Source organism: Coloeus monedula (assembly GCF_965178545.1).
Source record: "Coloeus monedula genome assembly, chromosome: 11".
NCBI classification, from domain to species: Eukaryota; Metazoa; Chordata; class Aves; order Passeriformes; family Corvidae; genus Coloeus; species Coloeus monedula.
Window position 1 is genome coordinate 10491407 of NC_138791.1, and position 143337 is coordinate 10634743.

The window sequence follows — 143337 nt, forward strand, 5'->3', positions numbered from 1 at the left end:
CTGTTCCTGGGGTCACTGCCATCAATTCCCACCTGGAAGGTTTCTTGATGAGAGTGTAACGTATGAACAGCCATAATGAGCCAGACCAGAGATCCACAGAGCCCAATATCGAGCCCAATACAAAGCAAATTAAAAGAACAGGAAAACATCCCATGGCAGCCCTCCAGTACATCTTCACAGCATCCAGTGCACTGTAGTATTGCTGCTACTTGAGCTTTAACTGGGACATCTCATGGATTTTTCTGTCTTGGGTTTGTCTGATTGATTTTTGAACCTGTAAAAAATTTAGTTGAACTTGCACTGCTGTGAAAAACGAGGAATTGAATTCTGAATGAGCTGCTGCATTCAGAAACATAAGAATCAGTTCAGAGTGAAGAAGAACTGATCCCAGCAGCTAAGCCTGCCACCATGTGCTAAATATACTTCAGAACAATCCTTTGTGGCAGATCTCTGGAGGTGCATTGTAGGGAGTGAAAGGAAGGAAGAAAGGAACCTTTTGTGAAATCCAGAGCCAGGGCACAAGTTCTGCAAGAACTGCTATTATTCTGGCCAAAACCTGGAAGATTTCCCATCCTGCTTTAGTGAAGAGTTGCTACCAAAGCAGAGATTGCTGCCATTGAAAAAAAAAGTAAACCTTTCATAACAAGAATGCACACAAAATGCTTCCATCAAATTAGACTGTGCAAACAAACTGGCTTTTGAATAGGGGGTTTCTTTATGTGATGCAGGTTGGGTTTCTGAAAAGAATTTCATTACAAAGACTAGACACAGTAGCAGTTGCTTATTTCTCCCCCATTCTCCTTCCAGCTCTTTCCCTGGTACTCTGCTGCTTCTACATTCCACTCACTAAATACACAAAACCAAGTTAGTGGGATTTTTTGTGAAAGTTCTCTGCTTGTTTCTGTATTTTTCATAGGTCTTCCATTTTTAAAAAAGAATCCATATTTGAAGCTGTTAATTGAAGCTTTAATTTTGATGAAGATATTAAAGAGACATTTTCATGGAAACAAATACCTTTTGATCAATTATATCTTTGAGGTTTCACTTACTTGTCACAGCCTCTGGTTTCTTTCCCAAGAATTACAGGAAGAAAACCTTACGTGTACTTTTATAGTATCAGATACAAATAACCAAGATCTAGGAAAATAAAAGATTCAGAATACTTTTTCAGAAGGATGCTGTGGGTGAAAGCAGTACTCAAGACGAAATATGCATCTCTCCTGGTAGGTAGGTGGCTTGAAAGCCTGGAGATTTACTTTTGCATTTTTAGTCTGAAATATTTTTTTTCCTTGTTCTGATGTAAAAAGGCATAACACAACATAATCATTAGACTATTTAGTACAGCTGATGATCTTTCTTGTGTACCATCTATGTCTCACCTAAACTTCATATTCGAATTTTACTCACTGATGGAGAAAATATTTTTTCCAGTGAGATTTCTGCTGCCTTGAACTGTTTTTTGGTACGTGCACCATAGAGGTGAAGGTGTGTGGGCTGGATTCCTGTGTTTCTGGGTGCAGGTGGGGGTGGGTTTCAAAGGCATTTAGGGGGTTTTTTATAACCATCTTTCTTGTAGGAATGTTGATTTTTAAGCATCCTGAAATTCCATATTGCCACTGCACAGCCTCATCAGTGCTTTGTCAGAAACCACCACCATCGTGTTCCTGGACTCAGCTCACAGCAGCAAAGTGTAAAGTCAGCACGGGGATTACCTTCTCCTTATCCAAAGGAATGATTGTGACAGACAATTTGAATAATCACCGGGGCCAAGGGCTGCAGGTGACAGGGATTTGGAAACTCCTAAGTTTGGAATCTCCCTGTGCTCTTCCTTCATCACAGTCTGTTTGGAGCTGCAGCCTGAGGAACAGGTTTGCATGAAACCATTGTGATGGCTGTACAGAGTGCAGGGGTGTCACCGTGTCTCCCCCAGCCCTGCACCCACTAGGGCAGAAGGCAGAGGTGCTCATGAATCATGTGTGCTTTGGCAACCTCCTCCTCGGGCTCCTTCCCAAACCTCTGGTGGGAGCTGGGCGCCTTTTGACACACAGGTGGGAAAAATCGGGATTCTCCAGGGCTTCAACAGACATTTCCCTGCTCCGAGTGACATCTACTGGTAGAACGATCTCTGTGTGTTTGCAGGAGGGAGCTTGGAAATATACATCAAGTTTAATACATGCACCTAAATCCAGCGCAGAATTTATTAGCGTAAACGTTTCTGTATTTGTTTGGGTTATTCTGTGAGCAAAGGGAGGCAGATTTGTGGCAGGAAGGCAGGGTTCTTGGCAATATTGAAATGAGAGCAGAATAAATCACTGCAGAGGGTTTTATAGGCAGCACTTCAGCTGAGCTATGAATAAGTGGGATTATGCTGTCGCTGCCTCCAAGGCTTTTCTGTGGTTTTGTTTAGTTTGCTTGTGCTGCTCTCCCTATACAAAGGAGCTGTTGGTAGGAAGTGTCACGCTATCAGAGGATACAGAAAGCCAGGTTCACTACAGGAATCTGAGATGGGACCTTTTTGTTTATAATCAATGCTTTCTGGCCCTGGCATGTCACAGGCTGTTGGTTTAGGAAACAAGTATAAAGCAGGCTTTTCTTTCTGCTAGTGGCTTGTCTTATATGCTTTTTTTAGGTTACTGACACTGAAAATTAATCCCCTGTTAGAGACACCCTCAGAATACATCAAGCAAAGAACAAGAAGTTAGAAGTGAAGAAAGAGCCAAAACAGATTTCTTTTTTTTTTTTTTTTAAAGCCCTTTTGGCAGACAGAAAATTCTATTTGGAAAACACACAGAGTTAATAAAAACCTAGAAATCGGGATTTAAAGGTGATATCCCTGTCCACATTATTAGAGTAAATATGTTTTCTTTGGTCCATGAATTCAGAAGCAAAACGTGCTGTAACTGCAGTGGTTTTGTTTCGGGAGGTTGAATTCTCTTCACTTTCCTTCAGCTGATTAGGCTTTAGCCAGGGTTAGGTCCTCTGCTTGTCTACTTCTCATCTTTCCCATGTAAACTTCCTCGAGGTAGTTTATGGCACAGTCAGTGTTTGTGAGATTTCTGAAGAAGGGAAAGCATTTTTCTGCAGATATCAAAGTACTTGATTGAAGAATTTGCAATGAGCAGACATAAAAAGCCAGCATAGATCTGGATTTTTGAGAATGCCCAAGGTGCAAAGACCTCTTAGACTCTGCTTGGTCTCTTTTATAACAATGAGTAATTTAGATATGATTCTATAAATGTGTACTCTAGAGCTATATTCCTGGCCATTAAGCCGGATGTTGCTGTGCTCACAATGTCACCTCATTATACAATAAATGCTTAAATTTAATCTTTTAATTAGGGTTAGAAGATTATTTCGGGGATGTTTACTAAACCAGGAAGCACTGCTCCCAGAAAGACACAAGTGCCAAAACAAGTGAGAGGCAGACACCAGACACTCGCTGCTGTAACTGTAGGTGTTTTCCCCAGCAGTGTTCTCTGCTTGCTCTTGTGTAGCATCTGAGAAAGCCCCTGATGCCCCCTGACTACAACTGGACAAGGAAAGAGTGTTACTGCTGAAGAAAACTCATGAATTATGATGAAACAGAAAAACTCACCTTAAACTGCTCCTTTCCTTGGATGCGTCTCTTGGAATGAAGTCACACTGGAAAGGACTTAGAAAGCTTTAATTTTACAGTTCTTGAAAAAAAAAATAGTGTTTGTGCATGTTTTGGGTGGTTTTTGTGTGTTGTGGGTTTGGTTTTTTTAATGTTAAAAGCAAGTCCTACAGATTTCCTGAAATTGTCCATACTGAGAGAGTACAGAAAAGAGGAAACTCCTGAGAAATACTTGTGATAAGAAGAAGGTTCCTGTGATCCAGATGGACTATTCTATCCTAGAATAGGAACTTTCCACAGCTGTTACTCAGTGTAACTCAAAGGGAATGACACATAATCACTGTGCTGGGACTCTAATGACCCATAGCAGGATAAATTATGCTGTGTGCTCACACAATTGTTTCCTTGAAATATGTTTCTTTTTCTGTGAGTGCAGGCTGGGATCACAGGATGGTTAGAGGCATCAAGATTGGCTGTGAGCACATTTAGCTATTCCTGCAGGCAAGGTCAGCTGTCTTTGTCAAATTTACACACAAATTAATAGAGTTAAGAATTCATTTTCTCATTGCAATTTGTAAGAAAATTAATGAATCATCTCTTGGTAGGTGTTTTAAATGTGAAGAAAACATTTGTAATTAATTTACTACAGAGCCTGCCTATACTGAAGGTCCTAAAATCTAGGAAAGTTGTAGACCTGGGAAGATGGGCACTGACTGGTGTTGTGTGATGGGCAAGTCTGAATATTTGCTTGTGTATTACATCACTTGTGTTCCTTGTCATCTTTCCCTGCCACAAATATTAACCATGCCCTTCCTTTCTTTAATTTCTATGGGTAATTCCTTGCCATCTCCTTCCACTCTCTGCCACTTCCTCTACAGAGCTCTTTCCCAATGTCGCCTCATGCTGAGAGGATCAGGTACCCCACATCAGGAGAATTTGAGCTCCCTCTCCACTTGTGACACTGTCTGATGACAGCGTCACACTGAGGTGCCTTGAAAACCAGCTTATAAATAAAATGTAGAAATAAATAAATAGTGCTGCAGATTTGTTAAATTTTGGAACAACAAACATTTTCCTGCAATAGAGATCTTTGCAGAGGATGCTGTTGGGTGGAGATATAGATATATATATGTGTGTGTGTGTGTGTGTATATATTTTTTTTTTATATATACAGATATATATTTTATATACATGATATTTAATATCTATTTGTATGTCAAAATTTTATATAAATAAATATATTATATATTTTAAAAATATTTATATGCATAAATATATATTCTCTTTACCCACTTTTTACTCCCCCACCCAAGAAAGGTCAGTATTTTGTAAAGTCCCAGCAGCGGAGACTCCGGAGCTGAGGTCCCGATTTTTCCAGAGGCTCTGGCAGCTGGATCCCCGCAGTGCTGTCCAGCAGCCGGGAGGTGGGGCACGGGCTTTGCTGGTTCCTGTTGGTGACGGTAACAGGACCGAGGCTGAACACCGATCTTAAGGTTTGTAAGGTTCAGAGGAGATATAGAAGCAACAGATTGCAGATTAAAACTGCTTAAGTGAAATAGTAGAAAGTGAGAATTTTTAATATCTTTTTAATATCTTTTTAATACTCTCAAAACTGAAGCTGTTTGGCCATGAGGTCTCTTGGCACTGCTGAAAAGGTTGGCAAATCCAGGTGGCAGAGATAAGGAACCGGGAGAAACAGAAGAGTAGGGAATTGAACTAAGGGAAATATCACGTAGCTTTATTTGCCACTGTTTCTAAAACTGTTTGGGGCAGTAATTAACTGAGAACACTGACTGTACAGATTTCAGCTTAAAATAGATGTATTTTCTATGTTCACAGCAAGGATGAGACAAAATCCAATATAAAAGCTGGGCTTGAATATAAGGCAAAACTTGCTCATTTACATTTAGGTAAACTTAGATCAAACCCACAGAAGTCCTCTAGCAGAGTTGCAATGAGTTTATTCTGTTGTAATTGTGAGCAGAGACACAATTCTCAATTCCAGTCTCTGGACAAGCTGTGAGAAACTCAGACTGAGCTTCATCACATACAGGAGTCACAGCAGTACTTGGCAGCTTGCAGGAGCCTTTGGTTCTAGGTTGATAAGCACATAATTGTGATTCAATTAAACTCAGAACAACACTGCATTGATACCCACAAAGAATTTTTTCTTTCCCTGAGCTGGTTCCAGCTTTGGTGCAGTCACTGCACATCCCTGTTTAGGAGCACATAGTAAAAGGTGCATTCAGATGTTTGGAAAATTCCACAACTGCCCAGAAACAGCTGCTCTGAGACAGCTTTGCTATTAATTTATTGAGCACATTTATCGAGCACATTTATCCACTCTGAATGGACTGAAAGTGCTTATTTTGTAGTTTATAGAGTTGCATCCTCTGGATGTACTCCTCAAAATACTCTGCAGGTAAAGGTGTGTGTTAACACAATTGGTTAGTGCCATGTCCTAAATAACAATGGACTTGGGCTCTTCCCCAGAGAAAGAACTTGACCCCCACCTGTCTACAACCTTCTCTCAGGGAGCTGTAAAGAGCCATAAGGTCCCACTTGAATCTCCTTTTCTCCAAGCTAAACAACCCCAATTCCCTCAGCTGCTTTCATCAGATTTGTGCTCCAGCCCCTTCCCCAGCTCTGTTGCCCTTCTCTGGACACACTCCAGCACCTCAGTGTCTTTTGTGTAGTGAGGGGCCCAAAACTGAACCCAGATTTGAGCTGTAGCCTCAGCAGTGCCCTGTACAGGGGAACAATCACTGCCCTGGTCCTGCTGGCCAAATTATTACTGATACAGCCAGGGTGCCATGGGCCTTCTTGGCCACCTGGGCACTCCTGGCTCATGTTCAGCCACTCTCGACCAGCACTCCCAGGTCCTTTGCCACCAGGCAGCTTTCCAGCCGCTCTTTCCCAAGCCTGTAGTGCTGCATGGGGTTAATAGATAAATATATTGCACAACTCATAACCTGCTGGTAATTTACACAACACTTTTGCTTGCCATAATTAGGTCCTATTAAAAATTACTCATGCCCTAGAAACCATCATCTTCCTTCACTCCTCCCATTTTTCTGGTGAAGAAGAGAATGAACATCCCATGTGCAGTTATCTGTGCCATGGCACTAGTCCTGACATTGCTGCTGGTGCTATCAAAGAAGGTCAGTCTCCCTCAGCTTTGAGAGCCTAATCTTTGGGAAGACTGACTAAAAGCACTCCTCTAAGTCAGGTAAGGCCCTTCCTTCTCAGTGCACTGATAATTATAATTGCTACCATCTTCCTTCTTTGTGAGGAGTGTGAATCCAGTTGGGGATCTGGCGAGCCATCTCTGACAATATCAGATGTTCTCAGAACTCTTAATCGAAGGCAGCCCATGAAAGCACCCTGGGGAGTGCTTTATTCTCTGTGTTTAAAAGGACATGAAAGTACAATAGTTCTCTTTATATGGGTACAAAGTAGCCAATTGATCTTGTCAGTTTAATAAATAATACAATTGCTTCCATCAGACACTGTTAATAGACTCCTGTCTGGACTAATGTTGTACAGAATTGTACAAGTACAGAAATGTTATCTTCCTCGGTCTGCCTTGGATTAACCATCTCCCCCTTTATCACCTAGAGGCAAAGCTTCCAGCAGTAGTTCCTGAAGGGCATCAGGTCTCCTGATCTTCATCTCTTTCTTCATTTTAATATGAGTTCTTGGAAGAGATGAGCTAATTTCCTGATGCATCTGTTGTCTGACTGGTTCCTAACATTTGTATGGATTCAACGAAGCTTGAGAATGTAAAATATGCAGCAGGTTTAGGGGTTTTCTTTTTGTTTATTTTTAAACCATTCACTGTCTATGGGGTCCCAAGATGCAAAATTTGGATCATGTTCTTCAAACACTGCAAAGGTGCAGGGAAGCTCGGATGCAGCCTCACACCTGGGGCATTATGAACACAAGGACCAGGCATCAGCAGAATTGATACAAGGCTTTGGTTCAAGAAGCTCACAGCTCAGGGGTTTGGGATGTTTCTCCTTCAGTGTCAGCATAACCAGCTCATGCCCTTCTGTAGATGCCCCACTCAGCATTTTAAGCAGGCCCTGAGTTTTGCATTATCTGCACTGCTTTTTAGGTGAGCTTTAGATGGGATACACTCAGCAGTGTTCACCAAGAAAGTGCTGGTAGCATTAGCAGAGGTAGCTTTAAAACTTCTCATTGTCTTTGACTTTAAATCTTTTACCCACTTATTTTTTTTTCTCTGCCATGACACAAAGTGGTTCTGGGTTTTGCAGCTGAGTGATGTGATAAAGAGGGAAAAAGAGAAAGTATTTGCCAGAGAGAATAGGTTTTCAGGGGTTTTGGGATGTTTTGCTTTGAAGATAGTTAATTTTACAGCAGTTATAGAAGTTACATTTTTACATCTTTCTGCCAAATACATACCTAAATATATGTTTAGATATGAATAGAAGGTTTGTAAATATAAAACTCTAAAAACATAGATATGGTTTATATATATATATGTACGTGTATATTTATAAATCTAGCATTTGCTGTCAGAGTCCCCACAGGTGTTTTTCCCAGATGATGATGATGGTATTTTCCCCTCATGCCTCCCTTAGAGTATCAAAAGACATATTGTGGTGAGTAAAACAATAGCTGATCCCCTTCTGTGTGTTTGCAAGAAAAATAGTTCTGGTTTTAATGCTGGAATCGGGTGTTCAGTTGTTAATAACATTTTATTTCTCTACAATAACCTGAGTGAATAATGCAGTGACCAATGGGTAAAAAGAACTGCCGTTGACCAGGTATTTAGATTCTCTCTGCCTTGGTTTTCCCTGCTGTAGAAGGTAGGCAGCAGCAGTGCCAGAACTCAAAGGGGCATTAGGAGGATAAAGATATGATTTACATTGAGCTGTTCACATATTTCAGGTGCTGGGACATTATATGAAGGCAAGGGATTTGTAGCTAAAGCAGAAAGATATTCTGGTTGAGCAATGAGGTCCTACAGCATGAGGAGAAGTCAACAGACTTGGGATTCTTATGGATCAGTGGGAAAAGTAATTTCTGGGAATTGAATGCTTCATCCCAAAAGTCTTTTTCCTGGATCCTTGTGGGATCAAGTCCCTGCTTGCACCAGTATTTCTTTCAAATTGTTGCACTGTTTGCAGAGAAAACACATTGCTGCCCTCCTACTTAAAGATGAATTCAAATGCTTTTTACTTTAAATTCAAAGCCTAATCAAAATTTAGATTCCTTGCCTAATTTTAGATGTAACTTCAGAAAAAAAGAAAAGCAGTTCTTCAAATAATAAAATGCTCATGTTGAAAATCAGTTTTTATATTCCCACATCCATTTTGAACTGAGGTTACTGTGTTTGAAGGGTGAGACCAAATAACGCTTCTAAAGTCACAATCAGTGTTTGAAAGGCAGCTCTGTGCCCTCCTTTGAGTGCTATTGATGCTTTCAGCTGGGGCATGAAAGACCTAGAACTCTGATCTCTGGTTTTGGCAAGTCAAGTCATTCAATTCAATTTCAGAACTGTGCAGCTGTGAAGCTTTACAGTTTTTGATGTTTAAAAAGGTAGAGATTATTTTGTTCTCTGTGATTTCTGAGAACTGCTGCTTCTGTTAGCAAACCCAGGAAGAAACCTGTCTGTCTGATGTGCATGGACTGTAAACTGATACCTGGCAAACACCTGAGCAGATATTACACATCTGGCTGGCATCTCTGAGATCAAAGAGCTCCCTGAAGCTCTGCTGCCCTTCGAACAGCATTTAATTGGCCATGAGACCACATTTTAGGACCTGGGACCGAGCTTTGCCTCCTTGGGTCACTGGATGAATCCTGTTTATGTCTACAGGAAACTGGTCGGTGTTCTCAGCCTCCTTTCTAGTGGAGAGAGGGCTGTGTGCTCTGGTTCTCTCACCTGCTGAGTTTGCAGTCCCTGCTCTCCCTTGTGGGGTTTCTGCAGCTTGGCTGAAGCCCACTAGCATGGACTCTTGGGTGGGCATACCTCTAGTATCCTCTGCAGAGATTTTCCAGGCAGGTTTGGTTGGCCTTCCCAAGCTTACAAGGCTTGTGCCACACCCCTCAAAACCCCATTCCCTGGGGAGCAGAGAAGAGCTCAGGAGGGACAGCTGCAGCAGGTCCAAGGTCAAATGATGAATCTGCAGCAGGGAAGCAGCGCATGGTGATGACTCCTGCTGCTCACCCTGCTCAGGCCCACCTTCCTCAAGCATGGTCCCATCCCCTGATGGGGACCCCCAAACCCAGTTGTCAGAGCCCCAGGACTCTGGTGTGGGCCTGTGGGAGGCCAGTGCTGCCCCCTCTACCCCCCATGACCCCTTGGCCCAGCCCCACAGCCCCCATTGAAGCCAGCAGCCCCCATGACCCAGACAGTGGTACGGTGGCAGTGATAATGGAGGGATGGCTGTTTCCCCAGTCATGATCAACTGGTTCTGCTCCTCAGGGACCCTCTGCTGGCCCCCACTTTGGGGCATGGCCTCTGGTCCCATCCCATGCCATTTAAGGGGTCCCACAGACTTCTGCGTGGCTGTGCCAACGGTTGTGGCTGTCTGTCTGGGATCTCTAAAGAGTGAAAACCTGCTTTTGTGCAGAAACTTTATTTTGTGCAATCCATGTCTTTCCTCTTTGGTAGCTGGGGAGGCAGGGAAGTGAAGGGGGAACGCCTTTCATCTGGGATAGGGCAGAGCATTGGCCCTGTTGTTCCCACTCTTTCCTAGAGAAAAAGGATCTGGCACTGTAGAGAGGGGCACACCAGGTGTTCTGAGTGGGGAAAATAGGGTGTCTGCACTCTACCCCCACATGATGGACTTACCAGCTAACAGGAGTGTGGTGTGTGCACTGTGAGAGAGCAGCTCTCTGTGACTGGTGACAAGGACACTGTGCTGAGGGTATCTGTTGACTATATGGTGCAAAAAGGGTCCTTCATAAATAGATCTGGGATCCAGGTCTCTTCCATGATGATTTCCCAGCCAGAACAGACGTTGGATGGGTGCAAGGCAGGGAGGTGGGGGCGGTCAGAGCATCCTGAGCTGGTGGTGGGTGCTGACAGCGCTTCCTCACTCCGCTGGTGCGCAGGTGAGGGGGAGGAGTGTGGGACATGGGCAGATACGCACTGGGGAAGGGAGACATCAAAGCCATCCCGCAGGATGTTTCTTCTGAGCAGAGGACTCTCCCAGGGCTCAGTTCAGCTGTGTGCGGCACTCCTGCTGTCTGCAGCCAAGTCCAAAGGCACTGAGATACCGGTGCCCTGCTAGATTAAGCTCTTTGATTCCAATCTCTTCAGCTACAAAGCATGTTGTTTTATCTAATGCTTGTCCCTGTCTGTTTTAGGCTGTGGTGCCTGCTGAGAAAAGGTATGCATAATGAAATGATTAAATCATGCGTTTTCAAATAATCAAAGTCATGCTGTTTCAGCTATGCAGAAATCCTGTTCCTCTTATGAGACGCCTAGCCAGATTCAGAATTTGTTTTGGATTTTATATTTCTTAGAAGGACTCTGAATGAAAAAGAGAATCTGTTTAAGGCCAGTTCTGTGTTCCTGTATGCCCAGGGCCAGAGATGATGACATTCATATTCTTCTTGTGTCGCTGCAGAGAGAAAATAACTTTGCAGTCTGATTTTATGCTCTAAAGAAAATCATTCACACTGTGACAGCACTTCAAAATATTTCAATCCTTATTCTGTATATGCTGCTGGCTATGACTGCAGTGCAGAATAAAAATGCTTCACTGAATCAGTACTTATGGGAAGGGGTAAAGTTTCCAAATCACTCCTTTCCATCTTAATTTTGCAACTAATCTCTCATCCCTGCTGTATCTCCAGTTTGAGATGTCTCCCCTGTAACTCTGCACAGCTCCCAGCTTTGGCATCCCTGACACAGTGGGTTGCTCAACACTGCTTGAATATCGTACATGGTAAGGTCAGATGGTGCTGTGTGGGCTGCTGCGTATGGAATCACCTCCTGGCTGTGGGCAATCTCCCCAGGGAAGTGTGCCCTGGAGTGGGTAGTGAAGGAATTGAATCAAAAAGACATTTATGGTCCAAGTCTGGTGTGTCCTACCCATCCACCAAGGTAAGACTTCTTTTAAAAAAGATGCTGTTCAGGGTTTTTTACCTAAAATGAAACTTTGTGTGCTTTTTTGAGTGATGATTGTATGTGTTCCCATGTCATACTGTTTGGGGTCACTTAGAGGAGCACGTGAGAAAGCAGCTGAAAACAAACAGGACAGCTATTATCAAGGAGGACATTGACCTGCCAAGGTCACAGAAGTGACTGAACTGATGGATGTTAATAGACTTGTTTTAATGAAAAAATTGTATTTACAGGGGAGGTGGCACAGCACATATAAAGCAGCTGCACTGTAAGACTCACTTATAGGCTAATTTTTGCAGATCCTAAATAGAGCCTCAGGAAAAAGAGCAGTGAACAAGTCCCTCCCCTCCCTCAGTGTGCCACATTTATGAAATTGAGTAACAACAGCAGTTTCTCTAAGAAGGCAGAGATATTTAATCCAAAAGCAAAATATCAGATATACATTTCAAACAGAGATATGGTATTTTTTTGGGCCAAGAAGAAGATTAATTTTGACAAAGGAAGTTATAAGAACTCATCTGCTTTACCATAATGAAAACTGCCATCACCAGTTTTATTTTATTACAGAAGTGTTGTTCCAAAAGACTCCAGATCCACATGTACAATTCTCCATCTGAAAATTGAAACATCTCAAACCAAATTATACCTGCAGTTTCAGAGAGCCCCAGTGAAACAGCAAGTGAGTTATGCCTGCACTCCTGGGATGCCACTCTTGCTCTGCAGCTCAGATGTTGGGGACAACATGGTGATAAGACAGAAGGCATTACTCCAGCAGAAAGTGTTCATCAGGGACAATGGACATGCCAGAGTAGCTATATGCAGACAGCAGATGGAGATGGAAGAAAAGGAAATAATCAAACTGTGCATTAAGACAGAGCTTGCTTAGATGTCTGTTTACATTTGCACTCATCTTGTGAGATGAATTTGCTGTTTTCCTCTAGATATAGATTTCCTCAGATAACAAAATTTTAAAAAAGGGCAGAACTCCCAGCTTAGAAGCAGGGCAGAACAAACTCAGCATTTAAAAAGCGAAGAGAAATTTCTTCTCCCTGGAAGAACAAAGCTGGATGGTCATGCTGGTTGCCTTCAGCTTTAAAATGCAGATGCAGAGCAGAGCCTGACACTTTTCTCTTTTGCTCTGCCTGTGGTGCTCTTTGGGACAGGACTTGATGGAGAAACCCACCTGGACAGAAGAGTTTGGCATCTGTTCACAGACCTTCATGAGGAGCTTAAAGTTTTTACCAGCTAGGATTTCATGTCAACAGTGTCCATATTCAACCTTTCCTTTGCATAGTTCTGCCTCATCCTCTCGCCTGTTTTACATCCTGCTTGAACCTAAAACTTCAACCAGCAGACAAGAGAAGAGCTGTGTGTGGGTTTTAGAGTCTTCAGTGCAATCTATTTGAAAAATGTCTGTTACTAAATGGTGTAAAGCCTTTAGCAGCCAAGAGTAGAACAACTTTTTGTCAAAAACAAATTATACCAGACCATATTGATTTTTTCTTGTCTTAGCAATTCCCAGATCAAATGTGCTCTTTCTACAAGTCAAAGGGTGATATTTCTAACTGCAGTCACTCCAAACTCTGAAGAGCTAAACCCCAAGTTTTTCTTTCTGTGCTCCATCATTGCTGTAAATAAAAACTTTATGGTGAAGACTCACCTTACATTTTGCTGTTGATCCATAAAGCTTTTTAAACAAGGAAAAAAGCTTCCCAGCTCCATAAACTGGACATGGCTGTGAAGAACAATTACACATAAAAGACACACTTGTGTGCAGCTTTTATGCTCCCAAGCATCCCAAGTTCTCTGATGCAGCCTGCCCCTGCTCCCACTGTCTGACCTACAGGCTCAGCTTCCAGAGGACAGGAGTGCTTGGAGTCTGTACTCCTCTCACCAAGTTTCCTCTGCTTGAATCCAACAGTGGCAACTTGTGCACACAACTGGAACAGGAAAGAGTAGAGTGAAGCAAGAGATGAAAACGCCCAAGCTCTTGGCATCAGATGAGATTGGTACCTCTGTTCCTTGTGGCATCTAGATTTAACTCCCCTCCTCCTCCTCCTCCTTGAGGTTTGCCAAGGAGATTCTGCTTCTGCCAAGTGATCAGTGATGCTGATGTCTGAGATCTGCTGGCAGAGCTGACAGCAGCAATATATTCAGCTCTGCACAGAGGTGCTGGTTGAGAGCAGACCTGGAGTGAGTCCCACACAAACCTGCAGTAGTGTCGCCCCAAGTAACAGCCAAGATGATGGATTTTAGGAAATTAATAAATCAACATTTATTCATGAGTGGACACTGGGAGAATTCTTAAAATCTATTTCACTAACAACAACAATAAAATTGTCATTTCAGAAAACAGAAAATATGTCAAATACCAAAGGGACATCCTATTGAGGAAGAGGAAATCAAGTTGATTTGACTCCAGAAACAAAACCTGAATACTTTGAATATTTCTCTCTGTACAACTGATACAATGCCTTTTATTTTTCCAAACAAAACTACACTTCCACCATTTAAAATTTTTTAAAATAAGTATCAGTCCAATATATTTGTCGTGAAGGTGGAGTGAAAGGTGCTGGCTTTCATTCTTGGACTCTCCTGAGGAAATAAACTTATCAACAAAGAGGTGATGGTGACCAGACCCGGACAAACACAGCTCTCATAACTTCTAACACACTGTTTGAACCTGTGTCAGAGCGCAGCCCACTTTTCTGTCTGACCTTAGCCTCAAGCCCTTGTCCCAAAGTGGTGGCACAGAGCTCCGTGGTCCCCAGGCTGCCATCAACAGCTGAGTTGTAGATCAACCTCAAGTGTCCAGGCCCCAGCGTAGAATCGTCCTGAAGCCCTTCACTTGGAATGAAACCCCTTTTGAGCAATCTCCCTGTAAAAACTGCATTTAACTGCTCTGTGGGCTTTTTTGCTGTATGGCACAGGCTTTTTTTGTCCCCCCAAGGTTCCTTCCTTCAGTCTTCTGCTCCAGATCCTACAGCCTTTCTGCACATACACCTCTCCTTTGATCTCCTTCTTTCCCAGAAGGAACTGGCAGGGCTTGCATCCTTTTTTTCCTGATTATTGTCAGTATGAGAGATGTCCTAAATACCAGGTTAAAGCTGAATACCAGACATTTTACATCTGCAGGAGAAAGGGCACTGCGAGGTTATTTCCCATCTCCATTAAGTGTGTGGTGCCCTTTGCATTCAAACAGAGCACTCGATCTTTCTTAGACAATTTATCTCTCTCATTCCTTTCTCTTATAGTCTCCCACAGCAAGGTCCCCAAAGTTATCTAATAAACATGGACGTTATGACATCCTCACACAGTAATTCTAATATCATACAGGAAACATCGCCTAATAAATGATATAATTACTGTGAAGAAGGAAACCAGCACGCCTGAAAATACACCATGAGTTGCTCTTTATCTTGTAGAAATTGTTTCCATTTCTTTTCTTGAGTGTGTTTTTTTGTCCTGCTTTCCTTTCCAAACTCTTCTTTTGCCTCAATGCTTGTGATCACGTGCAAGAAATGTATATCTCCAGGCACAGAAATATAAAGTGCAGTCATTCTGAACTGGCACGGGAATGCAGGTCCACCCAGTTAATTTTTTTCCCATTGTACTGGGTGGAGTGGCTCTGCAGAACCACTCATATACACACCCTTTCTTTTTTGGTATTGTTAATTATTTTAAACTGCTCTTCAGGTTGGTAGCATAGCTTATTACTGTGGAAAATGGGCAGTTTCTCTCCTTCTGTGGTGACTTGTAGGTTATGAAAAGCTTTTTAGCTTGATTTATTCTGAATTCTGCCATGTCTTGCTGATTTATCTATTATGCTTTAAAATAAGGCCAATTAGGCCCAGCAGTTAAGCCAGACAAAGAGAAAGATACACATTTCCCTACCCAAAAGGTACTTTTGAAACAAAAAGACAGTGCTTTAAGCCAGTAAATGGTATCTTTTGCTTTGAACTAAGGACAGCACCATAGGATTATCACTGACTGTTGTCATGGGCACCTCATATTATTACTCCACTTCGCTTTGTTACCACATTCAGTCAAAGCAGAGACTCACAAAGGAGAAGGCAGCGCTGTCAAGTGCTCCAAGGATGGGATTGCTGAACGCTGTATTTTAATAATCTGACTTGTTCACATGAGCCGAGCCAGCCTCAGCCAATGCGCAAGCGGGAGCTGTTATTGGCCAACCAAAACACAGCTGTTGTAGCTCATTTTGAAGTCTACCAGCCTTTCTGCTGTCCCCTTTCAGAGATTAAGCTTAATCTTCTGTATGTGAGGCTTATGTCACCTTATTCAAGAAGGGTTTCACTGACAGCCTTGGTGTTTTTTTCCTCTTCGCCTCATCTCCTTTGTGGTTCTGGCAGGGCAAAAGATTTAATAGAAACATACCCAGGCAAAAAGCAAAACAGTGTGAATGCTGCGTGGTTCTGCCTCACAGCCAGCCCATGGCTATGCAAAGGCCCAGGGAAACGCAAGGCTTTTGGGAAAAGTGTGAGCTGTATTTTGGAATGTTCTCCATACTGGGGGGAGTTGACCCTCCAGTGTCCTTAAGCCAGTGGCTACATGCCCAGAACAGAAGCTGTGTTTTAAGCTGAGTTTTATTTCCCTTTTTTTTTTTTTTTTTTTTTTAAGCTCTCCCTGAAACCCAAGTGAAATTAAAGTGTGGGAAGGGAGGCAGTTGTCTAATCTGTATGGACCAAAATTTCATAAAATCCTAAGTGAGTAGCAGCAAAACAAAGCAGCTGAGCCTCCCCAGCCCGCCGGCCTCTCCCCATGGCCTCATCTGCGCTGTGCAAAAGCCAAATCAGAGCTATAAGTAACTCTGCTCCACTGCCAAGGACTCATCACATTGGTTTATCCAGAAGGGCTTCTGCACCAAAGATAGCCTCAGGCGTGTGGGTTACATTTCAGGTCTGCTTTTAGAAGAGGGCTGTTCCCAGGGAAGCTGAATGTCTATGATTGTTGTAAAAGCCTAGATTTGAGCTCTTTTTAGTGCCTGGTGTCACAGCGCTCCTCTAATGACCACTGGTTGTTGCCACAGTTGAATAAGTTTCCCAGATTAACCAGCAAAAAGAGAAACCCTCCACCCTTGGTTCTTTTTCATTTTATAATTATCTGCTGTTTCTCTACACTTGCTCTTTTATCCTTACGTTTTGCTCCTGCCTGGATGTGCCCAGTGCCTTGCAATTAAAACGAAGCTGCTCTATATAGTTCACAATCTAAGATCACATGCTGCCAACCCTTGCTCATTAGAGCAATCCCACCAGAGAGAATAAGGCTGTTTCACACCAGGCCTGCTTGCTTGGTGAAGTTTAGTAGGCTCTGACCTTAAGTTACATATTTTAAAACATCAGCAAAACATTCTCTGACTCACTGCTAATAATATAGGTGCTAATGGGATGAATCTTTAAAAAATACATCCAAATATTTTTATATAATAATCAGAAAACTTTCATTCCCAAAGGGAAGGAACAATTGCACTTTCTACATCACTTGTGTTTTGGCCTCGAGGTGTCCTACATGCTGTGCCAAAAAGTAATAATTAAAGGGACACAGTCAACATAAAACTAAGTTTATTGAAATTTCTAACCTGTGCTCCTTGGGAATGCAGTAGGGAGTTCAGAGTGAAGAGTTTTTTAATCTAAGTTTGTTTTGCACCACTCAGGCTCTTTGTTCTTTCTGCAGTGCTCAGTTTTAAGTATAAAATCTGTTTTTTCTGGTTTCGCTTCTAGTTTGTGTTCGATCACTCAGTGTTTCTGTGCTGTATGTGTTCTGAATTTAAAAGACATCTGCTTCACTTCAGCTGGATCCCCTACTGTCAGTCTTTGCTTCCTCCTGTTATGTGCATGTTAAAATATCCCTGGCATGAATATGCAAGGAAACTAAATGCAAAGCCAGCACCACAAATAATTGCTGATCCTTTTAAAGTGTCCAAGCCTCTCATGAGGTCTTTGATGCAGAGGCTGTTAGGCAAGACAAAGATTTTGACTGCTTTCTTTGCAAGCAACAAGAGTGAGCATCTGCAATTACTTTATGAAAGCAACCACTGGTGAGAATTACAAATCAATACAATGCAATGTGCTTGGTCTATTTTATTTTAATGAAACCCTGCTTCACGCAGAGTTCGGAGTTTCTCAGCTGCCTTGTTCATCCCTGTCATCCAGGCAGGGTGATAAAGGAGTGAGCCACCTCCTCCCCAGCTGGGGTCATGTGGCAGATGCTACAAGTGACCCCCACAAATTCCGCTGATTTCTTTTTTTGGGGAGTTTCCCCTGATTGGATGGCATTGCAAGTAATTCACTGTAAATCACAATCCACTTGGTTGCCAAGTGTTTGCAAGTAAAATTGCAAGAGATTCAAATGAAAAGAAAAACAGAAGTATAAAAATGCATAAGGCTGAGTCCACAGTGGGCGTGACCCTCTTGCCTGTGTCAGAAGCAGCCGTGCCAAGCAGACATATCCCAGCCAGATGTTGGCACCCTTGCCTGCTGAGAGAGCCCTGGATGGAGAGTGGGGAGTCAACTCCCACCCCTGGTTTTGAGTGCAGGGGGCTCTGCCCCCCGTGCCGGGCTCAGGGCCTCACTCATGCAGCCCCACGGCTTCTGGCTGGGAGCCACCTGCATCTGGCCAGCAAAAAACTGAGCAAGAGGAATTTATATCCAGCTGCACCCATGGCCCGTTCCTGCTCAGGGTGCAGCTGGAGATAAAGCTAAACCAATCTTGCTTCTAGGAACAGTGCCCTGAGCAAGGCCTGTCTGATCCAGAAGATTTGATGAAAAAAAAAAAGAACAAACATCTTTACTTCAAGGCCTTGCCATTCCCCACTTACAGGAGTCAGAACAAAAGGGTCTGGTGGTCTTACAGGGACAGTCACAGCCCAAAGACTGTGCAACAGTCTGCTCTGCCAGTGACTCCATGTAACATGCCCAGAAAGGGGAAAAAAGCTGAAAACCAAAATGCTAGCAGAACGTATAATGGATAGACTTGAGAAATCCATAGGCTGCCCATCAGGATTGCTCAAGCTGCAATGGAGGATCCAGATATTGTGAAAAACGAGGTTCACTCTCCTGTGAGAATTTAAAAAGTTTAATATAAAGACAATAAGAGACACATAAAATAAAGCAAAGGGATAACGGCCGAGTACCTTGGTGCTCTGCCAAGAGCACACCTGATGCTCGAGGTGAGTCCTTTTTATACCATTTTTACTGTCTGTTCTTTATGCATATTCAAACTTTTCCAGGAGCTGTTCTGCATGGCCGATCCTCGGTTCTGCCTTTTTAGAGCATGCACATTTTTCTGCCTTGTGGTTTTATTTCTTTTGATTCTTGGGCCTGGGCTCACTAGGTGAGAGTTGATAGTAGAGTGGGCCTCTTAATTCCCCAGACAGTCAGGGTTGATTGCAGTTTGGGCCTCTTTGTCCCCCAGGCAGAGCAGTGATAGCCGCTTTGGGCCCCTTTGTTCTCTGGGCAGTGTTGATACCAGCTTTGGGCCTCATCCTCTGTTCGCTTGGAAGTTATCTTACTCGCTCACACTTGCTAAATTCTTGCTAAAAAGAAAGAAAACTACATCCACACAGCAAAAGCATTTCTAACATAATATAATATTCACCTTAATACTTGCAAGAAGCCAATATTACAATATATGTTTATAACAGTACTATATTGATCTTTGCCAGGGAGAGCAGCAGCATCAGTGAGGAGATGACCCAAACAAGAGCAGTGCACCTTTCCAAAGATCCAAGAGAGCAATGGAAAATAAATACTATAAATATTTGGGTTGTGTGAATGCTTAAACAGGTCAAAAGTCCAGGGGAAGAAGTGAGAGGTCCCCAGCAGAGCAGCACTGCTGGGGAGAAACCCTCTTCCTCCCAAGCACCGGGGGCTTTGCTGTAGCTGTGCTGCTCTTTGGAACTTCATTTAATTCAAATCTCTTCCAGCCTCGATTTGTAATTCTTCAGGAAAACTGGTTGTTATTGTTTTTCACTTCAAGGGCTCGCTAGCCACTTGGCTCCTTTCCAGCAGATGCTCCCCATGCACAGCCAGGGCTGTGTGCTCCTCTGTACTGCAGCTTTTATTTATATATTCCCTCCCTTGAATGCGATGAAGAGGGGTTTGTCTGCACAGCACCGTGCAGGGGTGAGAGGGGGAGCCTGCAAAGCCCGCAGAGTTCAAGGGTGAATTTAGACAGAATTACAGCCACGTGCAGCGGCTGCTCCCGGGAGCACATGGGGCCTTTGTGGATGTGAGCAGACTTGGCAGCTCCGTGTGGCACAGGCACAGCTGCTGGGGGCTCGGCCCCTCCGGATGCACCAGGCACTCCCCTGGGACAGGCTCCTGCTGCTCCTGGCGGCCGGGCCACTGCAGAGCACACTCTGCTCTTGGCTGCTCTTGAAAGAGCAGTGTGACTTCTCTGCAGACAGAGGTTGTCTTTGGACTGGGAATGACATTATTCCTTCTGTGCTTTTGCAGCATCCTGAGCAGGTTTGGATAGAAATACCCAGGCTGAACAGCCTGGCCTTGATCTGCACTCAGCTTGGCCCCCTGCTGCAGTTTGCATCCTGGACAAAGTGTGGTTTTTGGGCTTCCAGTGTTCCCGCTATGGGGAGAAAGCACAATGCACCCCTTCAGAATGCTCCAGCTCTCCTGGTGAAGGGTGGCCCCCAGGGAGAAATGCCTCATTTGCTGAAATCCAGCCGGTTTCTCAGCCACATTGCACTTGGGATGTCCAAATCCTACCCAGAGAGGTTGGCCTGTGTGCTGCAGCGGGGACCTAAATCCCCATGAGAGCGTGTTTGGACTCAATTGTGCATGTGCACAAGGGAGAACCTGCTGAAATGATGAAAACCCAGGCTATGTCCCCATGCTGGTGTTTGGCTGCACTGATAATATAACAATTCCTGGGGCAAGTTGGAGCAAAGCGACAGGTTTACCCTTTACTCTCAAAGTGAACTGAGTGAACTTACACTCTCAATTTGTTAAGTATTGGGGGTTAGGATCTTTTCATTTGTTTCTTTCCCTCACGAAATTTTGTCCCATAGGTTGCTAGGAAACAATAACTATGGATATTTAAGAGGGACAAAAGAAGTTGCCCTGGGAAGGATGTGGCTGGCTACTCTCTTATCTGAGGTTTTCTCTCAGAAGGGCAGAGATACCACGTGAATTGGGCTGGAGAAAAAGGGGCTAGGCACAGCTCCTAGGTCTCTTTTCTGCTCTCTTGGCATTCGGAGGGGAAGGAAACTGCAGTCGCTGTGGGAAGAATTTGGAAGTTTGGAAGAGTGTAGTGTGGATTAGAAGTCTTTGTTAAAGAGCCAAATATGCAACAGATGGTTTAAAATCGTAGTGAAGGCGTAACTGGTTAAAGAGTGAGTTAAATGGAAAGGAACCCGTGGCATAGAGCATAGGGCATAGAGCTCCATGTTCTCACCCCATCAGCACACAAAAACGATTATGGGGCTCCTACACAGCTTTCAAGATTCACTGTACACTTGGCTGTCCACTTTTTGCCATAAAGAGCTATAAATGTATCATTTTCCCCATGGCATTAACTTGTCTGACAACACAGCCTCTTCTGAACGAAGTATTTTTATAGTGGCACCACACAAAGAGTGTTGCAGCTTGCCATGAATCATTGAGTATCCCCTTTTCAGAGCAAAAGTGTGGGGGGGAAACCACTGACACCCTTGGGCCTGTGGACTTTCCTTCTGCCTGTGCCAGCTTTGGGAAGATCTGCAGAGTGTGTGAGCAGAGCTCTGCATTCCCCAGCTGCTTCCCATTGGTTTTACACAGAACACCTGCAGGGTGGTAAACAGGGAACAGAGCTTGTCTTTGGGTGTGGCTTTGGAGGACTCCTTGATGAGACACTTGTGCTCTTTTGCACATATTTTTGATGTGCTTTAGCACAAATCTGATCCCAAAGGGCATTGCCCAGTAAACATTCATCCCAGTGAGAGTTTGGGGTTCTTTGTGCTTGAAGTTACTTTGACAATTCACCTGTCTTGCTTAGGTAATAACAAAAATATTCCCCTAGAATCTGGTTGAAGAATTTAAATGCATAGACCCAGGATGCTGTCATTATACTCTTCTTATGCAACTGTCAATGCAGCTCATAGACTGTGCACCCACTGTGTGCTCCTTCTGCACCTCTCACCATCACCTCCTTCTTCATCCTCGGTCCATATCTTTATACAAACTATGCCCACATTTTCACCCCCGAGCATCTAATGTGGAGAAGACACGGCACCAGTGTACCTGGGTCCAGCAGTGTCATCTTTTGTCCCCATTTCTGGCCCCTGTGTTGGAATGGATAATAAAATGATGCTCATTTCATCTTTATTAGGATTTCCAAAAAGCCTCAGAAAATAGGATGTCTATCTGAGGGGGTCTCAAATTCACAGGCTCAGTTAACTGCATGGACTAGAAACCACCTGGAGGGCTGGAGGGCTTTTTTTTTTTTTTTTTTTCTCCCCTGTGAAAATTTAAATTCAGCAACCAGTGCTTTCTCTGTAAGAGAGGGTGAAATTACCACCTCTTAACTCTAAGGAAAAAACTGCTTTCCTTGATTTCCTTACAATGCCTTAGGTGCTGGTGATTAACAGTGTCAGCCTTCATTTCTGTCTTTGCAGTACTGAATTTTGTGCATAAGGCAAGTGGTGCAGTTACACCACCTATTGCTAAAATGGACCAGCACTTCCAGCAACAAGAATTCATTTCAGCTGCTCATAGTTTTGCCAAATTGCAACTGTTTGGGCTGAAACATCCTAAGCAGAGAGTGTCTGCTTCATGCTGATTAATTTGCTTTAAATATCAGCAAAAATGTTTCAGCTGTTCTTTGGCCGAGGTTAAAGAGATGTAATACTGGACATTGTTCTTACTACTTATGGTGGAGGTTTTTATCCCTTTCATAAAAGAAATTCTACCACCCACATGTGTTGTAGTCTAAGTTTGTCATTTCTTGGATGTGCTTTCTGGTGTCAGGCAGGGCTGTCCTGAGAGCTCTATGAAACAAATGGTAAAATCACAGCCCATTTCATTGCCTCCTGTTATAGTCTGTCTCCTGGAAATCTTGCTTTCCCTGCTCCTGTCCTCAATCCCACCGTCCAAGCCAAGTAGCTTTCTGCTGTGCCCTCTTTCAATCAAATACGCTTGGGGTTTCACATCTTCCCCTCTGTGTGGCAACGCTGGTCCTTACAAATCTGTCCCAGGTGCTCAGGTGTACTTTTTCCTCTCCCTGAAGTCAGCAAATGGGCTGATCTTAGTTGGTTGTAAGAGTCTGGACATTTTGAACATTTCCCACTTGATAAAACCTCTCTGCACTTTCTGCATCTGGAGAGGGTATGGACACTGAACTCCTGGGAAATGCTTGTGTTATGTGAGTTTTTTCTGGCTTCTTCAGATTGTTGATTGATTTTACGCCAATATTCCCAATATTCTTATGGGCAAGTGGGTGGAAGAGGCTTTTTGGATGAGAAGAGAACCAGATACCTGAAGCTAGTTAAGGAAAGATTCCTCCCCCTCCCACCCCCACTTAGTTAATATGATAATTACTAAATATCACTTAATATGATTTAAAGTTGGCAAGAAAGATTTGCTGCAGGAAAACAGAAATATTCACATCTGTCACTGTAACTAACGGGGACTTTCTCTGAGCACAGCCCAGAAAGTCAGGTGCATTTGTTTTCATTGCTGTTGGATCTTTCACCAAAAGCATTTGGTTCCCCAGCAGGATTTCCTGCTCTGGCTTTCATGAGATTAATTGTTTCAAAAGCTGGAGTGGATGGAAAGTTGTGATGGCAAAGTCCATATAGAGCTAGCGTTTATTCTCCATGCAGGAAAAGCTGATATTTTCAGCAGTGCCATGTGTTTCTGTGCAGTCTAATATTTCATTCAGCTGTTATATATTTTTACTTTATTAAGACATTATTTAACACATTAAGAAAGGAGATGAAGAGGTTTCATGCTGCTGTTGATTGATACCTTTTCCTTTATAGTCTTCTCACAGCAATTTTTAAAGTTTCATTGTCACACCACAAATATCAACATGCAGTCACAGATCAGACTTCTTCAAACCCAGGGCAGGTGTTCGAGGCACTGCAATCAAAATGAGGAGATTTTGCTTTGTGTCATTCACTGCTACTCTCAACCGTGGTCACAAAGAGTGGCATTTAGGATTAAGTTTCTCTCTGCAGTCCTGACTGATTGCAGAATACATTTGAGAGACTTCACCTGCGAATGGTTTTCTTTTCTTGGCTTCTGCACTGTCCAGTGAAGATTTCATTGGAAAACCAGTTAAGTATATCTCTTCTTCAGCTGAAGCTGTAGCAACCACATAGCTATAAATTCCTGTGTAGTCAGACAGTGGCTCACAAGATCCATGGAGTCATGCCGACTTTGTCAAGCTCTGGACATCCTGAGAGGAGACTCTGGAAAGTTAGCATTTGCCTTGACTGCATGCTTGGCTGGTTTAACACCATGAGTCTCTGCTGGGCTCTGCAGGAATAGTTTGGCTGGCTACAAACCAATGACCAGAGAAAGTACAGCTAAGGGAGCAGAATAGGAGAGGACAGTAGTTGTGGTTTAACCCAGCAGGCAGTAAAACACTACACAGCTGCTTGACAGACTCTCAGACACACACACGACTGGGGAGAGAACTGGGAACAAAAAGTACAGGACAACAGTAAGGTCATATACACTGCACTGCGCTGTGGACGACAATTGACAGAATAGCAGACCTTTATTACATTTTTTCCCCTAATTCCTAACCTTTTCCTAGCATGGAGCCAGAGTTTATATTCTGGGCCAGCCCTATTTCTAGGTAATGTTTAACCATGATTCCCTCTCACTGATTGTCTTACAGCTCCGTTTCAGCTGCTTTGCTGGGCAGCACGAAGCTTTTCCACATGGTCTGTGGACATCATTAAAACGTGACATGAACTCAGTGCTTTCAGCCCAGAGGGATTTGATCCCCCTTCAGCAGAGGGCTGAGGCACAGCAGCAGCCCCTGGCTCTTCCCAGCCTCATGGTGCAAAGAGGAGCTCTGCACAGGGAGCTTGAGCCTGCACACTCCGTGCAAGCTTGCATGAGAGCCATGTTGCAGTACAGTACGGATTCATAGTTCGCTCAGAGCATGTCCCTCTCTGCCACCCCTGCAATTTGGGCAGCAGGTTTGTATTTCCTCACTAATTATTAGGTATTCCTTGTTTTGCTTTGTTCAAACCAGGAGGTTGGGAGTGGCTGTAGTCCCCCATCCTGCGTTTGGGAGAGCCCTCTGGAAAACTGCAGGACAGAATTGTTGGCCAGGGGCATCTCAGGGCATAAGCCACAGAGAGGCTGACTGAGGCACTTTGTTCAAGCTCCTTCACTCCATTAGCTCCAGGATGCCAAATGGAAATAAAACAGAGCAAGCTTCAGTGCAGTTCTCATTGATTCAGATTTTAAACATCACAACACACGCCTGAGCTACCTTGTACTGCATCCAGCTGGTGCTTCCTGGACGTGCCCTCATTGAAAGAGATAATCATGTTTTGTTTAAATTAATTTCTGAAGTTTAAAAGCCCATTTGTATCTGTGCAGTTCACTGAATTGAACCTCTGCACAGTAGCATATTCAGTTTCTGCTGTAACCTGCTACTGCTGCTTTTAGCTGTAGCTGTAACCGCAGAAGTAGCAGCCAAGAAAAAAAACCACCAACACTCTACTTGCTTCATTTTTTTCTATTTTTTTTTCCAATGACACTGGCTGCACTGTTCATTAGAAAGAGTGTTTGGGCAAGGCATTATGATCGTGCTGTCTTCCTCAACTGAGAGAGGAACTGGAATTCTCTCTGGCTTTGCTGAAATCACACTGTTGCTGAGAGCATCTGTAGAAACGAAGTAGCTTTTTCTCTTCCCCTCTCACCGATGGCAAACTTCAGAGAAGGTCAGGCTCATGGGTGTTTCTGTGGATTATTTTCATGACACTGAAAAGGATAGAGCCTGTCTCACTGCAACCTGCTGGAAATACAGCAACCTCTTTAATAGCTGCCATCAATATATAGATTTGGTAGCGGTCACACCGTTCTTCAACATTGTCAGCAGTACTAACACAACAAGCCAAGTGCTCTGAGAGGAGGTCTGGCCATGCCCTGAGCAGTGCAGAGCACCAGTAACTCACCCACACTATCTGTGCTTCAATGCTGGTGCCTCCACCAGGGTGGCCCATAGCAGGGGACAGGCTGCAACTGAGCGCATTTGGAAACTAAGAGTGGAACTCACAGGCCTGAGTTTCTGGGAGCTCATGGAGCAGAAGCTCATGAATCATCCCTCCATGGCCAATCTCTGCAAGAAGAGGCCAAGGCACTACCTGGAAACCTTTGATCTGAGTGGTTTGGCCTGCAATCTGCAGGGCTACTTGGGCTGTTTCTCCTGAATTAATTGTGGTAGTAATAAAAGCCCCAGCTGCAAATCCAGTGCCCTGCTCCCTTTTGTCTTTGGACACTGGGCTGAAGTGCTTGTTTGAGAGATCTCTTTAGGAAAGACTGAAGCCAGCTGGCTCGGCTTTCTTTGCAGTGGCTCAGAGACTTGGAATGGGCTTTCTCCACTCCATACTAAGCTGATTTGCTACCTCTCCAGGACTAAACTTCTTGCAAAAGACACCTCTGGATATAGTTTCTGGTGGAGGCAGACACCATGCCTCCTTGATAGACCTCCTAGACATTATGGGTTGGTGGCTGTCTGATTTTAGCAGTGCTGGAATTTTCTAATGCAGATGTAACTCAATTAAGGCACCCAGAGGATTGAAGAAAAGCCTTTATTATTTTTAGTCTAAATAAAAATAGTGTCTCAGGCTTCCTAGAATAGTGAAAACGTAGAGTATCATGAACAAGAGCTGGACTAAGAATATTTAGATGCCTTTTCAGCCAGGGTTTCCATGAAACAGAAGCTGTTTGAATTGGATTTGACCAGCCCTGTCATGTTCAGACATATGCAATTACTTCTCTATGCTTAAAATTGCAGTAACAAACCCGAGTCTGACTTTGTACAGGGTACAGCCTCACTAATGGTATTTAGTTGATGATGATGATTATTTTAACTGCACCTCCTTCAGTAAACAAGAAGCTCTGTTTTTAGTCATGAGGGAATGTTTCAGCAGTCCTAAAGGGATTTGGGAACCTACAACCTCATCTAGACATGGTCAGTGAGGACAGTACCTAAGATACACAGGTTTCTTTGAAAATGTCATTCCATACTGTTATCTTTGTTCATTTTCCTCTCTCCCCAGGGCCAGGGTGCTTCATTGTAGAAAGATTCAGCAATGTCAGTATTTCAGGATGGTCTGGTTGTGCTGTCATGGGGTGCTTGTTATGGAAGGGGAGAAAGGACAGACCTGCTCCAGCTTCCCTGATATGAGAGGGACAAGAACAAATGGGACCTCTGTCCCTGCCTATAACACAGGGTTTTAAGGAAAAAGAGAAGCATCTCAACATGTTCATTCTGTGGTTGAGGAGACTTCTATAGTACTGCTCTGACCACTGATGGCAATTCACACTGTTGTTATTTACAGTGTGGGTATTTCTCCCTCCCTTTGGAGCCATTTCAGATGGACATGTGCATTGTAGCAGCAATGTGAGTGCTCCAGGGAAGAGAGCTTGCTCCAGCAATGCCCTGCAGGGCTGGGAAGATGCTTCCCTTGGCCACAAGCATTTGTCCCCACAAAACACCCCCTCACTCCACTCTCAGGGACTAATTTGCCTTTGCTCAGACCAGGGGAGTTACAGAGTGCGACACCCCAGGTCACAATCTTGTGCTCAGTGCTGCTGTGCTAAGAAAGGGACTCTCCAGATGAGGTACTAAAGCTGAGGTCTCTCTCATGCTGTTTCTTGGCTGTGGCTGGTTGGATGCAGAAGACCCCAAGATCAGATTATTTGGTCCTAGGATTCTGGTCATGAACAGTCAGTGTAAATAAACTGAAGTCCAGGAAACAGGACTTTCCAGAGAGATTTCTGAGCAGTCTTTGCTATCTGCTCTGCTCCTAAGACACACCAGGCTTGTCTGTGCTGCTGAGTTATGTGCTTTCAAACAAATAAAGCCCAGTTTAGAATAATCTACCTTTTGTGAAGGTATAAAAGCATGCCGTTAACAAATTTCTTTCTATCAAATGTATGTATCCTGGACGTGGTCCCTCAGCTGGGATAAAAATGAATACAGTCTCTGAGCAAATGCTTAGAGTAGCCACAGATCTGGCCTTTTCATTACAGGCTTCGATCGAACAATCCTGAGTTGCAAATCCATCACAAAGGCACTGTGTCTGCACGGGTAAGCACTGCCTTTTGCTTCCCTATCACCAGCTTCAGCCAAATGGTTGAAAGCACGGTGCTCAAATTGCCCTGAAATATGGAGAGGTTTCTCAATGGCATCTCTCAGGCCCTCTTTCCCCATTTTGGGAATATTTAGAATGCAAACTGTGCCTCCAAGGAGAGAATTTCTTGTTCTGACATGCTGGAACTGTGGTAGCAAGGTCAGCATGTGGTGCAGGTTTTGTACCCATCTCACCTGGCTCTGCTGGGGAGGTCCAAGAGTGCCTGAATGCAGACAGAGGCTTAACAGAGCTGCCAGCACTGGATTCCCAAACACCTTAACCAGGTCATGGTGAATTTCTGTGAGGTTTAGCGCTACCCAGTAATGCAGACCCTGCAGTGTGTTCCCCCAGATGTAGAGAGTAGTCAAATGAAGCATTTTTTTGGGGAAGACTAGCCATGACCTGTTTTTAACCACAAATTTGGGCAGTAGTACAGCTCTCATAATCCCTCAGGGACTTAAATACTGCTGTGTCGCACTGTGAGGTGATGCAGCAAGGCGTAGGATGCAGTCAGGCTTTTCCATTGGTTCAAAAATTACAGGCTTGGGCCTTTGAGAGACCATTCTGCCCTGAGGGATTTGGGTATATAACTATAGGAATATTTGTATTTTTTTCCCCAAAACAGGATTTGGTGTTGCTGGGGTTTGCAGTACAAGGTATGAATAAGAAAGAAGGTATTTTTATTAAATAGTGAACACTCAGTGGTGACAAATACTGAGAAACCTGCAAGAGAAGGTAATTTGGATCCTATAAAAAGTCTGACAATGTACCTGGTCTGAGTTAGGTGTTGTGAGCCAGGCAAAATTCTATGGGTCTTGTTTCAGGGGTTTTTACCCTTCCCTTCAGAACCCTTGTGATACTGTGGACACGGTTCTTCCTTGGAGGGAGCAACAGCTTAAGGAATGAGAGGGAGAAATTCCCACCTCCAGAGGAAGCTTGAAATGCATGGGGTTTTATTTGTGCATGAAATGCTCTAATTCCTCTTTCCCAGCCACCATAACCAGGCTGTAAGAATGAGCACTGAGCATGAGAGACCCTGCTCTGTGCAAAGCCTTGTGCACAGGAAATCTGTGTGACACAGCAGAAAAATTCCTTCCCTCCATCTCCTCCCTCTGAGTTGTGTTCCCTTGCAAGCCAGAGAAGCTGTGTATTGAGCTGTTCTTCTCTGCTACATGATGGGCACGAGCCTGGCGGGGTTTTGCTGCAGAGATTTACTGGGTTCCCTTGGGATACGACGTCCTTGGCTGGTTCCCATCTCAGCCATCATCTTCTCTTTGTACAGCCCTGACCACAGCTGGTACAGAGATGCAGGGCAGAGTCAACCAGCTGCTCTGGGCAGCAGGGAGAAAAGCTGTGGCTTTCTGCTCTGAGTGTGCAAGAAACAGCAGAGCAAGAGGCAAACCCTGACCATGCTCCTCATGGGAGGCTTGGCAGGTTTGCTGCTCTTGCTGTTGAAGGAACTGCACAACTCCCATCATCATGCCAAGGTCAATTGGCTTTCCAGTGTCTATCTGTAAATCACATCCCTTTCTCAGGCAAGCCTCTCAATCAGACATCAGCAGAGAGCAAGCTCCCAGCTGGGAGCAGTATATAAACTAATGAAATATAAATGCCTGGTACAAAAGACAATACAGTCCCTAGTTGCCACCACTGAATAAAAAGGTTGATGGGAGTTTCCATCCTACCAACAGCATTTCCTGTAGATGCAGGCAGAGAGTTGTCCTTAGAGCCTGTAATTTGGTTTGCTTCCATTACCACTGGTGCTTTTAAAAGAAAACAGCTGCTGGGTTTTATTTTATTTCATTTTTAAATTGTGGTAGAAAGAAAGTTAAAGGTGTGTTTCCTTGAAATATATTTTGACAGTGACCAGCATGTCAAAATGAGAAAAGACAGCCCAGTTTTTAGTTCCTTGGTCTTCAGGAAGATTTCCGAGGAGATCAGGAGATAATTGTAAAAGGATCCCTGGGAAGTCATTAGCTTTTTCTTTTTTAGGTGGTGAGGGGGTAACAGAAAGGTTGAGAAGCTGTGGAATTGGCCAGGTAACAATACTGACTACCCAGAAGCAGATGCTATGTGCACTATTCTAACCCTTAGTACTTTTCTTCTGATGAGGCATAAGAACCTGATTAACTTTAGGCAAGGTACACTCATACCCGCCAAATCAGTGGGATTCCTCAGGGTGTGGAATGTCTTTGGGATTGGCTCCTGGTGTTTCCCTGTCCTGTCCTTCTGAGACCAAGGAGATTTCTCAAGGCATCGGTGCTATTTTGTATGAATAAGTGGCAAAATCTGGCATTACATTTTAAAAAGATACACAAAACATCTTGTTATATTATATGTAAATAGCAATCCTCCAGCTACCTCTCCAGAGGTATTTAATGTCATTTTTACCTTCTATCCAACCTGTGTCTTTTATATACTGACCTTGCCAATATTTAGTTCAGCACTCAATGGTGAAAAGCCCATCCCAGCATGGTTCTCTGCTGCTGTGAAGTAAGGCTCTTGCATATCAGTGCAAAGTGAGCACAAACACAAGTGCATTGATGAAATTATATTTGAAAAGTCACATTCTGCAGGTGCTAAAGGCTACAGGAGATGATGGAAAATCAATGTACTGCTTGAGAAAGCAACTATTCCTGCTCAGCAGCAGTGACCTTTCCTTTTAATACAAAAAAAGTGACAGAACCTGGCACTCTGCTTATCTTTCACGGAAAAATGTCATGGGTCCCAGTTTTGACAAGGATGGTTCATTTAAGATGTTAGGAAAATTTTTTGAGGGTTTATAAACTTGGAAAGGATTGCTTGGAAAGATCTTAGGTGTCCATCTTGGGGAAACTTGCAGAACAAGCCCAAGCAGAGGATGAGCTGGGGCTTTGCAAGGTCCCTCTCAGCCAGCACATTACAGTGATGCCATAAAATTTAAAACACAGCATTGAGTATCAGGATACACTGGGGCCCATGGAAATCCCAGAGGCAGGATGATGTCTAATGCAGCTCTCAAAACTCTGGAGCACCTCCCAGCTGCTGGTCTCTGAGGAAAGCCTGTGCTGCACCAGTGTCATTCCCTACATCTCTGCCCAAGCCTTGACTCGGTGACACCCGGGGCAGTGGGAGCACAGTCAGTGCACCAGGGCCACCAGCAGATGGGAGTCTCACCGGCAGGAGGCCAGAGAAAACTGCTTCTGCGGCTCCAGAACTTAACAACTGAGTGCAAAGTCAAAATATCCCCTAGAAAGGCTCTTTTTTTCACAGTGGCTGGACAGCCAGGCCTCGGGGAGGAGTACAACAGATTCCTCAGTTTCCAGCAGAAACTAGACGCTGTTTAATTTCTATTCAACATGATCATCAGACCAAAGCTCAGGGTTAATCTCACTCAGTGGCACCAAGGTCCTGGGAAAAAGCAAAGCATGTGGGAGAAACCTGCTGAGAAGACAGTAATGAGCACTACTAATGAGCAGGGGGGGAATCAAGCATGCACTGCATCAAAGGCACAGCATCGTTCTGTAGGCAAACAGCACTTCCTCTTCACCTACAAGTCAGCTGCAGTTCAGACCTTGGCATTAACAAATAATTTCCCTCCGCAGCATGTTTTTAGTACGTTTTGATCATTATTTTTGGTTATCAGTATTGTTTTAACAGTCAAAAACAGCCCCAGCCATGGTCTGAACCCCACGGTGGGAGGCACTGCGCAGACAGGGAGCAGGGTGGTCATTCCAGGAAGAGTTCACAGGCTGTCAGGGAAGGAGCCATTGCCATACTCATTTCTCAGTTCTTCCAATTAACCTGGCAAAGCAACAGATTAAGGCACCAGGGATCAGTGCTTACCACATTCATTTCACATGTGCTGCTGAGCAGTTCTATTTTCATGTGTGCTCTATGCATCTGCTGTTCTCCAGCTACCAGCGGTGCCTGGGGAGGGAGAGAAGGGCTTCTCCAAAGCAGACTGAATCTGATTATTCCATTAGTAATAGGCTTGGGATCATAATCTGAGACTCTGACAGTTTAATCTTTTGCCCTTCTACATATCTGGGGTGGCCTTTCTTCTCAAGCAAGCTCTGGTCACTGTTGTCTGCCTTAACGGGCTGGGGTTGCTCTTTTCTGAATGGTGGAGTTGCAGGGGAAGGGGGATGGTACAAGAGAGCAGCATGTGTGACCAGGAAGGTCTGTCACACCACAGGAATAGGCAACAGCAAAGGCCTGACCTCCCAGCAGCTGCTGCCATTGCCAGCAGTCACCTCTTACCATAATGTACCTCTTCCCCCTGGAAAATGTGCTCGTCCATCTAAAAGGGGTTTGTCCTTTGAAAAAGCATGCATTTGCAGCTGAGTCCACATAGGAGTCCTATGAAATCCTCATGATGTGCTTCTGCTTTTAGCCCTGTGGATCTGAACAGCACGTTCACCTCGCTGCTGGAAGACCAGCCTCGCATATGTGATGTGCTCACAGATGGCCCTGGCCCTGCCCCCGGGGGTGAAATACAGACAGCAGGCAGCAGGACTCAACAGGTCAGTGCCTGAGTTTCTACTGCGATGTTTTACTGTATCTTCTTCAAAGAATTTCCAGCTATGGGTGAAGTTTGGTCATTTCTACTGTTTTTATTCCTCCTGCTGAACCCAGGGAAGCTGGGCTAAAGGGATGATTATTTTCCTTAGCTCCTCTGGGGGCCTTAGGCTAGATCTTCTGGTGTTTCAGTACTGGGAGATGCAAATAATGAAAAATTCACCAACACCTTCCAGCTCCTGGAAAGCTACTCCAAAGGGGTTCCCACTGCCCAGGCTGGATATGACTTCAGTCTTTGGACTCTCTCTAACCTCAAGGACAGCAGTACCAGCCATCCCTTTTGCTGCCCCTGAGGTCTCTCAGCCCATCTTTGCACGTGAGGCAGACCCCAAATCTTTCCACACTCATCAAGAGGCCAAAATTACTGCACCATTTGCAACAGAGAGCAAGGTGCATCTGCAGATGCATTGCCAGCCAGCAGCGCTCTCCTAGCACTTTATCCTGCTCCGCAGTGGTTGGGGTCACAGTCCTTCCCTGCATGTGTCAAACAGGCACAGCGCTCTGATGCTGAGGTTATCTTTCTGGCTGGTTACTGCACACACTGGTGTGCCCTTGCAAGAAGCTCTCTCTGTTGTGGTCTCATTTCTATTGCCCCTCTCTAGACCTTCCAACAAGGTCTTGAAAGAGCTGTGTAATTCCACGGTCATAGCTCAACGCAGCCTGCAAGGTGCTGCATGTGCTCTTATTTCATTCCAACTTCCTTCACTACAAGTGAGATTTTCCTCCTGGTTTCCCTCTGCCCTAAATGAGGGCAGAACGAAGCCCAGCATGCACATATACCCAGACTTTCTTTGTCATTCCCAGTGGCTCCTCCTTGAGCTATCCTCTTTTTCTTAAAACTAAGTGTGTTGGGGCTGAAGAGAAGCAGTGAATGAGTGTTGTCAGTGGAATCCAGCTCTCGGCCTGGCTAATTTGGCAGGTGGCCTTTGAGTAGATCTCAAGTGTTTTACACAGCTGGGTGAAGAGCATTGCTGCTATTTCAAAACTGGGGCAAAAGAAGCTCCGGGCTGGTTCTGCCTGTGATGACAGAGCCTGGGGGACAGAGGATGCAGTAAGACAACTTTGCGCTCTCACTTTCCAAAAGCATCCCGAAAGTAGTAGAAAATTATGTCCTCGTTCTACAGAAATTTATTGCTTGAGGTGGAATTAGTCAGAAGCATTACTGCTTTCAGTAAAAGTCTGCAGGGCCGGGGGTAGCCAAAAGAATATTTAAAGAAAAAGAAGAGGTGTATTTTAAGGCCACGTGTATTTTAAGGCCACGAAACTTTGCGATGCGTCCGAAGTACTGACCGCGCAGAGGAAAGCCACCAGGAAACTCCCGACCCTGCCAGCACATCAGCGACTCCCTCTTCCCCTCGGGGACTCCTAAAGCCGTGACGGGAGCTGGGCAGGGAAGCGCGCACTCCCGAGCGGCGGCGGGGCGCGGACACGGCACCGGGCGAGGCAGCGCCCCCGGCCCCGCGCCCCGGCCCCCGCCCCCGCGGTGGGGCTGGCCGGGCCGAGCCGCCGCCGGCGCCGCGGGGCTCTCGGGGGGCGAAGTTCCCGTTGCGGCGGCTGAGCCGCCCCGTGTCACTTCCTGCGGGCGGGCGCGGGGCCGCGGGCGCGGGGCGGGGCGGCGGCGGCGCCCGGCGGGGCTCGGCGGGCCGGGGCCGCGGGCGCTGCGCTGCGCCGCCAGCCGCGGCCGAGGATGCGGCGGAGCCGGGCGCCGCGGCTGGCGCTGGCCGCCGGCCTCGGCTCGGTCTTACTCGTCCTCTTCTACTTCCAGAGCAGCCTCAGCCCAGGTGGGTCCGGGAGCGCCGCGCTCTCGGAGGGTCCCCCGGCGGGAGCGGGCGGGCGGAGCGGGGAGCGAGGCGCGGCGGGCAGCCCCTTCCTTGCTCCTGGAGCCCCTCGGGTGTCGGCCGGTCCGCGGCGAGCTGAAGTTGTGTCCGCCGGTGAACTGGCCGGGGGTTGCCCATCCCTCGGCTGAGCCCATTGAACTTCGCCGCTGCGCTCGCCCGTGAGCGGCGATACCGTCCCGGCGCCGCTGTTCCGCGGTGGGACCCGCGTCTCCTTTCTAAGCCTTCTCTGGGGTGGCTGTCCCGTTCGGTGTCCCTGCGGGGCATGAAACAGTGTTCTGTGCGGTCATGGAACTGTGCACAGCTTTGTGCAGCCCTCCCGAGGCTGTGCCGCGGTCGGGACGGGAAAGGGGAGCTGCTCTGTCCCGCAAGTGCCGATTTACACCCGCGGTCACTAAAATTCCTGGGGAATCTGTTTGAATGGCTCAAGGGACTTCACTAGTGTGTGCTTTTAGAAGTTTCTTTCAAGTTGGGAAACAACTCTGAACTAAAATCTAGACCGTTTTGTGTTGGGGGGGTAATTTATTTCCCTGCCTTTTTCTGTTCCTTTGGGGAAATTAGTTCCTCTTTCCTAAGAGACGTTATTGGGTAATTCCTGCCGTTTTAACAATGTTCTAATGTTTTCTGAGTACAGCAGCAATCCATCAATGGGGCCTTTAGAGCTACATCTTAAAATTCAGAAGACTGACTTGACTGAAACGCTAATGGAATTTTATCAGTATGGACTAAATGAAATGTGATTTCCTTTTATAGGGGCTGCTCCATCACTTTAATGTGTTTTTTTCCTAAAAATAAAAACGGCATAACTTGTTGGCTGAGTAAGATTGAAAAGGAGTTGGGTTTCAGTGAGCATTTGTTATTTCTAGATGAGCATGTGAAGTTTGTCAGATGAATTCAGAAATCTCAGAGGACCATAATCAGTATTGTATTCCTTGGTAACTTTTTCTTTTTTTAAGGAAATGATTTATGCATCCTATTTTAGTATTGGGGCTGCTCAGTAAAAAGTGCGGCGTTGAATCAGCTTTAATCTCCAGGGGTGCTAATGAAGAGATGATTGTGTTTCACACTGGATATGCTTTCTAGCATCTGACTGGAAAACGTGTCTCTTTTCAGGGCTCTGGTTTTCAAAAATGAGATTCTGCTGGTCTGAGTCAGCAGAACTTTCTGTGCTTGGTTGACTTTAATTCCTTACCTGATCTCAACACGGCTTCACACAGAGTTCCCGTGAGGTTGGAGCAAACCAGGGTGATGGTAATGGTGGTGGTGTCTCACGAGAGGTGGGAGGGAATTTGGGTCTGGAATGCTACCTTGAGAAGCTGAGGCTTTGGGAAATGCAACGCCCTGCGAATCTGTTCTTTCACGTGGGCCAAGTGTGGTTTCTGAGAGTTCCCATAGGTGGTGACAGGTCTGAGGTAGGGATCTCCAACTACTGCAACCAAGTAATGTTTGTCACTCAGTGGGAACCCATTTGTGAGGGTGGTGGATGCCCTCTGCAGATTTGCCCCTTTGGGTTCAAAAAAAGAGGTGAGTTCAAGCAATATTCATGTTCTCTAACATCGGCTTATTTTCTAGCCACACAGTTCTCTCCCTGGGTCCAGCCTTCATTTTTGTGCCATTTCTTTCCCTTATTATTTTTGCAGTTTACAGTTTTTCCTTTCCTCTTCACATCAGTGAGAAAAAAGCAGAGGAAAGGTCATTACCATATACAGAAAAGAAGCAAGCTAAAGATTGCTTCATTTTTTATCCCAAAGGAAAACAAACTGAGGCCAATTACTTGAATTTTAGAAGTTACAAGTTACAATAACAGGTAAACAATTTGCAAACGAAAATGTCATCTTTAAAGTGATGGCTGCCTGGGGGTTATTTGGAGTTCTAGTTGTCTGGTGTCACTTGGTTTTTATACAATAATGAAGAAAAATGCTAGGAAAAAAAAGCAGCAATGCTAGGAGTTTCCCTCAGGAGCAGTCCAATCCTTTCTCTGTCGTTAGCAGGATTGAGCAGGTTGCCTTCCCTGGGCCACCCACAGTCCATGGAACATGCTGAATTAATCCTTGCTAATGGCACATAGAGACCAAACCTTCCTGTGACCAGGACAAGGAATAGAACATGGGAAGAAAGATGATATAACCAGAAACCTTTAAGCTTGAGAGTGCTAAGGGCTCACTGAGCTCGGGGAGCAGGATTTAACTGCTCTGTTTGCATTGCCCACTTTTAACTCCATCCGGACAGTTGTATGCCAGAGTGGTTTGCACTGAGCTCCATGGCTGTGCTGGAATAAGGCTTTCTTGTTCTGCCTCAGGAACACCCACACACCAGCCTGGGCTGAAATAACTCTGCTCCTAAATGCCACTGAGTTGGTTATTTTGGTGGTGGGCTGAATTTGTTTGTACTGAAGTCAGTGGCAGAATTCCCTGTTGTACCTCCTGGAGGGAGGAATGGGCTTGGTGTGTTTGCCAGAGGGGTGGGACAGGTCTCAGTGCTCCACACGGAGATGGGCTTGAGTGCCCTGACTTCGTGGCCCTGGTTGTTTTCTGTTGCCTTTCCTTCCTGCTGGCTGTACCAGTGAGCAGACACGGGGGCTGTAGTCCCAGCTCTGCCCTGGCCCTGGGGTGCAGCTGTGCCATGGACTGTCCTCTGCTCGCTTCAAGTGGGTGGTGTCCTGTCTGTCCTGTTGGCCATCAGCTGTCCCGCTCCAGGCTCGCAGATACGTGGCCAAGGGCAGGATGTCTGCGTAGCAGGAAGGTGTTGAAGTGGTGCTGAGCACACTGGCCACTGGACCTTCCACACCCTGCCACAGTGAGTAGTTCAGGGGTTTACCTGGAGCAGTCACCTTTCAACACCTCCTGCGCCATGGGCAGGTGCGCTCACCTCCCAGGCAAACCTCATGCCATCTCAGCTGGGCTCAGGGAGTGATGAGGGCCATCAGGAGGCCTTGGCTTTACTGGTGCCACCCTACAGCCATCCAGGAGATCCTGTGTGGCCTCGGCATGATCATCATCCATCTTCTGAGTTGATGTTCCTCTGCTGTTCCCTGCAGGAATAGCGCACCGTTAGCTGTGCTGACTTGTGCATGCTGTACATTTTCTCCATAGAGGTGAGAATACGCAGCGGGGCTCTCAGGCTGGTGTTTCATCTCACTCTGCTGGCAGCACATCTAGGCTGGCACAGCAGGAGATACTGGAGGCTGCCATTCCTTGTCTACATCAGAGCTTTGGTCACTGCTGTTCTCAGGGGGACCACACTGATTTTAGCAAGAGTGGGGGAGGCAGGATGACTCTGCTAGTACAGATGTGGGATAGAGGGAAGGGGGAACATGTGAAGGAGGTTGAGGGAGGTGAGTGGCAGGTCCTAAGGCCCTGTGTTCATCTGGTCTGAGGTTTCTGCAGGCCACTGCTGTGGGGCCACCCCAATGGTATGTCTTTGGGGCAACCATGAGTAGGCAAATTGCACTGACATCCAGAAAGCTGGCAGATTTTCTCCAATAAGAAAGAAGGAAAAGTTCTCAGTCTCAAAGTGCTCCTGTATTTCTGCTCTGGTTCTGTCCATCTGCAGCATCCAGCTGTTGTTTCTTAGGTCTTTTTAGAAGCACTTGCTCAACGCTGGGTTCTGCACTCCCCGTGTTGTTTTACAACCTGCTGTCAGCACAAGCTGTTGGACCTCATGGGGCTTTGCAGGTGAGACATACTCAGCCTTTGGTCTGACTCTTTCACAAGGAGAGATACCAGAAGTGCCAAGGTTGTGGTACTGTTTCAGAAAGCTTTCGGAGTGAGAAAGCAGCAAGAGCGCTCTCTACGTCCTGATCTTCTCCTGTATCAACTAGCTGGATCTCCTCGGGGCACTGAGGAAAGCCTTCTCCAACCACTCCTGGAGTGGAGGTACCCCTTCACCAGCCTGAGAGAGAAGGGTTGGGGTGTTGCAGGAGGATGAGCAGCAATGCCACAAGCCACAGCAACACATGTAGCAGATACCACAGGTAGGAAACTGCCTCACTGTTTTTGTGTGTTTCTTAGCCCTCTGATGTGCCAAGGTGGATATGGAAGACACCACTGCCACCACTCTCTGCCAATTCTCAGGTGGTTTCAGTTGCCCAGCCCAACACCCCTCAGCACCAGCAGGTCTTGGAGAAACTCTTGCTTCTCATTGTTCCAGATTTATTGATCTCAGTCAGCTCCATCTCTGTGCCAGAAGATTGGTCCCTTCAGGGGAATACAAATTATTATAGAGATTATAGAGCTGATCAGTGATTTGACCTGCAGAGCCCTAGTCCCTGAACCTACAAGTGCACCTAGACCTGGAGTGAATGGAGATAAATACACTTAAATATTAGCAGACCTTTGTAAACCAGGGATTTTTTTTTTTTCCCCAGAACAGGAAAGAGTTTATTTTAGGCCTCAGTTCCTCCCCATTGTTTAAAGGTATTTGGAGGCTGAAATTCAGCCGCTGCCTTGGGACGTGCGCAGCCAGCGAATGCTCTGAGCCTGGGTCGTGCCTGCAGCTGGCTGACACATGTCCTCAGCCTTCCAGATAAGGAGGGCGCTGCTGCTCTTACCCTGGCTAAGGCTGCAAGTACAGGCTGGGATGAAAAGTCTAAGACACCCTCAGATGGTGTTGGTTTTCTTTTCTTTGTTTTGGTCATGGGGCAGTTTTGCCCAGCTCATTTTCCCAGTCACAGTCATGATGCCGAGGATGCAGCCCCTTCCTTTTGAGGAGCCAGTACTCGAAGTACAGAAACATTTGTCAGCCAAGATGTTGGCAAACACAGGCTGGAAGGCCTCAGATTTGCTGTGTTTGGAAAAGACATGAAATGCTCCATCCATGACCTGTCAGGGTAGAAAAATCCACCCAGTCTGGTGCTGAGAGCAGGACAGTAATGAAGCCCATCTGCTCCTGAGGGCTGGGCTTTTCATGAGGAATGCTTTATCTTGTCCTTCTTGGCTTCATACAGTTTCCTGAGAATCTCTGATACGTGCAAGAGATTTTGGAGGGGAAAGGAGTGGGCTTAGCACACCCGGAGTTAACTCTGTCCCCACAGGAGAAATTCGTATCCCAGTGGCTCTGCCGACTGGATCCAGCATCTCCTGGCCTCGCATTCCTCTGGCATCTCAGCCTGGCTGTTTCTGTCTGGCAGCATGATGCACCTGCACCCACTCACAAAACTACAGTATCCTGCAAAAAGTACTCCACAAAAACATCACCAGTAGGACTTTTGCCTGTGTTGGTTCAGGTCAGTGAGGTCCGAGGCTGGGACATGAGTGCTCATTCAGTGGCCAGGGCTCTCCTAGGGGTGTTGGGATTTGTTATGGGCTTGGTTTTCCTTCTTGGTCCTTGCTTCCTGCAAGCATCTGAATGGAGAGCATGACAAACCCTCCATCTTAATTCCAGTGCAAACACAGCTGTCTGTCCCAGGATTCATTATCAGAAGCCAAGAAACTATAAAGGCATTAGGTACTTAACTCCCAGTACTCCCCCTTGGAGCTGAGTACCCAAAGAAGAGTTTAACTCCCCAAATACTTCTGAGGGGCCTAGGAGGGATGTTTCACTTTGAGGCTTTGAGGCGTAGCTGGGCAAAAGCCCAAAACTTGCCTTGTTCAAAGGCAGTTAAGGACTACTACCAGTCTGAGCAGGGGGAAACATCTCACTGAGTAGCTCTGGTGGCCTGAAAGGTTTAACACTGTTGTGCCTTGGTCCTGCCTGCACAGTACAGCTTGCACTGAGAGTGAAAACAGGGACAAATGGACCTGCCCTAGGAGCTGGAGGTATTTTTTCCCCCAGTAAAATTCTTCATGGATGAAGGAGAGCGACTGGTCTCAATGGGGAGTTAACGCCACATTCCCAGGCTCTGCTGCCCAGTTCAGACCAGTCTGCTCTCTGCCATACTTGCACCTGTGCCTGCAGAGTTTGCAGTGCTGTAAACTGGGACACCCTGTCTCTGTCTCCTGTCTGGATCTGCAGCTATGGGACAGGTCTGTATTCAACCACAAGCTTTCTGCAATTTCCCCACTGATTCACACAGATCTTTTAATTTTTCCCTTCTTCAAATACAACCCCCGCCTTGGCAGTAAAATCCTCCCAGCAGGGCTGGATGGTGGGGGATATTGCTAAATGCCCCCTATGTATGCTGCTGCCCTGTGAGGTTGTCCCCTGTCCCTGATGCTCGTTTCCAGATATGGGATCCTTGCTTCATGGCTGGCTGTTGTGGTTTATTCCAGCTGTGCCAGTTTTTGCTGTTGCAGGTTTGTACCCCATGTCATTCTAATAAATTACCCATTCAAGTCAGTTCTAGAGCTCTGATAAATAGGGTTCAACCCCCAAATGTCTCTTCTTTGTCTGTTCTCCATTTCCCAGTTGCCTGTGGCTTCCACTGGGAAGCCAAAATTTCAGTCTAAGTTAAAGCCCTACACGGGCAAAGGTGGGAAGAAAGAGTTTCTCTGTATCCCCGGGAGCTGGGTGGCCACTGCTTGGATAAACTCTTCCTGCATGTCCTTCACAGGAGATCACTCAGTGTAGGAAATAGCACTGGGCCATAGGGCTTGTTTGGTTTCTCTTACAGTTCAATGAGCTGGGGAGCAGAGATGATGCTCCATTCGTTGTGTTGGAAGGAGAGCGTGATGCTCTGAGAGACACCCAGTGTGCATGGGGACAGGGAAGGGAAGGGGAGCCAGGGGACACAGTGTGAGAAATGGCTCTGTGTGACTTGGATCCTGGACACAAATGATATCAGCATTGCCACTGCAAGGCTCATGCTGTCAGGAGCCCTGGTGTGCTGGCTGCTCAGCAGATGGGCCTGCAGCAGCACCAGCCCGACTGTGCAGGAGGCAACACGGGTGGTTCCAGCAGCCACCAGCGCCAGTTCCCCTCTGCATGGAGCTGAGCAAGCCCAGGACACCCAATAGCCAGAGGAACCTGCAGTGACTGACATCCTGAACTGTCACCCCAGCACTTCACGACCCACAGATCTCTGCTCCCCTCTTGCTGGGCTGGACCTGTCAGAACTCAGTAGTGCCCTGGGTGTGCTTTCAGTCTGAGCCCCTCAGACAGGACAGTGATTGCAAAAAGCAAACACGCGCACACTGCCCTGTGCACACACACTCCCCTGCTGCTGGCACATTGGTCTCTGCTTCAGCCCCACACATTGCTGTGACTTGCCCTGGGCAGCTCCCTAAAATACAGATTTTCAGTCTGAAAAGCTGATGAAAGGCTGTGAGAGGGCACCACATGGGCTCAGGGCCACAGCCATGGCATCGGAGCTCCATCTTAGACCTGGTGCTGTGCTTCTGACCTGCCAGCCTGGCGGGACCTATGGATGTGGGGACATCTTTATGCTGGCTTCTGGTGGACAGGGGGAGGGCAAGTGGGAGGGAAGCTGAGCTCTCTTCCAGCATTTCTTCTGAATGCTACTGAGCAAGTTTCACTTTTCCCCAGACCCTTTGCAGCAGACCTTATTGGGATGTCTGGGGTCTATAGACTTTTTGAAGATCCCTGCCTTATAACCCTTGCCACCTCCCACCTTTTGAAGCCTCAGAGGCAAAGATCTGTCTGAATTTTGTTTCTAGACGTGGTGATTCTTGCCTCAGAGATCCTTGCACAAGTCTGCTCCCTTTAGCTTGCTGGGGTGGCACTGAACATAATTAGCTTCAGGGTGTAGAGGTGTCCAGCCTTGAACAGCCAGTGGGGAATTCCTGCAGCCTGTTGGAGGAAGAGGCTGGCTGCTCTACCTGCTCCTGTTTTCCCCATAGTGCCCCTGAGCTCTTAATATCTGGATGAGCTTTGACTAAATTAATAGTTGTAAATTTATGGGCAGGCAGACTGATGGGAATTTGGCTAGGAAGGGCTTGGAGTTGGTCTTTCCTGGAAGAAGAAAGCAGAGTTTCTCTGCTGGTTAGGACTGCAGCGGCTCCGCCACTCTAGGGTTTGGCAGCTACATCCTCAGCTGAGGTGGCTCGTCACTGTCTAGCAGTGCAGGAAAGCCTGGCCACATAACCCACATCCTCTGGCAGCTCTGTGCTGAGAGGACAATCACCATTTGGTGTTGAACATGGTTGAGAGCCTGGTTTTGAGGGTGTGAGTGTGTGTGGATTCAGTGCTGATTTTTCTGTCCCGGTTGAACATGTTGTCCGTGCCACCTCAGGTCCTTCCCTGTGAGAGCTTCCTGACCTACAGTGGGTCTCTTCAAGCACCAGCCACCCCCAGCCCTGTAGATGGCCCCAGCCTGGCTCTTTTGAGTCCTGGTTGCCTCCATGTCTGTTGGCATGTCCTGCCTTCTCTCCACCTTTCCGGTGATCCCTGATACACTGGAGCAGTGAGTGGCAAAGGTGCTCCCAGCAGTGCTGCATCTCTGGTCGCTGTCACCAAGCCCTCATCACTGACCTGTCGGGGTGGTGTCACACTGTGGGGCTGTTTTGGCAGCTGTGAGATGCTGCAAACCACAGTGCCCCAGGTCTGTGTTTGGTGTTGTGCTCGGGGGAATCTGTTACGTGGCCGTGTACACAAACCCGTGAGCATGGATGCTGAGACCTGCTGTGCTGAAGAAGCACCTGATTCTGGTGAGACCCAGCTTTTTCACAATTGGACTTAATTTTCACAGACTCCCTCAGAGCAGTATCCAACTGGACTTGAGCTGTTTTCTCCCCAAAATGTGTCTCTGAAGGTGTTGCTGCCTCTACAGTGGCTCAAGTCACAGATGAGGAAGACTCTAGCCTGGGCATGGCAGATGGGCAGGTGCTGGTGTCTCTACCCATGGTGCTTGTGCAAGGAGATGTGCCACTGAATGTTTTGGATCTTCACAGCAGTCCACAGGGCCCGTAGGTCCCTTCCCATCAGCTTTTCACCTGTGATATGGAGGAATGCTGAGGCCGTGAGTCCTGGCTTCCAGTCACAACGTGCTCACAGCTTTTCCTTCTCCATGTAAATGCCACTTGATTTATAGCCCTCCATCTCCTGGCTGCTTTCCCAGTTCTTTCAGGGAGGGAGCAGCAGCAGGTTTGAGCCATTCCTTGCAGTGCTCTCTCTCCCTACAAGTTTGCAGCCTCACTGCTGATGTGGAACCCAATCCAAGTCTGCTCTCTGGCCAGATGTTGCCTCACTGACCTCGCAGGAAGATGGGTAATATCGACATGAGGTTCAAAGGTGATGTTTGTTTGGAGCTGCTGAGTGTGGTGTCTCTGGGGCTGCCTTGCCTGTTCCAGAGGGCTTTCTTCAAAGCAGGGACCTGAGAAATCAGCACAAACTAACTGGAGGTCAGAAGCTCCTCAGCAGTTCCCCACCCCCATTTGTACTGTGTTGCCCTGCAAGCGTGTGGCTCTGCCTGCCATGGGAGTGTCTCTGCACTGGCAGATTTCCCCATGACAGGAGAAGGCAGCGAGTTCAGTCCTGCACATATCTACAGAGCCAGGCCCTTCCTTTTGGCAAGGGTGCAGGGGTAGCATATTCACAGCTGGGTCTCTTCCAAGTTTACTCCTGGCAGTATCAGGGATATTGATTTCCCTTTAGCTTAATAGCATCAGCAGACACAGGCGCTGTGAGACCCAAACAAGGCTGACCTGATGCTGGTGGAGTTTTGCATCAGTAGCCCATAGCTGCTGCTGGGTGGGGTAGATACAAGCCTTCCAGTTCCCTTCTTCCTGAGGTCCCCATCAGAACTTGCTCACTCCCTGTGAAAAGGAGAGAGATGTCCCCAGAGCCAACAGCCACTCTCAGGAAGGGTTAAATCCAACAGCCACTCAGACAAGCAGCTACCAGTGATGCTGCATCTGTTGTGCCTCAGAGCTGCTATGGCACTGGAGGTGTTTGTGTCCTCTGCTGAACATGCTGGCTGGGGAGACAGGGCTCTTTGGTGGCCTCAGGCCTCAGGTCATTACTAAATGCAGCAGAAGTAGGTACAAGGGGCCATGTGGTGGGACCGTGTGTGCTGGAGATGGTTCTCAGAGATGGTTCTCCCTAGTCTCCAGCAGGCTGTAATTCGCTACTCTCCTCCTCTGTGAGCTCGTGCATCCCTTCAACTCTTTGTAAAGCCTCTTATGGTGCATCTTGTGACAGAGAGTCTCACCAGCTAATGACCTGTGCCATATAGAAAGGCAGGGCACAGCCCCTCGGCTGCCTCTGCTGGGAGCAGAGGGATGAGAGCCATGAAGCAAAGCCTGGGGAGGGATGGCTGCCTGCAAGGTGCTGCCCTGGGAAGAGTTTGTTGAGTGTGCATTTTTTCTCAGATCAGCTGATTGAGGCTATCATCAATCCCAGATGCGCAGAGCTGAGAAGATGGCTTGAAACATATTCAGCAGGCAAGATGAGCCATCTGACATGAGAGAGACTCCTGTTTGTTGTACCTGTGCAGGTGGCCTGTGTGCAGAGGGCACAAACAGCATCTGCCCAAAACAGACCTGAGTGCGGGCAGGTTTTGAGCAAGCCCAGCCTGGTCCCCTGCACGCTGGCCTGCCGTGGCCTCAGCAGCTGAGCAGGAGGCAGCAGGCTGGTGCAGATGGTCTCTTGGCTTGGCAGCTCTGTGGTGCTGTGTGAGCAGCTGTGGGCTGCCTGAGCCTGCCCGGAGATGGGCGCCTACGGACACCACGTGAGCGGGATTTTAGGGAGAGGTGGATCTCTGGTGCAGCCTTGCCCAGGGAATATCAACCACTGTCCATCCAGGCAAGGACCCCTGCCTTGGCACTGCTGCTGCAAGTCCTTCTTCTGCCGTTCCTTCGGGCAGCAGGCTGCAAAGGAGGAGTTTATTGACAAGGAATGGAAATGCTGGCAGTTCAGGCTTGTACTATAAATGCAGGCAGCCAACTGGGGCCAGGAGAATGACAGGCATAATGGGGAAGAGAAATTGCTCTTGGAAAGCTTCTAGCTTGGCTTATAGGAGGAGTTAACCATTTGAAAACAGAAGATTGCATGGTACTTAAACACAAATACTTTATTTGCTCACAGAGACCGTGTTCCTGCTGGATATTGTTAATTTTCTGTTTCCTATAAAGATCTTAACTGCAGTCATTGTGACAGCAGAGACCTAGGGACATTGCCCCAGCAAAATGCATCCCTCCACCTCAAATGCCTGTGATCTTTCTATTAAACCTTCCTGGCATCTGCCTCAGGCTGGTACCAGGTGACCAGAGCCTCCTGCTGCTGAGGAGACATGAAGGTTTAGGAAGAACCACTGAATGGGGCAGTGTCCAGACCAGCTGCCATTGGCTCTGTTCCTAATATGATCCCCACAGACCATGCTGGGGCATTTGGCAGGCTCCTTGAAGCAGCTGGATTCCTCTCTCTCTTTCTGCATGATTTATTGTGAGCTAATCCTATCACTGTCACCGTTTTCCATCACTTGATTAGTTTCCCTGGCTGATCCTTGACTCAACTTGAATAAATGGGAGTAAGAAGGCCTTCCTTGAAAAACAGAGCCTGAGCCATCCCCACCTCTGGGCAGGAGAGAGCCACACAGCCAAGGCCCAGCTGTGCCAGCCCCTGTGCCTGGTTATGGCTGGTAGCATTGTGATGGTCCAAGAGGTGTCATCAGTGAGAAATGAAGAAAAATTATCTTTAGAAACATAAAGGCAAAGGAAGCTGTGCAAGAAAGCGGGAGCCAAAAGAGGAAAGAGCTTTCATGAAGCTTTATAGAAAACAAGGAGGTTCTTTATGTAATTTTAATATCTTCTAATGGCAATGGCAATAACTTCTTCCTAAGTAAACCTTCCAGGATCTCGAACATCAAGAGTAATGCACAAGTGGTTTTAAAGCATGTCCAGAAGCCAGATCTCTGAATCAGTCACTTCTGGAACCGGTGGCAGCCAGTCCCTGCACTGGCTTGGGTACAGCCAGCACTCCCTAAGTAGGCATCTGGCTGAAGCCTGGACAGACCAGGGATTTCAGATTTCAGAAGTCTCTTCCAGGTGGTTAAAAGCTGAGCAGCCTCCTGTTAGGGGGAAGAAAAAAAAAAAAAAAAGGAAAGGCAAAACAATAAAGTTAGAAAGATAATTATTTTCCTGCCCAATGTGTATGACACGAAGTAGAAATCTAAACTAGTGCAGGATGTTCTGACCCCATGTCACGTCAGGAGTTTAATGTTCTTTTTGTAGCAGCTCAAAAAAACATCCATCTGATGACACCCCCTCAAACCTCGCAGTCACCTCTGCCTGAGCTTTGTGTACAGCAGATGGAAGGCAGAGAGGCAGCGCTGGCTGCAAACCCCTCAGTGCTGGATCGTCCCTCAGCCTGTGCTAGCTGCAGAGTGCTGAGTGTGCACTGCAAGTATGAAGCTCTGTGGGCTGGGTTTGTCAGCCAGGCACGAGGAGCAAAACACACGCAAGTCCATTGTCTCTTTTGCCAGGCAAGTGCTCCAGCAGCCTGCTGGGAAGTGCCTCTCCAAAGGGCGATGGTAGGGGCTGCACGCAGGGTCACACTGGCTTTGCTCATCTGGGAGTTCTTGCATGCCTTGGACGGTGAAAAGTCAGCTCCAAGCTTTCCAGTTCCTGCTAAACCTGTAAGAGCATTAATAGAAATGGACAGTGGAGATTATACTGTCAGCAATGCTGGCTGTGTTTCTTTGGAGCACTTTCAGCAGAGATCCCTCTTTTTTTAGTGGTTTGGAGAAAAACCCAAATAGCTCTGAACGTTGGCCTGTTGCCTCCCTCCCTCCTATCCCACATCCCACGTGGTACTGAATGGGACATGCAGGCTGTGATGCGGCAGGGGCTGGTCTCACCCAGTCCTGTTCCCAGCCATGAACCATGCCAAAGGCACAGCAGATCCTGGGGAGTGGGAATGGAGAAGTTGCCTCTTGGAGAGGCAGTTTCTGGATCCTTTCAGTGGAGGAGGCAGTGGTGATGTGGAATAAGGTCCAGTTGTCACGTTTCTGTAGTGACGGCAGTGGCAGCCCCATGTGTGACCTGTCAGAAGGCTCTCTTCAGGTGTGACTGCTGGCAAGGAACATGGCTGGGACATGTTCAAGCTAAAAGAGAACATGCTGAAAAGTTGGTGGCAAGGGCAACAGCCACGAGGAGCCTGTGGCTGGGAAGGGGGTCAGGTCAGCTGTGGGGCTGCTGCCTGTCTCACCACCCGCTCAGGAGGCGTCTGTGCTGTTCTTGGCACAGCGGCATTGCCTGCCCCACAAAGGTTACCTCAACACTTGAGAGGCTGGGCTGAGGCATTTTCCAATGAAAGTCAATGTGTCTGCCTGGAGCTGGATCCAGATGGAGAAACCTGAAGTCTGGTGGCACTTGGTGCCGGTGGCACCTTATGCTGCTAGCCACTGCCCTGTGTCTGCTGTCTGCGGTTTTATTGCATCTGGCATGAGTCACTGAGTGTGGAAATGGTTGTGGGTAGGTGACAGTCGTGAGCAAGGGTCACTGCAACCCCAGACTGAGGAAGCAGGGAGCATCCATCTGCTTCTCACAGGCTGGAAACCACGTGAGTGTATCTAATGTGCCTTGGGCTTCTGGGCTGTCCCTATGCCTATCAGCCCTCAGATTTCTGCGTGAGAGTCCTGCTCTGTGAGTAATTTGCACTGTGTGGTTGGCATAAGTGCCCCAGTATGAGACAGAGAAGTGATGCAGCTCTGCTGCCTCTCCATCCCCCAGTGCAGCATGCCAGGGGCACTCCAGTCCCACGAGCCCCATTTACAGGGGTGGTGCCTGCAGATGACTGTGCACAGGTATCAGGGATCTTGGGCACAAGTGGAGGAAGGTGTGCTTAGATTTTTGGTCCCACTTCAGTTTCCTGAGGCTGTGTGTTTCCACCTCCAGACATTCACCACAACCACTTCTCCTTCTGGCAGGCCTGGCTGTTCCCTGTCTGGCTGGAATGAGAGCAGGACAGGTACTCACCCCTCTGCATTGCTCTTCCCATCCATCACTTTCCAGAGAGAATAGCTCAGAACCTTCTTCCATGCCCTGCATTGACATTTCCTGAAGGCAGCACACCCCTTGTCCCTCTCTTGCCCATGGGCTGCTGCCTTCCAGCCAGCAGGCCACATCCCTGGAGGAGCGAATGACTTTTTCCTGTTAAAGGTGGTGCAGTCCCTCGAGCTATCCCATGTAAAACAATGACTCATCGTGCCCTCTTTGGAGTGTGTTTCTTGGCTGGAGGAAGGCTGTTGTCAGTGCCAGGGAGCCTGGCTGCCATTACCACTCACTTGTGCCGCACAGCCCTGCCACTCTGGAGAAGCTGCAAGGGGGTGATTGATGAAAACGAGGGTATTATTTTTAGGGGGTGACACCTCCTTTCATCTCCTTCCCAAATGAAGCAATCTTGGACATCTTGCCCATGCACACCTTGTAATTGATCCCTAACACCTCCACATCTGAGTGTGTGTAGGAACTGTGTGGTTTGGGGCAGAAAATGCTGCAGAAGGGTTTGTCCCAGGGGATGGTAGCTGTGGAGCATAGGCATTTGGTGGAAGGAGTTTGGAAAATATTTGTTGCCCTCTTGGCTAAGAGGTTTGTACCGCTGTGCCTCCTCAGAAATGAGCTGTGTCACCTCAGTTCAGTGCCTGTGGAGCCTCTTCTGAGAAAGGTGGCTGGGAGGGAGGTACTGGGGTGCTTCAGCAGCACAGACATGGGATGAAAATGGGTCCTGGGCATGGGTGCCCCATCACCCTTTGGGAGCCATCTGTGACTGCTTGGAGTTGGCCTTAAGGAGTGTTTTTCTTCCCAGAAAAACAAAAGAGTCATTTGTGCAAAAAGGTCTGTGTGATAGAGACTGGTAGGAGTCCTCCTCTGGCTCCACAGGAATGGGAAGTATTATAGCCAGGTACTGGAGAAGAGGAAGATGATGGGCCATTGTGCAGCCTTCCTCCCTCTTCCACACCCCACCCATCATACTGCCCTGAAATGGTACTTTGTCACTGTGGCTAAAACATCACTTCTTAGTGTTCCTGGTGCCTGTGGAGATGCAAACCCACCCTCTCCTGTATGGAAACATGTGCAGGTTCACCTGTCTGAGCTGATGGGAGAGAAGACCTGTCATCCCCTGCTGCAGCTTGTTGTCCGTGGGCTGTTCTCTGTGTAAACCTACTCATGTGCACGCCCTGTCTTGCCCTGCTCAGGTTTGCCCTGAGCTGCTTTCCTTGTGGTTTTTCCCCTAGCTTTGTGGGTAACCTCCTCCCAGTGCATCTTTATTTCCAAGTGCTGGGAGGTGAGGGGAGGCAGAGGGGGTTTAATTACTTGGTTTGGCTGTTTCAAGAGAGCTAGGGGGGATGGGAGAAAATGTGCAGCTCTGGGAAAAAAAGCCTGAGCTAAGCTTTCAAGCATCTCTGTGTTGCTGGCACTCAGTTCTGCCTGACCCAGCCAAGTTCTAGTCACTTGGTTTAATTTCTGCTAAATGAAATATCATTAAGTCAAGAGCCACCAAATGGAGTCCCTTTGCCATGAGGATAACCAGGCTGACAACATCCAGGTGCTGGCTGTGCTTCAAAATAGGGTTGTATGGCCCACAACCAAGCTACTTGAGGCAATTTCTGGGCCTGAGAGTTAGGGTGCAGGGTTGGTGACAGACACTTGCCCAGTGGTTTCAGAGGGACAGTTGAGCTTCCTGGTGCCATGCCAGTGCCTGAGGGTTGTGGCTGAACTGGTGACATGGAGGAATGCCACTGAATCATGTGATGGCTTCGCAGGGCACAGGGATGTGCCTGCCTGCTGATCTGCTCAGGGAAGCAGAAGCACAGAGGTCCTGCCCTTCTGATGAGCTGCGTTAGCCTGGCTGGGTTATCTGGGAAGGACCTGCTCCGGGACCCTTGCAGGGGTACAACCATCCTGGCCCTTGGCTCTGCTCTAATGTCTAAAAATGCTCTGGAGCAAGTATGGGGAAGGTCCTGCTGCTCCCCAGGATGCTCCGGGTTGTCAGTCTGCTGTAGGGAACAGGAGGGGAGCTGGCAGGGGAAGGTCTGATGGAGAATTATTCCTGTTCCCTAACAAGTGAGCCGAGACAGACATCTCCAGCAGACTCTCCGCCGCCTGTACCTCAGCAGAGGGACACGCAGAGCAAGGCAGCGCTTTCCAAGGCTTGGCCCACAGAGCTGAGGGCAGGCTGTCAGGAATAGCTTGGGTTATACATTGCTGGCTTGTTCATGAGCAAGGAAAACACTGGAGGGGGCCGTGGTGGGTCTGCCTGTGACCACACTGCATGGGGCTGTGTTAGGTGGCAGTCTGCTACCTGTGTCAGTGCAGAGCCTCTGCTAGAGGACATTGTCATGAGGCAGAACAGGCTGAACAAGGCATAACTGGGGAGAAAAGCACCCTAAGAAGAGAAGCAATGGTGGGAAGGGCCATGGGGGCATTTCCTGAGCTACAGAGGATGTTGGTTTGGAACAAGAAATGCATGTTTGTATTGTAAATATTAGAGTTACAGAGTTTGAGAGTTGATGCCAGCTCCCCTCCATCACTCTTCCTGCTCACCACTCACTGGCACAGCCCCAGGATGAACAAAAGAGGTCAAGTACAGTGTTTGCTCTGCAGGGATCTGTTTGCTGCCACGTGGAAGCTGTGCAAGGTGGGGGCTGTTGTGGGTTGATATCTGAGCTCTCTTCTTGGGGAGCAGTACTGACCCTGGGAGAGGCCCAGGGAAGAGATCAGAAATCATCTCTTCTGGTTGTTCTCCATAGGGCTGGTTGCTTTTTGCCATTGCCTGTGCTTGTCTGAATATTGCTGTGACATGTTTTCTCTCCCCAAAATTCTTTCTTGTGTATGTGCTCTGCTGCAGTTACCTGCCAAAATGGGGCATGGATGCTGCCCACTCCCTCTGAGTGTTCTTGGTGCAGACACCTGGGTGAGCCCAGCCACTTACACCTCCTTACACTTGCAGCTCCCCAGCAGATGTGGTTGTGTCTGAATTCACAAAGCTGAAGGATGCATTTAAGCAAATCAATCATGTGGCTCTATTAGATTTCTTTTCATTTCTTAAGCTTTTTAATTAAGCCTCTGTTGTCTGTATCCTTGACTTTCTAGATGCAGTAAAAATGAGCAGTCACAAGAATCTAAGGAGATTTGATTGCCTCTATGAAGCCAAACATTTGATTTGCTTTTGGAGCTAAAAATTCCCATTCCCAAATCAAAACCTTTCAGTGAGGATTAAAATAGGAATAATTCCCAGAGGTCCTCCCCTAGCTCTGTGAACACCAGAATTGCCACAGTTCTTCACAGCCAAGTGTATGATGTGAGAAAGCAAATGGTCACTTATTTGGTCATCTTGTCTGTCAAAGAGAGGTCACTGCCTTCCACAACTTTAAGGCAGTAAGTGAGTCTGGAGTTCTCTGTGGGATTCTGATGTTGGTTTCTCACATCACCATTGTTTTGAGAAGTATCTGTCTGTTAAAAGAAAACCAAAACAACAAGCAATAATCAGCCTTTGTGAGTAGGCAGAAATTAAGGAAATGTGTTCTCCACCAGTAGGAGCCGAAGCATAAAAGCCAGAGCTTCCTAGCAGTAAAGTGCTTTCTGAAGACAGCCCTGTTTGACCCTGTAGCTCTGATCCTTCCAGGCAGGGCTCTTCATGTGGACCACTGAACACTGCCCAGGAGTTCAACTGGTGCTCCCATGTGGGATTTCTTGGCCTCCATGTCCTGGACCATCCTCATGTAGTCTGGGTTTCTAGCTGCATGTCCCAGTCTTTGCTATCAAACCAGAAGGGAAAACTGAGCTCAGACTGCAAGAACTTTCTGGATCCATCACTGCTGCTGCCAAAATCTATTTTATTTTTCTCCTTTTTTTCCTTTTTTTTGTCCTGCTTGGATGTTAAAATCAAAACATGGACAGATTTAGCAGCCGATGGCTGCAGCTAGGGTTTGGCTTTGACTAGCACAGTCACAATATCTTGTCAGAAATTCTATGGCAGGATCCTTCTTTGTGTCTCTTGGGTGTGTTATTTCAGTAGTGAGGAGCCTGTCTATGTGGAGCAGCATCTTTGTGGTCAGGGGTGAGTGAGCCGTCACTGCTGTGACTGAAGCACTCACTCATTGCCCCTGGCAGGTCCTGGAGAGGAGTCAGCAAGGTCTGGAGAAGCTCATTGCTGTGCCCACAAAGAGATCCAGGTCCTAATTTTTGGCTCTTTCAGTGACTGACTTAAAACAAGTGCTAATCCCTGTACACCGTAGAGCTCTGGGCATTGTTTACCCTTCTGGTAATACAGTTACTTGTTTTCCACTGTACACTCTTCTTTCTCCCATTAATGCAGTTCAGCTGCACACATGGCATGTGTGCCAGGCAGGCAGCTCCTGTCACCAGTCCTTTTTCCTTTGTTCAAGTCAGAATCCATCAAAAATACCTCCTTCATTTTCAGAACTTTTTCTTTGGTGTGAGAGAGAACATCCCCTTCTGAGAGGGTCTGCCCTGAGAACTGAGTCTTCCTACAGAACAAAGCACCTCTCCCACTGACCCGCTGGCATTTGCAGGCTGTAATTTACACTGATCATGTCAGGCACCACAATTATTTTTTTCTCTTTTTTTAGGTTTTGTGCAGACACAACAGGAAGCAAAGCTGGGTCTGCGAGACGGCAGCGGGGAGGCAGTGGTGGGGTCAGGATTAGCTCCTCAGGGCCTCTGGGGTGCCTGCTCATGTGCAAGTACATGTGCTGTCTCTTTACTTCCCTTGGCTGGAGACCACTGGATCTCCTCCAGGTGTTAACCCTCTCCAGTGCTTCATATTGGAGACCACATGTAGAGTTTTTGGCTCCTTGTGGCCCCATGGTCCAGCCTGGAAAATATCTGAAAGCTTCATCCTCCAGCCCAAAACGAGTTAGGATTCCTCCTGTTGCATCCCAGCCACTGACTCTGACCGATCTGGGGTTTCCAAACCTCTTCCTATCTGGTACCTAAGCGAATGGGCATGATGATGTCCTGCATGTGAAGCACCTCCCATCCCTCTCTGCTGGCCTGTTGAAGGGGCAGTCGCATCCCGGCTCAGCTCATACACACATCCACCCGTGCAGCCTCCCATGGTGCAGCAGGTCCTGGGGTCACCTGGTCACCTGGCAGCGCTTCTCAGCAGCTCTGGATCTGCCTCGGTCCCAGGAGAGCAGAGCTGTCAGTGCTGCAGGTGAGGGTCACCAGTGCTATGGGTAATACCATATGGATAATGCTTTCTTTTGCTGCGATGGCAAATATCTCACCTGATTTGTTTCAGGGCTTCATTTGCCTTTTTTTATGACTGTCACACTAGCAGTTGATGGCCCAGAACTAATGCATCTGGGACCTCCTGCCACTTCCAGCACCAAAGTAGCAGAAACTGCTGAATTCCAACATTGTGAAATTAAAGGCTATTAAATTTCCACTCCCCTCATCCAGGAAGAATTTCAGGTTCCCTGTTGGTCTTTCAGTCTCTTCCTGCCATGGCAGCCTTTCTCAATTCTTTCTCCATCATCAGTATCTTTCTGGTTTTATGTCAACTCCTTCTCAAAGTATTAATCCCAAAGCCAGTCTGGGAGGTATATTTCTAGAAATCTGCCCTCTGACCAGTATTTCTCATTTCAGTGCCACTTGCTTTCTCATTGCTCGTGATCTTTACAGTTCACCTTCTAAACTTCATCCTCTCTGACTGAAGTCCTTGTTTCCTGTGCTGTGTTGCTTCTCATGTACTGTGTGTATCTGGGTGAGGATCTACCACATAGGTTTGATCTACAGAAACAGCTTATTTTATTTACAGACAAGTTTGCTTGGGTATGAGCAGTGCCTGGTAAATGCCATGTTGATTTTCATTCTAAATTATTTATTATCCAGTTGCACCCACATCTTTTAATTGCTTTCTTTCCTTCAGACTGTTTTCTAAAGCCTGGGTAATGCTGATGTCAGCCTAGCAGGCTTGTTGCTGCCTGAATCCTGTCTCCAAGCCAAACTCTTCAATTCACGCACTGGATTTGCTGTTGTGGTTGCAGAGAACCTCCCTCCCTTATTAAGGGTCTCTGCAGCCAAAACAGCATATTCTTTCAGTGCTGCTTCCAGAAATCTGGAATTGGCATGATCCAGTCTTTCCCTCACTTCACACATGTCTGGCTGTCTTTGCAATCAGCTAGTACACCTAAATATTCACAGCTTTAAAATCTATTCCCTTTTCCAAGGACAGCTGGCAAGACATTGAAGCCCCAGATCCTGCTTTGGTCTTGATGTCACACACTGCAAGAGAGTAGCTTCAGCTGTAATGGGACAGCACTGAAATATGGGCTACAGGAGGAAAGAAGGGAAGAAGTGTGGCATCTTTTTAAGCTCCAAAAGAAAGTCTGAAAGCCCTTGTAGCACAGGAGACTCAAAAATGTGCCTGAGCTTCCTTTCAGGCGCATCTTATTCAGTGATTTCTGGTCAGTGTCCCTGCCTCAGCACAGTGGTTTTGGTCTCCTGCTCCACGTCACTCCTATTCCCTTGCCTCATCATTTGAAGATTCAGAGGACAGATGTGATACTTCCTTCTGCTTGTCTCAGTGAAAAACACTTCAGATTTGGATCATGGACATGCACTGTGTTGATACTTCTCACCCAAATAGTGATCCTGCACTTGCCAAGGGTTGGTGGTTTTTCTGCTTTAGAAAGTTGATATGCCTTGGCTAAGTGATGTCCCTGCTTTCAGATGCAATTGTGGCAATGCTAAATTTCCAAGGATTACCACTGTGTGTGGTGGAATCTGGAAACCTCGGCAACAAGCTATAAAGTCAGGAGAAGAGCCAGGATGTGAAGATCTTGGCAGCTCCTGCATGATGGAATATCCTTCTGTACTCAGGGCCATGGCACCAAAACGCAGCACAAACCATTAATTCATCACATGATATTCCCTCCTCAACACCATTTATTTCAGTACTCCTTGGCCTTCCCAAACTTCTTGGGAGTTCCAGGAGCATTCTAGATATGGGTAAACCATAAATGGGATGCTTGACTCACTCTCAGCATGAATGAGTGGAGTAGGAGACGTGTAAATTCCAGCCAGTGTCTGGCAACAGGGAGGGCTGAGACAGGACTGTGTGAGCAGTGGTGCTGCAGCTGGTGGGGCTGAGGGGTGATGAACAGGGGGTGGCCACAGCTTGGGGTCATGGGGCAGGGCTGTGTTGGGTGTCAAAGGCTGATCTTAGTGGGGTGGACTCCATTAAATCACTGTCTGCAGCCTGCTGCTGGCTCAAGCGGGTTGCAGCAGCCCTGGCCTGCCTACCGCTGTGACAGCCAGGTGATCCCAGATGTTTTGGGGATGCTTTGGGCACAGACAGCCTGGACTTGTCTCTGTTCACACACCTGCAGCCGCTCTGACCCAGCCTTATGGAGAATGGACATTCCATCCCATGGGACACAGTGGATGCTGCCCTCCTCATGCACCGATGCTTCATGGAGCCGTGCAGGGCCGCAGCTGCATCTGCCCCTCTGCCACGGGGCTTAATCCTGGCTCCAAAAGTCACTGTCATGGCCCAGCCAGGATCCCGGCTGCCTTTCTCCTCGGGATGCCGTGTGTAGTGCGAGCAGACAGTTTCTGAGCAGGGAGACTTCCTGCAGTGGAGCCTTGTAATAACCAAAACCCTGCTGCTGGGCCAGGCCTTGCTCTGAAGGCTTTGGCAGCACGCGGGGCAGCGATGGTGTCATCGCTTCGGAGCGCACAGGCTGTCAGGATGCGGCCAGCGCCGGTGTCTTCCCCTGCCAGCTCAGCGCTCCCGGCCTCCTCCAGCTGCACGGGAGCAGCCTGGCAGGGAATTTTTTCCTTTTTTTTTTTTTTCCCTCTCTTCCCCTTTTTTTTCTGGAACCCTGTACAGCCAGAGCATAGCAGGGATCCTAGGGCGTTTGCTGCTATCCAGAGAAGATGCCTTGTTCTCTGCCAGATCTTGCGCTGGGGAAGGGCTGGAGGAAATCCATTCTGCAACGTTTCTGCTGGGGCTGTTGGCAAGAGCCCCGTGAGGTGCAGCAGCCACTGGCCAGACTGGTCCCTCTGAAAAGAAGAGGACTAAAGAGGTCAGAGCATGTCTGTGATCTGCCTGACCTCTGCTCCCTCCCCACTTTGCTGCAGATTTGCCTTTTGTTGAGCCCAAAGAGCCTCCTGCCGAGCCAGCGCTCCTCCAGGGGCCATGACCTGACGCTGCAACAGGCACTGAAGCCTTTCCCTGGGACATTTCCATGCTGCTCTGAGCAGCACCAGCACGAGCTATTTGCATTTCTAGCAGCCTTCAGTCAGCCTGAACCACCCGGGGTTTGCTTCTGTCCTGGTGAGGAAGGTTCTGGCTGATGTGCCTGTTAATCTCGAAAACAAACGCCTCCACATTGTTTTTACTAAATATAGGAGCAGTGTCTGCTGCAAGGTGCTGCTGGCAGACCTCAGCGGGGTCACAGTCCTGCATCCAACAAGAGTTTATCAGCCCCAGCCAAAGGGGAAAGGGGCTCAAGTTTAGTGTTCTCTGTTTGCAGATGTGAGCTGCAGTGACTCGAGTTTTCAAGGTCAATCTCATTCCCTGCCATTTGCAGAGAGCTGAAAATGTGGAACACCTGGAAATGTGAAACGGGGCTCCTCTGGGATGAGCATCTCAGCCCAGCACTGTACATTGGATTTTCTGCTTATCTCCCACTGGCACAGATGCCATTTCACCCTCCTGTGGGGTAACTGATCTAGAGGATTGAGGAAGAAACTGTACCTTCTCGTTGAGTCACATCTTGATCAATCCAGTGCTGCAGGAAGTGTCATTTCCCACAGACGCGCAAGCGTACAGGCACTGCTGATGAAATCTTGTGAGGTCAGGCAGTCATTTCCTCCTAATTACAGCTCCAGGAATGAATAATGTTTAGCTGAGACCCTGGTGACTTTGTGCTTGGGAGCAGTTTTCATTTAAGCAAAATACAAGCCTGTGAAAATGAATACAGGATCTGGATATTTCCTTCTGGTTATTTTGGTTATACAGATGCCATCTGGGACTTGTATAACAAATTTGGGGTTGTTTGGTGACGGTCAGTGAATGAAAAGATCCAGAGCTCCAAACTGTCATGCGAAAAGCTTCTGTTATAAACCTTCACATTGCCAGAAATGGCTTGTGGCAGATGCTTTTTCCAGGAACTTGGAGGACTGGAAGAGCCTCCCAGGCCACAGTTTCCTGAACAATGTGTCCTATCTTCCCCTTCAGAAAAAACATAATTCTCAATTTTAAAATTCATGGTGTGATTCCTTCTGTGGAAGCCAACTCCAGGGCTGCACAACCCCCATGGTTACAAACCTTCTCATGTGGAAACTGTCGTGGCATCCTCTGCCAATGGAGAGAGTCAGAGCCAAGAAGCAGAGGGTGGGTGGGTGGTGGGAGAGCTGCTTGGAGGTGTTGCTGCAAGCAAGAGCCTGTGCCCCTGCCATGGCTGGCTCTATGGGTTGGGTTTGGGATATCCAGGCCACATGGTTCTGCCCCCCCTGTGCTGGAAACAGGTCCCTGGGGCTGAGGAATGGCAGCTGAAGCAGATGCTTCCTCGCCTGGAAGGTGGTTGCATCCCTAAATAATTTATGAACATGAGAACTTGAGCAGCTGTCACTGATTGGGTTTCTGGTGCAGCGCTCATGGCTGGCCAGATCCAGCCTTGGGTTTGGTGCTGCTGCAAATGGAGCTCCAAAGTGAAACAGCTGATCTGCAGGGCAGGGAGGGGGCAAGGACTGTCTGGGTGGCTGTCTTGAGCTTCAAACACCAGAGGAGATGCTGCTGGTTTAGAAGGAAAGAAAAAAAATATAAATAGCTAGTAAGAGCTTCAGTTAATTTACCAGTCAGAACAAAGCACCTGACCAGTTTGTGTGCTCCTGTCCATGTCTCTGAGCCTGGAAGTGCAAACTCTGAGCCTGTGGGGGCTCAGCACAGAGCTGCCAGTGTTGGATCTGCCCCTTACCTCTGCCAAGCACAGAGGACGTCTCACCCCTCACTGGGCTGTGGCGATGCTGGTCAGGTCTTGTCTCCTCTGGGCCATTCCCTCAAACATACAGGCTGGGGGAAGTGGCATTTCCTGAAAGCATATGGATCAAACTTTTCCCAATTGCTCTTGAGATTGTAACAAGAGCAATTACCTTTATTTATGGTCTTTTATTTGTTAAAAAATAGGTCTGGACCTTTTTACTCCTAACTGCAGGTTTTGTTAAAAAGTAAGGGGCAGGGACGAGCACTGCATGAGCATCACTTCCAGAGCAAAATGGGTTTATCTCTTCTTGGTAGATGTTGTCTTATCCCAACTTGGGCATCTCAAGAGAAGGTGAGGGAAGCAGACCCTTCCAACCCCTCTGACTTTCCTCACTCCTTTTTCAGCCTCTGAAGATATGAGATCCACCTGGCAAGGCAAGGCTGGTCGCAGCCCACTCCAGGCCCTGTATGAGAGTGACCAGGTAAGGGGACAGGGACCAAGAAGTGGTGGGGTGAAGATTGAGTGGAGCACTGACTGCTGACCCTGTCTGCCACCCCTCTGGTGTGTGGGGCACTGTGCCATGTCCAGCCACCCCCAAGGTCCTTGCAGCTGAGCCTTTGGCTGTGTCTAAAAGACAAGACCACATTGCCTGGGGGAGTAACTTGATAAAAACTGCTAATGGCACTTGCTGGTACTTGGGCAAACCTTTTAATTACCAGTGGGCTGAGCCATAACTGGACAAACCTGGGAAATTTCACCATCTGAACATTTCAAAGCCTTCTCTGGGCCATCATAGCAGGGCAAGAGCATCATTGCTGCCCTTCCTGAGCTAGTAGTTGACAGATGTTTCTGTGTTAGGTGCTGTATATATATGCACACACATAGGTATGTGCACATATATATATTTATATATATGTATAGCTGGAGTCAGCCGTGGGGGATTTATAATCCTGGGACATCTCAGGCCTCTCCATGACTCTGAGCTGTGCCAGCGATACCTGCTGAAAAATGAGCAGCCAGGCACAGCCTGGGAGGAGAATCACACCCCTCCAGGTGGGGTTAGTGGGTCCCTCCCTGTGCAGGAATCAGGGAAGGTGTCCCGCTTCCCCTTCACATCGGGGTTTGTGGTTGGAGCTGCGAAAAGTGTTTGTTTGTTTCTTTCTGCTGCGTTTCCCCCAGGGCAGGCAGTTTTGCCCTCGTGCAGCCACACATGCCTTTGCAGAGGGATCTTCACCCACAGCTTCTCTTCAGGAAGTCCTGTGGGAAGCCACCCTCCAACGGGTGCCATGCCACGTGCCCCAGCCACCGAATGCGCCCTGCATCTCCCCATGTCCATGGGGCTGTCATCTGCTGCAGCCCCCGGGAGCAGAGGGCAATGCTGTGCCATCCCTGCTGCCTCCCCACTGCCTGTGGGCAGCTCCCAGTGCAGCCAGGGCCAGATCTTTCCATGTGTGTTGCTCTGTGTTACTGTCTAGGTTGATGCTCTCGTGTCTCTAAGCAGCCAAAGTACGTTTGCTCTCTGAAAAATGGCAAATATGGACTCCCTTGGCCATGATGCCAGCAAACCCTGATGCTGATGGAATGTCGTGGTGTTATTTCCTTAAAAGTGATACTTAATTTCCCTGGCTTTTTAAGAGAAGGAAATGAAGGGAGCAATTTTGCTCTGAAATAACTGCAAGACATGCATTTATTCCAGTGGGCGGCTGCTGAAAAGTAGTTACATTTATTTGTTGCCATGCCTGCAGACAGTGTCTGTCTGTCTGTCTGTCTCTCTGAGTTTTGAATTATGCAAGTGCAGGAAAAAATACCTGAAAAAAAATCACATTATTAAGATGCCTCTTTTTTTAAGCCCTTGCAAAAAGGTTTTCCAATTCTAAAAGCTGATGGGGAGGCTCCAAACAAAAGAAATTTCTACTGAAATGTTTGGCTGTGTTGCAAGGCAGCATGAGATTGCTTCTTCAGCCATGGTTATCACCTCCCTTGGTGCTGTATTTTCTTTGTAGCCCAGTAGCCAACAGAGTCATATCTTGGTGGCAGTCACCACCACATCTGTTCACCTGCATTTCCTTCGTTTGGGCATCCTCCCTGTTGGAAGGAGCAAAGATGGGATGCTTTCTCCTGTCCCTGTCTCAGATTACTGCCCGTGCAGGTTCCTGGAGAAAGTGGTCACTAAAGTGACCTGGGAGAGGTTATTTGTTTTGTGGAAATGAGATCCAAAAGGGTCTGAGTGGGGTTCATCCCTTGCAGAAGGAGCTGTTTGCCGAGATGTTAGTGTCTCTCTGAAGATGGCAGGTCTGCTGGGTCATCCACAGGATGGACAGTTTGTCTCAGTGTCCCAGCTCCTGGCAGGAGCTTTACAAGCCCTTACAACACTGCCCCTTGAAACACCTCATTAGCCCCCAGGGAGCAGTGAGGGAGCACCTGAAGCCTGGCAAAGGGTATCCTTAGGCATGTCTAGGCAGTGACACCTCTCAGCAGCCATGTAGGCACCAAGGCCTGCCCTTGCCCTTCATCTGGAGGCTGTCACATCTGTGCACTTGCAGAGCTGTTTGCTGTGGCACCCTCTGACACTGGGAGGACTGTCTGTACAGCCCCGAAGTGGGAGTCACTGTGATGTTGTGACGGTGGTCACTGCATGGCATTAAAGCCACAGCCCTGTGGGGTCAGGGCCTCCCCGGGTTAGTGGGTGCTTGGTGCAGCCGTTCCCTGACGAGGCTGTTGGATCTTCCCAGCAATGGTGAACACGGAACTTCCCAACCCTTCTGAGCAAAACAGGGACAAAGTGGGCAGGAGGAGGAGGGGACCTTCCCCTGCTGACTTCCTGGAAATAGTTTCCTTCCCCAGATGTTCTAATGACATTTTGGGATTTTTGATGAAAACCATGACAGGAAAGGTCATGTCCCCAGATCTGGAGGGGGTTTTCAGCTGGGTCAGGGGTTAAGGGACTCTGGGCTTCTGGCAAGCCAGTGCAGCAGCTTCCAGTTATTGATGCAAGGGTCAGAAGGGTTCAAGATAAAGGACCATGTGTTGATTCCTCGTCCCTGCGGCCAAAGGAAACTGTGACCAGAGCTGAGGCGTTGGGCTGGCCTGTGTGGAAGAAGGCCCTCGGGAGAAGGAACCCAAAGCCCTCAGGAAGGGCCCCACCACCACCTACTCAGCCCCTTGCTCCTCTCCATCATACCTGCCACCCCACCTCATCTCCAGCTCCCCTCCTGCTCACCAGGGTTTGACTGTCAGTGTTAGAGACCATTTCCATTTGCCTTTCCTTGTCAGGACACGCAGGTTGTTTCCATCCAGCAGGTCCAAATGTGTGTGCCACGTTTCTGCTCTCGGCTGGGTGTCACAGCAAGCACGTGTGTGTGGGTGTCAGTGTGAGGCAGCAATGCCCCATCGCAGCAGGACGTGTGCAGGGCCCTGTGCCAGCAAACAGGCTGTGCTTTCTGTCTCTGGGGCCATGCATCCCCCTGGGCTGGTGTAAGGGAGAGCACGTTAGCCCTGTGTGTGTGCGTGTGCCTGCTTTTAAAAAAATGCTCCCTTGCTGACCCTCTCTGCACCGCCTGTACTTCCCTCACCCCCTTTGATTTTTCTTCTCATCCAGCTCCTCATCAAATTTTGTCCTTTCTTTTGATGCCAGCCTGTCCAAGGATTAAATGCACCGAATCGATTGTGTTCAAAGTCAGTGCTGTCTCCAAAAATCCCACATGGGTGATAGACCAACCCAGTAAAGGGGAGGCAGTGGGGACAGTTGCGGGCCAGGTGTTGTGTGTAGGCCACAGTCAGCTTGGGCGAGCTGGTGACCATCTCTGTTGGGTTTTTTCTCCCCAGTTTGAGCAGTCATCCCTGCAGGCAGTTCACCAGCAGAGACGGGAGATGTTGAGCAACGTCTGCAGCCGTTACACCCGCAAGCGGCGTCTCCTGCAGCCGGATGACTTGCGGCACTTGGTGGTAGACGACACACACGGGCTGCTCTACTGCTACGTGCCCAAAGTGGCCTGCACTAACTGGAAGCGGGTGATGATGGTCCTAACGGGGCAAGGCAAGTACCAGGACCCACTGGAAATCCCTGCCCACGAGGCCCATGTCCCCTCCAACCTGCGCACCCTCTCTGAGTACAGCGTTCCCGAGATCAACTACCGCCTGCGCAGCTACCTCAAGTTCATCTTCGTGCGGGAGCCCTTCGAGCGCCTGGTCTCGGCCTATCGCAACAAGTTCACCCTCAGCTACAACACAGCCTTCCACAAGCGCTACGGGACCAAGATCATCCGGCGGCACCGGCACGAGCCCAGCGACAGGGCCCTGGAGCGCGGGGACGACGTGCGCTTCGAGGAGTTCGTGTACTACCTGCTGGATCCGCGGACGCAGCAGGAGGAGCCCTTCAACGAGCACTGGGAGCGGGTGCACTCGCTCTGCCACCCCTGCATCATCCACTACGACGTGGTGGGCAAGTATGAGACCTTGGCCGAAGATGCCAACTACATCCTGCAGCTGGTGGGGGCCGACACGAGCGTCAAGTTCCCGGCTTCGTCCAAGACCACCAGGACGACAGACGACATGACGGCCCAGTTCTTCCAGGACATTAGCCCCTTCTACCAAAGGAGACTCTTTAATTTATACAAAATGGACTACTTGCTCTTCAATTACTCCATCCCCTCGTACCTCCGCATCCGATGAGGCAGGGGCTGGGAGGAAAGAGGTGAGGGAGAGCTGGATAACTCTCATCTTGCCACAATTCCTCCCTCTCACCTTGTGCTCTTCTCTTGGTTGACTTCTTCCCGGTGCCCTTTTGTTAGGGTCTGCTCCACCTCCTGATGCCTTGTTCGTGCATGGTCTGGAGGAAGAACACTTCTCAAAACACTGGGGCTGGAGCTTTTCCTTCCCTTTCCCTCCCAGCCTTCAGTATCTACAGGGAATGGTAGTGGAACTGGACACTGCTTGCCTTAGTTGGGGACTTCCTTTTAACTGAGAGACTCCTCTGTAGATCCAAGTCTTGGGAAGGCTCCTTTTTTGGGCAGGATCCCTTCAGGTCTTTCTCCTCCTTACTGGCCTGTTTGGGGGCAGACATGGAGTCTCAGGGGTCAGAGTGGAGTGTATCAGACACTTGCATAGAACCAGAAATAAAGCAATAATTTAATGTAACTTTTTCCTTTTATTTAAAATTGCTCCTACCTTTTCTTTTTGTCTTGTTCTCCTCTGTCCTCATCCCACTTCCCACGCTGTCCCCCACTGAGGGGGATGTAGCACACAGAGGTGTGTTACTCTGACCACATATTTATCCCTGGAGGGACTTCTTGTTCCTCTCCTTCCACAAGCTCTCAGTTGGGGTGCAAAATACTCCAAAGACAGAGAGGAAAGGCTTGCAGCAGGTCCACAGTGCTTTCTCCTGAACTACCACAGCAGTGGTGTGCATATCTCTGGATTTCTGGTCAAATCTGTTAAATCCAGGCCCCACACATCCCGTTTTTTGAAAGCAGGTGATAACAGTTGTAAAGGCATATGTACAGCAGGGGTGCAGGTGTCTGCTCTGATGAAATCCCATCATCCACAGTGTCCTGCCCCTGGCCCCGCTGGGCAGACAGGGCCCTGCTGGCAGCGCTGGTTTCTCTTCCCCTGACAGCACAGGCTCCTCCGTGTGCAGCCCCTTTATAAAAGTTATGAAGTGTTTTGGGGAGCACTGGGCTGGGGTGTGGGAGGTTGCTGTGGGAATGGAGAGGTAATGTTGGACTGGGAGGCCAGGTCCGTGTGTGTATGTGTGTGTGTATGTGTGTGTGTCCCTGTGTGTGTGAGAGAAAAAACTGAGAATAAAAACGGGAGAGAGACACCTAGAGGGAAACAGTCCTTTGGCTGGCTGCCTTTGGATAATCATTCCTTGAATTAAAAATGGGGAGGAGGGGGTGAAACACAAAAGAAAATGACAAACCGAGCCCTAGGATTTTAAATTAAAGCCAGTCCATATTTCAGTCTTTCCTTTTCTCTGTTTGGCTTTGTCTTGCTGGCCGCCTTTGTAAATAAGCACACTGGTAATAGATGCTGTGGAGTGTGTCTGCTGGCTCGGCTGCAAACACTTGACTTATTAGTGCAATACAATGGGAGGTTTTATGAAACCACAGTGCTCTCAGGCTCTGCAAAAAAATGATGTTTCCATCTAACAACTTTCAGCTGTTGTATCTTAACCTTTTTCCTCTCTGCCTCTCACTGGCACCTACATGTTGACACTCCCTCCTTGCTTGCTCCATGTGCAGATTGAGTTTAGCAAAGCAATGAAAAAGAAAAGTAGATGAAGCTGCTGGTGATCCTGGCAGTGTGACTGATTCTCCCAATCTGGACTGGAGATCTCACAGAAATGGCCTTTCTCGTGCTATCTTAGAATCTCCCTGTCTAGCTGAAACACAAAGCACAGAAACAGATTATGTGATGCAACAAATTTCATCTGCAGCGTTCAGGCTTGGAGTGCATTCCTCTGCTTTCTCAGGAGTCTCGTGTTCCCTGCTTAGAGCTGCCTCTGCTTGGAAAAATAATTGTTCAAATCACTGCAAGATCTTTTCATCGCTTGTTGTCATGGATCATAATTTGGGGTCAGATGCAGAGTCATAAAGGGATGGATTTTTGGATGGTTGTTTGTTTGTTTTTTCCTAAATACTGTTCCCTTCAGGTACCTCTAAAGAGCTGATGGCAGAGTGAGTGGCAAGGACAGATATACTTGCTCCCAGCTGTGCTGTCTGTAGGTGTTTAGAAAATATCTGGCTGGCTGGGACCCACTTCGGGCTTTCTTTGGTGTGGAAGTGAGAGAATAGCAACCTTGGGGCTTTGTTCTTCAGCCACATGGTTTCTACTCTTTCCTGCAATGGTGACAATGGGGGGATGCTCCCAGTTGTGAGTGGCTGTTTGACTGGCAGCCTGTCTGTCCCTGGCATCCCCATCAGACCTGACCCATTTACCCAGTCAACAGCCCAGCCACACACGAATGGAGCAAATGCAGCCCTCCAGCCTTGGCCTGGACTGCTAAAGGCAGCACCCTGTAAAGGTGTCTTTTGGGTCACACAGAACCTTCAGAAATACCCACCTTTGGGCTGTTTCTATAAAATCCCAACAGCCAGCATCCACAATCCAACCCACTTAGGTCATACCCTTGGCTTCCTCTCTGCCTACATTCAAAGCTTTCCAAAGCAAAACCTAACCTTGCAAACAGAAAAAAGGCACTTTGTATTTCTGAAGAGAACATCTTCAGCCTGGGCCGGAGCTTTCCGGGCCGGGAATTGCTCTGCCCGTGCCAAAGCCGAATTGCTGGGGCCAAGATGCTCCGGGGCCAGCTCTGGAGTCGGGATGCTGTGGAGCAGGGATGCTGCGGGACAGGGGTCGGGATGCTGCAGGGTCAGGATGCTGCGGGGCCGGGATGCTGTGGGACCATGATGCTGTGGGACGGGGGCCGGGATGCTGCGGCACGAGGGTTGGGATGCTGCGGGATGGGGGTCGGGATGCTGCGGTACCGAGGCCGGCGCTGGGCAGCCGCGGCCCTCGCCGCAGGCACGGTCCGACCCTTCCCGGTCCGACCCTTCCCGGTCCGACGAAAAGCGCTGGAAGACGGGAGCAGGACGGAGCTAGGAGGACCCCGTGTGACCGGTGATCCCAACTACAAGCGGTGTAATTCCCTGTACGGGTGCTGGGAACAATTTCTCTGAGGGCTCCTGCTTGGTTGTGGCTTCACAAACTGTTTCAGTGCGTCCCTTTTTCTTTTTAAGGAGAAAATATCAAGGAGGCCTGGGTCACCTCTAAAGTGTAACTGGATTTGGTTTGTCCTCTGCTTGGAAGCGGGAATGTGGCCGTGCCTGATGCGCAGCAAGGGCATGAACTACAAGGGGATGCCCCGGGGTCTGCCCCCAGGAGCAGGGCAGGGCATCATCCCCTCGGCCCTGCCCGAGCACTCCTCTGTGAGCAGGGAATGTGACCAGGAGAAGGTGCCAGTCCTGGCCTCGCTGAAGAGAGGACCATGATAGTAATGTCCCCCAGCCTCCTGCAAGGTTCCCATCCTGGCTTCAGGCTGCGGAGCTTGGGGACAAGCAACTCCAAACGAGTCAGCTTGGTCCTGGAGTTTGGCCCAAGGCTTGGGAGCTACTGGGGAGCTCTCAGAGCACCAGGGACACAAAAAAAACAAGAACAGCCTCACTTTGATATGTTCACATGTGCACAAATATACAGTGAAAATAATGATTCTATTATAATGTATAATAGAATTACTGCTGGGTCAATCTACGTATTCTATATTGAGCAATTACATTTGTATATGTTTATAATACTTAATAGACATTTGGCTTATGCATGTGTACATATGTGTGTCTGTACACCATCCCATTTATTATATAAATACTCACATACCCCCCAGCATAAAAGAGAGAGTACCTTCCCTTGCTGCACTGTTGAGCTTTGCCACAGTCCAGTGTGGCTCAGCACTTAATGAAGAGCCAGCCCCTTCCTCCCAGTGCCTCCAACAGCTCCAGCCTTCAGAGTGGTGGGCACTCTGCCTGTGCTGTGGGTTTTCCATGCTGTGGAGCTGCTCTCCCCATCCCTCATGGCCCATGTGAAACTGTTGAGTTTCTCCTTCCAGTGGAACAAAACAAAGCTTCAGTGATCAGGAGGTTTCCTTCCAGAGCTTGCTGTGCACCACAGATTGGGTTGTTTACCAGCTGGAGGATTAAATAAACTTTCATTGAAGGGGAAAAAAATAAAAAGGGTGTTCAAGTATGTCTTGGAAGCAGTGTCTCCCTTGAAGGAGGCTTTTCAGACTTCCTGTGTTTGCTGGCTGGCACTTCGCTTGTCCTTGGTAAGGAAGCTCCATCTCACAGAGAGTTTCTGGAAAATTACTGTGTTAGGATGGAGGCAGTAAGTGGAAGCAGTGGAGGGAGAAAAATAAATGGTTTGACTGTCCCTGAAAACAAACCCCTGTTCCTATCTGCATCTACAGATGGTGACAGCCCCTTCTTTGCCTGCAAAGAGAGACCCTTATGCGTCCAGGAATGGGGGAGCCCCTGACCAACCTTCCTCTCTAGTTCAGCTGGGATCTGAAGGTCCCAGCAGCCACTCCAGCACCCCAACACATGTGGTGGTGCAGGGCAGGCACCCACCCTCTCCCAAACTCCAGTGCTCTTCCTCAGTCCCCATCCCACAACACTGACATGAACCTGAGATTTAGTTTATTGGGGGACAACCAGTGGCTGATGTCAGGAGAGAACCTACCTGCACTGCTAATACAGTGGGAAATAAAACCATGGGACATTAGGAAAAATTATACTGTTTCACTGCCCACTACTAGAGTCTAGATCAGCTGGCTGATGGCTGCACAGGGCTCAAAAATAGCCAATCTCATTCTCTACCAACACTCCACATTTTCCTTTATTCCCTCTAAAGGTTACAACAAGGTAAGCCTTCCACTAGCATCTCACAGCATTGGATGGGTTTCTCAGGCCAGGGCCAGCACTGAGCCCAAAGGGGCAGTTCAGCAGCCAAGGACTAAAGAGCAGCAAAAAAGAAGTTCTCCTCTCCCACCTCCTCCTTTTTTAAGGCTATTGCTTCTTTGGGAGCCATGAGGACTAAATACAAATAAAAGCCACTGTTGGCTGGAACTGAGGTGCTGGTGACTCTGGCAGGGTGGGTCCAGCCCAGTGAAAATCTGGGCACTGTAATGACACAGACACAGCAGCAGAGAAGCCAGGCCCACTGCTGGCAGTGACTTTCCTGCTGGGTTAGACTGAAGACAGAAATCACTATGAAATGTCCCCACCCTGTCTGGGCTCTGCTACCCACACAAGTCTGCTCTGAAACTGAAATCTGTGGAGGAAAAGGGAGGAAAACAATCCCCTCCCCAAATCTTCTCCCTCACAAAATCACTCCAACACAACACCACAGGGAGCATAAAACCAGGTAGGACCTGCTGTGACGTACTGAAAGTTCTTAAAAGCTGAGGAGCCTGCAGGTATTTAAGCATCAAATTTCTTCTTTTAAGGGGAGGGAAGGGGGAGGATGCCTGGACAACTCAGGGGCTTCTGGCCCTGCTGGGGCAATTGGTGCCAGGGGACAGAGCAGTGCTGCCCACTCACTGGAAGGGCTGGGGGTGCTTTCTTAGAGGAGCAAGTTCAGATGGAGTTACAGGAATGCTGATCCAAGTTGTGCTCCGGGGTTACATATAAGCTTTGTTAGCAAAGGCCCTTTCTCATTTGCACAGAGAAGAAAAAAGGAGGAAAGAGAAAGAGTAAACAGGCTGAGCAGCCAAATAACTAGCCTCTCACTGCCCTTAAAAAAAAAAGGAAAAAATCCCCTTTTATTGAAACCATTTCCTTTGGTTATATCATTTCTCTTGAGGCTGGAAGCAATTTTAAATCTTAAGTGCGTTCCCTGCACTAAGTGCACGGGCATGAGGCTGATGCTTGGCTGCCCACCAAGGGGTGCCCTGGAGAGCAGCACATCTTGCTGTGCCCTCTGCCATCTCCCCACATCACCTCTGAGCCTCAGTGCCTCCTGCAAGGGGGCAACCCTTGAGCCCAGCATGGACAAGGTGCAGCACAGGTCACCTTGGTGCAGCTGTGTCCCACAAGTAGGACACAGATGGCATCCATTACGTGTTCCCATCCATGTCCTCTGTCAAGTGACAAGCAGATTAAGCTGAGTTCTGCCCAGAAATCCCCCGATGAAGGGACATACCAGTGCCAGGGCTTTGCTGCAAGCACACAGCAGAGAAGCAGCCAGCGTTGAGCACTGGGATTTGATGCTGGAGGAGTGTGACTCGGGTCCCTTGTAGTCTGTACCAGCCACCTGCTCCAGTCTAAGTCTTACGCAGGATTGGAGGAAGCAGGGGCAAATCTGTGTTAGTAAGAGAAAAGCAGAAGGAGTTTCATGTGTTCAGGATCCTGTAGAAGGCTGGGGTATCCCCAGCATCTTGGCTTTAGCACCAGCCTTACCTGATTCACAAGATCAGCAAAAGCACCAAGCTCCAGAGAGGACCTCTCTGAGGTGGTGGGGACAATGCAGCAAGGAGGAGGAAACATGGTGTTGAGGCAGGAGGAGTTATTTGCCAGGACTGCTCAAGCCAGTGCCAAATTGGAGCTAATAAATGTTTACAAAGTAAAGCACTAAGCTTAAGTTATTAAAATATATATGTACATCTGCTCTAATGCAGCCCCTGAAACTGGGACTGGCAGTCAGATGCTTTGCTTTCCCCACAGGCCCCCTCAGCTGCTGCTGCTGCTGCAATTCTCACCCATGGGTGCTCTGGCCGAGCAGAGCCAACAACACAGAGGCTGCAGGGGAAGATAAAGCAGCGAGACCCGAGCCAGGGCAGTGTGTGCCTCGCATCCTGAAACCTCCCTGCCGGGGAGCCGCCGTGCACAGCCTCTCCAGCTCAGCAGCATGGGACAATTTGTTCCTCATGACAATAAAAGGAAGAGGAAGCTTGGAGAAAGGGCAGACAACAGCTTATTTCTTTCTCAGGGAGTGCTTCTCTCCATGCCTGGCAGCCCAGAGCTGAACAGCTTTTGCTCTTAGGGACCTTCAGCCATGTGTCAAACCCATGCAGGGGCTTCAGCTTTGCAGCAGCTCTGGGACACCAGAGCAGAGCTGGGAGCAAAGAAACACCCAAGGCCAGCAGGAACCCAACACATCTCAGATATAAGTGTTTTAGAGATGGCAGGTCCTTGAATAAGGCATCTGTCTGCCAGCAGACTGGGGGACTTGACCTCCTCTTTTCCCTTCTCCAACAACGAGGCAGATAATTAATAAAGGTGAGGCCTAGTGACATTTTTCAAAGGTTTGATCCGTGTCCTCGACTCCTGACTCTTCAGCATCTTATTATCTGGAGGACTCTATTGCTTCTTCAATTTCAGAGAGAAATTGGCTGCTTTCAGTCCCACAAGCCTCCCTGACATGTCCCTGGTAGCATCAGATTGCCACCCTGGAGCAAGGACCTGAGGAGTCACTGGCCACAGCCTTGTGCCTGATCATCACCCAGACCAACACAGGCGGCTTCTGGACTCATCCCAGAGCAATTGTTAATGAGTGGATGGTGACTGTGGGAGAGGGAATGGGCTTTAGTTCTAACTTGAAACATGTGGGTGGCAAAAAGTTCTTGGTTAGGAAACACTGATTTTCCTGAAGCCCTATTAAAATTGTGTTGTCCAACACTGAGTGGATAAGAAAGAAGCAACAAGTTCTACCTGACAAGTTAGAACTAGAAACAGGCAGAGTCATGGCAACAAAAAAGCAACCTGCAGATCCACAGCATTACTTCTTTTTTTTTACCCACTTTATTTATGTGTGTGTTTCTATAAACATTTTAACTACTGGACAGGACATTTCATAAACCGTAAAAACAAACCTTCCTGCCCCCAAAATGCAATCTAACCAGCTTTTTGGTCAGACACCAGCAATGCTGCCAGGGCAGGTAGGTGGTATCCCTAGATAACCTCCCACTGGGCATGAGCCAGCAGCTCACTGCCTCAGATCCTGAGCCTCTGAGCGATGGAGAGGAGACAAGTTTAAAGACCTGGTTGCTCTCCTACTCCAGGGATTCAGCAGGAGGAAAGTGGGCTGAATCAAGAATTTCCCTTGATGGAGAGTCAGAGTCCGATGGAGGGGCTGCAACACCCACTTGCAGGATCAGACACAGTGACCTAGGCAGGCTTTGGAGCAGCCTCGGGGCCGTATCAGGGCTGGGCACTGAAACCACGGCCCAAATGCTCCTTCCTTCCAGTGGCCCAAACGCTCCCTGTTGCCTTGTTTGCCAGGTGCAGGTGTGAGCAGCAGGTGCTTCTTAAAACCGTCTCGCTCACTTGCAAGGGCACGAGTTTGTGGGTGCTGATTCCTCGAGGGGGGTGAGCCTGGCTTTAAGGCACCATGGGGAGGGCAGGTGGGGTGTCAGGGTGGCAGGGGAGGCCCAACCCAGCCGGGTGACCCAGTGTGGATCGCCAGGAACCCCGTTGTCCTGAGGAAAGCACCGTATCACACGTGATGAGAGCAGCACGTGGACTCTCAGTTCCCCAGGTTCATGTCTGTGCCGTGGATGAGCCAAACCAGGCGGAAACAGATGGCCAGGAATCCAGTGCCCAGGAGATCACCCAGGGCAGTGAGGTAGGGGATGGAGAAATTATCTGGGTCCAGAGCCTTCCTCCACATCAGGCGCACGATCAGGTCGGCCACGTAGAGCAGGATCCCCACCTGAGAGAGGCAAGACAGGCCCTGCTGTGAGGCAGTGGGAAGGTAACGCCCAGAAACCCTCAGCTCAAAGCCAAAGTGATGTGGCCATGGCCAGGGTACCAGAGCTAACAGAGGTCACTGAGCAGCTGCACCTTCCCCAGAGAGCTGGTGTGGAGATCCTGCTTGAACTGCTCACCAGCACCGCCTGCCCAAACCAGAGCCTGGCCACACCAAAAGCATCTCCCAAAGGTGCAGTTCCTACCTCCCATGCCTTGAATGGGAGTGCTCCCACTCACTCCACCAGATGAAGGGTTCGTGTGAATATGCAGGCAACCCCAAAGGACAAGTTTGTTGCCAGACTTTTTTCTCTTCAACCTTCTTTTTTCCATCAGAAATTCAGGTCATGTCTGCTTTGTTTTTCCTAAAAGTCTCAGTGGACAACTGGAGTTTGAGGCAGTTTTTACATCAAAGCTACCCCAAGCAGAACTGACATGTTAGAAAAATAAAATAATTTCTTTTTTTTCACCTCAACATTTTAAAAATCTCTGTTGTGATTTCTTTTAATTCTTATTTCATTCCCAATTCTGATAAACGGAGGAAAAAATACTTTGGTTAAAGACTGTCTAGTTAATTGAACTAAGAAGGGAGAGAGAATTTGTGCCCCACATCTGTGGTCCCTCCATGGGAGACCACAGCACATCAGGAACCAAAGCCTGAGGCAGCATTTCTAAAGGTGAAAACTGCAAGCTGGGTTGGGAGAAAGGAAGGAGGAGAGATGGGGGAAGCAAATTAAATAACAGAATCACAGAAACTAAAGCTGGCTGGAAATTCAAGAGTTTTACCAAGATCATTTGTCTTCCTCAATTCAGGATCAAATACATCCACATCTTTCCTGATGGAAAATTTGTTTAACTTGTGCTGAACAACCCTCAGAGATGGAGATGCCACACTAAGCAATCAACCCCATGGCTTTTTTCCCCCCGTTTTTGTTTTTCCCAAGGCCTAACATGAATCTGCCTTTTTCCATTTGAAATCCATGATTTCATGTTTCCTCCCCTAGTGACCACATAGCAAATGTTATTCTGTCCCTCCCTACAGAAATTTGGTAGATTAAAGGTAGTTTAACCAGATTTTTCTCAAGCCTCTCTACTTTGGACTAATTAACCCCAGTCCATTCAATCACTCCCCTGAGGTCATTTTTTCTGGGCCTCTGATCTTTCTCTTTGGGCTTCCTCCAACTGACCCAAACTTTTCCCACCCCTTCTTTCTTACTGTCTTTCTTTATAAAAAGTATAACAGGGGGAAAAAAGGACCAGGCTGAGTGTATTCTCCTCCTTTGGCCTCCATGGGAATCTTTCGGGGTCAGTGGTGTTGCTGGGATGCTGCTCTTTATGCTGTCATTTATTCTTCGTATTTTCATGCTTGGCTTTGGTTGAGGAGTTACCTCGATGCATAAAGAGAAGAATAAATATTTTCCTTTACAACTATGGCTGTGCTGCTGGGCTCAGGGTTGTGCAAAGGTCGAGAAAAGCTGATTGTTTACACACACAAGGAATTCACCCTCAGAGACAAGGCTGCTTGTAAGGCAAAGTGAGAGTCAGCCACCTCACCGTGCAAATTAATTAATCACTGATCTAAAAGGGCAAATGAAGTCAGAGCCTCTGTGAGTTCAGGCAACAGCCACATGCATTTCTGAGTGAGAATAATAAAGTTTACAGGGCAGGAAAAACAGCAAAAGGGAACAAGCAGGACAAATCAGATGATCTGCCCATTGCCTACCAGGAACTTTTACTTTTGAAGAAGAACTGCTCAGGGCCTGGGTTTTCCCCTTGTTTTTTTACCCACATGGCCCTGCCCGCAGGGATTCTCTAGGTCTTCACCATAATATGTGACACTGGTTTCCAAAAAGGGTGGGGAAAACTGCTGGCTGGAGTTCACTGCCTTTCACTTGCCCCTTGCTGGGGTGACTAGAGGCGGCCTAGAAATACTTGGAGCTTAGAGACTGAAGAAGTGAACATTTTAAAACAAGGTACTGCCTTGCTAAGTGTGTCTCAGCACACTCACTGCAGCTCAGGACATTGAGAACTTGTTCCTCCTCTCACCCTAAAGCACAGTCATGCTCATGTGGGAAACCAGAGCCTGGCAATTTGGGTGAAGTATTAGTGGACCTACAGAAGGTACATGATGCTTGGTAGAAGCACACCTGAGACGACAGGAAACAGAGGCTGCTGCTGGATGTTTTACTGTGACTCCTTTTTAACCTGGAGAATGCTGGTTTTATGTTATCTGATAGGTCCCTTTTGGATGAGAGTTTGGGGTTTACCTGCAGCAAAGCAGCGGCCAGATAGAACATCACAAAGGTGAAGGACAGGGACGTGTGGCCTCCCTGCAGCAGGTGGATGGTGTAGAGGAACACGAGGTGCCCTGGGATAACCAGGAGGAACAGGACCCGGGCTGACTTGGAATTCACCCCTGCAGAGCACAGAGACAGAAACAGGGGTAACAGCAGCTGCAGAGGGTGCGGGAGGGCAGGACACAGTGCATGTTTTAATGCATAAACCTGGGGCTGTCCCCTCCCACCAACCACACTGCTAATGCCTTCTCCAGATCACACAGACATGGGAAGCATCTGCAGGATCAGCCCAGCAGCTTTGTCTAGCACTAAAACTACATGCCAAAGACTTTGTGCTCCATGCTCATCCACTCTGATTCTTGCAGACACTCCTCTCAGCTGCTCTCTGCCTCTCACAACTTCTGCTCTGCCTTGCTGCAACAGATTTTCCCAGTTTATAGTTTGATCTAGCACTAACTCTCAACCTAACAGGGAAAATCAAGAGGAACTCTATAAAGACAACAGACCCAAAATTGAGTTTTGCTGATGCTTAAGTATTTCCAGTGCTGAAGATGGAGGAATTGCTGATTTTCAGCAAGATTATGGTCTATTCACTGCTCTGTCCACAGGTGACGGCTCTAGGCTGGCCATTAAAATGACTTTCTGTTAGATCAAATCTAAGATTCTTTTTCAATTACTTTCTTTAGTGCTCCCTGAAGGCCACTTTCTTTGCATGCCAGTGAGCAAATATGCCATAAGCCTTTTTTTCACCTGCCCACTGCAAAGATGTTTTCTCTCAGATCTGAGAATTCTCTGTAGAAGGGGGAAGTTCTGCCTTTGAAACCCACCTAGTCCTTCACCAACCAGGCTTGGGAAAGGAGCTATCTGTGATCACAGGCCTTGAGACATGGACACCAAGGGTTCAGGGTCTACCTGATGAGAAGAATGTGGTGCATGGGTTGGGCCAATTCTGCCTCATCTTGTACGGCAAAACTCCAGGCATGCTCCAGAAGTGCAGGAATGTAGAAATTCGGCTGGCTTGGATGGCGACCAGATTCCCTCCAACACCTGTGAGGCCAAAACACAGAAAACTTGTAAACCAGCTTCACCACAGCAGGAAACATCAATCTAAAACCTAACCCAAGGTGAGTCAATCTGCATCCACTGAGAGCAGCAGGGAGAGAAAGAGAAAACCTCATCCCTGCATCCCTAGTGGTGCTGCACTATTCACTTTGCAGGAACAGCTCTTAAAAATCAGGAAGGCTCCAGTAATTGTATCCTTCTGACTGCTGACTGAAAACATTTTCCCTTTCTCCCCAGCACCGGATGCAAATGCCATGTGGCCTCTGAAGAGGATGTAATTGCACCTGGTTTGACACAGTCTGTGAACAGCACCCAGGGAAAGCAGTACAGATGCTGCTCATGGCCACTTCTTGGATTTACTCACTCAGAGAACCATTATTATTTAAAAGGCAACAAACATCACAGAGAGTGATTGTATGTCTGTCTGAAGGTACCTAACACACTTGTTAAATGAGAAGGAATCATGAGAATGAATTAGAACCCAAATATGTTAGCTAATTAAAGTAAATTAATTCCTTCCAGACTGATTAATTCTAGCAAACATGAAAAAGCCGGTACATTTTCCAGTAGAAAATAGAGGGATAATGATCTGTGGAGCAAACCATCCCCACCCTAAATATTTTCAGGGTGGAAATGCCACATAAAAGATAACAGTGAGCCAGATGCTACAGGCTTCTCATGTTTTCCCTTCCCTGGAGAAGAAATCATCGTTAAATGTGAAATTTTCCAGACGGGAATCAAAGTGAAAATACTCAGGCTGTCTCACTGTGGCTCAAGGTGGGACCTGAGCCATGCACTGCCATGCTCTGCACATTCAAAGTGAAGGGCTGCCTGTGCAAAGACACAGAGCACTGCATAACTCTGCCACCAGCTCTGCCAAACGAGTCACCTGTCCCCACAGAGCGACCTCTGGGTCAATCATTGCTCAACTAAACGGCTGTTGGCTTTCCCAAGCAGGTTCCTTGGCTAACCCTGCTGGAAAGGGTTTGTCAGCAAGGTGGTTGTCTTTATGCAGATCCAGTAAGGTGGCAGCTGGGTGACACCCTCTGGCACTGCAACAGGACACCATGCTTTGGGGGTGACATGAGGCCAAGCCCTAGGGACCTGGGTTTCCCCTGGAATGGCCTGTCCTACAAGAATGTTATAATAAGATAAAAAAGCCAGTGGATCTTCAGTGATACAAGGATTCCCAGCAGATTGTACTGATAGGTGTGTGTATAAAAGTACTGTGAATATAAATATAAACATAAATATACACAAAATATGTTGAGGCATATATATTAAAAATCCAATTATATCCAATCCACATATATAATCTTTTAGATACATACATGTATATAATATTATTATATCAATATTTATCAACAATCTGTATAGGGGATGCTTGCACAGCACAAATTACTGAGTGGAGGGAAGGAAACAAGGGAAAATGGATTTATTGTGACATCCCAGTAGGTTTGATGTTATGAGAAGTGTCAATGTAGCTCTCAGAGATGCTGTTAACCTTTCTGCACAGCTCTGTCCTCGCTGCTATTTTGCTCCAGAGACACTTCAAAACATAAGCAGGGTTGTGATGGGGACCAGTAGTTCCACTCATGATGGGAGCAGGGTCTTGAACATTGATCTCTCTGCAGGGGCAACAGCGGATACCAGAACCCTTGGGAGGAGGGGGAGGGATAAATAAAAGCATGCATAACCCCCCAAGCCCAACCTACCGTTAATCACAGGTGTGAAAACTGCCATGCCTTCAAAGTTTGGGTCAGTTACAGTTTTGTCCAGGATGAGCCCACCAATGCTGTTAAAAAAAAGGACAGGAAATGAGGGTGGAACGATCTTTTCCCAGGGCAGTTCCTACACTGTGAAAATAGCACACTGAGGTGGGTTACTGCATCTTCCCCACTGCCAGGGTGGGACTGTTCACCATGTACCCCTTTTACAGCTCAGTTTTCACCAACAGAAAGCATTACACATTTTGTGAATGGCATAATGAGTTCAGAAAGACCTCCTCGGCCACCCCCAGGCAAAACTGGTAGTAGTTAGGAAAGCTTTATCATTCTCACACAAAGTTTTGTTACACTTCTGTACTGGCCTTAGCAGTTTTTAAAAATTCTCTCCCAGATCTCTGATGCTTGTGAAAGATGTAGCACAGGAGGAATAAACTACCTGGTGTTGGGGAAGACGAAACAGGAAGGCCTTATAAATATGATTGCCTGACAAAAGATTTTGGGAATATGAAAACTATAAGCGACATCGAAATGAAAGCCACCTTTGAGATACCAAGTCTTAGTTACTGAACAACTGGAAAACAATGGTATGGCCGACTGAATGTAATCCCCTCTTGATTGAACAATACCCTCTGCTTGCAGGCAGGTCCAAGGGTCAGAACAGACCCTACTAGCTCAGCAGAAGGGGTCCAAAGAGTAGTTTTTAGGAGTTAAGATGTAACACTCTATGGTAATATAAGAACTCTTATAGGCTGTATGTAAATGCTATAGGATTTGTATCTTGTATTAGATTGGTTAGTGACAATTAGAATATTCAGTACAGAAGATGATTTATTGTATTGTAACCAGGACTTCAGACACTCCTTTTTACTACATTCATGCTCTCTCTCTTACTATACACTCTCACTATACACTCTTACTGTAGACTCTTACTATTCTCTCTTTGCTTACCTGCTTACTCTCTTGCTCTCTTGGGCCTGCTCAGAGCTGCCAGCTGCAGCTCTAAGCAGTGCCCCTGTACCCACGCCCTTCGCAATAAACCGCATGTTCCAAGATCTGACTACAGAGATCTCTCGTCTCCGTCCCCGACCGTCCGAACCCAGACCGAGTGACCCCCCTGAACCTACAGTCTGGCGCCCAACGTGGGGCACGAACCCCCCAAGAACCTTCAGTCTGGCGCACAACGTGATTGAAGGCTCGGTTCAGCTTTCTCCATCTGTGGGAGACTTCTCCATGGACGGTAACTAAAAGACCAGTTATAGCCACCTAGAACGTGTCGTGAGCACGGCATACCGTTGCTGCGCATCGTAAAAGCCGGAGCTCTATAATTCTGCCGAGGCAGCCCTCGAGCACGGGTATTACCTGGAGCTCTTGGAGGGAATTGCCTGGCAGTCCTCGAGCACAGGCGGCCACTGCTGCGCAGCGGCTACCTGGAGCTCTGTGAGGAAGTTTGCCGTGGCACCCCTCGAGCACGGACACGCTGCTAAGCAGTGCTGACCGGAGCTCTAAGGAGGGACCCTGCCGCGCGTCCCGAGCACAGGCGAGTAGTGCTCAGCACCGCCCGCACTGGAGCTCTTAGTGTGACCCACCCGTGAGGTCCTGAGCACGGAAAGCCGTTGACACGCGACGCCTAAAACCGGAGCTCTGAGAGAGGACCCAAAAGCAGCGTCCTGAGCGCCGAGTGGAGTGCCTGGCCAGCCCCCCACGACGGACCCCTGAGCAAGGACACTGCTCCTACGACATCTAAGTGAGTATCATACTGGTCTGATAATGGGACAAATGCACTCTGCCCATGACAGAGATCTCTATAAGCAACTTAAGCATTTACTAAGCTCTAGTTCAAGACAATTACCTAAACAGGAGCTAAAAAACCTCTTAGAATGGACTCTGATTAATTTCCCAAATGCTGACCGTTCAGCCGTCTTTACAAGAGACTTCTGGGACACAGTTGGGGTTAAGCTCTTTAATAATATTTCCTACCGGGATATGGCTGCCGCGCAGCTGCTCCCAGCTTGCAGAGCGCTGGTGGAGCTGTTTGCTGCGAAGGCGCCGCCCGCAGCAGTCACCCCGGCGAGCCCGGCTCCTGCTGCGAGCCCGGCTCCTGCTGCGAGCCCGGCTCCTGCTGCGAGCCCGGCTCCTGCTGCGAGCCCGGCTCCTGCTGCGAGCCCGGCTCCTGCTGCGAGCCCGCCCCTTGCCGCCGCGAGCCTGCAATGGGGCACGGCCCCCGCCTCTCCGCCGGTCCTCGCGGCTCCAGTACCCGCGGTCCGGCTGACTCGCGCCGCCCCGCCCCCCGCGCTCGCGGTCCCGGCACCCGTTGCCCCGGCCCCAGCCACCCCACCGGACCCTACGGCCCCTCCCACCATCCCCGCCCCCGCCATCCCGCTCGTCCCCGCTGTCCCGGCTCCCGCCCTCGGTTCCAGCGTCTTCGCGGCCCCGCCCCTCGCTTCTATCACCCCGTCCGCCAGCGTCTCCGCGACCCCGCCCCTTGCCCCTGCCCCCACGTGCCCCCCCGTTGCTGCCGTCATTGTTACCCCACCCCCCACTGCTGGCATATTCGTAGCCCCGCCCCCCGGCGATACCCCGGCGGGGGCAGCGGCCACCCCCCTGCTAGCTACGGGTGCTACCGCTCCCCCAGCCGCGCCGGTTATGGCCATGGCTGCCATTATAGCCGGCCCCCCGCAAAGCCAAGCGGCGACCCTTCTTCCAGCCCCCCAGGTCCCCCTTGCCGCCACCGACACGGCGCCGGTGGTAGCTGATAGCCCATCCGCGTCCGTCGCTGCTGCGTCTTCACAGTCTCCTGCCGCTCCCGAACCACCAGTACCGACAGCGCCTGTCACGACCGCGCTGGGGCCCCCGGTGCCCCCGGTACACGTTGCCGCGGGAACCCTGCTCCCTCACCCTACCGTTCAAGCGCACACAGCACGCCCCGAGCTGTCCCCCAGCCCCGCGGCAGCACAGACGTCTATGTCTACTCCCGTCCCTGCCGGCGTTCCTGCGCAATCCCCCGATCCCGGCACACCATCGCTCGCGCTGGAACGCGGAGCGCCCCAGCCCTGCGAGCCACTTGCTGCTGGTGCCGCAGCGTCTGCACGGATGACTGCAGCCCCCTCCGTGCCTGCCGCTGCTCCAGCCCCGTCTCCCGGCACCTCCGCTCCGGCAGCGTCGTTCCTGCCCGCCGCACCACCACCCACCCCAGCCCAGCCTACAAGCTCCCAGCGGCAGCACGCCGTGATCCAGCCGCCGGCCCTCCTGCCTCCCGCCGCCCCGAGACCATCTCCTGCCGACAGAGCAGCTCTGCCGCCGCCGCCCGCCTCCGTGGCCCCAGACCGCACCCTGCTGTATCCACCGCAGCCTCCCGCTTCTCAGCTGCCAAATAGTGCAGTCCCACCGCCACCGGCATCCATGATCGTCCCATCGCCCCCTCCCTCGACCGCGGCCGCAGCCCCAGCCCCTGGTTCTGCAGTCCTGCCATCTCCCGCTCTCCCCGAACCGCCCGCCACACGGACTGCCGCCATCACAGCCTGCCACGTTGACCTGATGATGCAACCCACGCATGCGCAATTGCTGCAACTTCCGGACCAGCGATATCACTCCGCTCACACTCCTCCAACCGCAGCACCGCTCCCGGGACCAGCCGCACATCACCCCGCGGCTCCGCCGCCTGCCCCCCTGCCTCCGCCGCCGCATCCCGGAGCCAACCCAAGCAGCACCGAATCACGCCCGCACTCCCTCGAACACCCAGCCGCGCTATCGCCCTCTGCGCTCCTGACACCAAATGTGACTACTTTGTATCACCAATCCATCGCACTGCCACAGCCAGGCACACAAGCCGTGCAACGAGGAGGGGGAGGGTGGAATATGACACCTGCTTTTATAAATACAGGACAGACTGAGAACTATTTTGCCCCTGCAAATGCCAACACCTTAATCCCAATACAAAACAATTCCCAAAAAGAATTAAGTCTGTTCCCAAACAGGTTCACTGTCCCCCCAGTGTTTGGGACAGACTCCTCAACCCAAAAAGAGACACTAAACCCTGAAAATTCGCCTGCGTTAATCCCAAAAGTAGAAAACTCCCAAAAATGTTTTAATAATTTTCAATTAACAGACTGGCATGAAGTCAGACGCCAAATTTGCAAAGAGGAAAATCTAAATCCTTTAGCTATGCCTGTACTATTCAGCCAGCAAGCTGGTGGTCCTAGAACATGGCAAGCTATCCCACACCATGAGATTAAAGAGTTGCGGAAAGCAATAAAGGACAGTGGTATCTGCTCTCCATACTTCAAGCAACTGCTGAAAAGTACCCTGGAAGGACATACACTCATACCAAATGACTGTAAAAATCTTGCTAGTATAATTCTCACAGACTCACAATATATGCTATGGGAACTCAAATGGAAGAGACTGCTTGCAGGGGTACTAGCCACTTATAAACAAAGTACTGACGCAGACCTTCGTACCCTTGTCATATCTAAGCTGACTGGTGACCATCCTGATGATCAAAATGACAATCAAATAAATTTACCCAAAACAGCATTAGATGACATCAAAAAGATGGCCCGCAAAGCCTTCTTGCAAATTCAGCCTGCAGGAAGTTTTGAGAAAGCCTACAATCTCATTAGCCAAGAGTTGTCTGAACCATTCACCACATTTGTGGACCGGGTCATCCAAGCAGCAGAACGACAATGCAGCGACGACATAGCTCGCCCAATAATGATACGGGACATTATTGAAAATAATGCCAATGCAGAATGTAAAAAAGTTATCAAAACTCTGGGAAAAGAAAGACCCACAGTGCCTGAGATGATTGACGTCTGTAACAAAATAGGAGGCCCACAGCAGGTGGCAACTATCCAAGCAAATGAACTTGGAAAAGCTCTAGGAGAAAAAATTGAAAGGGCTCTGACAGCTCAAACAGTACAAACAGCTGCACAGGCAGCACAAGCAGAAGCACGAGACCAAAAACTTACTGAAATCCTGGCTGCCTTGCATCTAAACTTCCAGCAACAAGGCAACACCATAGCTGTTATGCAAGCTGCTCCAGGACCTTGTTATTCCTGTAAAAAACCCGGCCATATCATGAAGAACTGCCCAGAACTCAAAAAGGGTGCACAAGCACCGGATCGCTGCCCTATCTGCAAGAAGGGAAAGCATTTTGCCTGGCAGTGTCGATCCAGACAAGATACAAGTGGAAAACACAGTCCAAAAAACTCCAATACGAGCGCGCAATGCCATCGCGTGACGAAACAAGTAGTGGCACCCCAAACACCCAAGATAAAATTTATGAATACCCCGACTCAAAACCACTTCGCTTCACCGTCAGCGCAACCCCAAGTAATGACCCAGGCCTACTACCCCCAGGGTCCCAGTGTACGTTGGCAACCTCCAAGCCAACAACCTTTTTAAAGGATAATGGCTATGACTATATTTCAACAAGAATTATAGGGACTTCACAAAATAGACAAGACTTTTTGGTTGTTGGTAAAGAGAGGAATGGCATCCTGGGACTGCTAGTTTTGCCTTGTGTAATATCTGCTAGCTGCAATGAAGAACTGCTAGTGCTAGCTAATGCCTGCCATCCCCCATTGTACATCCCACCTAGAACCCCTATAGCTATTGCTATAGCACTGCCCATGGGAACTGCGGAACAAGTACCATCGTGCCGTCTCTCAGTTGCTCCTGAAAGTCCTGAGGTTCTATGGGTTCAACACATAAGTCAGCAACGACCAATGCTAACTTGTGAATTGTCAAATGGTGGGATTCAAGTTAACATCAAGGGGATGATTGATACGGGGGCAGATGTTTCTGTTATCTCTTATTATAATTGGCCAACAGATTGGAAATTAATAACCCCCCCAGGCGCTCTCACAGGCATTGGAGGTGTCACTCCATGCCTGCGGAGCGAATCTGTAATCAGTATTACAGGACCACAAGGGAAAAAGGCATTGATCCGTCCCTATGTAGTGCAAAAACCCATCACAGTGTGGGGAAGAGATTTGCTCTCTGAATGGGGAGCCAAAATTGAACTGGATTTTTCATAGGGACCACTAAAGCACTCAGTACTTTAAAACTGACCTGGAAAACTGACACCCCTGTCTGGGTCGACCAGTGGTCCCTGCCAGATCATAAGCTGAGTGCCCTCAAAAAACTAGTGATTGAACAACTGCAAAAAGGACACATTCAACCTACTAACAGTCCCTGGAACTCGCCTGTGTTTGTAATCCATAAGAAAACTTCTGACACGTGGCGATTGTTACATGATCTCAGAAAAATCAATGCAGTAATTGAAGACATGGGCCCTCTCCAACCTGGCCTGCCCAACCTTTCCATGATCCCAAGAAATTGGCCGCTTGTAATTATCGATCTAAAAGACTGTTTCTTCAACATCCCACTGCATCCAGACGATGCTCCTCGTTTTGCCTTTTCCGTTCCAAGTACAAACCTGCAAGAACCGCTTCAAAGGTATCATTGGCTAGTTTTGCCTCAAGGCATGAAGAACTCACCGACTATTTGCCAACATTTTGTAGCCCGTACTTTGTCCCCAGTCCGTGAGCAATTCCCGCAATCAATTATTCTCCACTACATGGATGATTTGCTCATCGCAGCGTCAACACAAAAACAAATGGAAGAAACTCGTAACAGTGTTGTTGCTGAAATCAAAAAGGCTGGACTGGTGATCTCTGAATCAAAAATACAAGAGACTGCTCCCTGGAAATATCTAGGATGGAAACTAACAGAACAGTCTATTACACCTCAAAAAATACAAATTCGAACTGATGTTCGTACCTTGCAGGACTTGCATCGGCTCTTAGGAGAAATCAATTGGGTCAGGCCTGTGCTAGGAATCACTAATGATGAACTTGCTCCACTCTTTGATTTGTTGAGAGGAGACAGTGATATTAAATCCCCTAAATCTCTCACTCCTGAAGCTTGCAAGGCCCTAGAAAAAATTACTGATGCTCTGCAGAACAGGCAGGCACATCGCTGTATTCCTAACAAACCCTTTTTCCTTGCAGTTTTAGGAGAAAAGTTGAGACTGTACGGCCTCATTTTTCAATGGGATTCCTCTCAAATAGAACCGCTGTTAATAATTGAATGGGTTTTTCTTCCTTACAGGTCGCCAAAGACAATCCTCACACCTTTAGAAATGATGTCTCAAATCATCATCAAAGGCAGAGCAAGGCTTCTTTCGATAGCAGGTTGTGAATTTGCAATTATCTATTTGCCCATGATTAAATCCTATTTTGATTGGGCAATGCAAAAATCAGAGGACTTGATGTATGCCTTGCTCGATTTTCCAGGTGTTTGCTCTATTCATTACCCAGCACACGGAATAATCAAAGCTAAATTGTGCTACAAAGAAAAACCCCTAATCAGTGAAGAGCCTTTAGATGCGGTCACTATCTTCACTGATGGGTCAGGGCGAACACACAATTCTGTGGTCACATGGCAAAATAAAGATACTAAAGTCTGGACACAAGATGTTCAAAAAGTTGAAGGTTCTCCTCAAATTGTTGAATTGGCAGCTGTTGTAAGAGCTTTTCAGCTCTTTCCAGAACCTTTCAACCTAATCACTGATTCAGCATATGTTGCTGGTATTATTAAAAGGATTGAAGGATCTGTTTTAAAGGATGTGAACAACGACAAATTGTGTCTTTGGCTCACCTGTCTCTACCAAATTTTATCACACAGAACTAATCCTTATTTCGTTTGCCACATTAGAGCTCATTCTGGTCTTCCAGGATTTATGGCAGAAGGAAACGCACGAGCTGATGCATTGGCATCAGCAGCATCTAATGGAGAAGTTGCAGCAGGCATTGAAAATCCTACCTCGGTGTTTGCTGCAACTACCTTGCCTAACACTATTGAACAAGCCAAATTAAGTCATGCGTTCTTTCACCAAAATGCACAGGCAATCAAACGAGATTTTCACATTACTTTAGAACAAGCTCAAAATATTGTACGAGCTTGCCCAAACTGTCAGCTTGTTCAACCTGTCCCCTCCTCAGGAGCCACCAACCCACGAGGGTTGGAGAGCTTACAGAAATGGCAAACAGATGTTACTAAGTACCCCTCTTTTGGAAAACTTAGAAATATTCATGTCTCTGTCGATACATTCTCAAATGCAGTCTTCGCCTCTGTGCATACAGGAGAAACAGCTAAGCATGTTTGCCATCATTTTTCACAAGCTTTTTCCTATTTAGGTATCCCGCAAGAAATTAAAACTGATAACGGTCCTTCTTATGTTTCACAAGAATTAGCTGCATTCTTAAATGACTGGGGTGTCCGCCATACATTTGGTATTCCCTACTCCCCCACGAGTCAAGGAATAATAGAAAGAACACATCAAACTCTAAAACGCATTTTAGATCAACAGAAAGGGGGAGGAGCTCAGGATACACCTCAAAGGAGGTTGAACAAGGCTTTGTATGTTTACAATTTTTTGAATAGCTCTGCAGAAGAGCCTGACCCCCCCATTTACAGACATTTCTTAAACAACAAAAAAGCAAAGCTGAAAGAACACCCCCCAGTTTTAATTAAGAATCTAGAATCAGGAAAAATAGAAGGACCATACAAACTTATAACATGGGGGAAGGGGTTTGCGTGTGTTTCCACAGGTGGAGAGCTCAAGTGGGTTCCAGCAAAAAACGTGAAGCCATACCACGCACCAAAGCCTGCCGACGCCTCCACATCAGCCAGTGACCCTGCACGTGGAAGCCAGGAAGCAAGCACCCAGACCTGAAGTGCGCAGAATCACCAAAAGAAAGCGATCTGCCAAAAACAGCTCAAGAAAATAATGGAGTTTTCTCATTTGCGCGCGTGCATGTTGCTTTTTTTCTTATGTTTTAGTTTTTGTAGTGAAGCTTTACCTGTAAATCAACCAAAGACAAATGTCTGGGTTGCCTTAGCCAAATCTGCAGGCTCTGATACCATCTGTCTATCTGATACAAGCCCTGACAAACCTTTTTCAACCTGTTTAGTTGGAATACCTTTTCCAGAAGGTTTTGATAATGTTACTCTAGATAAGTACTGGCCATACGACGATCATCAAGTATCTCCAACTACCAGCCATAAACACCAAACTTATATTGATAACTCTAAAATTGATAAATCTGACCTTCAAGAGCTAGAAATCCTAGGCTCGTTAACTATGGATACCTGCTATTTCTTTCACTTTCTAGGAGAAAATGGTCCTCATTTAAACGTTACCCCATATCACCCAGCTTATAGCAATGTAACTTCTTGGTGCAATCAAGCAAAGCTTCTTATATATGACGAACCTTATGCAGATCGTTTTAACAAACTTCCTATCCGATTCCCTAGAGGAATTTGGCTCATCTGTGGAGACAGAGCCTGGCAAGGTATACCTTCAAAAATAGATGGTGGCCCTTGTGCTCTGGGACAACTTACAATTATTGCTCCCAGTGTCAAAGAAGTAATCAAAAAGAAAAGCAGAAAGATTAGATCCTCCTGGGGACATCAGTATGAGAGCGACTGTGATAGTAACTTTCACCCTTGGAACTCTGAAAAATCAATTGTTGCGAGCATCTTTCTACCTCAGTTAAGTTCCTCAATTGCGTTAAAACAGTTAAACAAGTTGGGATGCTGGCTCAGCAAGGAGGTAAATGCCACCTCTACTATGATCAGTGACTTATTAACCGACGAGGAAGCAGTCAGACATGCCACTTTACAAAATAGAGCTGCAATTGATTATCTTTTATTAGCACATGGGCATGGCTGTGAAGATTTTGAAGGACTATGTTGCATGAACTTATCCGACCATTCTGTTTCCATTCACAAACAGTTACAAAACCTAAGGGACCTAGCTAACCAAATTACAACAGATAACCCGTCTTGGCTAGACAGCTTGTTTGATGGTTGGAGCTTTGCACCTTGGCTAAGGGAACTCTGTAAAATAGGCTTGATTATTCTAGTAGTAATAATTATAGTTCTAGTAGCAGTACCTTGTATACTTCAGTGTGTGCAAAAAATGACGAGTAGGACTGTGTCTAATATCTTAGTTGTTCATCGGAACGGGGGAGATGTTGGGGAAGACGAAACAGGAAGGCCTTATAAATATGATTGCCTGACAAAAGATTTTGGGAATATGAAAACTATAAGCGACATCGAAATGAAAGCCACCTTTGAGATACCAAGTCTTAGTTACTGAACAACTGGAAAACAATGGTATGGCCGACTGAATGTAATCCCCTCTTGATTGAACAATACCCTCTGCTTGCAGGCAGGTCCAAGGGTCAGAACAGACCCTACTAGCTCAGCAGAAGGGGTCCAAAGAGTAGTTTTTAGGAGTTAAGATGTAACACTCTATGGTAATATAAGAACTCTTATAGGCTGTATGTAAATGCTATAGGATTTGTATCTTGTATTAGATTGGTTAGTGACAATTAGAATATTCAGTACAGAAGATGATTTATTGTATTGTAACCAGGACTTCAGACACTCCTTTTTACTACATTCATGCTCTCTCTCTTACTATACACTCTCACTATACACTCTTACTGTAGACTCTTACTATTCTCTCTTTGCTTACCTGCTTACTCTCTTGCTCTCTTGGGCCTGCTCAGAGCTGCCAGCTGCAGCTCTAAGCAGTGCCCCTGTACCCACGCCCTTCGCAATAAACCGCATGTTCCAAGATCTGACTACAGAGATCTCTCGTCTCCGTCCCCGACCGTCCGAACCCAGACCGAGTGACCCCCCTGAACCTACAACCTGGCTCTATGTTTACCAATATTTTCCCCTTGCAGCTGGATAAGAATGAGGTTGAAGCCTGACAATTTGTGATGATCATCATCTGTGCTTTCAGTCTCCTGGCTGTCACCCATGTGGTGCCTGGATGTGCGAGTGAGACTTAAAATGATTTGCTTTTTTCAGTCCTTTGGGGGCTCCTTATCTGCTGTCTTGCAGCCTGTTGGAGAGTCACCAAGGGCTGAGAAGCTCTGGGCAAACACCCTTCTGCAGTCCCTTCCAGTGTCACTTTTGATGGCCTAAGTGAGCAAGGGGTCTCTCTGCAGTGTGCACACAGGGGTGGGCTGGGAGCAGTGCCTCCTTTACCTGCTGATGCTCATGGCAACAATAACCGGCTGCCACCCAGATTTCAGGACTTCGGCCAGGGAAGGACTTTGCTTGGCTATAGCAACCCAGAGAGGGATCATGACAATGAAGACAGCACAGATCAGAGGAGAAAGGTACTTCACATCTGGCAAGGAAAAGAAATCTTGAATTAAATGCCTGCAGCTTCACTGGTTGCCAAAATCATATTGCACAAAGATGGGAAGAAAGGCAGCAGGACTCTTGCTCCAACCGAGTTATGTTAGATGAAAAATCACATGAACCATGATAGTCCCCACAAAGCCACCTCATTGCACCACAGAAATCCATAATTAATCCCTGAAAATCACTGCTAGAGGATGCTGCCTGAAAATCAGCAGGATTCAAAGCAAGTTATACTTGAAGACGAACAACTCTCCAATTCCATCTCCAACTAAGAAAGACAAAAAGTCACAAAATTTCTGGCTTCAGGGTACAAATCAAACAGCAGGGAAAGGGGGAAACTCCTCTGTGGAAGCTGTATCCTACTTAGGGCACAGCTCACACCTCACACTTTCACCTAAAACAAGAGGTAAGAGGTAATTTAGGAGGCAAGCTAGCAGAATTGCTGAGCAGCTGGTCTGCTCTATAGGAACAAATGTTCTCTGGCATGTATAAGCCACTTAAGATCTGAGATTTCTTTTGTGCTAGCTTGCATGTACTTCCATTAGCTGCTTTTTCCATTCAGCAGAGGCATAGCCTTGGAGTGATCTTTAGAAGCAAAGAAATAAAAAAAAAAAGTAGATGTGCAGCACTAAAAGAAAATAAACATGACTCAGAAGCATGAGAAACACCTTCGAGCAATGGGGCTGATGCCAACCCTTTTGATACAAAAATGCTTCTTCAACAAAGCTCTCCATCTGGTCTCTGAGCTGGGGCCAAAGGCAGTGGGATGTAACACCGACTTTGTGGGTAATCTGGGAGATGAAGCAGCTCCAAGTGTGCATTTTTAAAAACGTCATTGCCAGGGCCTTGGGCTACCTGGATGCAACAGCACTGACATGATGGCATCTTCTGTGAAGCAAAGGCTCTTACACAAAGCGGTGCAACTCTTTATGAGTGGCTTCAGTGGGCACTGAAATGCAGCTCCTGGGGAGTTAAGAGTTTTGTCAATGCACTTTACCTCCTGGAGTCATCCAGGACAGGTGGGTTGTCTGACAGACTTAGCTGCTGTACTGGGTCTCTTACCCACACCCCTCATTGTTTCTAGCAATTAATTCCTTCTTAAATAATGCAGACACAGAGCACTGGAGTCTATCAAACCTTATCAGAGCCCACAGAAAGACTCCTGGTAGGATGAATGATCTTCAGGCTCCACATTCCAGTTCTGCCACATTCTCTCACAGGCATAAGCAAGCTGAAACCCTTTGGCACAGTTTGTATCTCCACTGTGCAGGACCAAGAAGGACCAGAGACAATTTTTAAAAAGTTAAGAATATTCTCTGGCAAGAGGATATTCTGCAGAAGGAGATGGTGCTACATCAAACTCTACAGACTCATCATTATTTTTGAAGGATACATATATATTTTGGTAGGACTCAGAAGTTTTTAGAGTGTGACCTGTTCCTTACTACACACTGGGGAGGGAAATGGATTTGTTCAAGCACCATCAGCAGTGCCATCCTCCTACCTGCCTCACTTCATGCTCCCAATGACTTGGGTGCTGACTATTTTCCATCTCAAAAGGCTCTCTAAACTACTCTGGCAACCCCACAAATGCTCTCTGGTCACGGCCACAGAGGTTATCAGTTGTTCTGCAGTGTGCTCCCTGGGAGATATTATCTGAGGCATAGCAACTGAAAGACAGATCAGCTTTACAGAGGCAGGTGTGATGGCATCATGGAAAAATCCTATTAAAGAAAAAGCACCTCTGAAGCTCGAGGAGGACAGGATGGAAGCGATTCATAGGCCTCTCCCTGCAGTGTGTGCTCCTTCACTCCCTCACTTGTGCTTGCACATGGAATGAGTTATGCAAACTGAGAACAGCTGCCTCACTGCTTCTGCTCACAGTCTGAAGCAACAGTTTGGGTTTCAAATGGTATTGAGTTTGCTGGATCTTTTTATTTTCCCATTTCTGTTCTAGGTTAGGCTCCCAGTAAGTAGACTAACACCTTAAAAGCAAGTCAGACATATATCACCAATGTTTTGAGCTTCTGAGGTTCAGCAGGTGCTCAAGTCTTTGGCAACCAGCAGCACAGCTAACCCCAGAGCCACAACTCCTACTCAAGAGTCCTGCAAGCACAAAACACTGCAGACTGCTTCCCTCCAGCTGGATAGCTTGTTTATCCATGACTCTCCATGTGAGAGGATACAAGAATATTTTCCAAGTGCCAAAACCCTGAAATTGCCTTGTGAAGAAGGACCTGCTATTACCCATGCACAGGAAGTAGTTTTGCTTGGCTAGTGGCAGATCCAGGAACAGAGTCAGTGTCACATATGTCAGCCTGCTGTTCCAAAGCTGCACAGTACATGTTGGTCATTTCTTTGACAAATCCCAGTTGTGTTTATTAGGCTCTGCCTCCCAATTTGTTACTAAAAGAAAGTCTGGAAAAAGCCTCTTTGGTCATTTTTCTACCCCAGTGGCATGACAGCCTCCGTTCTGAAGCACGCCAGAAATGCTTAGGCAGCCTGCAGTAATTTCACAAGGATTTGTGAGCTCCCTTGCTGAGCTGCAATTGCCTGCTCAACACTGTACCTATGTACTTGAAGAGTGTACTGCTGATTCCTGCCAGGAGGGAAAGGGTTATCAAATCTCCAAGGCTCGCTGCTATGGGTGTGGCGACATTGTCTGGATTGATCCCAACTTTCCTTGCTCCGATGATCACTCCAATCATCACCAGACCTAGAGAAGACACAGAGCAGGCATCAAAGAAAGCATTCTGCTATGTTTTGCCCCAGAGGGACGTGGGGGTCTAAGAGAAGCAAGAAGCACATTACCCACAGCAGCACCACGCAGCTGCAGGTTGGACACCCCAGGAATTTGTCCTCTTGCTTTCACCAACCTGAAGGGCATGACTCTGCCCTTATGAACTGCACCAAGGGCCCAGAGGCACACAAGCAAATTCCAGGGATCAAAGGAGATACCAGCAGGCAGCCCAAATGTAGAAGCTCCCCTCCTGAGCAGCCTAATCTTTACTGCCTTGAAGCAGGACCAGGCACGAAGCACACTCATAGATAAGCACACAGCAGGCATACATCAGCCTCCTGGTGCCATCCCCTCCTCTGGATTCCATAGCACAAAGATATTTTCCATATTAGACCAAAATTCCTCAAAGTTTGAATCACCAAGGAGCAATGAGTTTCCTTACAGGAGCCTGCATTAGCCTGTCAGCCGAGCCATCAGACTGAGCCCTCATATCCCAGAGTCTTTGGGGCTGCTTTAATTTGCACAGGGTGGATATTGATGCTGTGAGCAGCTCCAGAGCCAAGGGGTTATGGAGGTGGCCCACATCTCTTCCCTCGTACTCTGAGGTGCACCTGGAATATTGAGCTGCTTTTCAGCATTGTAGGGGAGGAGGGAAGTTTTGCTTGCCCAGGTAGGTTTAGGAGCACAAACCCCAAACCCTGATGAACATGTGGGAATTCCTCAGCTATCACATCTCTCACAGGCCTGTGGAAGAGGCACCTAGAATAAGCCCTGCCTGGCCAGGCCCCACTGCTGTGTCAGTAGCATGGGCGGCCTTGAGACAAGACATAAGACACCTCTTCAAAGTCCTTCCGTGGCTGACAGGCTGCACCTAAGGAAGCCTGAGAAATGGAGATTCCCTCTAGCTCCCCACCTCTCTGTGCCTGTCTACACAGCCCCTCCAAAGCTGAGCATGCACAGGAGCATCAGCTCTACCCCAAGAAATGCCACATGTGCACCTTCTCTGTTACAACATCCCTCATGCAAAAACACATCCTCACACAGCATGACATTTCCACAGCGGCCCTCCCAGACACCCACGCTCCCCTCCCCACAGCACAGCTCATGCTGCTTCTCTCCCTGGCCATAAAAATAGCAGCTTCCCATCGTGCACACCCACACACAGGCTGTCTGTGACCGTGTCCAGGGAAAAAACCTAATGTCAGCAGCAAACCTGAGACAGTACAGCAGCAAAGCCTCTCTGCACCACACCAAGCAGGGAGATTGTAGGGAAGGGTAATGAAAGCTGAGCTGCTGCTTTTTAACAACTGCCTCATCCCACGTTTTTCATCAAAGGCATCTACAATCACCCTCTGACTCCAGCTTCGGGATATGCACTTGTTCTAACTTGTCCTTTTCATTTAGAAAACTTGCTGTATCCGATGTGCCAGCTGCCTCTATTCGGGGTACCATGCTGCCCTCGTATGGCAGCCCTACAAACTGGAGATCTTCAGGCCGCTCAGAACAGCTCCTGCTGTCCAGCCCGTGAGTTCCCCTGGAAGAGGAAGAGCCAGGGGAGAGGATTGCCTGGTTCCCAGCTCACAGCAGGTAAAACACAGCGCTGGCCACAACCCCACTCAGGGTATGAGGTGACCCAAGTCTATCTCGAGCGTGGTCTGGATTTGTCTGCTAACAGACCCTCCATTTCCTGGGTGACATTATTTCACCCTCTCCTGGGAAAGGGCCAGTGTAGATGGCACATGGGGCACCCAAGGGACACGAAGTGGGGGGAGTGTGTGTACACCCATGCACAGTGTGTGGCATTTTTCATGTGATTTGATTGCTGCCTGTGGATGCTGAGAGCCCAGTGAACAACAGATGATGGGGGAAGAGAAGCAAAGGCAGGATGCAGAGAGGATGAAAGCAGCAGACACAGCTCCCTGCATCCCTCCTTCCTCTGCCAGACCAGAGGGATGCCAGCTGGGCCTCCCTGGTGGCAGGGACAGTTCATTCCCCACCTGAGTGCTGCACGTTTGATCTGAGGAAGCAGAGCCACTCACCGAGGGAAAGTGCAGCTATGAAGGCCGTGGTCACGCTGCTGGCACACAGCACAGCAGCCTGGCTCAGCTCCACAGAGCCCTTGGAGATGGCTCCCAGGATCACAGCAGCAACAGCAGCCAGAAGTCCCACCACAGTGGCCTGGACCTGGGGACCAAAGGACAGCTGGTGAGCACTCGCCCACATCTGCTCCCTGGGAGCCCTGGCTCCACACGACTGCAGCACTGCCACACAGCTTGGAGGGCAAAGCCTGGCACAGATGCTGATTGTTTATGTATTTAAACAGCATCCCTGCAAGGCTCCACTGGATCAAAAAACAAATCCTGACAAAGTTTGGAGAAAAACTCTGTGGGCCTGCAAAGGGCAGATAACACTTCAGCACAGGACATCATCAGCAAAGGAATAGCCCTGGTCAACACAAAACTGGGCTCCCCATCAGCACTGCACTCCTAGGAGCTGTGGAGGGAGATAAGGGAAAGCATACAGACCCATGTCACAAGCCCTGTGGTCTTGCCATGTCCAAACTCTAGGCTGGTTCCTGGATTTTAACAAGCAGAAGGACCTACAAGAGGCATTTTCTCCCATCTCTTCCCTCCTGCCCAAGGCTGATTCCTAAACACTGCCAGTAAATGACAGGCTTTATCCAGGGGCTGCTGTGAAACAGGGATTGTGCCACAGCTCCTGCTGCAAAAGGAGTTCTATTATTTCAGTTTGTCCACAAAGGCAATGAATGTCTAGATGTGTTTTACAGCTAAACTACAAGCTCTGGGGCCACACAGAGCTTTACTGGAGGTCAAGTCCTGGCTCTGCTTGACTGTGTTGAGGATACCTGCCCCAAATCACCAGCTCTGCATTCAGCACTGCTGGAACAGATGCTGCTGGTTTGCAGCATAGCAAGAGAAAAGGGACTTTTTCATCTCCCAGCTGAAGTGACTTACCTGGATAAGGGCTAAATTGCAGGTGGCCATTTTCCATTGCTTCTGAGCATCATCCATCTGTCCAGTGTTAGCCTAGGAGTCAAGAGAGACATCCTGTAAAGCTGTTTCTGTGCTACAGGTGGCTGCTGAAGGCAGCTTCACCTGGTCCCTGGGGGAAAGGGGCTGTCAGAGAGATGCACATGAAGGTCACCATCTCCCAGCCTTCCCTGCACTTCCCTCTTGACACTTCTCCACCATGCCCCAGCCCAGTGTCCCAGGGGCATCAGAGGCTCACACTGGAGGTGCAGAGGTGTTGCAGGGCACCCAGCTAAAGGTGGAGTGGGCATATCCACCACGTCCCACACATAGAAAAAGCTGAACAAATTAAACCATTTTTTGTCCTTTGTTCCCCCTAAATTGCTCTGGTAAGCTACAGTTTCTCCTGAGGCACAATAAAAAGAGGCCAAAGTAAATGAAATTGCTTAGGGAGATAGAAGAGATCAAATACAGAGTAGCAAAAGCTGCTGCAGGTTCCAAGAAGCCTCGGTCTGCTCCCCGTGAAGTAGGATTGCTGGGAAGCCCTCAAGGATCAATACCCACAGAAAAGCAATCCAGTACTGCAGCTGACAGCTGTGGAGCCCTGGCTTTGTCTCCTTCATGTGTCACAGGGCCCCAAATATCAGCAAGTGGCCACTCAGGGATTAATTCACCTTCAAAGTGCAGATGGAAATTCTCTGTTCCAGTTAAAAAACGAGGGCAAACACATTATTTTAATGCTGACACCCCACTATTTTCTATTTAGCAGAAAAGGGCATCTCTCATACAGTGTGATTATATAAATGAAGAATCTCCTGATGTCCCTTGTTAATCACCCCCCTCCCCACACCCCCACCAGCTTGTTAACACTCACAGCAGTGGAGAGCCTGGATGCCAGAGTCATCTCCAGATTACCCTTCAGGCCAACCAAGGCAGGAACCAGGATAAACACTTCTGTAATTGTCCGAAACACATCCCAGTGCTGGAAGAAAACAAAGGCAACGACCTCAGTTTGTGATGCTGACCAGTCCAATGCTGTTGCACCCCAGGGCAGCAGGTTCTTGGCTCACCACCTCCAGGTATCCTGTGCACATGGGGGCAGATGCTGCCCTGATGCATTTTGTGGTTTGCATTTTGGGAGTGAAGGAAGGAATTTTCAGTTTGCAGTATTCTTTTTCCACCTCATGCACAACAAAGCACTGCCCTAACAAGGAAAGATTTTTCTTTCTGGGGTCAACAGAAGATTTTGGAAACCCACAAATTAAAATGTGCCTTTAGCATTAGCTAAGAACAACACGGAAAATAATTAAGGTTCACAAGCCAAACAAAATAGAGCATGTTCTCTATCCTTTGCACTGACACTAGATACAGGAACCTCTATTGCTAACCAAACTCATAAGAACAAAAACAAAGATCTGGAAAATGATCTAACAACAAGAAGTTGTGTCTGTCTTTTCTCACCAAACTTGTAGTCAAGCATCTAAGACTCATGGTGGGAGGGAATGAGATTTCTGCATCTCTTCTCCACAGGCAGCTCCTAAATCTTCTTGTTACCAAGTACATTCCCAGTACAGCTGGAAAAAGGTTTTGAATTAAGATATCTCATAAGACAAACTGCTCGGCCAATATCTTGACTGTTGTTGCTCCTCTGAAGCTGAACTGTATAAAGCTGTTGAATCAGCTGCAACACCAGAGACAATCTGAAAACTTAAGAAACTTTTTTGACTGACATGTCTTCTCTAATTTCTGTTCCATACAGTGCCTTGTAATATAATTAATTCCTCTTCTGTGCTTTCAAGGGTGTTGGCAAAGTCCTGCTGTAGCCAGAGAGCTTTAAATCAGGATGAGATCACAGAATGGGGCAGCTCAGCATGAAGGAAAAGTAATGAGCCCAACATCTAAGAGCAGAATACAAGGAAAAAAGGGTGGCTGTAATGAGTCAGGTCAAAGGTCCATCTAACCCATCCTTAGCTCTGCCAATAATCAAATTTGGGTGTATAAAACAAGAATCTACAAAAATGACAAGTCAATGGGATAATTCTCCTGTGTATTTTCCAGACTATGACTATCTGCCACAGGGTACTGAGCTGGTGAGTGTTTTCTGCACACTTACCAGTGTTGAAAGCATTTCTCTTTCAGGTCCCCATCCAAACTCCCCCCTCCAACCCATGTGCCATCCTGTGGCAAAAATTTCCATAGTTTAGCTACACACCATGTGAAGAATCAATTTGTTCCTCACTTCCAATCTGTCACTGGCTAGTACCCATGGTGGTCCTGAATCCTGGCACTAGAGGACAAAACAGACCACACATCCCTACCCACCTTCTCCACATCCACTGGGATTCTATAAACCTGAATATCCAGGCAGTTGGACAGACTCAATAAATGTTGACACATTCAGCTGCCAGCCTGTTAGGAAATATATACGGGGTGTAACAGCTCGGTGTTTTTCTCTGGCTGTGCCATGGGAAGCTGTGGGAAGCTGTGGGAAGGTGGTGGTGTCTGTCTGCTGGGAAGACCTCACAGCTTCCTTCTCAGTCAGGATGAATGAAATTGGAGCTGAGCCAGTCCTGAGCACGTTGTGGGAGGCACCTCTCAGAAGTGCAGATAACAGGCAAAACATTATTATCAATATAAAAAAGGCACTTTTCCTGGCAGTGGTGACCTGGAAAAAGGCACGTTTGAAAATGTTAAAGGTACGTTACTGTTGTGTAAACAACCAACAACACTACAACAGTCCCCTCATTTGACACACTGCAGTTTTGTTTAAATTTGTTAACATGGAACTTAAATACCTGAGAAAAGCTAGGGGCGGACATCTTTTTTAAAGATTCATATCCTCCTCTCTCCTCTCTCTTTAATTAAGAATAAAGATCCAAACATATCTTTGACACTTTCAAAAGAAAGAGGAGAAAAAACAGACTTTGTAGTCACAAGGTAAAAACCCCCAGTCATTTAAAGCACAGAGGCGTGCAGAAATTCATACTTAAGACCTTGCATATTTTGCACATAAAAAGACATAAATGGAAAGCAACAGGAAAACTCGACTGTTTGTATTTTCTGTGCACTCCACCTTCAGGAAAAATGACTTTGGTATATCTAGGTAAGCTCCAATCCTTGTGACATAATAGATTTTGCAGGCCTCAAGCCATCATAACTGAAGTTTCAGCATATGAGGTATGATTTTTTGGGACTCTGCCTTACATATAATTACACCTAAAAGCTCTGAACAATTAATAATCACACAACTGTGCTAATAAAAAAAGCTGACTTAATTGCCTCTATTTGAGTCTCATTAGTGACTCATCACGAGCCCAAGGACAGATTCATAATGATTTATACCACAGCATCCAGGACTCCACTGTGTTAGTGACTGCAGAAATACTCAATAAACAGATGATGCCTGTGCCATCAACTTGCAGGACTGTCAGCTGGAGGAGTGGGTGAGTGGGGCAATTTGGAGCCATGCAGGCAAGGAATGACCTGAATGAAGACATCTGAACAAAGTCTAGGAAATGTCTCTGTCCTTTGAGACAAAAACTGGCCTCAAAGGAACAAAAACATTCCATGCAGCATTGCAAACCCACACAGGGTGACACAGAGCCAGAAAGAGACTCCTTGCCACTTCACATTTTCATACTGGAGTTTCAGCCCTAAAACTCAGCTCTGAGGAAGGTGATCTACCCATGGTGGCTGGATCTGCTTGTGGGGTCCCTCAGACAGGTCATGATGGATGCACTGAGCCAGCTTCCCCAGCTGCAGTGCTTTAATCCTGCTCCTCACCCTGTCCTCACAGACCCACACACGACCTGTTACCTCCCCAGGACATCCATCTCCCATGGCAGCAGCTCAGAAGCCTCAGAGGTTTTCCATTGCTCCGAACAAGTCAACAGAAAGAACAAAACATACTGGAGTACAAAATGCAAGCCAATTCAAAATCCTTTTCAAAGCTGATCATCTCATGGGCTTTTGTGAACAAAGGACAGAGATATCTTATGTCTGTGACTTTTATTTGGACTGTGTCCCACTCCAGTGGCGTGGAAAAGGAAAGTGAAAGGGAAGCTTTCCTCCTGGATTCTCTGCTTTGAAATCTGATCATCCAGCTTCAATCTGATTCTTCACTTTACTGTAAAAGAGTGGGCCAAACACTGGCAAGGCCCTTCAAGGTCTCCAGCAACACCAGCCAGCCCAAAATCCAGATGGATCAGCTGGCCAGGGATCACTGGAGCAGAGGCAGAAAAAGAGTCCAGAAGAAAAAAACCTGTGCCATGCTATCAGCCCTGCAGAGAGGCTGCATCACCTGCACACACAGAAAGAGAAAATGGCAAACATCTACTTCTTTGGGCATCCATTTCCTACAGCATGGGAGAGCCAGGTTTGAGCCTTAGAGTCAACTGGGCTAGATAAATCTCTTTTGTTTATTTTTCTTTTAAACAGTAACATGAACAGTTCTTGGTTTCATCCCAGGGCAGATCAGAAACTGCTAAAATCCTTAGAAGTTTGATAAGATATGAATGAGCAAATTCCACTTTGTTCTCTTTACAGCAATATGAGCACTGCAAAAGACAGCATCAGCTGGACTCACAACACAGAACCGAGTTATTTCAAGATATTTTGTATGTAATAAAAGAAGGGCAGCAGGATTAAACTCAGTATTATCTATGCTCTAGATACCATCCTTAAGCTTGCCCATATATCTCCCTGTCCAAGGCAGACACAGTTTCCTAAGAATGTTTTGCAGTCACTACAAATAGGGCAAAACATTCCTCAGCCAGACAAAGCACTAGAAAACGGGCAAATCACAGACTCCTGGACTTGAAAAACCTGTAGTTTCAGAATGTGAGCCCTCATGACTGGCAATATGAGTCTTATGGGACCTGGCCTCAAGCAAACAAACTTAGTGTCAGGTTTTAGTTGGACAGGACTGTTTCTAGCTCTCACACTTGCAGGGAGTTGAAAATAAACAGCTCAAAGACAAAAAAGCACAGAAGAATATCCCAAACTTTTAAAGGCTAAGATCTCTTCACTTTCCCAGCTACTGGTTTTGTTTTTAGCTATGTGGTTGTTGATAGCATGGCAGCTCAGCTCACTAACATCTCTCCTGTGCCAGTTGTGACTCTCAATGCACTGGGCTTCCTCCTCTGGGAGCTGAACTCACGGGCTGATGGCTTCTATTTCAACACAGTTCACCAGAAAATACACTTCCTTTGGTTGTGCTTCATGCCTGACTCCATTTCTAGAGTCTAGTGAGCAAATACACAAACTAGATTGCACATTGTTATTTAAAGGACAGGTGCAATGCACACATACATGGCTTGTGGTTTCCATCAGTTTGGATACAGTTACATTTTTGAACACAGCCCAGTTCTTAACAAGCGAATTGATTCCTTCCAGACAAAGACCTATTCACTCCAAGGTACAGAGTGGGTATGTTCTGTCTTTCTCCTTGTCTGAGACAACTGCTAACTATTAGCATAACATCTTGGGTAGTTTGAGAACTTCTGTAATGCTGCAAGACAGGTCTGTGCCTAAGCACAGCACAAGGTGGAGATGACAAACACAGCACACAACAGCCTGTGCCACTCCAGTTAACCCTTCTTTGATATTCCTTGTGTTCCCTTTAATTCAACTTCTCTGCCTTCTTTGTTTCTTCCAGTGCAAGAAAAAAACAAGCAAGGTATTGTCTTTCCAAACATTCAAGTATCCATATTTAGCTCCTCCTGTGGTATTAATGCCAGAGAATCCAATGTACTCCAGTGAGCTCAGAGTGCAGGATATATCCTTGGGAAACTCTGCCAGCCTTTTGATTTGTAAATCCACCGGCATGAGATGCCCAAACTAGATCAAATTTTACATTTCTATTTGTGCCACTGGTACAAAGGAAAGACGGATGGGATAGATCCTGGTTGTGGGCACAATGGTGTAAATGCAGCAGCACTTCCTGGAAGTCAGTGGAAGTTATTCAATTTAGAATTCCCACCTCAGAAACTGCCCAAGAAGCACACAGTTTGTAGGCAATGCTAATCATCTTATGGTGGCATGCCTCTCATCACAGTACCTAAATGCTTTCTAGACCAAAGATTACATTAAGTTGTTTCCAAAGAACTGAAAGCATGAACTTGCCTCTAAGTAAAACAGGTAGTTAGTAACAACCCTGACCTAGATCTCCTTATCAGCAATTTTTGAAGGAAAGAAATGCTATCATGCAACTGGGGAATATGCTGCAGTCTGATCCAGCTGCTTCACAGCAGTCCTTACCAAAGTGTTTAGCTCAATACAGAAAAGGGAGCAGCCAGTCTAATGCACCCAGCACAGTGTTAGGCAGCCAGTCTGAAAACCACAATCCCACATTATAAGGAGCCCAGCTACTGATCTAAAGGAGATGGATAGTGTCCTTCTAGCACAGCAAAAGCCTACAGCCACACTACTGACTGGCTTCTAGGACTGCACTCATTAAAAACAAACAAGCACAAATACTCAAGGTCAGAGCCTTAGCCCACCCTCTCACCACAAGTTGCCTAATCACAGGTACCTACTTGAACAACATCCATCAAGAGGCCAGCAGCTACCATTCCCAAGCCAGCCAGAAGGAACGGCACAAAAATCTGGGAGGCAATGGAGAATGAAGTCTCTGGGAGAAATCCACTGGCTGACCTGGTCAACTTGCAGGTGAAACCTCTCAGCTTCTTGCCATGGAAGCACAGTTCCAACTGTAACTGGGTGACCACCATGGTCACACACTGTTACCCCATGCTCGGCAGGAAAATGGAGGGAGATCAGGACATCAGACAGATCCTCCTTGTAGCTCTCTCCAAAGTCAGAAGGAATGTTTTTCCTCAAACTACAGCAACGATGCCAAATTGCTTTAGTTTCTTCTCCTCCGAGGAGCACGTCCAGATGATTGCAGCAAGGGTATCCTCCAAAATTGGTTCAGCTGGGTTGAGCCCAGGTGGCAGCAAACTTGATGGACACAACTTCTCTGATTTATGTCCAGGGGGGAATTAAAAAAGAGAAGAGAAGATTGCAGAGATGTCTGTGGATGAATAGAAATGAGCCCACACCCCATTCAGCTCCCACCACTTCGGTAAAAACCAGTAAGACCTGCTCAGGCTACAGCACTGAAAGAGTGACAGGTCATACAAGAATCCCTCAGCATGCTCAAACACACTGGTGTCCTTTCTCCTCGGGTTACACTTCTTGTCAGAGCACGGCGTGCGTCTGATACGATGGTTTAATGTGTAAGCCTGCTGCAAACCAGCCCAGCTCCCTCGCTCCCACCGCAAGCACTGCTGAACTTTCCTCACTGTCCCGAGGCCGAGGAGGTGGGGAGTTACCGACCACGATCCATTCTGCACTTCTCCAAGGTGAAGAAAGGTCAAGGAAAGCACGAGCCCGCGTTTCTCTCAGCTGACGGCATTACGCAGGTCTCAGCCCCGGGCAGGTGACACAGCTGAGCCGGCTGCTGACACAAGATCTGCCCTTCTAGACCCCGGCCCCTCGTGTCCGCTCCATGGGCTCCGCGGGACAGAACAATCGGGCGATGCCAGCTGTACCTCTGAATGACTGCCTCTCAGGGGGAAAAAGGTTCCGAGAGCCAGCCAATAAGCTTCAAAAGCGAACACCCTTATCTGCTGTCATCACTTCAACTTTCTGCTAGTTTGCAAAGGCCAAGATAAGAGTCATAGCCGGAGCCTATTTAAGGTAGCTCCATAATCTCTGTGCACTACAGGCAAGGGAGAGAAAGGGCACTCTGTGAGCTGGTCTCCCTTCCTGCTCTGAAGTGAAACACGCTGCTCCTGCATGCTCCCGGGAAGGCACTGCCTTTGAGAGGGGGTCTCACCCCAGAGGCTTCATGGTTAAGCAGCTGATACAAGGTCAAAAAACAGAGCTACACCACAGCTATATACGGCCAAAAAAAAATTGTTTCCTGCTCCGTAAAGGCTTCAGCTCAAAGTCAAGGATGTAGGGAAAAGAGTCGTGGTATTTTGCTGGGGCTCCTTTCTAATAATTAAGCTGGGCAGACTAATTGAATCAGAGGGTCAAAAATCTCTAAAAAACCACCATTTAGGACGGATCAAACCCTTCCCTCACACCCTCTGCAGAGAGAAATATGGCTTGTGGACTCTGTCCTTGTGACAGGGTCCCCAGCATTGTGGGGGAGTTGGAGAGAACGTGATGTGCTCGCAGCTAAATAGGGAACTGAGGAAGCTCTCAGCCATTCAGACAGTGTTTCTTTGGTCTGAATTCACACAAACCAAAGCCCGGAGCCTAACAGGCTGAGGTGACAGCAGATCTCCCTGGAAGCATGGCAGGGTGGAAAACAAACCCAGGCTACAGAGGCTCTGTCCTTCGCTGCTTTCTAGGCTGTTATTTTGGTACAGCCCCTAAAACCTTCTCCACTCCCAGCTGCCTTGGTGTGTACATGTGTCTCCACCACCTAACAATGGCCCAGTGAGCTGAAAGCTAACAGGAGAGTACATTTAAGCTAATCTAACTGGGAAAAGGTCCCACAATAGCTGGAAGAGGGGGGGTTAATAAAAATCCTGTAATAAGCACACATGACCCAACCACTTTATACCAGCTGGGAATAGAGAAATGACAGTATGAAGGCCCAGTTCTGGTTAGTCATTCACAGAGGCTTCAACGAAATAAAAGACAATTTCTGGACAACTACCATAGGTTTTCAAGTTCAAATAATGTGCCTACCTGGTCCCATACGTCACTGTATCAGCTAACTGGGTTGATGACAGGCAGAAACATTAATGTAAAGGAAATATCAATGAGCCTAAATGACTCAAATGACATTAAAAAACACAGCAGCAACACATCCTGTACTAAACGTCAGCCTGACAGGGTTTATGAGTTTATCACGCTCCATCTCTCTCCTTCTAAGCAGGCACCATAAAAAGCCCTCAACCGATAAATCAGTATGCAGAGAAGGTAGTTGGTTCAGGTGACTCATGTGTGTACATTGGGTCCTTTTATTATGCATTTAAGGAGCCTCTGATAAAGAGCTACACCATATTTGTGAGCAGGGAGATGCATCACATTTTCCTGGCAAATAAATATACCTTATTTGTCCAGAAAAGACACAGCAGGTTTGAGAAGAAAGACAGCATTGCTCAACAGTGGGAAAAAGATTGTAACTAGCTAGTGAAAAAATGAAAAAAAAATCCCCAACAGCTCACAGCTGTACCACTCAAGATGGTAAAACCTGGGGAGGTGCACTGCTGCCCTTCTCTGCACACAGATACACCCAATCCCCATGCTGCCAACCACTCAACGAGTAGCATTGTCCTGGAGGAGCCAAAGCAGAAACAGACTCTTTGGTGAGTCCTGACCCTGATCTGGGGCCTCCATCCACTGGCACAGTACAAAAAACAGAACGGAAAGATGGCAAGTGTCTGAGAGCACATTTTCATATGTACCTTATCATCCCTGCAAAGAAGAGACAGAAATGCCCGTGCATGCTCTCACAACATGGCAGTGTGAGCAACAGGCAGCTCTATTCCAACACCACGGACTCACAGGAGGACAATGACTTTTGGGGACTGCACGTCCCACTTGCTCGAGCACTACTACTCCTGACTGAGCCCTCTGTCACATCAAGCAGTGTATTTTTGTTTCTAACCTTGCTCTTCTCTTCCCCACTTTAGGAAAGTGCAGAGAAGAGAACTTGTGTGGAGAGAAGGAAAGCAGGCAGATGGAGAGTGCCTGGGGCTCCAGGACTCTCAGGGACCCACTGTTGTTCCACAGAAACAGCAGCAGCAGCAGCCAGGCAAAGGCCAGGAAGGAAGGGCAGCAGCAAGTCCATGATGAGATGTGCTCAAGCAGTCCATGGTCATGCACAAACAGCTGCTGTGCTAATTGCCAGAAGCCACGTTTCCTATGAGATGTTGCATGGGTTGATTTCCCATACTTTAAGCACTAATATGATAGCTTTTAGTGAGCTCTTTATTTCGAAAAACAGAAACCAGACTTCTGCAGTTTCAGAGGAGAATGAGGTTTGCCTCACATTTTGTTCATATTAGTGGCTCAGTTCTTCCTAGAAAAAAAAACTCCCAGGGAAGAAACATTGAAAGAAAAGTCCTCCTCCAACATCGTAAACCCATCTGCAATCCATTTCACACTTTAATCACTCACAGTAGGAAAAAACATTCATTTAATGTCAGAGATCCATAGGAACAGGCAGGTCTAAAAAGTCTAAAAAATAAAAATGGAAGTAGCTGCTCAGTGTTCAAGACTCTTGGGAATAATGTCTAAGGACACAAAAAGTGGTTTGACACTGTGTTCTCGATTTGCCTGGTGTTCTGTGACCTGACTAGACATTCTGCTGGGTACCAAGTACATGCTAAGGTCAGTTAAGGATACTGTGTCACTCCTAAGCCTTTACAGCTCTTCTAGCTCAGGGAGATCAGCCCTGGGTTAATGACAAAGGAACACAGCTCCAGATTTGTGAAAGGTGTCAATGTAAGCACAGTAGTTTCAGTGTCACTGTATCAGATAGGTCAGGGTAGTTTGACCTCACAGCTAGTTAGTCAAATAACAAGGTTAACAAAGAGGCATGCAGTGAGAGTAACCCGGAGTGCAGAGGCACGGCAATTTATAATCTGGAAATTAACTGCAGCTTTAAACTGTCTAAAATTAGGTGCTGACAACTGACTTAAAGGTCTGTATTGCTGCAGCATAGGAGGAAAGATCCCTGACCATCACAGAGTCAGAAATGGGACTTAAAGGATACAAGTCATCAGCTGTGAGGCCTTATAAAAGGATGTGGTGCACAGGCAGGGTTGAGCTGCTGTATGAAGTGTTAACAGTGCTGGACGCCTTGTGCAAGGAAGCAGAGGATGCAGGGCTGTCCAGAGCTACATCCGTGAGTGGTATCTCCACTCCATCTGCTGCAGGACAGCACTGTGCCACCCCAGCCTTGGGGCTGCACTCACCCACCCTCTTCCCAGGACCAAAGGGAGATCTCTGCACAGGACTGCATGCTCCTAATCATCCTTCAGGTACTCTTTAGTACGTTCTCTTTTTTATCCAGAGGAGGAAAGGTGCCAGAAAAGCACCACAGGTTGTCTCTTGAGAGCTGCACAGTGCATAATAGCTGACTTTGAGGGACATGCTGTCATAGGAAACTGCTGCAAATCCTCCCTTACTATGCCATTCCCAGAGCAAATCCCCTGCCTCTGAAGGAAAGTCCCCCAATTATCCCATAGCGGGTATGTCAGATGAGTTTCTTTCCCTTACCTGAACATAATCCAAAACCATGCCTGCCAAGACCATGCCAAGCCCAGCTAGGAGGTATGGCAAGAGCACTTGCAGGCAAATTGAGATGGCTGACTCTTCCTGTGACTTTGCCATGGCCGCTTTCTCCTCAGCCAGCAGCTTCTGCTGTGCATGCAGAGAGACATCCTCTGCTTCCTGGCTGCCAAGTCGTCTCTCTCTGTGTTTACCCTTGCTCTTTCCTTTGTGCCTGGATCGCTCTCCATTCCTAGACCTTCCCTCTTTTCTCCTCTGCCGAACTTCCTCACCTTTCATGGTGGCTTTCTTGAATCACAGTTTTTCTGAAAAACGAAGTCAGAAACAATGAGATAACAAAAAGAAGTATCAGGTAGGTGAGAGACAGGAAATCCTTTGGCTCTTTGTGCACTCCATTAACCTGACAGCAAACTACCACCTACTCCCCAAACCCAAGATGCTCTGCTGGCCCAAATACTAGTACTTAGTTTACCTTCAACTTTGTACACTGTCAAACCAATCTCCCTTTCTGTAGTTGCACCTCTTCCTAGGCCTGTGTTCACACTGCAGTGCTTGCTGTGCATCCGGGCTCTTCCCCTGAGAACACTTAGAAGAATGAAGAAGGTGCTGCACATGGCCTGAACTCTTGACCCACCAGCTCTCACACTGGGAGTCACACGAACTTATGAGCCCAGAAGAATCCAACCCTTTTCAGGACCTGACCCCCAGCCAATAAATGGGAGCAGTTGACTTCCTTATATCCTAGCATCCCACAGTCCAGCAAAGGACTGACATCCAGGTGTGTGCTATGCATACTACCTAGCACAGCTGTCCACCTCTCCTCAATAACAAAACAGTTCTTTGATCTTCATGCTAATCCGGATACTTTTCCTTCCTTTTGTGCCTTACTTGACCCGCATGCACTACATGACTCATCTATCTGCAAGGAAGTTGCCATGACCCCACAACATCTTTTAAGAAAAAACAGACATGCAAAGCTCTCACCAGTAGTCCTTTTGCTGCCATCAGATCTCATTTCTTGATAGAACTGCCATTCATACTGCCTGTCCCACTGCTGGCCCAGGCAGTGCCCCAAGTCTTTCACCCATCACCTCCTGCCAGCCTTCAGTTGGATCAGCCTCTGCCAGATGTTCTCTGATGCTCTCATTTTCAGGATGGACCCCTAACACCCCGAGGCCCTGCGCTACCCCACGTAGGACCAATCCTCTTCTTGCCCAACATCTGGGGAGCAGAGGAAACAGCTGGGAGGCCCCAGTCACGGCTGGGGAGGGGTGGGAGGAAGGATGGGCAAGACAAAGTCCCGCTCTGCGGGCGGAGGAAACGCGGCCCCGTCCCCGCGCGGCGCTTACCGGCTCCGTGCGCTGCCCGTGCCGGGGCTGTCCCCGCGGGCCCGCGGGCGCGGCCGGGGCGATGCGAGCGCGGGAGGCTCCCGCCACATCTGGGCGCGGCGGGGGCGGCTCGGCGCCCGCCCTGCGCGGCGGCCGCGGGTTCGAGCCCGGCCCCCGCCCGCGGAGGCGGAGGCGGCGCCGTGAGTGGCAGTCGCCGGTCCTGCCCCGGCGCCGTGCCCGCACCGCGGCCGCCGCACGCCCCGCCACGCCGGCAGCAGCCTCGGCCCCCTCCCGGTGCCCCCCGGCCACAGCGGGGGCAGTCCCAGCAAGGACGGGTCCCACTCGGGGGACAGCCCCCGGGACGGCGGCGCTCGGGGGCCCGGAGCGTCCCCCGCTCTCCCGCCCCGCTCTCGGAGCCCGTGGAAAATGGTAGGGGAAGGGTGACAGCTTCCAGCGTGGGCAGCGTAAACAGGAGGCTGCAATTAAGAGCTGCGGAAAGACGTTTCCTCTGTTTGGGTTTGTCGGGATATTTTTTGTTGGGGCTTTTTTCCCTCCTCATTTTGGCATTTGCAAGAGCTCGTGTTGCAAGCTTCCTGTGCAAAAGCCTGCCTCCACCACCGGCACAGCAGAACTCCTGTTGATTTGTTTTTTCTCCCCCTCCCGTTCTGAATCAGCGTGTTAGAAATGTGATTACAGCATCCATCACACTTAAGCACATAAATCTCATTAAGCACTGGAGTAGCCATACTCATGCAAGTCTCCTGAATCATGCAGCTCAAATTTCCAAAACAATTGAGGATATTAAATCATACCTCAGTACCAGAGCAAACTTATATCCTGCTGAAGTCTCTCAGATGTCATGCTATGCTAAAGGGCTCTTACAGATAAAATGGTGCCTCTGGCTCAAAGCAGGGCACACCAAAAGGAGTTGAAGGTTTCTGTAAGTGGCAGTAATGAAACCCTGCAGCTGCTGTGTGTCGAGGGTGCGCGGTCACTGTTGAACGTCACTCTATAAGGGCAAGGCTTTAAATTTCAGCTCACTTGGTGTAATTTTACGTCTTTACTTTGCAACCGATGCTTCCCTGAGAGTGGCAAGAAGACAGCGTCTTGGTGTCAGAAATAAGAGGTGAAGGAACGCGGGTTTAAAAAGTAACAATGTTGCCAGGACAGTTTTAGACCTGTTAAATATATTCTCCCGTCATTTTACCACTGAGCTTCAAAGAAAAATATCTGCAGAGCAAGCACAAAGTCTCCCGGGGAACTTGATTGACAAGGGCATTTTGGTAATGCTTCCAGCTCAGGAATGTAACTGTTCTGCAAGGGCTCTCACACCTGGGTCTGAGCAGCAGCCACAACGAGAGCCGCCAGCTCCCTGCCAGAGCTCACTCTGTGAGCAGAAGACCTGTTTGGCTCCTGTGCCATGACCTGATGCACCAGGCTGCAGTCCCTGGAGCATCCCCAGCGGGTATTTATTTGAGTGGGCTGCCTTTCAGCAGCGGCAGAAAGCGGCACTTTCTCGGAAGCGCCGCAGCCCTGTTTGGATAGGTCCCGGCTTTGACGTAAGGGAACGGTGGCTGGACCTTGATTGCAAACAGAGCTCCGGTGACCCTTCAGATAGGATGGCTCAGCTGCTCCTTGCAGCCTGCGAAGTGCTTGTTGGCACAAAGCTGAGCAGCCTCATGCTAAAATGTTTTATCTCCCCCCTGAGTTACAACTCACGTGTGCTGCTTTTCTCTGCTCCCTCGCAGTTGTGCAGGTAGCACCAGCAGCTGCAAGGGCATTTGAGGGCTCAATACACTCATTTCTGTTTCTCTCCACAGTGCTTTTGAAGACTGTTTTCTTCAGCAGGAAAAAAAAGAATAAGATTGGTATTCCCTTCGTCCCTTCCATGTTGCTTCACAACTGGACTTTCCTTCCAGCAATTATTCCCTCAGTCAAGAAGAGTGGAATTTTACAGCTTTTTCTGGTATTCTGTCTGAAGACATGATTTTTTTTTTTCCCTTCCCAGTTTTCTCCTATAAAATGACATTTCTTGGGTGACTAGGGACTTCTGGAGACCTTTCTCAAATATAAATCTTGATTTATGACTTCAGTTAGCCCTGGTCACAGACTTAGTTGGACTACTGGGCCATGCAAGCTCCCATGTCACCACTGGGGCTGTGTTAAGGCTGCTGGAGACTGCTCCATGGCTCATCAGGCTGCATTCCCATCATGGGACATGCCTCTGGATGCCCACCTGCTGCAGCTCAAGGATACATAAAGGAATAAGCATTCTCTAGCCTTTCTCCTCTGTGAGACAGTGTTAGCATGGCTTAAAAAAATTATTTGGAGACTTGTCCATAGACAGAAACAGGCAGTGCAAAACTGATACATGATCAATACTTTTTGCATTATAAATCTGATGGTTTAGAGACAGAAAACAGCAGGAAGAAACTTCCTGGAGGCGGTAAAGGGAGAGAAGGAGACATCTCTTCTCTTTGCTTTTCCTTTATGTAATATTTGAAGGAAAGTGAGCTTTATTGTCTGCTAGGCCAGGCCAAATAATTTCTAGATAGTTAATTTTGTTCTAATCTCCACCTTCTTCTCCTTCTGATACAAAGTTCTGGGAAGTCCAGATGTTTTGTGTGCACCAGTGACACTAAGAGAAATTATAAGTGCCATCTCCTACCTTCTTTCTCTCATCACGTCCCCTTGTCACAGGCACTCACCACTCAATTGCCATTGCCCTTGGGGCAGTTGTTAAGCCAGGCTACAACCACAGACATTCCCTCACGTTTCCTGTATGGAAATAACCCAGCAGTGTGAAGACCTGGTGTTTGTAGTGGGACACTTCTGTGTTGACTTGCAGCGCACCAGCCCTTTGTCAGACTATTCTTCGGAGGAATAAAACCAGCCTAAATCACCACACTTGCCCAGCTCTCTGATGAGAACTGTCTGTGCAGGTTCTACCACCTACTAGAATCCCAAGGGTGATATTTATGTTGCTTTCTATTGCTTGAGGCCTTCCCGCTCTCCATCTGCCATTAGATGGCAGCAATTGAACGCGAATGAGGCTCTGCAACTCCTATTTATCCCGTGGCTTCTGCAGGGATTTCAAGCTTTTCACTTCTAGGTCAATGGTTCAAATCTGGCCCAGGTCAGGAGGGGCCAGAGATCTTTATAATCCGACAGCTGCTCAGCGTCCTCTGTGAGAGCAGTTTGTGCATTTCCGCTTCTGATCCTGTGGACGAGTGCCCTTCTCATCACTGGCACTAATTGGCACCAGTGATGACAAACCAACAAAGAGGCGGAAGATGCTCCAAAGAGACTGAATTCTCCTCCCTGAACTCCATATGATTGGACAAAGGGGAGCACTCATCCCTGTGCACAAGCCTGCCCTCAGTAATGATGCCAGAAGAATGTGCTGGCCCCATTCCTCCTCTAAGCGAGTAACTGCCCAAAATTATCTCATTCCGGACAGGAGGGTGACAGTTGGGGTCTTTCAGCAGATAAAATTAATTTGTTATTAATTTGAGACATGATATTCGGAGAGAGTAGTGATGGCGCAATGAAATCCTGTCAAACATGTTGTAATACCTATGTTATTTACGGCCTCTGTAACTGTGGGGACAAACTCCATCCAGAACTGCCTTACAAGGTGACCTAATTTGGAAAAGAAAACAGATACAGAATTTTCTCACATTAGAGGATACCTCACTGTGACTTCTTCCCTTACAAACTTAAAGCCCTGTGAAGGACTGGAGCAACTGATACTCTCCAGAGAAACCCATGAGATAAGAACTGAGCCTAGCAAGCATGTGATCGTGATACAGTTCAAGCCTGTGAGTGTATCAGTCAGCTTGTTCTATAAAGATTTGAGAAGCATGTCACTACGTAAATCCCTCTGGGCAGCTGGGCTCCCCTCCAACGCACAGATTTCCCTTGCTGCTAATGAATCAGCCTCCTTTGCTAACTTACCTCCAAAGCTCGTTTACTTGGAAACCAAGGGAGCTTAGGGAACAGGGTTCTCTCCGAGCATAACAATGACCTATTTTAGATACTTCTCCTCACGAGGTCACGGAGAAGGGGCAGCAAAAGAGTGCTTCTATCCAAAAGGCATTTGCTGGAATCAGTCCTATACAATGCCAGCCATTTCCATTTTGAGACCTGACATTTCATGGTGCCAGTGCCACCACACAACAGAAAATGCCGGTGTGAGCCAGGGATGGGATCCAGCTGCCTCATTCCAAGGACACGCACCCAGGCCTGCTGCATACATGGTTATTATTCCCCCAAACAGCCCCCTTCCCATGGAAACTGGGAACCCAGAATGGAAATGCTTCACAGCACTCCCAGAGCAGGATGGCAGATGAGGCCAAGGGCATGTTTCACACATCTGGGTATGTTTACATCACTGGGCTCTCTCAAGTATCATGAGCAGTACGGTAAGGAGAACACAGAAATGCATTAGGGAATCTGTCCTTCCTCACCAAGCTCTGAGGTGCTACCCATGCTGAATTAGCAGCACAGCTTACAGGACTGCAGGAAAGAGGCACCTGGTAGCCCAATGGGGAATGCTTGGAAAGAGGAAATGTTTCATGTGCCATCTTGCCTCTGAGATGTGGGCTACTGCCCAAGCTCGGGAAGAAGCCAAGCACTTTGGGATTTTCCCACAGTTAGTGTCCTGAAGCAAAATGGGAGGAACAAACAGATTATAATGTATTCATTTTGTATTTTATTTAACCCAAACCTCACCAATTTGATTACACGGCTCAGATCCCAGACTGGAACTCTGTGGTATCAGCCCATCTATGTTTGCTATCCTGCAAGGCAAGAGAGAACAATTGTCCTGGACACAACATGTCTTTGGATTAGCTCCTGGTTGAACTGGAGCATTTCTGTTAGAAATTCTGTTAGGATTTCTCTATGAGGCTAAATTTGACCCATTTCAGCTTTCAGCCTCTGAATGCTGTTACGTCTGTATGACTACATAAGCTCATTTCCAAGCTGCCCTTTCCCTTCTTGCCATTCTCCTTGAGTCCCTCACATTAGGGCAAGCAGATCAGCTTCCACTCACTCGTGTGGCTCTCCCCAGAAGTTCCCCCAATTAACTAACAACTTTCCAAACAGTGTGCAAAACAATGGGGCCCAGTATTCGCCAGTAGTGCTGAATCCAGAGAGAACCAAACTATCTGTACCAGCAGACCTCTTTGTTTGTCAAACCAGCCACCATTTTAGCCCTGCTAGACCTTTAAAGACTGGCACACTGACCCATGGATTTTCATAACTGAGTGCTGGTTGTTTGCCTGTCAGTGTGTAACAGTGACACCTCAGCCAATCAATAATAGATCTCTGCCTGTAACCCGTCAGCCTACCCCGATTAATTTGAAGAGACCCGTTTTTTCCTAAATAAATGTTCACTGGCGTCAATTACCCAGTTATTTTCATTCATGAGTCAACTCTGAGCTCTCCCATTATTTTAACTAATAAGACTGTCACAAACAGTGACACACAGCATGGCCTTTTTCCTGTTCTCCTGGAACATACCTGTGCTTTGCTGCCCCTGCAGGGTCCATTTCTCACCACCACCGACAGCTCAGGCTACTGAGTAAGAGCGAGAAAAAAAAATAAAATCAGTGTTTTCATGGAATCACAGAATGGTTTGAGTTGGAAGGAATCATAAAGATCATCTATTTCCAACTCCCTTGCCATGGGCAGAGGTTTTTTTCTAGCTACCAAAAGGTAGTTACTCAGTCTGCTTCACCTCCCAAGTTTACTCATGGCAACACCAAATATGCTCTGTTCAGTTACTGCTATTTTTAGTATTAAAAAGGGAGTCATCTTCCTGACCCCTGAAAACTCAGTAAGATAACATGATGAATAATTATTCTTAGTCATCTCAGCATGTTTAATTTAGCACAACTGCACCTTTGCTAAGAAACAAGATGGCTGTAGTTATGCTGAGCACTGCAATTAGTTCCCTGTAGCTCACACCAGAGCATGAGGTAAAAGCTGTACTCAGTATCTCTGTTTCCCAGTTTGTAGAGATCACTTCAATATACCTTGAGGCACCATTCAAGAATACTTAAACTTCCAGTGCCCTGGTACAGAACACAGCCTCATGATGGGTTTTTTAGGTGCTCTGAGTATGACGGAGCTGGCAGGAGGAAATCTTTCACTGGGATGTAGCAGCTCCAAAAGTAGGTAACAAGAGCATCATTTTTTCTATTCAGTTCTGCCTGGAACTGATACCTTAAAGTAAGGCAGCTATGCTTGTACTCAATTCTTTTTTTTATAGCTCTTAAAATAAACCATCTTTCAAAACCAGTCAGTTTTGCAGAAACTTGGATACTATTGAATATATTTGGAGCTGTGTCACTGCCCCCGAGGAAGATGAACAAAGCAACCTTTCCCTACAGATAAATGCCTCTTGCTTAAGAGGAATTAAATATAGACACTTATTCCTTAGGGCACAGTTGTACTGAAATGAATTTTAGTAAATGACTTACAAATGATCATTTTGAAATGTTCTGGTTTGTTAGGATATTTCCTCAGGAAACTGTTTCATTCTTACCTTTTGCTGATCTGTATTATGAATTGTTGCCTTTGCTTTCTTAGCTGTTTGCTGCTGCAAATAGCAACAAACTTTCCTCTCTGAACTCTTTCCAGAAAAGCTGAATCTTTCTTGAGAAAGGATCTGGGAAGTCCAAACAATATTGTTTAGCAAAACAAAATATGCACTGAAAGTATCCCAAAGATCACCATAAGAAATGGTCTCAAGCTTGGCAGTCTTAGCAGAAAACTTGGGGTGTAAAGAGGACTATGAAGTCTGAGTATGGACACACTCATTACCAAAACCAGGCTCTTAAAACGCATGGTTATAGCCACAGGCTTTCAGGGGCACCTTTGCAAAGGAATGTCTAACAAGGCAGGTGCATTTTGTGTACTCTGTCCCAAGACTTGCCAAATGAATATGCAAACTGCATGTCGTTATTATGCAAATACATTTTAATCCCCAGACGTCTCAATGCAAAACTCCCATAAGACAGCATTTAGACCTTTTGGAAACCACGGGAGGCACCAAGGTCTGAGTACACACCTCTGACAACACCCTCAGACTATGCTCTTTACTCAGCCAGCCCTTGGGCACCTGGGGGACCAATGTCCTACCACTGCTGTGGAACAGACACACACAGGTGTCACAGATCAGAATCTGCTTGTGGGTTGGGTGGCAGGGAAGACATTTCAGCAGCATGAGAAAAACAGAGTCATATTTCCTCCAAGGATCCTTGAGCAATTTATGAGCTTCCTCAAGCAGATTTATTTGTTAGGTAGTATTCTGAAAAGATGATAAATGTTACACAAATGTCCTGATGCTGCTGTTATTAGGCCCCAAACGGCAGGTTATGAAAACAGACTCAGTCCCCTTCAAAGTGCAGATAGTGAGGGTTTTTAATCCCCATCAGTTACCATGCACTCACATGGTACTTCCCTGGCTGTAGGCCTGCACACCTGCAAACTCTTGCTCATGGTATCATTTAATATTTGTGCAAATCCTAATCTAACGAACTCTCCTCACTGAAAACCATCAGCAACAACCTTTTCAGCACTTTCAGTTCTATTTCAGTCATGACTTTTCTCCTTTTTCTCCCACACACCAAGAAAAGCACCCAGTTTCTTTTCCCCATCAATGTGTTCTCCACAGGCAGGAGAAAGGGATTGCTGCTCATCCTTAGGCACTGCAGTCCTGTTCAGTGCATGTCAGCCACAGGCAGAGAGAAATGAGGGGGAAAACTTGTGTCCCTGCTCTGCAGCTGGGCTGCAGCATGTCAGCCTGGTCATGGATTGAGTAGGCTTGCAGCTGCTTGTTACTCAGCTCCACAACATAGGCTGATCAGGCTCTCTGGGGCCATGCCAGGCTCTCCTGAAAAGAAAAAAAAGGAAAAGGTATTTATTTATAACAGGCCTGTGAGATGGAAAAGTGGTTTCTATATTTAATAGAAAGTGTTCCCAGAAGATTAACCCTGGTAGTATTGGGTTTGGGGACATGATGAGTTCTATTTGAGCATTATCTACTATACTTACCCTGTTTCCTGGTCCAATCCTCCACAGAGTGGAGTCCAATAGCATAATTGTTTACTGGTTAGAGAGGGGATAGTTTATTCTTAACCTGACAGAAGATCCAGACCTAGAATTGTACAGTCGAGAGGAAAGGAAGACAGTAACTTTCAAGGCTTGCCAAGTTCTTATTTTATATTTGAAAAAGAGATTTAGTGTTTGAATACACTTGATGCTTTGCTGCAGCCATCAGTACCACATGAGCCCCTGTCCTGTGATACTGTAGTAAGATCACTTCTGCCTTTTGAGGCCAAACTCAAGGGCACATTCTCACCTAAACAGCAAGTTTAGAAACACTGCAAAGTATCTTCTGGGCGGATGCATGCTTCAAAGTAAGTTTGAGCATGTGTTCATCAGTAGCTCCGTGCAGTGAGGCGATGCAGGAGCTGCAGTGCCCATGTGCAGAAAACAGCTGGATGCAGGCAGACACTGCACTCACAGCTGCTGCTGGAGCTGCCCTGCCAACACCTCACAGCATCTTTGCAACCAGTCTCCTGCCACCATAGCACAAAGGCAAAAGACACTGTGAGAGAAGGGCTGTCAAACATGGGTGCAAACTGAAGGAAAGAAGTTCCTTACACAGATGATCTCTGAGTTCCAGCCTGGGTAGATTACATTCTTCAAATTTGCTTCACCATTTCTTCTTCAAAGGTATGCAGTGCATGATCCCTCTACCCTGCCGTGAACTGCTGTGCCAGGCTGTGAAAAAAGCACTGCTGTAACATTCAGTCCCAGACATGGGTACATTCCAGGAGCAGGAGACACTATTCCTGTGCATTTCCTTCTGCACAGACCAGCTGAGCTTGTTTTGAAACTGACTTTCTATTTGTGAGAGACTTTGGGGATATTTGGATAAAACCTACACATAGATCTCCCTTTCCAACTTAGGCTGCACTTCTCTTGTGGTGCATTAAGGAAACTGAGACACAAGAAGCTCTAATTAACTCACACAAAGCTATGGACATATCTGTAGAAGACTCCAAGCAGAAAAAAACCCTGTAACCCCTAGATTGTACCACTTTTCATTATTCTCTAACCTCTTCTTCTCCAGTCCCTTCTCCCTAATATTAGGAACATCCTTCCAGACTCAGACTCTAATCTGGACTGTTCATATACCCCACCATGCAAAGAGATCTCATCCCGACATGGCAAGCCCAGATACTCTGTCAAAGTAGCTTAGAAATCTGATTACATACAAGTGTGTATATTTGTAACATTACAACACCAGAGATAAATATAATTCTAGGAAATCTTGGTTGTTCTCCTTTCGTTTGCAGCCTGGACAAAGGGAGAAGGCTGCCTGTTCTTGCTTGCGTCCCATCACTCACACTTGGTGCAGGGAAATTCTCGGTTCCTGAATGCAAGAAGTGCCTGGTCAGAGAGGGGCCTGCCCAGGGGTGTACAACCCACATGCTGCCTTCAAGTCTCATACCAGCACGCTGAGAGTAGCCATCACATGCCTTGGCTTTTCAAGAACCTGTACCTGCAGTCTTACTCCATCCTCTACACACTCCTGGCCACAGGGAGAGCCATTGCTTGCCCGCATCAGCAGTGAGAGGTTTATATTAGATGCAGAGCCCTTCTGATTCAGAAACAATGAGCAGCCACAGCACATGATATATGCTAAGTAGCTCTTCAGTCTGTTTACCAAAAGCTTTAATATGACTCTGAAGGATATTGGCAGTGCTGGGCACTTCGGAGGCAGCACAGCCCAGCTGCTGAAAAAGCAAGTTTGGAAGAGGCAAAGTAAACTAGCACGTGCTGCTTGTGTGAGCAGCATTTTAGTCTCCTGTGTCTCAGTCTTCTCATGTATGCTACCAGGATAATTACAGTTAACAACTGAGCACAGTCTGTGGTAAAGCTTTCTTAAACATTTGGGTGATAAAAGCTGCCGACAACATTTATGGATTTTCATTCCATTAGCAGTTAGCTTTTACCACAAATAGGACCCAAACCAGCTTTGATATCTTAAGATGAGATCTATTTATGTATCTGTGTGCTAAGCAAAAAAACAGAGTCCTTGAAATGACAGACAAACAGGTTTCTCTGTGTGGAGAGCCAAGCTGCTGAGGAGAACCAATCTGCTGAGCACCATGTGTTTAATGTTCTCCTGTGCCACGAGAGACAGACACTGGTGAATAGACACTGCCCTGCCCTGCCTGGAAGCTCTGACCTGGCAGCAAAGTGGTTTGGAGTAATGGGAGCCATAATAAGTATGTGAGGCCTGAGCTTTCCATATCTGTGGGGTGTGTGGAGCCTGTGCAGCACTGTCAGTAGTACATTATGTCCCGTGACCTGCCCTGTAATAATAAGCCTGAATGGATGGTGACATTAAGACCAGGGGTAAATGTTTTGCAGTGTGCACTCCAGGATGAAGGTAATAATTTAATGAGCTTTTGAAGAATTTGCACCCTTCCAGAAAACTCTGGCTGGGAAGGAGCTTTAAAACAACTTCCTTCCCATCTATAACACCAAGGGACTATCACTCTGATTGAACAAATACCACGTCACAAGTACTGCAGAGAGTCTTGTGTACAGGTGAAAAAAAGATCTTGCCGAAGCTCTCCTTACTTTTCAGATTGCTATATAATCAAATATACTTCATTAACTTGAACTGGAAGAGCCCTCAAAGTCACTTGCACTTTTTCCAAGCAAACTGGCTTAAATAAAGGTAAATGTTCCACAAACAGAGCACTTCCTAGAACATCTCTTTAACACTATAGACAGTGACTATCTTCTCATTGTCAAAATCTAGTTATGTCTGCAGATGTACTGTAACCTCCCTTCTCCTTCTTTGTCCACTTAAGCATCCTGTGGGATCTTTTGCTTTATTTTGTTGTTCATAAATACATCAGTTTAATTACCTATGATGAAATGGTAACAAGTACCCAGAAGGACATGGTAAATTTGGCTTCAGCTTAGGAAGAGCTTACAGACTACAGAGGTAATGAAGCATCAGGCCAGCATGTCTCCAGTAATTGAGATCTTTACAGACATAAAAATCTACACACAGGTAGCTGCAGTAGAGGATGGATGAACAGGCTTTTAGAGTTGCCTTCCCACTCCACAGTTTGTTAATTAGCTATGATAAACATCAACTATCCACTTTCTGAAGGCAATGAAGTGTAAGCAACTAGAAATACATCCTTTGGTATTTTATAAATTGCAGTTGTCTGCATTTCTCATTCTCAGACACTCAATTGAGTTGCTCTGGTTTACTGAGCTACTGCACATCAGCTGAGCTACATAAATCTTTGCTTTTCACAGATAAGGGGGAAAATGTAAGCTGTGAGCACTGTTAACCCAGATGAGTAATGCTAAAGTCCCTGACTGCATGTCAAAATTGAAACAGGCTGGATCAAACCCATTAAACATTAGGAATGCTAGAGAGCCAGGGAGCAAATCATCAAATCCATCTTAAACACATCTCTTCAGATAGGAACCAGTAAAAGTGCTCATTGTTCTCTGCTGGCTACGGAAGGAATCTGCCTTAAACACTGAATTTTAAAGTAAACAGACAACATGAGTCTTGGAAGAAATCTTCAGCACTATGCAAAGCCTAGTAATATTGCCCACCTCTCTGCTTGTACATGGATGTGCTGGTTTTAGTTAAGCAAGGACAAGGAGGAAGGCTTTTATCTCAGACTGCAGTGAACACAAGATCCAAGTGGCTTTGGGGTTCATGCCTCTGGACTGAGGTGTATTTCTTCTCATCTGACTAACTACTCTTTTGGAAGAACTGCTTATCTCAGCCCTGCAGCTATGCAGGGAGGTTTGCATTCAGAAGAACACTGTGAGAGCCTCTCAAGGGAAACCTGCCCAGCATTTTCCCACATTACAGCCTTAATCCTCAAAGTTCACACTGTAAGTACCTCAGCTCACTTTGTCTTTTGCACATGGCAATGGATTCTGCGCAAGGAGACACTGAAATATGAGTGTTTAGCATTCCTTTCCTGATGTTCACAATGTGATCCTTTTAGAGCAAGGAAAAAGTAAAGCCCATGATGAGACATACTGATATGGCTTGGTTGAGTTTCCCAGAGTAAAATATAGATCACTTGCTCTTCCTTGTCCCACAGCTGTTTTGCTTGCCAGTATCTGCCCAATATCCTGCCCTGTCCCAGGCAGCAGAAAGTTCACTGTCTATCTCTATCTACTTACAAGTAGAAATCTTACTTACAAATCCATCCTCTCCACAAGTAGTACTGACCCTTTCCTACCATGTTCATTTTTCAGTGCGTTACTTCTCCATTACCTATGCCCAAATAAATTAATCCTCAAACTCGAAATTAATCACAAGATTTAAGCCTTTGGAAATGGAGAGCAAAACTGGAAAGGGGTGGACTAACATGGTTTGGTGCTGCAGAGCGGGCTGGATGTCAGAGCCCTGCGCTGCGGTCCCAGCCGGCACTGCCACACGGCAGGCACACAGCGCGCCCCGGGGCAGCAGCTGCTCCACAGCTGGTGCAGGGCTGGCTCCGGCTCCCTGCGCTCCCAAGCACGGCCACTCAGTGTGTTTTGGCAGCGCGTGTGGCTTACAGTCACTCAAGTTTGGCCACAGAGCAAGTGCAAAAGGAATAGAGGTGGTTGCAGGAAGTAGCTCTTTTTACTTTCCACCTCCATCCTCTGTGTATTGAGATGAAGAATACAATAGTCACCTTAATTCAAGGGTCTTCTTCAAACAGAGAAACCTGACCTGTCCCTAGGCAGGACAACATTGCCAGATTAGATTGACTACAACCAGGTATAGACAACAGTGGTTCTGGCAGAGGTTCTCAAAACACATTCCCATTAAGGACTTCCACCCTCATCTCATTCATTTCCTGAAGAGTGGAAGCCTGCTGTCGGAGGGACATTGACGGCTAAAGGGATAAATGTCCTTCAGAACATAAAATTCATTACATGTTTCCAGAAATGATGGGCTAACCTGCTAAACCGTTTGCAGTGAGAACATCTAATAATGGAGTTGTGCATCCCACAGGGATGGAAGATGGGGCACAAGATCATAACATTTTCCCCAATAGCTGAGAACAAGACACTTAAGACAGCACTTTAATTAGCTGCTTCTACCTAGGTCCTTATGAGAGTGTACAAGCTGAGGAACACTTTCTCCTCCTGTCCCAGTTCAAGATAAGATCAAGTTGTAAATACAATCCTAGCTTGAAACTCACAAGCCATCACTCCTGTCTCCAAAGCTAGCCACTGGCAAAAACACCACTGAGTCTGAGTCAAGTGAGGCCAGAGACTGATCCCAGGATGGTCACACTTCCTAACACCATGGTCAGCTTCCTAACACCACCCCTGTTTGGGGTAGCTGGAGCTGGAGTTTCAGTGCTGGCCCTTGTCCATGGAAGTGAAAGCCAGAATTATGGTAATGACAACAAAAACATCTAGCACTTCAGCCTTAAAGGGTGGGGTGGGTGGTTCAGTCAGTGCCTAGCTAATCAATGGCACAATATGAACCATGCCATCAATTATTCATACAACATCTTTGCAAGCTACATATGAAAATAGCCCATGGGGTTGATAGGTATATTCAGATTTATTTTGCTCTAGAGTTTCTGCTATTGCTAGATTCCCCAAGCAACAGTAGCAGCAATATATTTTTTTAAAGGGTATTGTTATGATCTAGAGGCAAGCTGGAGGAGAGGTGGGAATGGATACTCCTAAAGTGATCATTTCTTACTTTGTGTGTAGCTTTCTGAGCAATTCTTGTGTGTCTTTTCACCCTCCTGCTGAGGGATTTGGCTGGAAACATTCTCATCAGCTGCACTGCCTCCTTGATTGTTGGAGGCATTTCCTTGGTGACCAGAAAGTGGCACAGAGGAGTAATTGAACGTGAACCCTTTAAAGGGCTGGCACAATGCCAGTAAATGAGTGATCAGAAAAGCCACTCTTCTGAGCAGCCTTAGAGGAAGGAGCTTTTTGTGAAGCAACCAGACTGGGAACAGAGGCTCAGGTTTTTTAAGTCGGAAACTTCTTGTCCAGAGGATCAAAGTAGGTGCATAAAGAAATACAGAATGAGTGTGTCAGAGTGCAAGAGATGCCTGCAGAAGATGCTTCCTTTCCTTCTTGGCTCAGGAAGGGGAATTTTGCTCGACACACATCACCCCACTCTTACAAAGGAGCTGATCTTGCTATGTGCTATAGAGCTTTGGCTTTCACACTCATCAGTGACTGGAGGTCAGCCAGTATTTTGCAGGAACATGTGTCCTGGAAGGGTCAGGCTCTAAAGCATTTGGTGTCCAGTCCTTTCTTTGCTCTTTAACATGTCACATATCTGTTTTTAAAAGGATCAAGCTCACTCTGGGGCAAAACACCCTTAGGATTTTTCTCAGTGCAGAGAGCTGTGTTATGTGTTTACTCTTCAGTGGACTCCTGTGGATCACATACACACTGTGGGCTGGAAAAACCTCACAATGCTCCTTGTACTGTCTTTAGCTCAAGACCAACAGGCTCTTCTGCTTATATCACAGCCAAGTTTAGATAATTTGAAATAGTCTCATGAATCTCAGCAAAATCTGGCTTAACCAATCTCATTTCCTTCCTTTCCATAGGCAGTTTGCATTGATTTCTTGAGCTACAGTCAATCCACAGCCATCTCCTTCCTGAAACTCTGCTGGTTTGCTTTGAACTTCTCCTCCTGGAAGGGTGCAGTGTTAAATGATCAGGTTATGGTTGGCCCCTGAGCACTTTGGTTGGGGGCAGAGGGATGTCATGGTTTCATGGCAATTACTACAATCAGAGAGACTTTCCATCACTTGTGGTAATTTAAATTACGACCCTTCTTCTAAAATGTATCTTTATAGATCCCATATAAATAGAGGACTTGCTCCAGGAATTTTTGGATGTGATTGTTTGTCCTATGTCATGGAGGTCAGAGGATTTGGTCACAATGGTCCCTTCTGGCCCTAACATCTATTAATATATGAATAATTTCCTTTAGTCCTGTCATCTGGTCTCCATTGTGGCACTACCTCTTTTCATAACAAAGCAAGGGGTCCATCATGTCTTGGAGAATGGAAGGAACAGAAAATTACAGCAGGAACACCCTGAAATACTGGAGAGGCTGTCACAGGCCTGATTTCAAGTACACCTCATTATCCAAAGGCAGCTGGTGATTTTTTTCCAGTGCTGGATGAAGTGGATTTATTGAGCTCCAGTGTCAGTTAGTAGTGAATGTACCTTCCTGAAGAGCTGTGACCTTGCAGCACTGGGGGGTTGTTCTGTCTGACTGACAGATCTGGAGGAAGCCCATCGAGGCCTGTACCTCAGGTGTATAATGAGTCATGTCAAATATACCATAATTAACTCTCTGTGGGCACAGTCATGAGTTCTGTTGATAAATCCCAAGGAACAGGAGCTCACAGGCACTCAGCCTTGCTGGAAACTGAAGCTCTGTAGGGCTCCTTACACCTGAATATGTGAAGTTTGTCAGGGATTTGTGCATATATATTGAGTCTCTCCCTCTAGCACCAATCAGCAAAATTCTCCCTAGCATTGTATCTGGAAGCCCTTTCAACAGGGTAATTTAGGAAAGCAAAGTCATTCCTCAGGAGTGATCAATCCAGTCATTGCTCCACACGGAAACCACATCTTCCTTTATATTTTCTCACTGGCATGAAAATCTGTCTTTGAAACTGGAGTCATACACAGATGTTTCTAAACACAGAAAGCCATGATGACCCTCCTCACACCAGGAAAACCACCTGCCTGGGGAGCTCATTGAATCCTGGAGCCTCCTGGAGGGCTCCAAAACATCTTCAAATGTTGTGAAATGAAAAACTGAAAGAAAATCCTGAATACCGACTGTTTATTTAGGTTGCAACACAACTCCACCCCAGTTCTAGGAAAGTCATGCTTTGCCTCCTCTACAGAGATGTTTCAGAGATGCTCCTCTGGTGGAGGCTCAGACACTAAGAAGCATGAAATAAGACACTTGGAAGTGGCAAATCAATTCCATCTTCATCAGTAACAGGGAATTAGCTGCTAATGGCTAATAGCTGACTGTAATTAGACATTAAGTATAGTAATGAATGAAGATGAGAAACATGAGAGCCTTCATATGCAAAATTAGCCAAATTACACAGTCCTTTCAGTTTTCCAAATAGTCAGTCAGCAACCTCATGAAAAAGGCTCATAATCAAAGGGATTTCTGCATTTTATTGTTCCTACAGGTATCCCAGGAAAGGCAGCATGGTTTCCCCAGAAGTCCAGGGCTGCATCTCAAGGCTAATTTATCTTTTTGCAGCTGAATCAGCAGTCTGGGCTAATAGCTGGGACAACACATCACATCAAACAGTAATAAACCTGAAGTCTGATGGTAAAGCTGAATGACAAGGAAGAAATTTCTTGTTCTATGGATATTGCCAAAGTAAAAGCATCTCTCAGAAAAGAGATCCTCCTTCTGCTGTCTCCAGAGAGCTTCATGTGCCACTGAGAACAACCAACCTTTTTATTTCCTGGTCTATTCACCACCTCTTCTCAAAGGTTGTTCTGGCAGGATGGCACCTTTCTGTAAATGCAGGAGCACAGGCTGGATATTCCCCTTTTCTGGAGAGATTCAGAGGCCTGACACCAGCAAACAGGACTGTGGCTACCACTAAATGTCACCGTGCAATCTGGGAATCTCTCCTCTGCAGGGACAGCAATAAGCCCTTGGCAACTCTTCCACCACTGGTTCCCTAATAGCAAAGCATAACATTAATCAGAATATTTCCCATGCTTATTTTCCATGTGGCTCAAAGCATGGTCTCACCCACACTCTCTAGGAATAGTTAGAAAATAACCCAATTGGTTAAAACATAGGTTGGATCATAGGGTGGTAAGAAAGGAACTGGATGGGTTGTGCGCAAGTTCCCAGACTCCAGGGGAGTTTGGGAACTAGTCTGAGTGGTAGCACCAAAAAAGGGAAGCTCAGGATGTGGAGAAAAAGACCAGAACAAAGCCTGTGACTGTGTCCAGGAAGTAGCTGCAACTTGACGACTCTCATTAGTGCCACTGAAAGGAAAAGAAAGCCTCTGTGCACTCACACAAGTTTCTCCTTGTTGACATGATTTTCATGTGCCACGAGCTCCCTGGCTCACTTCAGGGGCTGGTTTACCTCATTCCTCACAGACTTGCTTGAGCCTGTATCAGACATACTCCCTCTCTCCATCCTCCTTTCACACCCCCTCCTCCATTTGCTTTCATGCCACCTCTCTGCCACCCTTTTTTGCAGCACCATCTGTCCAGAATGGATTTGTCTGTTTTTCCTCAAACCAAGTTCTTCCTGAGAAGCAAGTACATGATTTGAGAGAGTCCAAAATCAAAAACCAGGCTAATGATAAAAGAAAATCCATCTTTCTAACTGTCCCTCATTCAGAGTTCTCACCTGGCAGACACATTTTCAACTCCTTGTCAGAGGATTGTTTCATCTGCTGGATATGCACTTCATGTTTCATCTGCTGGATATGCATTTCACTCCAGAAGCCAGTTCTTCCCCAGGTGTCTTTCACGTGGGGTCTTCCATGCCAAGTGACAAACTGCCACCTTTGTGTGAGATAGTGGCAGCAGTTCAGAGAGAACAAGCTTGGAAGCAGCAGGCTGGAAGGAAAAGAGCAGGAAAAACTTTGAGAGGAAGGGGATTTGTTTGAATCCCTTCCATCAAACTCCACTGATGAAGGGGGAAAAAGGAAAAAAACAAAGAAGATAAATGCTCTGGATGCCAGAACTACAGCCAGTGAAAGTCAGCACTGCTCCACTGCCATGTGGATGAGTTCAAACCCTTGCCCCTTCCATGGGCAAAGTCCTACAAAGTTCAGATCCACAGACACACAGGACACCTACACCCTAAATGCAGAGCAAATGAAATCCCAGCTGCAAAAAAATCAATGTGTGGCTCCAGTGGTGCAGTGTAAATTTGCACTGACTTTTTGCATTAACAAGTATATGTTTTATAAAGTAAATCTCAAGAAAGGGATTTTCAGAAACTAAAGTCAAGCCAAGTTGCAGCCAGCTTCTCAATTCCCTCAGCACCCTTTACTTAGGCAGCTTTCCAATTAGTGTCAATGAAAGTTTTGCCTGAGTAGTGACAAAGTAAAAATAGACTCAGAATTATCAGGATTCGACCCAGAGCCTTTAATACACAGAAATAGACAGACCCACACACCAACATGCACAGAGAGGGCAAACCTCAGGAGTGATAATGAGCTTTGCTTTTTCATCAGCCATAAAAATATGAGCTATGCCGCCAGTACATTCCACAATAGGGCAATATTTATATTTGACCCCTGCAGTGGTTTCATGTTGCACATTACATAAGCCAGTCATTCCCCATACAGTAATGGAAACAGACAGCATTTGCCATGGTTTATTTTTTGCATCAGGCATTCTTTGCCAGGTACTCATGGGAAGCAAGATGGCAGGGGAATGGCACTAGATTTCCCCTGTGCAGACTCCAGGGAGGCCATGAACAAGCGGTGCAGGAGTTTAGCTCTTTTTTTGGAACTCATGCAGGAGCTACTGGCTCATCTTGCCCCCTTTGCATACCTAGAAGGTGTCATGTGCTACGAGAGCATATTTGCTGACAGAACAAATTTGGCCCCAGTGCCCAGAAAATACTGGTCTCTGCAGTGAGCTCCTCTCCTTCTACCTGTGTGAATGGGATTCAAACAATCCTCGAGGTGACATCACCCTTCCCCCAAGGGCCATTATTTTCCTGTGATCTCTACTAGAAAAGCACCACACTGTAGAGAATGAGTTCAAAGATAGGTTGACCCCTTCACTGAGCCATAGGCCGTGGGATAAATTTCTAGGCAGAGTAAAGTGAAAAATTCAATGTTATTAAAAGGGACTGACTATTTAATATTGACACCAGCATTGACTACACAAAATAGCTACTGGGTAACCTCTTGTGAGTCCATCCACCACCATACTCAGGTTATATAAACATAGGACTCTAAAAGAAAACTTGGATCTGAAGATGCCACTACAAACTTCACTTCCACCCTGGGTTTAGACCCACTACAGATGTGGGATCATCCAGCAACATTGCTCGTTCTCTAATATTTTTTAGAATCTGTGCTTCAGGATAAGGTTTGGGCAGATTATTTCCTGCTGTTAGACATTCTTAGAGGGTGAAAGCTGAACCATCAAGAACTTCACAGAGCTGTAGTATTGTTCTTTGAGCCTTTTGGAAACAGGCTGGAAGAAAAGAAGCTGCCTAAACCATCTCTGCCATATTAAAATAGGATCACTCAAGCCTAGAATAAAACCCATTCTTGTTATATCTGAGCAAGCCACTCTGTGCACCAGGTGCTGAATATCCTGAACCCCAGTGGCAGCACTGAGGAGCTGGGAGCGTTTAGCCTTTGACAGGCTGGGCCCTAAGCTTGAGTTTACACAGAACAACATCTTTCCCTGTGTCTCACCCCACACTTACACAGTGCTGAGAGCCTTGCAGAGGGCTTGGCAAGCAGAGGACCTCGTGCTCCACAATTTGCAAGCTGTGCCCAATGCTGCCCAGGCAGACTGCTAACATCTGACTGCAACAACAAGGTCAGGGAAAGAACTGGGATGGGAGAGCTCGGAACATGCCCCCTGATGAGCTAGAACGGCCTGGAAGCAGCTTGAAGGTTTTATTGTCAGGGATCAGAAGATAGCAATGGACTTTAAATCTGTCTTTTCTCTGTAACCTGTGTAAGCTGTTTTTCTTGGTGCTTAATTGCTTACAAACTGTGAAGGGACACAACGGCTGGCATTTTTCATGTCTTTTGCTTCCAGCAATCAAGCACGATTATTTTTTGCATCCTTGCTGGAAAGAACAGAGCAGACTGTACTCCAGGACTTAGTCACCTTAGGACATATGATCACCATTCGTATGTGTCACAGTCAGACTTACGCCAGCCTGTTAGCAGAGCTGGAATAGTAAAGGCAGCGAGAGACAAGCTGCATTTCCACAACCCTCCAGCTGTCAAAAGGAGCAGAGACTGACAGAAATAAGCTGCATAGAGGAGACAGGCCAAACCAGAAATAATCCATCATGTGCCACAGTTCCCAGATTCCTCAGGATCCTTTCTGAGGAATCTGATGTCAGGCATTGAGCATGTCAGCACGACTTGCACTTTGGTGATTTTCCATCTGTAGCTGCTGTTTCTGATATTACACACAGGGTTACCACTGACATGGAACACTTTAGGAACAGCTGGAGGAGCAGTGGCCAACCCTCCTTTGCATACTGAAAGTTTTGCATGGCCAACAGCCACAAGACACATTCTGCAAGGCTGGGAATATCTCAGAGAGGCGAGGATAGCAGCTTCACTGGGGTCTCACTGCTCTCGTGCGTGTTGGCACCAGGTTGAACGTGCAGTGAATAGCAGGCTTAGCCCTCTCCTAGCTGACTGCTAGAGAGATCTGAAGTCACAGAGAAGCCCTCCGAGGCCCACAGACCCCCACTGCTGGTTATGTGACACAATCAGTGCGTGAGGAGTTGTACTTACGAGGCAGCTGTGGCTCCATAGCCACACAACCATCTTGAGAAAGATCAAGGCATTAATGAGGGGAGTCAAGCCAGAGAGAGGCAGATTTGTGTTTCTTAGTCCAAGTGGAACATCTGGGCCAATTTTGAGGGGAGAATAGCTTGGAGTTTTCAATATCTGGTTTGACAGCAAAACAGACCTCAGAGAAAGCAAGAGCAAAAGAGAACAAGGATGTTACAAAAACTTCTCCCCACTTTCCCTGTTACAACTTTCCAAAGAATCATTTAAGATGGGGCTTAAACCACTACTTCTACCTTTCTCCCTCCCAGAAGACCCCTTTGTTAAAAATTTTTGGAAGCGACAAAAATCCAGAACGCACACAGGTTCCTACAACAATAGACAACATTTCTTTCCTGCCCCAAACCTGGCTGTCAGTCTTGTCCTGCTCATTCCCTCTAAGGCAGATGCTGAATTCCTGCAGATGGGACCAAACTCTGCTGCCAACCAGTTCTGGCGAGTCATAGAAAGGGAGCAGGAATCCAGCCCTGGCCTGGAGACACTAGTCAGTAAAACAATCCCACAGAAACTGAAGTCTGGATCACCCTGACTGCACACATGGACATTTCCCCATCACTCCTCCACTCGCTCTTCATCTCCGTTCCTATCTATTCACAACCATGTTAGGCATTTAAACAAGAATGAGGAGAAAATGATCCATGTAAAGAAGGCATTTAAGAAGAGGTAAATTGGTATCATTTGGATTATATTATACATATTTGGAAAAGTAGAATGCCCTCAGGAAATAGGAGTACTCATGACTAGGCAGTTGCATCTCATTTCTCTTTGTTGTGGGGCTACAGCACCACAAGCATTAGAAAGTATGAAAAGAAGCAACTCATGTTCAGAAGTAAAACACTCAAGGTCATCTGAATAGACTCTGAACAATGCACTGAACAAGAAATTAAAAGGTACTCAAGAAATGCCAACCAACTGAAGAAAACACAATCACATTTGTCAGCCCCATGTCCCAGCAGCTGAACTTTCTGTCCCCTTCTGTCATTTAATCCCAGCTTTTCCCAAGCCATCAGAGTGCTTCAAAGGAAACTGTTCACCAGAGTGCCCAGAAGCTGCACAGCCCTCCTGTCTCAAATTTAACACCTCTTGAGCTACTGCCTTTCATACCATTAAAAGGGCCTTATGGGTATATTTCAGGCAGTAAGTGATCGTTTGCAGCATTTACTGCAATAAGCTCACTGCTCCTCCCTTCCTTGCCTTTATCCAGGGAAGTTTGGTTTTTTTTTTTAAATCTTCCTGTTCTGATTTTAAATGGCTTTTCTTCCCTTGCCCACTCCGTCAGCAATGTTTTGTGCTCTTCCATGAAGTCTTGCTGCCTTATATGCCTCTCATCTCCTTCAGTTGTTGCAATGAAGTTGTTCCAATCTAGCCAGCTAGACTGAATGGACAGATTCCTGCATAGGGCTCTCCTCAAAATATTCTCAGCCCTCTCCCTACCCAAGTGCACTCCCTGTTCCCACATAGAAAATTAGGTCATCTGGTTGCAAGTGTACACAACAAGTGCTGCAGCAACAGATGTTACAGAACTGTGTTTACCATGACCTGGTTTTGAGTCACCATCTATACCACTGGTGCTCCAAAATGTAGGAGCTTGACTTAAAAGAAGAAAAATCCCACTTTTTTAGAAAGCTCTGTGGATGGTTCTATGGCTGAAGTGCTCGTACAGCTGTAAGAAAGAGGGAAAAAAAGGCATTTGTGCAAAATAAGATGCAGAGCTGCAGCTGCCAGCATTGATTCCAAGCCATGATGTTAATGTGTGCCACATGAGGGCTGGGCAGAGCTTCAGCACATGCTGCACTACAGCAAAAATCCACACTTAACTCAAGACTGGGGTAGCCAAGTGTGGCAATGGGGATCATCACTGTTTTGTAGAGCTCAGTTCTACCATGGTGTGCTGGTTTTGGTTGGGATAGGGTTAATTTTCTTCACAGTAGCTGGTATGGGGCTGTGTTTTGGATTTGTGCTGAAAGCTGTGTGGATAATACAGGGATGTTTTCACTAATGCTCTGCAGCATTTGCACATGAGTCAAGTCCTTTTCTGTCTCTCACCCCAGCCCACCAGCAAATCAGCTGGGGGTACACAGGAATTTGGGAGGGGACAGCTGACCCCAGCTGACCCAAGGGATATCCCACACCATATGGCACTGTGATCAATGCACAAAAGTCAAGGAAGGAAAAGGAATGGGGGACACTGGGAGTGATGGTGCTTGTCTTCCCCAGTGACCATCACACACACAGTGGAACCCTGCTTTCCTGGGAATGGCTGAACATCTGCCTGCCCACGGGAAGTGGTGAGCAAATGCCTTGTTTTGCATTGCTTGTGTGCACAGCTTTTGGGTTACTTAATAAACCACCTTTATCTCAGCTCAAGTTTTCTCACTTTTACTCTTCCAGTTCTCTCCCCCATCCCTGCTCAATAGCACTGCCATAAGATGCCAGAGCTGGACAGTTCAGCCCTCCGTATCTTCAGCTCTTTATTATCTCATGTACCACCAGCCAGCAGGGATGGTCACAGAAACATAATGTTCTAGTAAAAATAAAGAATAACGAGCTATTCTATCTAGAGCAGTTTTTGGAAACAATCCCTTCACTTCTTAATCTGGAAACAGCACCCTCTGAAGTCAACAGCACAACCTAGTGCCACTAATTCCCAGCTCAGGCAAAGGAGCTGAGGCTCCTATTTCTAATCAACTTCACCACCAGTGTTTGATTTTTCACTTGGACCCAGCAGGGAAACCCAGAGGAGAACCCAGGAGTGGAGATCCCATAGCATCAGCATCCTTTTTCTCAAGTAACTTCATCTAACTTGCTTCCATCCAAACCTTTCCCCCTTTCAATAAAACTTTTCACTGGTCTAATTCTAGCTCCAAAGTCTTTCTCTTTCTCTTATGGGGCCCTCTTGAAAGTCTTGGACTCACCAGCACTGGGGATTAGACTGTACATGGCTGTCCTAGCACAGAACAGAGAGAACATGATGTAATTTCCATTTTTCTCCCGTTTGTGCTCTTTCAAAGCCCCAAACTACTTATGGTTTCCACGCCACGTATTCTTCGGTCCGTTGCCATGGTGCAGCCACTGGTTTGTCATTAATATTGTGGGTAACTTCAGATCCTTGACCTCAGGGCTTTCAGAGCTTTTCATGGTGTATTTTCCTCTTGATTGAATTGCTCTGCATTCCCAAGCACAGCTAAAACAAAAATAAAACACTGCTGCTTTTGAATGGTGAAAATTCATTTCACAAAGACAGGCTAGCAAAGGCTGGAAACCCATTGAAGAACAGCAGATTAAAAGGAAAACAGCCATTCTCTGCAGACGTAGCAACTGTGGCACAGATTTAAATTTACCTACAGCATCTGAGTCAAGCAATGGCCCCCAAGGCCCTCATGATACTGCATGAACTCAGTATCTGGCACAGTTCCGATCCTAATAATATGCCACCCCACTGGAGAGGACTCAAATCATTCCATAAACTCTCATCCATGAAGCTTCACAGCAGTTCTAAGCAGTGCAGTGTTCCTTGTTCCCAGATCACAAATTGAAAGACTGAGGTATAGAAAGCTGAATGAAGGTGTAGCTGGTGGCTTCCCATGCATTTGCCCTGCCTTGATCTGTATTCTTGCCTTAGGGCAATTTGCACACCCAGGGATACCTTACTCCCACTGAAGGCCTGTGCAAATGATTTCGTGCCCATGAATTTTGCACAGTGAGATTATTATTTAGACAGCAATTAGTAAGTCAAGTGTTGTCTGTCATTCTCTATATTCAGGACTTGAATTTACTGAGAGCAGAATTTCATGTCAAGTATTCTTTAATGCTAGTGACAATTTGCAGTTCAGAAAGCAGTCCTTTGCTAAAGTCTCTGAGAAATACAGCAAGTCCACAGACTGAGTCTGTGGTATCCCTGATTAACAGAAGTATGATGACGTTTTTTGTCCAGCTTGAAGAAAATAGCCATTACCATGAAAAATGTATTAACTGTCATATGAACAAGAAATTACCAAAGCTAAACTATTCTTCAAGTGAAGAGATTTTAAGAAGTGCACCATACTTAAAGATGGTGCTTTCACACAAGCTCTTTCTGTTAAATGGGATCCCAGAAACATGGATTTGCATTTAAAAGGCCTAAGCCATCACATTTCTGAAGGTCCAACCCTCCTGCCCAGCTTGGCAGTAGTTTGTTTGGTGGGGGGCCCTTCAGGATATAAAACCCTAAGGGAACAGCAGCATTAGCATTTTCCTTTTTTTTCCTGGAAGTATTATTTGTTTAAAGGGAAAAGTGCATCTACTACCTACTTGGGGAAGATGCTTCAGAAGATGCAAAAAACCCCGTCCGAATCTACAAGCTATGCAATGCTGCACGGGCCAGACAGGCCGTTTTATGCACTTAAAAATGCCTAATAACAGGACTGGGAATGACACTAAGCACTTGATCATATCAGAATCCATACAACACTTGTCAGGAAAAATAAAGAGTAGCAAATGGACAGTAAGACACAAAGCCTGATGGGATTTCTGGAAATGCTGAGGGAGTGAAGAACAGGCAAAGGAGAGAAAGACAAATAACACAAAGTTATATCCATACTCCTCAGATTTGGGGTCTGGTTGAGCTCATGTTGCCACTGAAGCAATTTTAGGACCACTCGTGCCTCAAGAGTGTCTCCCCTAGTCCCCTTCCTGGGCAGGACAGCTCTGTCCTGGACACAGAGCAAAGCCATATCACAAGAGCTTAGGGACAAACCCCTCCCCTGACACCACCACGTCCCTCTTGCCAGAGGCTGGAAGTAAAGCCAATCCCACAACTTCTTCCCAGCAGAATAAGGACTCCCTTTAGGATTTGCTCAGTCAAGAGAACACTCCAGCTGGCTTCACTCCCTCTGAAGCCTGCACTCCTGTGCATCCATCCCGCCAGGCCAGCTACAGCAGAGCCACTCTTTCACTCTTGCAGTGAGGGTGAGCTGGCTGTGAGATCCCCCAGGCAGCCCATTTGAAAGCCTTTCATTGGGAAGGCCAGTCACATTCCACTTTAGACAAAAACACTGCCTGACAAACAGCCTTGTTCCTCAGATCCCCGGCTGGAATAAGGGGTGGGGGGGGTGGAAGGAAAAAGAATAAATAGAAAAAGGAAAGAAAAAAAAAGGCCATGAAATCCCAGATCTCCCTAGGGAAAAGTGTCTCTGTATGCATCAATGTGTCTGTACCTGACATTTATTCTTATAAAAGCAATTAAGAACATTTTTTATAAAAAACTCTTATGTTCAGGATTTATAGAAGCAGAGTAGAAATGATGAGAAATGCCAGATATCTCTTCCTGGGTTAAATCCTGTGAGGTACTGAGCATTGTCACCTCCTTCTGAATAAGCCACTTTAAACCCCAGGATCATGATTTAGTTTTCCTTGTAATATCAGCCCCATGCTCACATTCAAGATGCTTGCTTTGGAGTCAGGTACCAGCCTACTGCTTCCCAGTCACAGAGGTGTTCTGTTTGGTTTGTGGGGATTTTGTAACAAATTTATGAATAAAATAATGCTGTAAGTGGAATCTCTGTCTATATATTGCAAAAAGCCACATTTGTTCCCACAGAGTGAACCATGCAGGATTAGCGTAATAAATTCTGCAGTCAATTAGATTCATAGCTTCTTGCTACATCTAGGAAGAGAAAAATGCAGGGTACCTGCTGAAATAGAGCTGCCTGGCCTTTTCCAGGCCCAAATCTATCCATACATCCATCCATCCCTCCATCCCAGAGCAGAACCAGTCCTACCATGAAGCACATAGAAACATGAGAAAATAAGAACTTAACACGCATTTAATTCCCATATTGTGTGCTTTGCCACCCTCTCTGCTCCAGAGGGGTCAGGATTCAGAGTGGATGTAGAACTGCATCTCCTCATCGCAGAGGAAAGAGATTAAAGAGCCTCAAAAAACAATTTTTCAGTTGAACGCATTTCATTAGACAAGATTTCTCCCACATGGAGAACAGGATGCTGGAATGGAAATAGCTTAACCCATTTTATAAATTGGCATGAATCAAGGTAAACAGCAGGCGTTAAACAGGCTCCAGTCGTGCTGTTTGCATGCTTCACTTACTGTATGATGATATAATTTCATCACTGTTGATTAACTAATTTTGTTAGCATCTAGAGTAGTCATCTAACAGGGCCTTGAGGTCTCCAATTATTTCTCTGCCAAAGTTATGACCTACTTATACATCATCCAGTTACCTAACAGTGACAATAAAAATCACACCTGGTAGTTAAACTGCAACAGTGAAAGTCAGGAAATGGGAATTTTGCCCCAGCTCTGTTTCTCACTTGCTGTTTGTAGCCAGTTCAGGCCATAGTTTCTTCATATCCACTAATCTGGGAATTCCTGTTTCAGACAATCAAGATCTCTATTTGACATCAAGAGAAAATACAGATACACCTCCAAGTGAGCTCCCAAATGCAGTAGAGAGTCTACAATTCAACTCTGTAATGATTCTTTAGCCATTTAAGCAGATATATTAAGCTTCATGCACCAACTGGTTCCTGCCTGATGTTCCCCCCAAAAGGTGCCTGGAACAGCTGCAGTGCAGATCCCTCTCTCCTGATGCAACATCCCATGCATTAAATGCACTGCAGCAGCCACCCAGCTTCTGTGGAGACAAAAGAAGGGGTCATACCTTTGTCTGGGGTTGGGCCACTTAACAGCCCTGAGGCCAGAGGAGCTGCAAAAAAAACCATCCCCAGGTGCATCTTTATGGTGAGGAAATCCACAGTGGGCTGCCTCATGGGATGGGGGAGAAAAGCTCTGCAAAACAGGGACAGTGTGTGTGTGTCTGCCTCACACGGGCTGTGACAGGTCCAAGGAGAACAGATTTTAGTTCCTTTATGGAAAAAGTGCTGCACAGCTCTCCGTTCTTGTGCTGTTCTCTCATGTAACACAGCAAGTTTTCACCGCTCGTTTTCAGTCCTGCAGCCTGGCTAAAAGGAAACACTGTTCCACTAAAGACGAAATGTGCTCTGGGCAGCTGAGCTAAAAGCAGAGCTTCGTGCTGAAGCTGGAACAAGGTGAATCCTTTACACCATGGCACCTACTCACGGTACAATGTGCAAGCATGAAAAATGAAACCAGCTGAGTTCTGCACAAAGCTTTTGTGTGTGTCTGTGTCTGATGTGCTCTGTGAATCTTTTGTCACAGCTCAAAGTGCTGTCCCCAGAGAGGGGCAATTTTTTCCCTTCCCTCAACTGTTTTTTATGGTTTTATTCTAATTTTACGACCAGTCTGTGACAGCTGGTCACACAGTGTGTCTGGGTTGAATAAAGCCCAGGGACCCTTTGCCAAACTTCTACGCAATGTGCTGAGCTTAATGAAATGTGTCAGCTCCACTGTGAATCGTGCATTCATGGAACTGAATGAATCCGAGTTTTCAAGGAAAACTTAAGGGATACGTAACTGCACACAGCAAATCCAGGGTGGGTGGAGAGAGGAGAGCAATCCCACAGAAACACTTAGCAGCTCTACTAATAGCCAAATAGATACTGATAGCTGGAATTTAATCAAACTGTTTTGAGTAAAGATTTAAAAGTACCAGCCGCTGCTGAGGCCGCAGGGGAGACCAAGTATGGTTCAGTGCCTGAGTTAAATTGCTGGATCCCAGTGGTCAAGATTATAGTGCAGCTCTGTCACATGCATCCAGCACAATCCTAAGAAAGTCACATAATTTCTGGGCCTTTCTCTCCCATTTATATAACAGGAACAAAAGTGCTTCATTCTGGCTCAGGCTGCTTCTCTGATCTATTGAAGTTATCAGCCCAGCACAACACTGACCACTCCTGACACACAAGAGTGTCTAGTCAGTACTTGAAGCCATTTTCATATTTGGGAGAGGACAGACATCTGACAGATGCAAGGTACACAAACCAAAGTGTATAATGCAAACTGGATTGTACCGTGGTGAACACGAAAAATGTTAATTTTGACAGAGAAAGCGGACTTCAAAAGGTTTAAGATTTTCCTGCATCATGTCAATGCATCATGTGAAACTCATGATGCCATGGCATTTCTCATCCTTGTAGTTTCCTGTTAGAAAACAGTCTATCAGTTAACAAATTAATGGCTTGATTCTCTGTTGAAAGGAAAAGGAAACAGAGGTGCTCAGCATCCCGCAAAATCACGCATCGTCTGGGAATTTTTCTGGCCTAAGAGATTCACAGGGGAAATAGGTAAATTGTCACTGTTACCTGCTGTAAAAGAGCTGCTTAGTTTTCCTTTTCCTCAATGTTTTCAGTTAATTGTCAGCTAAACTGCCCCAAAACTAGACCTAGTTGTGTCATACCCAACACTCTGCTGCAAAGTGGGGAGATCTGTAGGAAGGCACCTGATGTCCCTGGCTGGGACCTGCTGCAGTTTGCTGTCAAAGTCAGTCTGACATTTCTGCATCAGACAAGAAGTTATCTGACCTTGACATGTCAAGGAAAACAGCAAACACACTTGCACAAACATTGTAAAACAGGAGGACAGATGTCAAAATGTGGATGTCTTTTGGGGCAGAGTTAAAAGTCCAAGACAGGACTCCTGGGTGTGTTAACAGTGCTTTCAAAGCTTTTCACCTCTCACCAGCAGCTTTTATCTTAGAATTGCTTTACTAAAGAATTAAGACTTAAAAGATCCTTTTAGATATTCTATTTTACATTAAGGGATACAGAAGATTAAATGACTCCTGCAAACTTTATGCTTGTGTTGGAATCAGATATAAACCCCAGCTATCTTTGCTCCACTCCTTGGCTTTAGCCCAAGGCCATATTTTTTCACCTCTTAAAACAAGTCCTGCAGACATGTGCTCAAGAAGAGAAACTTCCTCTGCAACCAAGAGCCCTCAGGCTGTAAACACAGCTCTGAATTCTGCCAACCTGCCACGTGCACTAACAATGAAAAAAAAAAAGAAAATCCACAGCCATTTGAGAAGACACTTTCAAAAGTGGCCCAGTTCCCACCACGCTGTCTCCAGCCATCTTCTTTTTGCACCTGAACCCACTGCACCGTCCTCCTTGTCCCTGAACTCTCCTTCTCCTTCCACATCTGTTGCCTGCAAATCTTCCTGTCACCACCTCCTTTTTTAAATGCCAAGATCTGGATTGCATCCCCATTCCTTCAGGCCTTGATCACTTCTGGCCATGGGGAACAGCAAACTCCACTTCTTCCATGGAGCCTCCCCAGTTGCCCACGGCACTGACCTTACCAGGTGCAGTGGGTAATTTTCCACCTCCTTACCCTACATGGAAGCGTGAGACCAGGGCCAGTCCCACCCTGATCAGAGCCTTGCAGATTCAGCTGCATCAGGAATATGAGATCCCACACGTAACAGGATGGAGTCTAATAGTGCTAGTGGGATCCAGGCCAGCACCCACAGCCCCCTGATTTCACCAGTAAGTCTTTGACACAAGATAAACCTTGCCTCCAATGTCTTGCCTATGTCCCACTGGTTCTGGTGTCCTTTTGGATTTTTTACTCCTCTCTCTATCATTGCTCGCTCTATTCCCTTATACTCTTCATCATGACACAAATGCACTGCTGGTGCAAGACCTTTCCATTGTACAGAAAGACACAGGGTCTTCCTCTTCTGCTCTGGGAATCAGCTTGTGAATACTCAGATATATTCCAAGTATTTTTAACCAAAGCTTTATGTAACTACTAGCATCTATTCTCACTATCCTGTGCATCATTCTGGAAATGGTTTGGGAGTGAGAGTGATTCTAGGCCATGGCAGTGTGTTCTGTGTAGAGCCTAGTGAAAGCAGGGTTTACCCAAGAGGAAGGATTAATTTAAGTGTCCTGTATCTCAGCTATAGCAATGCTTTTAATTCATATGTTTGTAGACAAGCCAACATGTTCAATTCTAATGACCTGTGCAAGAAATACATTTTTCAAACAAATTCTCAGGACGATACTTTCCTTTAGCATCTCTGGCAAGAAGGAACTGAAGTGATTTAGTTCTGAATCTTACAACTTGTTCTGGAAGTGCCCTTAATAATGGTTGTGTTCTGAGTTTGTAGAAGCGTTTTTAATTACTAAGGGGGAAAAAAAAGAAATCAAAGCTTAGCCAGCTGCCAGAGCTTCCAGAGGACTGACTACATTCACAAATCTTGTAATCTTTTTATGTTCATTATGAGGATTCTACAAAAAAAAAAGGGCAATCAGATCTTGGCCAACAAATGAAATGCTAATTCAAAGATTAATTCACATCATCTGTACTCCATTAGATGTTCTCCTCTGCCAGGGAATATAATGCAATATTTTCAGGGGGAATAGTTGCTGCTATTGCCAAGAGCTTGCAGTTTACTGGCTCTTGCAGCATTGACATGGGAGTCACTGGGCTATGGGCACAGCTAGAGCAGATAGTGGAGCAATATTCAGTATGAAACATATGGAGCAAATCTGCTCCATTCTGGTGTTAAAAGGTGCTGATTATGACCCTGAGAAGCAGCCAAGTGACAAGGGGGAAGCAAACCCATAAACCAATTAAAGTTTATCTTTCGTTGTATCATGAAATGAACAATTTGTCGCAGCTGGGTTTGGGCTCCCCCTCCCCCAGTTATAAATACATCAAGATTTCACTTGAAAATCACAATATGTGGCTAAGGGGAGTGTGACTTAATTTCGGTGCATCTAACCTGGAACCCCCTAAGAGGGCAAACCTTCCAAGAATAAATGCATAGTACTGTTAAAGGCAGATTCCCTGAGTAATAATTTAAAAGACAGCTTTCCTAATCAATTTGTGATTCCTTTCAGAACACACCGTGCCAGAATGCAGTTCTACTATTCTGCCTGTTCATCCATTTGCTAAACATGAAAATTTTACCTTTTGTTTCCCAACAACAAAGGCCATCTCTGCAGTGCTTACTGTTGGGTAGATGTTAGACGGGTTCACGTACAGCAGCGAAATTCATGAGAGCCACTATGCAGTGCAGAATTGCCTATATTAGCCCATAGGAAATCACAAATGCTTAATTTTTTGTCCTTTAGGGAGCTGTTGCTACTGGATTTACATAGCTACAAGGACAATTACACAAGGCAAAGGTGTTTGCACATTTTACTGGATTTGATTCCTCATCCTTTTTCTGGGCAAACCTTCTAGAGCCACAATAGCAATAATTATCCCCAAATAGTCCTCAGTTATTAAAAAAACCAGTTTTCATTATTTTTTTATTTTCCATCCAGGGTTCCTAATACAGTGATCACAAAAATCTCAGAGAGGTAAGACTTTTGAGTAAAAATTGGCATCTAAATGACAAAGATGACACTGCAAAAGCAAACACAGAGAGCACATCCAGGAGAAGGGGCAGATAATTCCAGCCACTGAACTGATCTTGAGAATTCAACTGATAATATGGAGGCTGACTCATACTGCACCTCTGATTTAGTTAGGCAGTTCTTGCTTGTGGAACACTTGGTCCTTTCCAGATGTTCTTTTGCATCTGTGTGGTTGAAAGAGATTAATTTACAGGTATCACAGAATTTGCCTGCAGCTATTTTTTATTTTTATTCTTCAGTATTTACAATAAACAAATCACCATGAAATCTAGATGCCACAGTGCCACATGATGTACCCCGTCATTTGATTTGTCTGAGGTTCAAATCAAAAACAAATTATGTCCTTCTATTGGCTTCCCTGGGTACTGGAAAGGACCCTCCTTGCATTTGGCTCCCTGTGAAAGCCAGAAGCTAAGAAGTGGCCATTTCAAATGGCTTAAGAGCAGTACTAAGCAACAGAAACCTTTCTTTCCTGTAAAAGTCATACAACACCTGGGGTACCTAGCCCAGATTTTAGATACAAAAGTAAATTTAATTCCCAAAACAATTTTGTGTAAACTGTTACTTTCTGCTAGATCCATGAAGATTTAATCTCTGCTCTCCACTATATTGCACACTGCCTGTTTCTCCCACTAGCCTCTCAGAAATAAGGTAAATGCAACTGCACTGTTTAATGAGCAGCTATTATTCTTATTATGATGCCCAATAAAAATTAGGATTTATTTTCCTGAACTCTTTCCTTCAGGAAATGTCAGCCAAACATAACCCTGCAAAAGCAAACACCATGTTTGCCTTGGCTTCTTGGACATGCCATGTTCCCAGAATGAGGGCAGAACAAAATATTGGGGCCTAGGCACATTGCCTGGCTTGCAAATTGGGCACTGACAAAAGCTGATTTGCAGATACTGGAAGCCAAACCTGTATTCTGTGGTTTGCCAGGTCTGGTGTTTTTCCTCCACTTTTCCAAGCCCATGGTAGCCACATCAATATATGTATTTGAGAAAAGTTTGAGTGCACTTAAGGTGTTATGCAAATATCCTCTCTTATGTGCTGCTGCAATACCTGTATTGAATAACATCTTGTAAAGGTTTTACAGACGGCAACAGTTTTGGATTAATTACCAAGCAAAAGCCAACCATTCTCCTGTGTTACTGTACATTAATATAACCAATTAGCAGAGTCTAGCTGCCAAGCAGCACCAAAAATAGGGTATCATGCCAGGTTTCTGAAAAACAATTTGGACATCCTGCTCTCTGGTTTTGGCCCATGTGCTGTTAGAAAGAGGACACACTTATTTCTTCAAATTTCCCTGGTGGAATAGGTTCATACTATAAATCACTCCAACTTAAATTGCAATTTTATTTTATGCATTAAAAATTCCAGAACATGATTCATCCTCTTGTCACTGTATTTTGACATGAATACAACTCCTTCACAATCAGTGGAGCCGGACCAAACTGGGGTGCTGAAACAGGCTTTTAGGCAGCTCTCTTTTTTTCTACGTCCATCTCTAAGCAGTTTCTCCTTTCACTAAGATGACAAGATTGAACTACAAAATTATTCCATTCCATGATGTTTATTATCAAAAATCTCACAATCCAAGTGTGGATTCCTTGAGATTCAACTAAACCCACACTCAAAGCTAAGCTAACCACAAACAGGGCATGAAGGTTAGCCAGTGTCTCTATCCCAAGGTCTTCAGCTGTGAATGCAGCCTGAAAATGAGGATGAGGTTAAGAACCAGCTTTCTCAAGGGACAAGAAAACTTTGAAATTTGGTCTTCAGATAAATAAATTTGGCTTAGTTTTCAGTCATATCTGTCAAAACTACCCATTCCTACAACTGCAGGAGCTGTCAAAATAAGGGTACAGCTGCTATTTTCAGGACATAGAAGCTTAACCTGCTAATCCCTCTGTTTATCCCCATCTAGATTGGAGTAGAAAAGTAGAAATGGATGCGAGAGCAAAATGGATATTATTTCACACCCTTTTCCAAGGGACTCTGTTAGTCTCACCCCAACTAGTCTCTGCTCTGTGGCCTATCATTAGAGTCCCTCCTCCAAGGTGGTGTCTGCAGAATTTTTCATTAATTTACTTTGCCTTTACAGATGCTGAGGTTTAGAGTTCTCTGAAAGCCACGTGAACTTGTGCACTTCAAAAAATCAAAATCAAATCAAGGTGTCAAGCTCTTAGTTGGTGCTTTCTGAGTGTGTGTCCTGACATCTCTGTACCTCTCAGTGTTAGACCAGAAAACTTTAAGCAGAATTGCTCCTTCCTAACAGGAGAAATCTCCAGTGTTGTGATATCAGACTGCATTTACCATATGCCACATTTAAATGCAGATGTTTTCATTGGCACAACATTGATATGAAACATGCTAGGCCTTTGGAAGGAAAAGAGAGAGAGAGAGAAAAAGAGAAGGCAAAACAACCTCATACCTCTAACAAGTTACCTTACAAGCAACCAGCTTCCAGGATCCTGGCAGACTGGGAACTCTTCTAGGGGACAGAGGGGATGCTGTGACCTGCACATGAAATGCAGTCCATCACATGGCAATGCTGTTTATCATTCATATTCCACTCCTGTATGGTTAGTAAAACCCACAGACACTAAAGCTGCACTTTATCAGCATGTTGCTGTTCCTACACGTGACCATCATCAAAGAGCTTTGCCAGCAGCTAAAGCAATGAACAAGAAAAAAAACACCAATAATCCCAGGCTCTGTAGTTTTCTCTTAAACAGCTTTGACAGGACTTCTTGAATGGACAAGACAGCTCTGAAACTTTCAAGATGAAAGCAGAAATACAAGCAAAACTGTCAAACTCCATTTGAGTTAACACCTCTAATAAATATTGTGACCAGAAATACTTTTCCAGAGAAATGCAGGCATGAGACTAAATACATAACTGAACGACATTGCTCCTGGACTGTAATCCCAGCTCTGCCACTGACTTTTTCAGTGATTTCATTTGGGGTATTAAACCCCTGGTTACACCACCTTCCCTACTGGCAAATGAACAAGAGGATATTGAACTTCCTGGGTGAGGCTAAGCTAAGTGGATGTGTTTTGACATCTGTTCCCAAGGCAAGTACCATACTTGAGTAAAATAATCAATATGTTAGCCACATGTTAATTCCTGTCTCCAGTCTGCTAGTGCCAGCAACTCTGCTATTTATTTTAATTGAGAAACTTCATATTCCTTTTTCCATGGGTGCACAAACGATACTACACCTCATGGGAAGCTGGTTCTAATAAACATCTGTAAATCCATCTCATTCTTGATTTAAATCCTTACATCAAAGCAATTCTGCCACCCTAAAACTTGACAATGATGAGGCAAGCTCGTAAGCTGACACCTCGTCATGTTGTGCCTAAACCAGCTGTGGCTGCACTGCAATGAAATCACGAACAGGAGGTGTCTGGACCAGCACTGCTCCACACACATGTGAGTCAGTGTGTTCCTGTACAAAACCATCAGGAGAAAGCAGCCTCTGTCAGAGTAAGCTGCGAGCAAGTTTGAGACAAACCAGAGGAAGAAGTTTTCCACACAACGCAAGCTGTGGAGCTTGTGACCACATGAGCTCAAAAAGGGATTAAACACTTTCACAGGGTCACAGGCTATTAAAATCTCCAGCTCAGAAATGGGCTAACCTTCCAGTCAGTGTTCTGTCAGGTGACAGACCACTGAACACATGCCTTGCTCCCTGATCCCTTCCTTCCAGCCTTCGTTACCAGTCATTGTCAGAGAGAATGTCAGTTTAGACAAACCTGTGCTCTCACCCAGTAGCATAGCCCTTACATTTTTAGGTAAGCTAGTAAGAATTGCTTTTTGGCAAAAAGATATTTCTTCTGGCACAATATCATGGTATATTGTATCTAGCACTGTGGCAGCTTTCAGGGAGCTCAGTACCTCTGCACGCTGTTTATGTTCCCATGTTTCTTGTCCCCACTTGCTGCTATATTTTATTTAGCATGCACATTACAGGGAGTGGGACACTTGTTCAGTCCCATGTTTATTGAATGCTCAAGATGATTCTGTGTAAGTGCTAGACACTAAGGTGAACTGTCAGAGAGCGCCTGTGGAGCAAAACCACACAGGCCCAACCTCCAGCCCCCTCAGTCCATCACCCCAGGTTAGCTGATATGATAAACAACGTAAATAGAAACGACTTGTTCTAAGCAATAACTGTTAAACCAATAAACATCCAAAACTTAGGAGAAAAAACACTGCTTTTCCTCGTTTATCAAACAAGACTCTGTATCTATTTTTTTTCTCCCTCTTCTTAAACAAGTTCAGTTTGTAAAGATTGAAGGAAAACAAGACGTCCTTTCAAATCCCTCCTCTGGATCAAACCTCATTGGGTTTTGATGTCAGTGGTGCATAGAAGGCTGACCACTGCCAGCACAAGTATTTGGCGGCCAGGCTGTTACATAATACAATCCTGTCTTTCACAGGAGAGAGTTCTCTGTGCTACTCAGTGTGCTAAAATTTAACCCACTGCTTTGCTCCATCCAGCCAAAACAACCTTGTACATTTTTCCATAGCACTAAACGATGGCTATTAAAAAAAAAAAAAGGAAAGCTTCTGCTTGAAAAATAAAATACTCAGGAATACTAAAACCACATATAGGTATTTATTTAAGGAAGTACACATTTCCCTTTCCCCACCTCTGACCAAAATCTGCTCTGAGAAGAGAGATGTTTATCCCCAAAAGCAAGAAGGGTATTTTAAAAACTTATACACCTACTGAAAGAAATATACTAACAAAAATAAAAGAAGTGTGTTACTCTCAAACTGTGTCACTGCCTCATGTAAATGTTTGGATTCAGAACTCTGGAAACATAAAATGTTTTCCAAGGCTGTTTACAGTAAGTTTGAGTTTTCAGCTCCCATGAGTAGGAAGAAAATGTCTAACTTCAACTTTTTTTCCAGAATGGTTTTTTAGCTGTTCCTCTGTACCCTGTGATGCTAACAAAAAACAGTATCAGCTTTGAGTGGTATAAATCAGGGACACTTTTAGTCCCATTCATAGTTTCTGCCAGCAAACTGACATGGCAATTTACAGTGCCAGATGCTGACAGGTGATATTCCCACTGAACCCAAGTTTTAAAAAACAAATTATCTTTTCTGAGCCCCAGTATAAAACAGCCCATATAATATCAACCAGCTATCCCTGGACCAGCACCAGTATCTTGTGTTCAGCTCATGAATACCCTCCAGCAACAGTGATATCAGCAAATCTGGGAAAGAGAAATCCCAGTTACGGGACTTAACTGGAAGAAAGGCCTTCAGGATTTGCCTCAAAGGGGCAAATGGAAATGCA

The 143337-nt window shown here is 46.8% G+C and overlaps 2 protein-coding genes across 5 annotated transcripts; one reads left to right on the top strand and one right to left on the bottom strand.

Moving 5' to 3' along the window:
- Positions 1-34251: 34251 nt before the first annotated feature.
- CHST13 (carbohydrate sulfotransferase 13) lies at positions 34252-63233 on the top strand. Its single transcript, XM_082288664.1, has 3 exons — positions 34252-34376; positions 58629-58705; positions 62050-63233. Exons 1-3 carry the CDS (start codon positions 34283-34285, stop codon positions 62893-62895), a joined length of 1017 nt encoding a protein of 338 aa, XP_082144790.1. The 5' UTR covers positions 34252-34282; the 3' UTR covers positions 62896-63233.
- A 7277-nt stretch (positions 63234-70510) lies between these two features.
- Positions 70511-107045, bottom strand: SLC41A3 (solute carrier family 41 member 3). 4 transcript variants are annotated; one of them, XM_082288761.1, is made up of 11 exons: positions 106904-107045; positions 104752-105068; positions 94379-94486; positions 93490-93561; positions 92554-92698; positions 90344-90490; positions 87613-87757; positions 76531-76610; positions 74666-74800; positions 73724-73872; positions 70511-71421 (listed from the first exon to the last, which is right to left on the bottom strand). In XM_082288761.1, exons 2-11 carry the CDS (start codon positions 105040-105042, stop codon positions 71236-71238), a joined length of 1458 nt encoding a protein of 485 aa, XP_082144887.1. In that variant the 5' UTR covers positions 105043-105068; positions 106904-107045; the 3' UTR covers positions 70511-71235. The 4 variants fall into 4 exon arrangements, with proteins under 4 accessions (XP_082144887.1, XP_082144890.1, XP_082144889.1 ...); XM_082288764.1 differs by lacking the exon at positions 106904-107045 and adding an exon at positions 100041-100483 and having other exon boundaries at positions 104752-104877; XM_082288763.1 differs by lacking the exons at positions 104752-105068; positions 106904-107045 and adding exons at positions 100041-100483; positions 100843-100997.
- Positions 107046-143337: the final 36292 nt, after the last annotated feature.

Excerpts from the sequence above, each read along its gene's own strand:
- CHST13 (XM_082288664.1), top strand. The coding sequence starts at position 34,283 with ATGCGGCGGAGCCGGGCGCCGCGGCTGGCGCTGGCCGCCGGCCTCGGC. Across the intron at positions 34,377-58,628 it reads CCAGAGCAGCCTCAGCCCAG|CCTCTGAAGATATGAGATCC; the intron begins GTGGGTCCGGGA and ends CTCCTTTTTCAG. Across the intron at positions 58,706-62,049 it reads CCCTGTATGAGAGTGACCAG|TTTGAGCAGTCATCCCTGCA; the intron begins GTAAGGGGACAG and ends TTTTCTCCCCAG.
- SLC41A3 (XM_082288761.1), bottom strand. The coding sequence starts at position 105,042 with ATGAAAGGTGAGGAAGTTCGGCAGAGGAGAAAAGAGGGAAGGTCTAGG. Across the intron at positions 93,562-94,378 it reads CATCCAGGCTCTCCACTGCT|GCTAACACTGGACAGATGGA; the intron begins GTGAGTGTTAAC and ends CTTGACTCCTAG. Across the intron at positions 73,873-74,665 it reads CACCACATTCTTCTCATCAG|GGGTGAATTCCAAGTCAGCC; the intron begins GTAGACCCTGAA and ends TGTGCTCTGCAG.